This window comes from Schistocerca nitens, chromosome 11 (genome assembly GCF_023898315.1).
Source record: "Schistocerca nitens isolate TAMUIC-IGC-003100 chromosome 11, iqSchNite1.1, whole genome shotgun sequence".
In the NCBI taxonomy this organism is placed as follows: domain Eukaryota; kingdom Metazoa; phylum Arthropoda; class Insecta; order Orthoptera; family Acrididae; genus Schistocerca; species Schistocerca nitens.
Window position 1 is genome coordinate 20,192,105 of NC_064624.1, and position 144,179 is coordinate 20,336,283.

At 42.6% G+C, this 144,179-nt stretch overlaps 1 protein-coding gene across 1 annotated transcript; it reads left to right on the plus strand.

Annotated features, from left to right (window-relative positions):
• The first annotated feature begins 3,632 nt into the window (after positions 1-3,632).
• On the plus strand, positions 3,633-90,107 carry LOC126212880 (uncharacterized). Its single transcript, XM_049940381.1, has 7 exons — positions 3,633-3,818; positions 12,857-13,136; positions 30,339-30,502; positions 57,084-57,190; positions 63,935-64,107; positions 66,613-66,821; positions 87,923-90,107. The coding sequence occupies exons 1-7, from the start codon at positions 3,653-3,655 to the stop codon at positions 89,398-89,400; spliced, it is 2,577 nt and encodes an 858-aa protein (XP_049796338.1). The 5' UTR covers positions 3,633-3,652; the 3' UTR covers positions 89,401-90,107.
• The last annotated feature ends 54,072 nt before the right edge of the window (positions 90,108-144,179 follow it).

A 144,179-nucleotide genomic window follows, 5' to 3' on the forward strand; every position in this document is an offset into this window, starting at 1 on the left:
AAAAAGAGTACTGAGACATCCTCAGTCAGCGATTTGGCTCGCAATCCACAGTCATCCTGTGCTACAGTGCCTCACTGCAGTCTGTTATCGAATGAACGAGCCTACTGAATAGGTGTCTAGATACGTGAATGGTACGAAAATTTCTTAATAACAGAACCCCTTACATTGTACTCGGCAGCGAGTGTTCATGAGAGACAGAGGTATCGCCAGGAGTGCCACAGAACATAATCTGACAGACACGGTGAGCTGATGATGTTGTGGTATACGGGGAGGTGTGATTGTTGATTCACTGTAGGAGGGTACAAGATGAGTTAAACAAAATTCCCAGTTGGTAAGATGAATGGTGGTTAGCTCTAAATGTAGAAATATTCGAATACAGCATTATCATTGCGCTGCTTGACACACTCACGTCCATGAAATATCTATGTGTAACGTTGCAAAGCGATCTGAAATGAAATGAGCATTTAAGGGTGCAGCAGAGAAGGTGAATGCTCGACTTCGAGTGGGAGAATTTTAAACAAGAACGGTTCATCTGTAGAAGACAGAATATAGGACACTAGTACAACGCATTATTGAGTGTTGTTGGAGTGCTTTGGATCCACACAACGTCGAAGCAATTGAACTGTGCAGCCACAGTTGTTCTGCATTCGAACAACATGCTAGTGTTGTGCAAGTGGTTTCCCCTGTAGGGAAGACGATGTTATTTTCTAGGAAAACTATTCAGGAAATTTAGAGAAACCGACATTCGAAGCTGACCGCAGTACGATTTCACTGGCGTCAACGTTCATTTCGCGTAAGGAGCACTAAACAGAGAAATTAGGGTGTCTGTGGAAGCATCGTGAAGAAATGGGATCTACAGAAGATAAGATCCAACAAAGAACATATTACAGAAATCCTGTCACTTGAGTTTCTAAACACATTACGAGACAAAGACCGACCTGATACTGTCAACGGCTAGTGGAATATGCTGAAAGAAGGAATCATTAAAGCAGGACATCAAGATGCAAGGAGATTTACCGAAGGTTAAATAATGAACTGCGAAGAGAAACAGAGCACGCTAGGAAAAATTGGCTAAAAGAGGAATGTGATGTAATTGGACAGGAAGGGAAGATACGGCTTACTATGCAACAGAATAAAGACTATGACATGGGATCAAAACAGGAAGTGCTACTATGGAAATTTTGAGTAAAGACGAAGAGGTAGTGTACAAAGATCTTGACGATGTCCTCCATTGATAGCAAGAATATCTAAAAAGCTATATGACACAGATCGCAAACCAGAAACTCTGGAACTTGAATTACTCAACAGTGTAAGTGATGACGAGAAAGGACCGACCATCATAATGGAAGAAGTAAAGTCTGCCATAGCTGCAATGAAAAATGGCAAAGCAATAGGTACAGATACGATACCGGGATAAATATTAAAATGCTTGAACCAAGATGGAATAAGAGAAATGTTGAAGTTATTTAATAAAACATATCGCAGTGGAGAATCGCCTGAGAACTTCCTGACAATAGTAATGAATCCATTACAAAAAAAAACAAGGAACCAAGAAATGCAGTGAGCACAGGACAATCCGCTTCGTTTCACATGCAGCCAAAGTGATGTTAAGAATAATTAATAAGAGACTTGAAAAAGTAATGGAGGAGAATCTTGGCGAGGAGCAGTTTGGCTTCAGACGGAATACGGGCACTAGAGATGCAATAGGGCTCCTACGAATCGTGGGAGAAAGGTTTATTGAAAAAGGAAGAGACCTCTATATGTGCTTCATCGATCTAGAAAAAGCATTTGACAATGTGACATAGGACAAGCCTATAATGAGGGAAAAGAGAGTGGACTGGAAAAGCAGAAGGTTTGTAAACTCATTATAACTGAATCAATGAGCTTCAGTTAAAGAGAGGGGGGAGTGTACAAACTCGATTAGACTAGGAAAAGGAGTAAGACAAGGATGCTGTCTATCACCTACCCTTTTCAGCCTGTACTTGGAAAATATGCACATTAGATGACAAAGGAGTAGAAAGTGGAGGAAGAAGAGTAAAGTGTTTGAGGTTTGCTTCTGGCCACAGGGGAAAAAGAATTACAGGATTTAGTGGATACCATTGAAGCTAACAGAAATAATTATGGAGTTAAAATTAACACAAAGAAACAAAAGTATTGGCACTAGGAGTAAATAAAGAAATAAAAATTATGCTGAATGGAGAAATATTACAACAGGTGCAAAATTTTAAGTATCTTGGAAGGAGGATAGACATACCAACTGGACATACAGCATAGAAATTAAAACAAGGATAGCAATGGTAAAACAGGCATTTTATAAGAAAAGGAGAATTTTCTGCACCAGTCTGGACAGAGAACTGAGGAAAAGACTCATAAAATGTTTTGTATGGAGTGTTCTTCTGTTTGGCCCTGAAACATGGACTTTGAGGAAGAAAGAGAGAGAAAGGCTCGAGGCTTTTGAGATGTAGACATGTCGGAGTACGGAAAGAATAAGTTGGATAGACAGAACAAAAAATTAAGAGGTACTGAGAAGAGTTGGAGAGAAAAGACAGTTACTAGATGTAATAAAAAGAAGAAAATGAAATGGAATTGGGCAAATATTAATAAAGGATGACGGACTGTTAAAAGCAGTTTTAGAAGGTTATGTAGTAGGGAAAAGGAAGCGAGGAAGGAGGAGATTTCAGATACTGGATGACGTGATGGATGGTACAAGGTACAGCAGCCTTAAGAAGGAAGCAATGGATCGCAGAAAATGGAGAGGCAAAGGACCTGCTAATATAGCAGAAAACTGATGATGATGGAGGCATAAAGAGAGTCGCTTTTCCCTCGCTGTATTTACGAGCGTAACAGGAAAGAAAATGACTAGTGATGGTGCAAAACAACTTCCGCCATGCACCATATTGTGACTTATGGCGTATGCGTGGAGATGTAGACGTACATCTACATCTGCAGCAGTACTCCACATGCCACATGACGGTGTGTGGCGGAGGGTGCTTCTAGCACCACCGAGTGACAGTCTCCTTAGTGGACTTGTCGCATCGTCTAGGTGTTCTGCAAGCAAAACACAGTCTTTGGCTCGTCTTCCCTACATGATTTTCTATTTGATAGTTCCTATTTAAGTTGGCCCTAATCGTAACCTCTTGGCATTTAGCTGAAATGGCACCCTTTGGACTTGTGTGACTCATCGAGTAAAACAAATATAAAGGGTTCCTTCTAGTCCTCCTGTGGATGACATAACACTTTTCATTATTTAGAATCAACTGACACTTTACGTACCACATCGATACCTTCTGAAAAATCATTTTGCAATGGGTTTTGCGCCTCTGATGACTTTACTACATCGTAAAAGACAGCATCATCTGCGAACAATGGCTGCTCAGATTGCCTCCTAAATCGTTTTTATAGATTAGGAACAGCAGGACGCCTACAACACTTCCGTGCGGAAGCCTAGATATCACTTTTATTTTACTCGACGACTTTTGTGAGTTGCTACTAAGCAAACGGGACTACGGCTGTGATCCGGATGAGAGAAGCCACGCTTCCTGTGGTTTGGCCGTCCTGCGGCAGACTTCCGCTGCGCTTGTCCTCATATCGAGCCCGCGCTCCCTGCTGACGCGCACTGCTTCTGCCTGCTCCCCAGTGTCGACAGCAGACAATGCAGCCGGCGGTGGTCGTAGCCTCCCTCGCGGCTCTGTTGGCATCAGACGGGACGGTGCTGGACTGCGTCTGCACCCACCTCCGCCACGTCACTGCCTCTGGCAGCATCTGGGGAGCGAGTGCCGGTGAACGCTACATCTGGTTCCACTACTGTGAATATCCCGGTAAGTGCTTTCTCGTGCAGCACAGATCGGCAAGACGTTATGTACAGTGCAGTTTTCACACACTGGCAGGCGGCTCGGCCTACACATGCTGTTATCAAAGATTATACGTTTTCTCCCTGACAGTTTATTAGGGGCAAACTGCATTTCGTTCTCAACATTTTCGGTCAATGAACTTTGTAACATCTCATTCCGAGTGACAAGATGTACGATTTCGAAAGACGGTAAATTAACCATCTATATTTCCTAATTGAGTCCAAAACTTTTTCCATATGTGTGAGAATACACGGAAGTAAGATGTTGCCAAATATAATGAGTTCATTTTGTAAAACCAAAACACTTTCGTGCAGAGGTTCCGACGTGCCTGATCATTATCGCACTCTTTACGTATTTTCTGTAGTTATGTATTCTACAAATAATTATGGAGATTGACATTACAATAATAAACAATTCAGAATGAGTATAGCGATGTCAAACGGCTCTTAACTATTTAACGTACAGGGATACATCGACTTGCCCCCCTTCTTGCAGCGGTGTACCGTAGGTCTCTAGAAGAGCGTAGCGTTCCAAAGGATTGGAAAAGGGCACAGGTCATCCCCGTTTTCAAGAAGGGACGTCGAACAGATGTGCAGAACTATAGACCTATATCTCTAACGTAGATCAGTTGTAGAATTTTGGAACACGTATTATGTTCGAGTATAATGACTTTTCTGGAGACTAGAAATCTACTCTGTAGGAATCAGCATGGGTTTCGAAAAAGACGATCATGTGAAACCCAGCTCGCGCTATTCGTCCACGAGACTCAGAGGGCCATAGACACGGGTTCACAGGTAGATGCCGTGTTTCTTGACTTCCGCAAGGCGTTCGATACAGTTCCCCACAGTCGTTTAATGAACAAAGTACGAGCATATGGACTATCAGACCAATTGTGTGATTGGATTGAGGAGTTCCTAGATAACAGGACGCAGCATGTTATTCTCAATGGAGAGAAGTCTTCCGAAGTAAGAGTGATTTCAGGTGTGCCGCAGGGGAGTGTCATAGGCCCGTTGCTATTCACAATATACATAAATGACCTGGTGGATGACATCGGAAGTTCACTGAGGCTTTTTGCAGATGATGCTGTGGTGTATCGAGAGGTTGTAACAATGGAAAATTGTACTGAAATGCAGAAGGATCTGCAGCGAATTGACGCATGGTGCAGGGAATGGCAATTGAATCTCAATGTAGACAAGTGTAATGTGCTGCGAATACACAGAAAGATAGATCCTTTATCATTTAGCTACAAAATAGCAGGTCAGCAACTGGAAGCAGTTAATACCGTAAATTATCTGGGAGTACGCATTAGGAATGATTTAAAATGGAATGATCATATAATGTTGATCGTCGGTAAAGCAGATGCCAGACTGAGATTCATTGGAAGAATCCTAAGGAAATGCAATCCGAAAACAAAGGAAGTAGGTTACAGTACGCTTGTTCGCCCACTGCTTGAATACTGCTCAGCAGTGTGGAATCCGTACCAGATAGGTTTGATACAAGACATAGAGAAGATCCAACGGAGAGCAGCGCGCTTCGTTACAGGATCATTTGGTAATCGCGAAAGCGTTACAGAGATGATAGATAAACTCCAGTGGAAGACTCTGCAGGAGAGACGCTCAGTAGCTCGGTACGGGCTTTTGTCAAAGTTTCGAGAACATACCTTCACCAAAGAGTCAAGCAGTATATTGCTCCCTCCTACGTATATCTCGCGAAGAGACCATGAGGATAAAATCAGAGAGATTAGAGCCCACACAGAGGCATACCGACAATCCTTCTTTCCACGAACAATACGAGACTGAAATAGAAGGGAGAACCGATAGAGGTACTGAAGGTACCCTCCACCACACACCGCCTGGTGGCTTGCGGAGTATGGATGTAGATGTAGATGTGGATGTAGACAAGAAAGAGAATGAAATACAAACTGAGCACAAAATTTCAATCGTTGCGCAAACACAGTCAAGAGTGGAGAGTTCCGAGAAGGGAAAATGGCGGACGGCATTCTGCGCGTCGGAAATTAACAGTCGCCTGCGTCGGCTGATGCCTGAAGTGATTGGGACGGATTTCGCTACCCTCGCCGCAATGTACATCTTCCCTTTCCGAATAATTTAATTTTCTAAATTAAGTAAAATATTTATGTAGCTCTAAAATTACATTACAATGAGCCTGAGAAAGTTCGTGGGACTGAATCACCTGTAGACGCACGCAGAAAGTCCATCCTCCTTTTCTTTTTCGTGAAGGATCAATGACTCTGTCGTTGAAATCTGGAGATCTGTGAATTTTCTCCTTTTCAATGGAAAGCATGGCAAGAGCAGACAGCCTATCTTCATCTATCGTACTTCTAAGAAACTGTTTGATGTGCGACAGAGTGCGGAAACACCTCTCTGCCTCACACGTCCTCATGGGATAGCAGCCGCTAATTTCAGCAGATTCATGACGTCTCCAAAAGGTCCCTCCAGATTATTTTCAACGACAAACTTTATGAGGGCTACTGCGCTTTTCTTTTCTTGAAAATTATTTCCAGAACAAATGGTCTGTAGTTCTGTTTTTAACTCAGCTTTACTTCAAAAATGGAAAGGACTGCGCAACAGCAGAAAGAATTTGTTCAGGACACTTATTTTACAGTGAAGGGAAGAAGTGCTGGTTAAGTAAATTGGAGGCCAACAAGTGGCTGCAGAATTTAAGCCTCTGACTGCTCTGTGATATCATCGAGTTTTAGGCTTAGACCATATGTTTGATTCACAACTGATTGCTGGCGTCTTCAATGTGTTTAACATTCTTGAAGGGCCTCTTTATGCTAGTGAACTGTGAGGACTTTTTTCGATTTAATCCGTCATGGTTGATACATGAAGGATTCTTCGTTTCACAGTTGCATATGGAACAGCCAATTTTCGTGCTGAGTGACGGAAAGATATTGCTACCTCTGCAGTAGTTCTGAAAACAGTTTTATTTGTTTGTTTTGACTTGTAGCTTGGGCAAGAATTAAGTTCAGTCAGCGTTCACAACAATGCACATAATACACGAAATTATGCTCCTCTCTTACACTTGTTTGGATTTTTGTATGACAGTCACGCATGACGCAGGCTCCATCATAAATTTGAGATTTTACGTTTTCTTTCGTTTCTTGGACAACATCGGCGAGTACATCTTTAATTGAATCAGCCAAGGAGGAAGCACTGATACGCGATTGATTTGAACATATGCAAAGACCTTCAACTGAGTCCTCAGTAGATAACAGAAAACGAAATACTACAAACAACTGAAATTTAGAACGTACTTCAGATGTTTCATCTGCTGTTACAGACACAAAATCTGTCTTAGGTATTTCTGAATTACTTTCGTCCTGACACACACGTAACTTACAGCCTAGTAAATTCTTTTGTATACCACTGGATGCACCTAAAAGACAGCAACATTGTTAAACGTGCTCTTGCACATCCGCAGCTAAAGCGGAAGTGAAATTTACCCGCTTTCTGAATATTCTAGGATTGTTACATTCTACTGCTTCATCATGTACACGTAACGAAGGTTCAGACTCACTGCATAAGTTAATACAGCCAGTTATCTTGGAAAGAACATTGCGATTTTCTCTTATATTGCAGTTCTGTCTTTCTGTATTTTGCCTGAAAGCTAAGGTGTTGCTTAATTTCTGCTTTTCCAGCGACTGATAAACCTAAATAAGCTTTCTTATGTCCATTAGATTCCTCACGCTTCTTAAGCTTCTCCGTTAGATGACTTACAAGAAACCTGTTGAGTGCCAGTTCGCAAGAGCAACCTTTAGTTAGGCTTCTTTGAAAGTGAAAATTACGTCAGGAAAAATATTAACTAGTAATGACTCAGCACGTCCACAGAAAACGAGAGTCCAGGAGGTGCGGAGATGAACCTTCTATGGGATGCATTATTACACTTCACAAAATGGACATTGTCGACATTCAAGAAATATTCGAAACAAACCATTAACTTGGACGATGAAAACCGAATAAAAATGGCTCGTCTCAATGATAACAAAGGTTAGCACCATCAAGATCAAAAGCGAGCTGCTTGGGAGTTACAAACCGTGTAAAACGTTCAGCTAGGTGTCCACTCTTAAGGAATGCATATAGAAATCACATTGGTGTAACAGGGTGACGGCAACTGATGGAATGTGATGGCATGCAACCGAATGCGAAACAGCCTGTCGTGGAGCTAATCGTAAAACTGACTGTCCTTTAAGGAGTTGCTGCAGATAGTGCGGTAATATGTTTAATACGCACAGAAAAGACAAACATCTGGAGGCTGAATTCATTTGGTGGTTCCAGGTGGTATGAACTGCAATGTCTGACACTTTCAAATGGTTCAAACGGCTCTGACCACTATAGGACTTAACTTCTGAGGTCCTCAGTCTCCTAGAACTTAGAACTACTTAAACCTAACTAACCTAAGGCCATCACACACATCCATGCCTAAGGCAGGATTCGAACCTGCGAGCGTAGCGGTTGCGCAGCTCCAGACTGTAGCGCCTAGAACCGCTCGGCCACTTCAACCGGCTCTGACACTTTCCAGAAGCGATAGTTTGTTCTTTAGGAGTATGATTCTCATACGCAGACTAGGAATCAAACAAAAGCAACTCATTCAGACGAGCTATTGGCCAAAAGCAGTGTTCATACCATAGCTGTAGTTCTCTCACACCCGTTCTCCCGCTCTTGCTGTGATATAAATATTCCCTATTGCCCTTGCCAAAATCACACACACGAGAAAGAATCAAAGGACGCAGAGCAATAAATAGCGTTCCAGCCAATTTACCATCCGGTTAATCAGTCGGCATAACTGTATACCAATGCGTCAAGGAATTGATATCAGATGATCTTGATAGATCTCTCTAGGTACCTCAAATTTCCAGGGTCCCTTTCACGTACGTTTCCTCTTCGAGTGCCGATTGGCTGCAGTTGAAAAGAAATTCATCACTGAACAATGGGATAAGTTTGTTTATCTCCTCTACAAATTTTTGGGCCGACTCCGTAGTTTGCTGTGCATCGTCAAGTTGACGCTTTGTTTGAAATTTTATTATCTCATGTCTTCCACTTCTGTGGCACTGTTTGACGTTATGCAAGCATCCACTGCTCCTCTTGAAATCACTATAATGTACTTCGCGCGCAATTTGATGTAGATAACGTAGTGTGTCACTAGCATGTACATCCCGTAAATTGCATCGAGCATCCTTGAAACGTGCAAACATCAGTTTTTGCGATAAGTGCGCCTTGTCCTGCATTGAATGTCCGTAGTTTTTCTTACGCACTAACGGTCGTATTTCTGCGGACTTGTTCAAAATGTTCGTAACTGCTGTTTTGTTACGCTGTGTGTCACTTTCCAAGTACGCAATTATGTTTAGCACCCGCTCATTGGACAACGATTGTCCTTCACTACGTTTCACTGGAGACGGGAATTGCGGCTCCCTGTCCGACAACGACGATGAACTACACCACACCTGTTTCAGTACCACTTTCTATTGCTATGCACGTGTCGTCATCACTGCACTCCTCTCGTGCATTGTTCGCACGGCACCAAGCATTCCACTGACTCATCTTGCAGAAAGGCTAATCTTTCATCCGCGACTTTTTTCTCTCCCAGCGAAATTTCTTGGGTTCCTTTCTGACGAAATCTCAACTTCGGCTAGTGTTATTGAAGACATAATGGAATGTTTGCTTTGTTTACCGTTGCCATTGCTCTTCTTTGTATCACCACCAGTAGCACTGCGGCACTGTCGTGAGTTACTCGTCGACCAATCAGTCCAACTACGCTCTGCAGCCTCGTGCTGTGAACAGCATTCGATACCTCCAGTCCCGCCCCCTGTTGGCATTAGCAGCCAGTGTTGGGTTAGGAATGTCCGCCTCCGTAGCGTAGCGGTACCGTTACCGCCTACCACCCTGGGGGCCCGGATTCGATTCCCGGCAGGGGACTGGGTGTTGTGTGTCCATTTTCATCATCATTGACAAGCAAGTCACCGGTGTGGCGTCACCTTAAAGGGACTTGCAATACGGCGGCCGAAAATCCCAGCCAACAACGCCATACAATCACTTCCATGGTAGGCAATATATGGGGCGTCGAATGCCGTTAGATCTGACATGCCAGTACATGTCAAGGTAGTATCTTTACCCTTAGCTAACTGCAAACACGGAAAACAAAATGAGTTATTGGTAGCAGTGAAGCAGGAAATCCAAATGTTCCTTTTACATACATTTACATTAAAGGAGCTGCAGAATGCCTTTGTTTCACAGTTCCCTTCGAAGCTTTAAGGTGTGTCATCTAGAGAAATGTATTACCGAAATTACATTACTCTAATTTTTTTTTCTTTTTTTTTGTGTGCTGCGATTTTTCTCCGCCAGTGTATTACTGGCGAGCTATCCCATCGCTCGTCTCTGCTGGAGGAAAGCCAATAAAACTTACTCGCAGAGGTTCAGGGGACAAAGTGAACCTTAGCAGTCCCCGAGTAATGCTTTCAGAAACACGCTTGGTATCTGAACAACGTAAAAGTTTATCAAACGATAGAAACTGAAGATGCAGATAAAACGATCTCATACGGAGGCAGAATCGAAGGGCGATTATTTAGTCACATACATTTGTAATTTGCACATCCAGCTCTTTTCCAGGGCTTATAGGGTTTCCGGGCCTGTAGAGGCTCCAGGTTGTGGCTGGAGAACGGCCGGAGAACGCGAGCGGCCCTCCGGCGCGAGTCGTCCAGTGCGGGGGTGCGGGCCGTGGGGAGCCGCCCTGCCTGCAGCCGGCCACGCAGGCCGGGGGGTGCGTGGAGGGGGCGCGCCAGCCGGCCGTAGCTCGCTCAGTGATGTAAGGAGCAGTTTCTTTTCGTTACAGAGTTTGTCAGGGAAAGTCCCTCAGTCACTGGCCGTAACTGTGGTGTTATTGCAGTACGGGAAGCTTCAAGTTTCGCTGCTCAGTTGACGGGGGCAGGCACTCGCGAGAATATACGAGAAACACAAGAATACGTCGCAGGTTACGTAGCGCGCCAAGTGAGTCAGTCGGCTCTCAGACACGACGAGGCCGAGGTCTCCGTGTTGGGTCAGGAGCGTGGACTTCTCCACTGTACGAGTCAATTACGTTTTTGGTATCAGGTGTGTATTACTCGAACGTTCACAGTGGTTAATTACAATAGACGTACGCTATTGGCATCCCGATTTTTCGGTTAAGTAGTAGCCGCACGCAGTCCCATCACAAGCGGCTTTATGTTTACAGCCCAGTAGTCACACCGACTGCGAGGGACGTCATCAGAATTAGCAGGCTCACTGGACAGGTACGAAACTTTTAGAATGCTTGCTGGCGAGGTTAGCTCACCGGCGAGGTAACCTCATCTTGACTCCCTCAGCGAAGCGGATCTGTCGGGTGTAGCTGCGCGGGCCATCCGTCGTTTCCCTACAGTGACGTTACGCTTTCTTCTTTCCCTTTGCTTCATTTTGCAGTCTAACTCACTGCGGATTTTATCACGCATTTGCTCAAAAAGACTTGAGTCGCCCTCGTCCGTTGTTGTTTCGTCCTTCGTGAGCAGGCAGAATACCTTTTGTGTGTCCAGAGACTCTGCCGTGAACTTTTTGGCAGATGAAAACTGATCAGCACTTTTTAGTGCAGAGCCACTCTCTGGCACTCAGTGCCTTCATTGCTGCTTCACTTGCGGCGAGGAACCGTTTGCCAACCGCACTAGCACATCGGTCGACAATTTCAGTTCGATTATTTCTAAAATGATCTCAATATTAGATGAGCACTTCGCTATACATTTGTTTTCTCCCTGTTTAGTAATAGCTGAACGTTCCCACACAAGTACAAAGGAACAAAAGTGCATGTACTGCTTCGGAAGTGTAGAGAACAACGAACGACAGCGCGTCTGCTACTTACCTAATGAGATACCCTGGGTAAAAACGGCCACAACTAAGGGTAAAATACCGTTCAGAGGCGTATTCCAGCGATTAGAGCGAAAAAAGAGTGGTATGCCGATTACATCAATGAGAATTGCAGCTTTTCTGGCTGCGGTTGTTGTGACTTTGATGCAATCCTTGGCAGGTAGACTGTGAAGAGATTGGCTAACTGTGTGGCGCTCCAGGAGATGAGAGTACAGAATGTCTGGAGTCACCGTTGACGGCCCATCCTGGACTGGAGCTCTGGAGTCACCAGGAGAGGCTCCCGCCGCCTGCCGCTGCAGTGAGGGGCGCCGTCTGGAGCGGCCTGGAGCCTGCAGTCCAGCTGCCTCTCGTCCAGCCTGGAGTCTCCTGTCCAGCCCCGCACTGCCAGCTCCGATACCAACGTAAAACTGTCCCTCCCCTGGCGTTCTCCGAAGATTTATGAGCACGGGTCCATATGTCTTATTCCCAATCTCGCCAATCAAATCATTTAACGATAAGTGTATTTTTGACTTGAATAATACTGTCTGCGCGTAGCTAGTAACATCCCACGTTCCCATTGTAGCCGTGCAGAGCAGCATGGCTGACGTGCGGCCTCGAATTATTTTCTGGAAAGGATATCGAAAATGTTGCAAGCGAACTGTCTCAAAGACTCAGAAATGTAACAGCTGCGACCCATGTAACCAATTACGTGTTGTATACCGAGTGGCTCCCCGTGAGATGGGCGAGAATGAGAACGAAGAATGCAACGTGCCACCCTCCACTCTGCTCGGGTCCTCGATGCACGGATCGTCCATTGCGATGCTGCGATCAGAACGAAGGCTCGTCTGGAATGACGGCACAGTGTTGAGTGTCCAGTGTTGTGGCCTCGGCGCAGCTCTGCCCGCTTCCTCGTCAAGGGGATCCACAGCAGTGGCCGCCGTGCTGACAGTCAGCTGGCTTGCTGACCGTTTGCTTGCAAAAGTGTGCAGTACACCTCGCGCCGTGTCGAGTATTGTTGGCCGCTGCTTTCTAAGTGTTTCACTTTCAGTGGCTGTTAGTACTGGTGTGGATAGCTGTAGTCAATGGAAGCTCGTGTCAGTTGTCAGCGTGCTGACCTCGAGGTGAGTGAGCCGCGTTTTGCAGAATGGTTCCCGGTGGCCGTAGCATTCGGGCCCCCGGAGCATCATCCGTCCGCCGCAGACTCACCTGTGGAGCGCCTGTCGGCCCGCATCTGGGACTACGGACTGCCGCCGCCGCCGCCGCCGCCGCCGCCCGCAGGTGGGTGGCGGCAGGGAGGGGGAAGGGGGTGCGCCGGCGCCCTGGCCGAGCTCCGCCGCCTCGCGTGGGAAGAAGCCTGGCAGCTCGTCGAGGAGCTCGACTGCCGGATCGCCGGCGACTGCATCGACTCCTGCTCTGTGCCGAGGTACGTACGCCACTCGACGCCGTATCTACTTAACTGTGCAACTAATCCTGTTCCCATTCCCTTAAATTTATTCTCAATGCTCTCACCTACATTTCATATTTTCCGAGGCTAAACCTCTGGCAATAAGTACTTATTAGTGAGACTCAAGGAGGCAGCTCGCTAATACCTTTTGCCTCCGCCTCTTCTGTTGACACTTTCCACCGATTAGTCAATGTGCCTTGAGGCATATGTCTCTCTTCGTTCGCTGTCTCCACATATTGCTACAGGAGACAGTAAATGGTCTGATGAAGATAGTCAAACATTGAAAGCGGTGACCAGCAATAAAACATTTTGCGATCGAGATTGATTGCCTTACTAAAATTTAATTTATATCCCTATTTCCCAACCGTATTATCAAAAATCAATAAAACTACTGTGTCACTTGCGACGACAACAGCTATAGCTTGATCTCGTAGTTAGTTGTAAATAAGTTCAAAAATGAACAATAAACTCAAACAGTGGCTAAATTAATTATTTTTTAGAAAGAAGTAATTATAGATTGGCGACTCCATGGCGTGTTGTGTGCACCACGACCAAATAGTGGATAGAATTTGAAAGAAAATCAGCATTGGCCGTATTTTGTTGTTTTATTGTCAGCATAATCGATTTTCGGTCACTTAATGACAATCCTCAGTGCTAGAAGCTAAAAATTTCCACATAACGATCAGATACTATAAAACCGAAAATCACAACTACATCTGCGTATGAACATAACAGTTGGTAGAAACATACCTGTAATGTACAAGTAAAATTGGTAGGCACTGGTATCAAGCTATAACCACAAGCTTAGAGCGATCACACACACTGAGGCCGCTGTTTACATGCATCTGTACAGCAGACCTCGGTGTGACAGGGCTTGGAACGCCCTTTGTGTGACATGTGTCACGTGAAGAATTAATATTGCTTGTTTTGGAAGATATTAACACAAAATACTTCTTGTGCATTTGTGACTCATGAAGTAATTCAAATTTAAAATGTACGTAAAAAACATAGCAGACGAAGGTGGAAAGAAACATCTAAAATACACTGGCGTATTGTTTTTTTAAAAAACCAACTTACAAAACATAAAACAGATTGAGAATAAGTTGTCAGAGTGCAGGACAAGTAAAAGATAAAGGAAAGGAAAAAGCATAATACGTGAATAACATGAAATGAGGTATAACACAGCTTTTTAAAAGACATATTACCCACCATCTGGCGTGGGAAGTTTAGAACTACAACGTTCGTGATTTACGTAAACCGTTACGTTAAGACTAAGGAGTGAATATATATATATATATATATATATATATATATATATATATATATATATATATTCATTTCATTGTTGCCCTTATGGACAGTGTTTGACTCCATATATATATATATATATATATATATATATATATATATATATATATAAACAGTAATAGTACGAAAATGCCATTACGTAATAATTAAAATGACGTGAAACACAATATTCATTATAAAAAAGTTTTGAAGGTGTAGACAAACAATTTTGTTATCATGAAACTTCCTGGCAGATTAAAACTGTGTGCCGGACTGAGACTCGAACTCGGGACCTTTGCCTTTCGCGGGCAAGTGCTCTACCAACTAAGCTACCCAAGCATGACTCACGCCCCGTCCTCACAGTTTTACTTCTGCCAGTACCTCGTCTCCTACGTTCCAAACTTTACAGAAGCTCTCCTGCGAACCTTGCAGAACTAGCACTCCTGGAAGAAAGGATATTGCGGAGACATGGTTTAGCCACAGACTGGGGGATGTTTCCAGAATGAGATTCTTTCAGGAGTGCTAGTTCTGCAAGGTTCGCAGGAGAGCTTCTGTAAAGTTGGGAAAGTAGGGGACGAGGTACTGGCAGAAGTAAAGCTGTGAGGACGGGGCGTGAGTCGTGCTTGGGTAGCTCAGATGGTAGAGCATTTGCCCGCAAAAGGCAAAGGTCCCGAGTTCGAGTCTCGGTCGGGCACACAGTTTTAATCTGCCAGGAAGTTTCACATCAGCGCACACTCCGCTGCAGAGTGAAAATCTCATTCTAAAATGTTGGTCGGCGTTCGGAAGAATCTGTAGAGGGGGAGAATATTCCGTGGTTACGAGAACATGATTTGCCTTCTGTGTTACGGGGGTGGGGAGCCGAGCTTTGCTGGGAAGCCAGCAGTGGAGAGAAGTGCTCTTCCGTGTTGAGTTCCCGTGAGTAACGGTCGCTCGCTATCAGCTTTTGTTGGTACAGACGGACTTGCTGTCTTTGCTATGAGTTTATAGTTAGAACAGTTAGGAACTGTACTGTTACGAACCTATACGATTCTGGACTTCACCTCCAGGTTGGAAGTCATCGTTGAGTACGCAGCGTTCAGTAATTGAGAGAACTTCTGCCTATACTTACGTTGAGACGTTATCTGAACTCCGTCCCTGTGGCTGGGAGTTCACGTTTCTCGCCTGTAGAACACAGAGGAAAAGACAGTATTAGAGTATATTAGTCAGAGCACCGCCTTCTGCCGTCCTCGTGTTTGGAAGAGTTCACTTTGTGGCTGGAGTTCCTTCCATCGCCGCAGACGAGTACGAGAACCAGCACGCCGACGCACCAGACGCAATACATACGGTGGTATCGCTAACAGCTTCGGTTTATTAGGGCTATAAAGCTACACAGCTGTGATCACGTTAGTTTATTTCCATTGAGGTTCAACACCACCGTAGATCATCTTTATAAGTAGTGTTTTCTAGTGCTTGGTGCGTAGATGTCAGTCATTTCGTGTTATTTAAGTTATATCTCATTGCCATAAAAAAAGGGGCAGAGTGGGCAATTGGTTTGCAGTTTTAGTTAGGAAATATAGACAGTTGTACTTAAAGGGTTGTTTTTAGCCTATAATAAAAATATATTGAGCAACAACGTTTATCATTGAGTAGTATTAATTGCCGTGAGCATTCATTCATGTTTATATGGTAATTTATATAAAAAAGAGAATTAAGAGATCCTAAGATTTGCTTCAGGGGGTAGTCAGACAGTGCCAAATCAGCATTTTAGCGTCTATTATTTTCCGTTGCGCAAATTCATTTTACACCCGCCTGGAGTAGCATCTTGGAATGGCACACGCGTTGTTTATTTTACGTTACAGCTGCTCACTTGGACGTATAACAACACAACTTACCACTGAGTTAGTTGATGCCATAATGAAGGTATTGGTAATATCCGTAATTTTGTAAAAACAAGTAAAAGTTTTATTTATTATGCAGAGAATTGCACAAGACAATGCTATTAGCGGTTGGGGCACTTTATACATGGACGCGCCCACTCGAGCGTTAAACTGCTGTAAAGGCTGTGAACTTCCTTTAATTGTTTGTAAATGGAAAATTGTGCACCTCAAAAAAACCAGCTAATAGTTATCCTACGATTGCCATAGCAGTGAGTCATATCTGGAATCAGTCAATTCACAGAAACACGTGGTGTATGCAATACAGAAACTTGTACTGGCAATCTCTCGAGGTAGAGGCCAAATATTTTGTGAAAGCCTACCTGCAAATAAATATTATTTGAAAATATTCTTCCTACAGCAAGGCACAATTTCTTGTTTTTAACCCACACATGTTTCGGCGAAGTTTTACCATCATCAGAGTTCTCCTTCATTTTTCTGCCAAACAAAGAGTATATTGTTACACGGGAAAACGTATAATTTTAGAATTGTGACATTTATATTCGAAACGTTCTCGGAAAATGAATACCTTAATGATACATGCTGTTGTTGATGTCCCTGTTTGCTATTTCCAGTTCGGGTGGTATCTCGGTGTCGCAGATGACGTGTAGCGACATGAACAACGGCATGTGCTACTATGGTATAGATGTCTGTTATAACGTTTTGAGCAAAAATAGCACATTCCCAAAAATATGCGTATCCCAAAGCGATATTTTGCTCTTTACTCTGGAGAAGAATAAAGGAAACACACAGATGACACTGAAATATCGCCAGAATACGTATCGGTAAAAAGAGAAGAAACCGCTTTTGTTCAAGGTTGAATCTTTTCAAATTCCTAATACTAAATCAAAGACGAGATAAAAAAAACCTGAGATTTCATGAAGACAAATCACCTCAAGATGAATACCTTCTCCCAACGTTTCAAGAAGCTGTATTAAGCGAAGAATCTGAGAATACAATAGGGACGCCTGGCTGTCGCTCTCGTAGGGACAGCAAAGACGAGATGGCACTAATTACAGCACACACAGTTGCGAACTGGGCTGGGAGACAGCCCAGTATGGGCTACTGCAGGAAATACCTTCTGCCACGCTTTTCACAGTGGAAGTAGATTTAGACATTAGCAACATGTTATTTTTACAGCCTCATAACTGAATATTTACTTTCGTATAGGAAAAATTCTATTTGCTACGTTACTGACATAACGAGTACAGCGACAGTGTATGATCTAGAAAAATACACTGTCCCACATGATATATGATCTCAACCACATCCTTAATTATCGCATAAATACTGCTTCCATTTCTATACCATTTGCATCCCTTAGCTTTACCTTCAGTTGGTCACATTAAAAATGGTGTTACAAGCAATCAGAGTAGGTGAGGCACAGGAGTTTGAGTTTTTCTCCGACGTACAAGAACTTATTGTTTAAACTTTTCCGTATCCCATTAATGTTAATAACGTCTCCAGACTACCACATTCAGTGAAATGATAATCGAAGATTTCCGCTGCTCGCCTGCAACTGTCAACGTTATATACCAGCTTATTTTGATATTGTTCTGAGGTTTGTACATACTACTCGCACAGCTGATGCTCTCAGCTGGTTTGATGATATTTCTCAAGATATTACAGTGTTTTCTGTAATTATCTTTAGCTGATGGCTCTTGATACTGCTGTATTCCTTGATAATATTTCTGCTTTTAATGTGTGTCATTCTGATGCGTTGTGTTTTACACGCTGGCTGTTTGTCACTTGTAAAAATGGTCTTTTTACCTTAGTGGATGTTGTGGATTGGCCAGAGCGCCAACCCACAATGAGAGGTAGCCGAAAGGCCCGCGTTCAAGCTCACGCAGGCTGGCTTGAGGTCTGGAACAAGGCCAAGGTATTTAGACTAGCAAAAAAGGTACATAGCTTCTGGAATACTTAACTTTAATCCATAATTGGTGAACATCGGTCTGACGGTACATGCATCACAAGATAAATAGCAAATGATAATGGCGCCTTGCTAGGTCGTAGCAAATGACGTAGCTGAAAGCTATGCTAACTATCGTCTCGGCTAATGAGAGCGTAATTTGTCAGTGAACCATCGCTAGCAAAGTCGGCTGTACAACAGGGGCGAGTGCTAGGAAGTGTCTCTAGACCTGCCGTGTGGCGGCGCTCGGTCTGCAATCACTGACAGTGGCGACACGCGGGTCCGACGTATACTAACGGACCGCGGCCGATTTAAAGGCTACGACCTAGCAAGTGTGGTGTCTGGCGGTGACACCACAGTGGACATCTTTTTCCTGGAAAATATGAAACGGACACATGTGAAGTACTACATCTTACATCCTACCTGTGTCCGCTGTTCACCTCTGGCCACTGATGACGCCTTATGCGCTGAATGAATGACTTCGCCGCAGCTGGGCGGAGGCTCCAAACCACGGCCGGCCGCGGCTGCCAGACGCCACGCGTGCAGCGCGTGTTGTGCGGGCCGCAGCACAGGGCGGCACGGGCCCGGCCTAAGTCTGCCGCTCGGCTCCGCTCGGTCCTCCTCGGAGGCGCCCGGGAGAGCGCGGCGCTTCATCCGGCGTCGCCGTGCGGCGTCTTTCGGCCGACACAAGTCTCTGGAGTTCGGCAGTATCGTGCCGTCAGCGCTGTTTACCCTTCGCTATTTGTCCGCGGTAAGGGGGAGGTTCACTTGTCCGGTGATCGTTTGCACGAAGGAGGCAGTCAAGCGATCTACCGTCGGAATTCTTTAAAATGAATGGCAGTGACAGAAGAGAGCGTGGACGATTCTCAATTCGCATACGTTACAGGCAGTGCATATCTGCTATGAAACGACATTAGATGTACAGGTACATGTACATGGATACTGTGCAGATCACACTGTGCCTGGCAGAAGATTAATCGGACCACCTTCACATCAACACTCTATTATTTCCAGTCCCCTACAGCGTGCGGAGAAAACCAATACCTATTCCTTTCCGTGCTAGCTCTGATTACCTTTATTTAATTATGATGATCGTTTCCCCCTAAGTGTGCCTGCGTTAACAAAATATTTTCGTATTTGAACGAAAAAGTTGGTGACTGAAATTTCGTGAGATGATTCTGCTGCAACGAAAACCACGTTGTTGATGTCCACCCCAAATTCTGTATCTTGTCAGTAACACTGTTTCCCCTATTTCTCGGTAATAAAGGACGTGCAGCCCTTCTTTGAACTTCCTAAATGTACTCCATTAATCCTATCTGGTAAGGATCCCACACTGTGCAGCAGTACTGCAAAAGAGGGCAGACAAGCGTAACGTAGGCAGTCTGTCTAGTAGATCTGTTACATTTTCTAAGTATTCTACCAATGAAACGCAGTCTTTGGGTTGCCTTCTCCACATTTTGTGTCTTCTTTCCAATTACATTTGTTCTTGATTATAATTAATAGGTGTTTAGTTGAATTTGGGGCTTTAGTTTTGACTGATTTATCGTGTAACCGAAGTTTCATGGATTTCTTCTAGTACTCATCTCAATGACTTCACACTTTCCGGTATTTAGAGTCATTGCCAGCTTTCGCATTATACAGATATATTTTCTAAATCGTTTTGCATTTTTTTGATCTTTTGATGAGTTTACTAGCTGAGTTTACGGCAGAATCATATGCAAACGACCCAAGACGGCTGCTCAGATTGTCTCCCAAATTATTTATGTGTATCTGCACCAGTAGTGGGCCTGTAACACTACATTGCGGGACACCAGAAATCACTTGTGTGTTACTCGATGACTTTCCGTCAGTTACGACGAACAGTGACCTCTCTGACAGGAAATTGCGAATCCAGTCACATAACTGCGACGATATTCCATAAGCTCGCAATTTGACTAATAGCCGATTGTGTGGTAAAGTGTCAAAAACACTTCCAGAAATCCAGAAATGCGGAATCAATCTGAAATCCTTCACCAATAGCACTCAACACTTAGTGCAAGTAAAGAGCTAGTTGTGTTTCACATGAACGATGGTTTCTAAATCCGTGTTTACTGTGTGTCAATAGACCGCTTTCTTCGAGGTAATTCATAGTGTTCGAACAGAATATATGTTCCAAAATTCTGCTGGACGTCGACGTTAATGATATGGGCCTTTAATTTAGTGGATTACTCCTACTACCTTTCTTGAATATTGGTGTGACCTGTGCAACTTTCTAGTCTATGGTTACGGATCTTTCGTCCAGCGAACGGTTGTATATAGTTGTTAAGTATGGAGCTCCTGCAGTAGCATACTCCGAAAGGAACGTAACTGGTATACAGTCTAGACCGGAAGACTTGCTTTTATTAAGTGATTTAAGTTGCTTCACTACTCCGAGGATATCTACCTCTAAATTACTCATGTTGAGAACTGTTCTTGACTCAAATGCTGGAATATCTACTTCGGCGTCGTTGTACCATGCAGAAAGATTTTAAAGATTTATTTGGCAATAAGAAACACAAATGTCGACAGACGGTATTCATTGTTTTGTACATTAGAAAGCACTTTGTGGTAAATTTGCAGGCCTGGAGCACGTGAAAGAATTGATAGAGCGAATAGTAAAATTTCTAGTCATACGCATTTTTTCATTTTCATTTGCAACAGTTTTCAGTCAACAATGACTACGGAGACTATGGTAGTGCAAAGTACGTAAGTTAAGCCAAGGGTCATGCCAGGAACGATTTTTCTATTTAACACTTCGTACAGTTTAATTTTTTGAAGGAAAAAGGAGTGCAGGAACAAAAATTAAAACATATGGAATCGAGTGCAGATTTCATATTTTAAGAGGACTTGACTGCACACTGTCCATAGTAAGGCATTGCAAAGTAACTTTTTCCTGATCTGGTGGGCATGCATTTAAAAAGGAAATCGCGTTTCTGGATGGGACACATTCTGACACAGACAGTCCAATTCACTAAGATCACTGGCGCTAAAGAAAATGCGACATTTGAAAAATACTTTCTGGCCTAGGAAGAATTACAAGGGTAGTTTTATAAAGATTTTAATATGTTGAAAAGTTTGTTTACATTAGCGTTTAGTTACGTATTAATACAGGTTACGAAACATCAGTGTTCTTGTGCAAAGCTATTCTCCGCTTTTGCGTAAATTTTTCTGTGAATACATATCTAATAAATGTGGTGGCTGCCGTAGAAACCTGGAGGGAGTGTAAAGGTTGTGGTTTCATTGGGATGAATACAGCGACGAGGAATCGGGGATAGATAATGAGGCTTCTCCATGGAAATGTAGGAAAGGACAGAAAAATCGCTGAACAGGGGCCAAAAATTTGTGCCCTTATGGCTGAACTAGAATATGCGGTTTAGGAATTATGTAGGCTAAGGGAAGAAAACAGACGGGGGGTGAGAAAAGGTCGAACCAAAGGATCAAAAAGAAAAACTTTTCGAAATTCAGTTAGCAAACCAATTTGGCTTGCTATCTGAAGTAGTAGAGGAAATTCCTCATCCAGATGTAGTTGAATGTAGGTCAAAGCAGAACAATCGCTTAAAGAAAAAAGACAGGTCGGGATCAAATCAGAATAGCAAAAAAAGAATACTGCTTCTAGGCAGCAGTCATGGGAGGGGTGTAGGCCAGGAGTTTCAGAAGGAATTAGATGCTGTAGTGTTATGAAGTGGAGGAAAGAAAAGGAAAAAATAATTTTTTTGAAAATGTAATTAAATATTTTGGTGGGTAACTTGGCAACAGAAACAGGGATTGATTGTACTTTTGTAATAACTCACGGTAATCACTAAATATCTGATTGCATTATTTTGAACAATACCAGCAGATTAGTTTACTTGAGATTGGTAAGAGACAAGAAAATCATTTCCGTGCGTTTTCGTGGTCACGATGTAGTCATACCCGGATCGACACTAAGGGACCAAAAGATTTATTGACTTTTAAATAAAAGCATCACTACACAATTAAGAAACGAATTGATTCAGAAATGATAGGAAAACGATAATGTTCTTCCTGCCTCATGCTGCGTTCGGTCCATCAGCGTGATGGTAGTTTCTGGAGATAAACTGATACAAAATGATTAAAATTCAGGTAACGAGGAGATGGAGTTACTTAAGGATAATTTGTTAAAATAAGCACACTTATCTCTGAGACACTTTTTTTTAAATGCTGCGTACCTTTTTATATTAAATTACAATGGATGGCGCATATAAACAAATGTTTTACAGATAACAGTCAATATTCAATCTTAATGTCCTCTTGATGATGTCTGTTTCTAATCGGTTATATGAAACTATCTGTTCTCTGATTGGGAAACAACAATTAGCACATTTACAGAGCATTTTTCACAAATTATAAAATACCGATTGCGGAACGCGACAAGTCCGCGTTCGCCTTTCATGGAATAGGAACAGTAAAAGGTGAAGTGCTCAAGACCTCATTAGTCTTGAAACAACAGAATTCCTTTTTTTATCATTAATCGATACATGTACATAGAGATTTACAGCCACCGCGCAGGAGCAGCAAATATAAATATTAATAGATTTAGTTGCTGCTATGCGATGGTTCATTTCTTTTATATTACAATTGTTCGATAACTTCAGGCCATCAGCCGTTTACTATTGAGCGTATATTAATGTTTGTGAGGCGAAAATTACTAACATTACAGTGCAGTGTGCCAGGTCACAAGTTCAGTGAAACCAAGTGCTAGCCTTAGCCAGGTGTCTGAAAACTTAGCTGAGCTATGGAGGGACTTTGAGAAGAGGGATCGGGTAATTATATTTGGGGGAGCAGGAAACAACTTAGGGTATGAATCCAAGGTGTACTATTGGGAGTAATCTGAATAAAATAGGAGCAGGAACTGGCCAAACAAATGTCGTGTTTGTGGAGGCCTTTCAGCGCCAGGATTGGTCCTGGGTAAAAACTGCTGTAAGGCGTGTTAACACTGAGCTGAACGGGTTGTTCCAGACATCGCCAAAATCTCACATAAGTGATGTTCCTGGTGATACTATTGGTAGGTGGGGATACACTACGCCAAACGGGGTGTAGAACACCATAGACGAACTGGTGTGCTGTAAGGGTGCGACAGATGGCAACCAGAGAGGTCCTGCTGTGAAAACAAATGACACCCCTGAGCATCACTCAGGGTTGTCAGAACATATGGCGGACCACAGTAAGGTTGGTATCCCATGACCATCTGGGTCGTCTCCAGACGCGACTTTGGCCAGGAATCTCATAGATCGGAACAGTATTATGCGATGAGCCCCACTTCTAATTGAGCCCCAATGTCCAGCAAAGACGTGTCTGGAGAGGCCTTGGAAACTGGGGGGTACCACCCTGACTGTTGCCCACCATAAGGCCCAGGAACCAGGAGTGATGGTCTGGTGTGCCATTCACTTTCAGGGCAGGACCTCTTTAGTAGTCACCCATACAGCAGAGCGATACGTCGACGATATTCCACTTCCAGTTTTGTTGCCCTTCATGGGAAGCCATACTGGCCTCACGTTTCAGCAAAGTAATTTCCCGCCCATACTCGGCGAGAGTTTCTCCTGCTTGTCTTCGTCCTCGCCAAATCTCTCCCCAGCTGAGAACGTTAGGGGCATACTGGGCAGGGTCCTCCAACCATCTCGGGATTTTCATGATCTAACCTGCCAGTTGGACATAATTTCGAACGATATCCCTCAGGTGGACATTCAACAGCTCTGCCAATAAATGCGAAGGCGAATAACTGCTTGCAGAAGGATCAGAGCGGACCAAAGCGTTACTGACTTTGCTCAGTTTGTGAGGCTCTTTCTCCAGAATAAATCATCCAGTTTTCTGAAACTGTATTCATTTGTTTGTCTGCTTGTGCACATCACGTCCACCAATTTCCGTCACTTTCCGATAATTCTTTTATGGTGCGTCATTTTCATTTCTTTTTTTCTTGTCATAGAACAAATTTTGTCTAAAGACAAGTATTATCGATTTAAATATTCTTTCACATTGACTCATTTTCTATAGGACAACAAACTCTTTGAAAAATCTGGTAGCGTGATTACGGGAAACACACTCAGCACAGTTACGACGGAGTTCTATATGTAAAACTGGAAGAAACAGCTCATCAGCCTACCAAGAAAAATGACTATCGTTGATTTTGTTATATTGATGACACTCATACTTTATTATATAGCCTTATGGACAAAGAGAACTCAGAATTTCTAAACTTTCCAAATGATGTTAGTTATAAGATAAAATCCAGTATAGAAGAAGAGAAAGAAGTTTAAACATTTTAGAATGTACAGCTACTTAGAAAATCCACAGATGTTAGGCACAGAAGGTCTGCAAAAACCTCACTCACACATGCGGATACATTCACAAAAATTCCAGTCACTGTCCCAAACTGAAATGATAAGTGATGAGAACATTGCTGGCTTAAATAATCTGTCACCACAGTAGTTGGAGGAACACAACGACCATTTAAGCACTACTTTCAGAAGAAATGATTAATCTGAGAAAGAGATAAATAGGGCAATATCTCCTAAAAGGTATGGAGCTACTCGTGAAGAAGAACCAAAAATCTACTCCCATTCGTAAAAGCCGTCACCGTTCACATGATCAGAGCACGAAGAATACAATAGTATTGATGCAGTGTTTATACTAGCAACAAAGAGGCTTGAATGTTTTGAACACTGTAAAGTAGCACTTGCGACAGGAGCATATAAAATGTCTTGCCCACACGTACAAGCACACATGTGAAAGTACAAACGGAAGTATTAATTTCTTGCGTAAGGAACAGAAAAGCAGTTGTCATCTGTGAAAAAGAAATAAATCGGCAGTTGCAGAATATCCACAGGAACCAGGGAAACTAAAAATTCGTCTCTGCGATGCAGAATCAATATTACAGTACTTGAAATTACAGAGAGGACATATAAATTGCAAAGCATGAAGCAACTTTAACGGAAAGAAGAAAGACTGAAATTAGACGAGTTGCTGGCCTTTGCGCTGAATACAGAGACCAGCGCCAAGTGTTCCCCTGCACAAACACACGCACTCGTGCCTCTGTGCTCTTAAGCAGCCGTTTGATGACATCACAGCTCGGCTGTTGCGTGGATGCGTACAAACAGTTCAGCTTGTTGAGTTTATAGAAGTTTCAAACTGCTGCCTGGCCCTTTATAGCCTCTGAACATATCTCCAGCATTTGGGGAGGAAACGTTAGAGACCTGTCCTGCTTTCTTTCTTTCTTTCTTTCTTTCGTGTCATCAGTCTTTGGTTTGATGCGGTCTGCCACGAATTCCTCTCCTATGCCTACCTCTTCATCTCAGAGTAGCACTTGCGACCTACGTCCTCAATTATTTGCTGGAGGTATTCTCCAATCTAGTAACATGAAAGTCATTCCCTGATGTCCTAACAGATGTTGTATCATCGTGTCGCTTCTCCTTGTCAGTGTTTCCCACATATTCCTTTCCTCTTCTATTCTGTGCAGAACCTTCTGATTCCTTACTTTGTAAGTTCACCTAATTTTCAGCATTCGTCTGTAACCCATCATTTCAAATGCTTCGATTCTCTTCTGTTCCGGTTTTCCCACAGTCCATGTTTCGCTACCATTCAATGCTCTGCTCCAGACTCACATTCTCAGAAAATTCTTCGTCAGATTAAGGGATATGTTCCATACTAGTAGACTTCTCTTGGTCAGCAATGCCCTTTTTGCCAGTGCTAATCTGCTTTTAATGTCCTCCTTGCTTCATCTGTCATTGGTTATTTGCCACCTAGGTAGTAGAATGCCTTAATTTCATCTACTTCGTGACCATTAATCCTGATGTTGTGTTTCTCTCTGTTCTCATTTCTGCTACTTCCTTCCGTCTTTCTTCGATTTACTCTCAATCCATATTCTGTAACCATTAAGTAGTCCATTCCATTCAGTCCATCATGTAATTCTTCTTCGCTTTCACTCAGGATAGCAATGTCATCAGCGAATCTTATCATTGATACCCTTCATCTTGAATTTTAATCCCACTCCTGAACCTTTCTTCTATTCCCATCATTGCTTCTTCGATGTACATATTGAAAGTAAGGGTGAAAGACTACATCCCTGCCTTACATCCCTTTTAATCTGAGCACTTCATTCTTGGACGTTCACTCTTGTTATTCCCTCTTGGCTCTTGTACGTATTGTGTATTACCCGTCTCTCCATATAGCTTACCCCTGTTTTTTCTCAGAATTTCGGAAACCTTGCACTATTTTACATTGCTGAACGACTTTTCCAGGTCAACAAATCCTATAGACGGGACTGTATTGTTCTTTAGTCTTGCTTCTATCACCAACAGCAACGTCAGAAATGCCGCTATGATGCATTTACCTTTCGTAAAGCCAAATTGATAGTCATCTAGCACATCCTCAATTTTCTCTTCCATTCTTCTGTAGATTATTTTTGTCAGCAATTTGGATGCATGAGCTGTTAAGCAGACTGGTCGATAATTGTCGCACTTGTCAGCTCTTGCAGTCTTAGGATTTAAATGGATGGTATTTTTCCGAAAGCCAGATGGTATGTCGACAGACTCATACATTCTACACACCAACGTGAATAGTCGCTTTGTTGCCACTTCCCCCAACGGTTTTAGAAATCCTGATGGAAAGTTATCTATCCCTTCTGCCATATTTGATCTTAAGTCCTCCAAAGCTCTTTTAAATTCTGATTCTCTTCCTGGATCTCCCATCTCTTCTAAATCAACTCTTTTTTTCATCTTCTATCACATAAGACAAATCTTCCCTCCTCATAGAGGCCTTCAAGGTTGTCTTTCCAAATATCCACTTCCTCCTCTGTATTTAACAGTAAAATTCCAACTGCACTCTTAATGTTACCACCCTTGCTAATAATTTCACTCAAGGTTGCTTTGACTTTCTTACATGCTGACTCAGTCCTTCCAACAATCATTTCTTTTTAGATTTCTTCTCATTTTTCAGGCAGCCATTTCATCTTAGCTTCCCTACACATCCTGTCTATTTCGTCACTCAGTGACTTGTATTTCTTTATTCCTGAATTTCCCTGAACATTTTTGAACTTCCTTCTTTCATCATGGGTAATAAAAGAAATACTTCAATTATTTCTTTTATTACCCATGGTTTCTTTGCAGCTACTTTCTTTATACCTATATTTTTCTTTCCAACTTCTGTGATTGTCCTTTTCAGAGATATCCATTCCTCTTCAACTGTACTGCGCCGGTCAGAGTGGCCGAGCGGTTCTAGGCGCCTCAGTCTGGAACTGCACGACCGCTACGGTCTCAGGTTCGAATCCTGCCTCGGGCATGGATGTGTGTGATGTCCGTAGGTTAGTTAGGTTTAAGTAGTTCTAAGTTCTAGGGGACTGATGACCTCAGCTGTTAAGTCCCATAGTCTTCAGAGCCATTTGAACTGTACTGCCTACTAGGCTATTACTTATTGCTGTATCCATAACCTTACAAATCTTCAGGAGTATCTCGTCATTCCTTAGTTCTTCTGTATCTGACATCTTTAGGTATCGATTCTTCCAGACTAATCTCTTAAACTTCAAACTACTCTTTATCATTACTACATTGTGATCTGAGTCTATATCTGTTCCTGGGTATGCCTTGCAATCCAGTATATGATTTCGGAATCTCTCTCTGACCATCATGTAAACTAACTGTACTCTCCCCATATCACCCAGCATTTTCCAATTATTTATCCTCCTCTTGTGATTAAGAGTATTCGCTATTACTAGCATAACTGAGGTAGTCTTTCTCCTCTCTCATTCCTTATCCCAAGCTCATATTCTCCAGTAACCATTTCTTCCACTCCTTCCCCTACAACTACATTCCAGTCCCCTGTGACTATTAGAGTTTCATCTACCTTTATGTACTGTATTACCCTTTCAATATATTCATTTACTTTCTCTATCTCTTCATCGTCAGCTTCCGACATCGGCATGTATATCTGATCTATCGTTGTCGGTGTTGGTTTTTTATTGATTGTGATAAGCATAACTCTATCACTGAACTGTAACACACTCCCCATTCATAATGATTCCTACTCCCGTTATACTATTTTCTGCTACTGTTGATATTACCCTATACTCATCTAACGAGAAATTCTGGTCTTCCTTCCATTTCTCTTCACTGACCCCTACCATATCGAAATTGAGCATTTGAATTTCCCTTTTCAGATTTTCTAGCTGCCCTACCACATTCAATCTTCTGACATTCCACACCCCAACACAAAGAACATTATCCTTTCGTTCATTATTCAACCTTTTTCTAAAGATCACCTACGCCTTGGCAGTCCCCTCCCAGAGATTTGAATGGTGGACTATTCTGGAAACTTTTCCCAATGGGGGGATGATCATGACACCTTTCCAGTTACAGGTCACGTGCCCTGTGGATACACGTTATGTGTATTTAATGCATTGTTTGCCATTGTCTTCTGCATCCTCATGCCGTTAATCATTGCTGATTGTTCCGCCTGTTAGGAGTTCTTTCCCACTCCAAGGGCAAGAGAGGGTGATTCTTATGCTAGAAGTCTTCGGCCACCAGCAGCTACACCAGTGTCGGATACCCATCCACAATAGCAGCCCAAAATATGACCGCCCTGTCCCCAGCTGAACCCATGGACAGAGACCTGCACCAGATGCTGGTCACCTACACAGTCTTGTATGACGATCCCCAGGCGTCATTCGAAACCTGTACTCGCCGGTGAACAGAAGCCACTCCACTGGTCCAGGTTCCGTTCCACGTGACCCTTCAGCCAATCTCTTTGCACTCCAAGGTCCTAGGTAGTTTTTTATTGTTGTTCGTAGTGACTCCTAGGGACCTTATTAATCGAGTGAAAATGGCTACTTACTGATTGTGTCGACAAGCCTCCAAGTTGACACCAAGCGGAGTGAGTACTTTTACAAATAGAGACTCCAGCAAACCAGAAGTGAAACAGAGCTCACAGAGTTCTATTTCCATGATAGAGAGGCACACAGGCCCCTGAATGGGACCAAAATTTCCTGCAGCTACGTCCTTAGTTACCTAGGTGTCTCCCTCTGCCTGTCACTGTCATTTATGCAGAACTGCGCAAACCTGTGAAAGTCGTTTGGTCATATTCTATATCAACTGTACCACATTTCTGGAAACAAGTGGGGAGGAAATGCAGACGAACAAAACAACGCTGCAATTTCTCTTGGATATAGAGCTGTTGCATATAGTGCTAAGGCGTGGGAGAACAGCGCTCATGCAGTTAAGACAGAAGGGGCCATGTTGACTATTTATGGCATTACTACAACAGGTCCCAGTCAGTGGTTGCTTCCTATGACAGAATACAATAAGAATTCAGTCCTAAATAGTGGAATCCACGAACTGAATAAGGTTGCACAGTATGGTCTCTGCTGTCAGGAAAGCTCAAGATTCAACCTCATCCCAATGGCGCAAGGGAGACATGACTACGTCTTGAAAAGTGGGTTTAATAGTGGAAGTGCTACCTGTGACTATGGTGCCAAGAAGCAGACAGTGAGACATGTTGTGGGGGAGTGCCCACTCCACGTTTTTAAAGGGGGTTGGACGTGCTTGGTTCAAATGGTTCAAATGGCTCTGAGCACTATGGGACTTAACATGTTAGGTCATCAGTCCCCTAGAACTTAGAGCTACTTAAACCTAACTAACCTAAGCACATCACACACATCCATGCCCAAGGTAGGATTCTAACCTGCGACCGTAGCAGTCACTCGGTTCCGGACTGAAGCGCCTAGAATCGCACGGCCACCGCGTCCGGCCTGTCGTGCTTGTCCAGTCATAGTTCTGGCTGCATGTTTGTATGTGAATTCTTGTATTTCATCAGAAACGATCAGTTCACCAGAATATGTTATTAGACTCGCATACCAGTCATAATTTACGCCAGAATACCTGTCTGACTCCTTGATTCATCTCTAATGGGCTGGCGACCTCTATGAATGGGAAACATAAAAGCTGGAGAAGGGTCACGTTGAGTTTAGTTTTCACTATTCTATTCAATAAAACACAGTCAAGTTTCAGAATATCATTTGTTACATCAGCTGACTCCATTTTATTTTGAAAGGTTGAACAACATGGAATGGAACATGACAACGCTGCAAATGGATGATCTGAGACCTATCCTGTCTCAGTCACTCCAAGCTGTTCGGCGCATCACAAGAGCCACGGTCGGCAGGATGACATGTGAGGGCTGGCGTCTACCTGATTCTGAGCGGATGTATAAAACTGGTGAGTATCTTATTTGGAAGTGTGTTATTGTTAAATAAAGCGTAATGAGCTCATTTAATATTCTATACAAAATCTCGTCTAGGTTAATGAACACATGATGATGGAGTTGTGGCTGAGTAGAAAATTCTGTTGTAAGTAAAGTACATAGAGATAAAAACATTAGAACTAAATAATAATCACAGTAATTTTCTCACTACCAATTGCATCTAACAAGTGAAAATTATCAACTTGGTCTCATATAAAAAAACCACACACACTTTCAAATCATCAGCCCCAACTATAGATCTCGCTTGGAGATTCGGGCCATAATTCTGACAGTACGCAGTTATGACCCTCTGAACACACAACATTTTAACGCATGTGTATCACTTGTTTCTCACTCACTCCAGCCCACTGTGGCCACCCAGTTATGGAGTGCGAACTTCTGTATGGTACAGAAAGTATGGGGTTCCTGTTTATAATGTCGATAAACCAACAAGCGATAGTGTGGCACCTGCAGTAACAGTACACAATGATAGGTAAACTGCAATGTTTAAGCGTCAAAGCTCGAGTGAGTTGTGACCTGTTGGCATGGTTACATGTGGCTATTCGACTAACTCTTACATGAGGCAAACGAAGGTCTATGAGTGTTTCTTTCCGCTATTATTTGTACCTTGAGATATAGTTGGAGCAATCATAGAGAAGATCCAGTAAATGGCGAGAAGAACAGTTGAGTGAAGTTAGATTCTTGTTAATTCAGATGGCATGTGGTGTCAGGGTAATGTATTAAACCTCAGCGATAACTTCCGAATGATTTTATGGTTTCCAACTATAGTGCCGCCATTCCCCCCGGTCTGCATCACCGGGTTCCACAATGCTGAGGACGCCACCTCAGCGACCCACTGCAATGCTCTGCTAATGTGTCGGCCTCGTACAGCAGCAGTGATATGACGACTCAGGACTGCGCCAGCAGCTGGTTCAACAGCCTCCATCATGTGCTGCCTCAGCACTGCCCACTGACCAATGCAGGATGGCCCACACCATGTTTCCTCGCCAGCGTGGTTTGGGTCATGTTTTGGGAGCCAAGATGACTGCCTGTGGCAGTGAGCCAAAGAGTGGCCCGCCGCTGGCTGACTGCCTGACTATGGACCCTGCGTCAGCCTCAGAGGGTCGAACCAACAACCCGCCATCGACTGGGATGTTGGCGCCTCATCTGTTGCTGCGTGTAGCCCGGTGGTGTGACATGCCCCGCCATCCAAGAGAGCTACCACACTTGAATGCTTTGTTAGTGAAATGGCACCTATTTACATGTGGCTGCGTGCCTCTGTTTTGCTAAACGTGCCGTTTCGCGTCACGTACTCATAACATGCTAGCTTGGCCATGGGCCCCTTCTGCCTGTGATTTGCGCCATGCAAAACCGCTACATATACTCTTTCAGCAATTTGACGGCCCTGTGGCCTCTATTCTACTTCGCAACTGTTGGTATGCATAGCTCACTGCAATCTGGTCTGCACCTGGCTGTAACCTGTGCTCAGAATATTGCACAAAACTAACTTTCCCTATCCCAAACGGTTGTGCCTCTACATAATGAAAGGATGACAATGATCATGCTACCCTCTCACCTCAATCACTTTCATCAACCAACTTCATTGGTACATTGGGACAGAGACGTAAATTCACGAAATGACTGATTAAGGGGCTTGCTTTGAACATGTAATATTGTCAAAAACCACTCTGCCTCTGTCCATCACAGAGAAGTGTGTGTGTGTGTGTGTGTGTTTTATATATAACTCCGGCGGAATGTTAACACTAGAATGTTGTTAAACAGTGTCGGCCATATATGTACATGGCATTGAGATACTATCTGCTCATATGGTTTAACTGTTTTTCATGTTGAATAACATGTGTTCTACTTATAGAACAAAGTTTCGAAATACATGGGGCAGACGTGATAGGCTTCACTCACTTCTTCCCACACTTCCAACATGAAGTGGGTATGAGGGCTCTGGATGCCACTCTCCCTACACCCCTCCCACCCCCACCCCCCCCCCTGTACAGGACTCTGCACTCGTGCATTAGGCAGTTGCAGTAGGGTGCAGCAAGTGACAGGCAACCTGCATGTGCAAAAGTTTAAAAGCTATGCATTCAAGAAATCTAAGATTAATATTATCATAATTATGACCATTTTTGAAAGAGGGGGTGGGTGATCGGTTTTTTAGGGTTGAGATATTGCAAGTCTACCATTTTCTCCTTAAAACAGAAGGTCAAGTTGGTTATGTTTACTTACAAGGTTACAAGTAATAAACATGAAGGTTGAGGACAGATTTCAGTCGTTGTCAGATAAGGAGAGATTATGCTAACACACCAGTAGAGCACACCGCCTCTAGCCTTGACAAGGGCCTGAGTTCACCGACAGAGAGACTCTCCAGGTCTTTCCAGTTGCGTCGTGTTCAGCTGACGTTATCAAACAGATCCCGTAGAGCCGCCAGATCGCAGGGACGTGGAGACCGCCGCTTTCCTCACTCTGTTGTGAGACATTTCCTGTGAGGCTGAGATCGGATGGTTTAGCGGGTATGTCAGGATGCGACAGGACGCCTCAGTAGTCGTCAAGCCAGGAGCGCGTCCACGCAGATCTGTGAACACGGCTGCTGTCTTGGGAGAGTCCACAGGATACTCAGAATAAAGATAGGGCACAGGTCCGGAATTAAAATATCACTATGTGATGTGAAGCGATCTAAACTGTACTTACACAAGACATCAGCACAAATGTCTGACTCGTTACATTGCTCTTGTGATAAAAGCGAGAATGCAGGAAGGTGCTGCCATTTTCTTCAGAACTTCTTAGAGTTTTGAGGCCATCTGGTGCTGCGAGTGGCCCACTGACACACATACGCTCCAGAGGGTATGGGGGCCCACTACACGATGCCAACCCCAGCAGAACAGACACTATGAGTCGCAAGGAAAGGTAGAGCCGGTGGCCTTAGAAATAGTTTAAAGTGGATAACAAGCACTTTACATTTTCACGCTTTTATTTCACCTTATAAAATTAAGGCATTCGCGCACTCTCTTATATATAACCTGACATCTGAGTGAGTCAACATTACAACATGCATAGTACACGAGCAGCACACAGTAGTGATAATTATACTACTAAACAAGAACAATGCAGACAGATATGAACACGCATTTCTCTGGATGGGACATGCACAACTGTTGATATTCGTCACCAGAGATAAAATCAACTACAGTTGTAAAATTTTGCAACTCTAGCTGGTTTTATGATTGATGACAGAAATTAATGTAAATTCCATATGTTATAGTTTGTATCGGAATACACCTAATACAACAATTGTAGCTTTGCATCTTTAAGTTGACATAGATGTACAACAGCGTAAAACATCGATTTTTGGAGCAACTGTTTCAAACTGTGGATGCATTACTCTTACATGTTTGTTCGCCTTTCTATTAACGAATTATATAATGATAAAATTATCAAAATTTTACATACTGCAATTTCATAACATTATGGCTGCGGTACGAACAGTCATGGTCGCCTTGTAGCGGAGTGGAAGAGAGGGGAGTCCCTTTCTCTCTCTCTCTGTCTCTGTCGCTATTTGTTTTAACTCGCAACAGTCGCTAGCTATCGAAAACTCTTGCTTCCCCACAGCAGGTATGCTTAGAAAAGGATTGAGGCACAGGAAAGTTTCAGCCTTAGGTTATGTCCAGGTCAGACAGTAATTCGGCTGTGAGGCATACCAAGGGTCAGATATAACCTCAGATGTCCATTGAATAGCGATGAATTATGGACTGAAGAAGTGAATGGTCTGGAAGAATTAATATGGAAAGGAGTGGCACACTGAAGTACAAGAAAATCATGAAATGCATCTGAATTTCTCTTAAGCTGTAGATACAACGTTGATGAATACCATATAGGCAGGAATAGAGACCTATGCAACGGCCATCACAGAAATTGGACAAACAAAGATAGGTATAAGGCGTTTACGGAAAAGAAACCTTGAGAAACAGAAAAAACACTTCTATTGAAGGGTGAAGAAGAAATGAGAGTGGCAATGGAAAACACTGAAGATCCCATGTAAGCGTCATAGATTGACACAGATTTGGGACGCAGAAGCGATAGGTAACATACCTTCGCAGTTTAAGAAATCATTGGCGCAAGTGTCAACCAAGAACCATACAAGTTGGCGTCTAGACTACATGAGAACGACGGTACACTGTTAGACTGAATCCTGTAGTCAAGAGCAGATACTTGCGACGCCTATCACACAATTAGCATAACACCTCGTCTATGGAATTTGTCGACAGGGATAATACACTATGTGATCAAAAATACCCGGACATCTGCCTGAAAATGACTTCCAAGTTCGTGGCGCCCTCCATCAGTAATGCTGGAATTCAGTATGGTGTTGGCCCACTCTTAGCCTCGATGACAGCTTCCACTCTTGCAGGCATACGTTCAGTCAGGTGCTGGAAAGTTTCTCAGGGAACGGCAGCCTATTCTTCACGGAGTGCTGCACTAAGGAGAGGTATCGACGTCGGTCGCTGAGGCCTGGCACGAAGTCGGCGTTCCAAAACATACCAAAGGTGTTCTATAGGATTCAGGTGCTGCATTATGAACTAGTGTTCGATCGTATTGAAAGACGCAATCGCTATCTCCGAATTGCACTTCAACAGTGGGACACAATATGGTGCTTGAAACATCAATGTAGACCTGTGCTGTGATAGTGCCATGCGAAACAACAACGGTTGCAAGCCCCTTCCATGAAAAACACTACCACACCATAACAAAACCGCCTCCGAATTTTACTATTGGTACTACACACGCTGACAGATAACGTTCGCCATACCTGTACCCCGCTATCGGATTGCCACATAGTTTACCGTGATTCGTCACTCCACACAACGTTGTTCCCTTGTTCATTCGTCCAATGTTTACGCTCCTTACACCAAGCGAGGCGTCGTTTGTCATTTACTGGCGTGATTTGTGACCTATAAGCAGCTGCTCGACCGTGAAATCCAAGTTTTTTCACCTTCCGGCTATCATGGTACTTCCAGGGGATCATGAGGCATTTTTGGAATTCCTGTGTGATGGTCTGGATAGATGTCTGCGTGTAACACATTACGATCCTGTTCAACTATCGGCGATCACTGTCAGCCAACAGACGAAGTCGGCCAGTACGCTTTTGTGCTGTACGTGTCCCCTCACGTTTCCACTATCGCATCGGAAACAGTGGGCCTACGGATGTTTAGGAGTGTGGAAATCTCGGATAGAGACGTATGACACAAGTGACACCCAATCACCTGACCACGTTTGCAGTCTGTGAGTTCCGCAGAGCGCCCCATTCTGCTCTCTCATGATATCTAATGACTATTGAGGTCGCTTATATGGAGTACATGGCAATAGGTGGCAGCACAATGCACCTAATATGAAAAACGTATGTTTTTGGGGGTGTCCAGATACTTTTCATCACATAGTGTATATACAGAGTAATAGAAAAGAAAATAGAGGATATGACAGATGAGGATCATTTTGGCTGTCGGAAGGGTAACACTACAAGATAGCAGTACGTCTGACGTAATTGACGAGAGAAGCAAAACTAGAAAATAAAATGGACACATTCATAGGACCTGTAGACCTATAAAAATCATCTGGAAACGTAAAACTGTACAAAATGTTCAAAATACTGAGAAAAGCAACAGTAACATGCAGCGAAGGACGAGTAATATACAGTAAGTACAAGAACCAAGAGGGAGCAGTACGAATGCTAGATGAAGAACAAAATGCTGTCCCATCTTCATACCAACGCGTTCTGTATGTTTTGAGAGGCACCCACATGCCTTGCTCATACTGTGGCATCAAGCAGTCAGGCCTGCAAGATGATTGGTCTGCCAAGCGAGTGGATTCATTCTTAATTTATCGAGTAGCATGAACTCTAGAACTCACACTTAAGTTACAAGTTATCCTCCTATATGATTAATACGCAACGGAAACACGCATCTGACTATCAGTGATTTACACAACTCTGACTGTTCACTACGCACTGGCAATACCACATTTTCTTTTTGTCTTTTATTTAATGGCTTTTGTCAACAAGTGGCCACCGCACTGAATATGAATGGCGCACACATTATAAATTCGGGACATTATGGCAACATATAATTCAATGGAAAAGTCCACCAATCTTTTTCTTTTCACTATCTTATTTATTCCGATAAATTCTCTAACCTAAACACACAAATTCTATGACCTACAACAATAACACATGAGAAATTCCGCCCAGTGGGCATGGCTTTACATTAGTGAATCTCTATATTATGGTCTCGTAATTATTTAACTCTACAGTGCACTTTCTAGATAGGATGGTGGATCTTTTATTATTTCTCACACTTCGACTCTCACAATCATCATCACTAAACTTTCCTCCAGACCGAGCGGTACCGAAGGAACAAGCATAACCCACTAATCTTTTGAAACTACCTTGCTAATCTCCCATGCAAACCACACATACCCAAATTACATGACATACACCACACTACAATACGAATACAAAACACAAAATAGTCACAACATTATCACTTTCAGCTTTCCCACTTCAATTAGTATTTATCCCAGTTTCACATGACACTGCCCCACTTCGTAATTCTACTTTCCTACTATGAACTCTGGAGATATTTGCACGTCTTCCTGTGCAATGCAAGCCAAGTGGCGTTGCTGGATAGACGGCCGACTCACCTTGCTTCTCTCTCAGAGTTTGAATATCGCGTCACACGGAATCCTATTACGCAAAGTAATATTAAGCACACACGCGAGTCCTCAACTGATACCATGGACGAGTACTTCTCTTTATCCTTTGTCTCATACACAGATTGAGACTCACACAGTACTCACCACGTGGAAGTACTCGTCTCTAATTTCAAGTCCTGCACACACCATTTCTTAAATATTTCAGCTTATGGTACACACGCTATTTCTTAAATATTTCAACTTATTGTACACACGCTAGTAATTAAGCTTAACTTAAGCACACGGAAGTATTTCAACTTATAGCTACACGTGGTTTCATTGTGACCGTCAGTCAATTCCGAAGATTACTACAATCCCATTAATATTACCTGCCTGACATTTAATTCTCCCCACAAAAGTTCCTGAGATAGAGAAATTATTATTTCAAACTACTCTTAAATATTCCACATGCATACCATGTCTCCACTCTTTCGTCATTACGGAGCACCACTAAAACAGGTCTTAACAGCACAAGATCCAGCGGCAGAGTGCTGAAATATGACCATTCTCTAGGTCATCTTCCATCTCTGTCGAGGTGGGGGAAGCACCTTGCTATCGTATTGGTCAGCCACATTTCAGGCGCTCAAAGCTCTGGTAAATTTCATCTCTTTGATCCCACCAAAGGTGGCCAAAGGATCGACTCAAAGATGATCATATATTCACATTCACTATCTGTGGTTAGCAGACGACCATACATTCATTAATTTCACAGATCTCACCAAACTGGATGTAGGGATTTACTTTGTGGGAGTGCACATGTGATCAATTAAATAAATAAATTGTCATTCTTTCCCACACTGGTATCCGGCTTCGCTGTATTAATTGAAATTGAGTTATTTTACAAAAAAAATCTGTTGTTCTGACAAAAATAATGAAGTACGTTGTACCTATTTTCAATGTCGGGCGGTACTGTACCCTTCCACCACCGGCTACCCAGGCAGAAAAAAATGGCACGGTACTATCCTTGCAATGCGAGGGTAGTTCCGAACATTTTTTTAAGAAAACTGTATTAGAACAAACGTAGCAAGTCTTCAAAATAACCAGGAGGAGACCTTAGCCCCTGGTGACCTCAAATTGACGACAAAATGTTGTTACTTTACCAAATTATTGACACAGTTGTTGCATTATTGTACTCTCCACAATCCGGAGTAATGTACACATACAAATTTACAACAATCCACATGACAAATAAAACATCACATCATAGAAATAAAAAAATAATGGTGAGATAAAAATTTGCTTAGTTACTGGGATCTTCGTTATTTTTATGAGTAATCTAAACTTCACTAATTCTATGACAAATAAAAAAATACTAATTGTACTCATGAAATTTTAAATAGCTCACCGTCTAAACACAGAGCAAGTAATCTGATGTTCATAAATTGCGTTGTAATAATCTTTACACGGCAATGTCTAAATACAAAACAAAATCAACAAAAGAAAAAATTGCGTACACTAGTTACACGTAGAAGTCAGGCTCCATATCAATACACGCAATAAATAGTTAGCAATAAGTGCTTGAATCCACCAGTAGCTCTCGTATCTTACTCTACTGCTCATTTCTCTGTTGTCACACATTTAGACGACAAGAACTTGCATTTCGACTAGCCTTCATTACACTTTAATGTGAAATATCACCACTGTGATAATGCAAATAAGTGGCTTCAGTCAACACACCAACAAGATTATTACTGTCCACGACATCAAAATGCATCAATTAATTGCGATATTTGTTGTGCAATGCAAACTCTTGTCCCCTGTGACAACCTTACTGATCAATGCTACGTTAGTATTACGCCACTGCCTAATAATTAAAGCATAATTGTACCAAATATTCTAATAAACATGCTACGTGAACTTGATAACCCAGAACAAACAAAGAAACAAACACTAACTATTCTAAACACAAATGTTAATGAAATATAATTACACTTGCTGTCCCTTCAGGAATGAAACATATAAAAAAAAACATTTACACAGTTACAAACACATTATTCCATATCTTGCGAGTCACACGGAATCATTTCATTCTGTGATTTTCTTGGGGTCTAAAAAGTTGCTGACAGGTTCCCTAGAAACACTGTCTCGGTGTCAAAGCTCTCCCATGGTTACCCGGACGAAAGTCTTTAAGTCACTCAAATCGGCATTTTTGAACACACACTGAACAGTAAACTGTATCTCACATTAAACACAAATGTCATAGTCACTCTCAGCGCACCATCCACACGAATCTGGTCGTCCAGAAATGGCCCTACCACTACTATTACCCACGGTTCTGTCCTTTCAGTTCATGGTGTAATTAGAAGTCGTAAGTTCCAACAAACAGCACTTATTCCCGCACCAATTAAAGAAATGTCTCCTACTACAAATGCAAATGTCAATGTCCCACTTTAGTTTCTTGCGTTCATACAATAATTAGTCACCAAACGACAGCTGTCCTCTTTAAGTATACCAAGCGTCCCACATGCAATTCACAAAGCACACTTAACAAGTCACTGCCAAAAGTTTATGGATCCCACCATTCAGTGGTCAAGACAAAACAAAACAATCGTCCTGTCTGCTAAAGACAAAATCTTTTCCACCACTCACAACATGGAAACATCAGTCCTTCACTTTTCACCTTATGGAAAGTCGCAGTCATCTTGTTTCACGGCTCCACAGTCCAGTAGTAGTTAATAGCTGCTAGTAAAAAATGCCCGCCGGGCTCTGCCGCGCGTCGTCCATTCTGCCGTGGCGCCGCTGCGCGCGCCGTTGAGCAGAAGAAACTACCCGCTGTTGCCTCCGCGGGATACTTTCCCCAGTCATAAGGGTGGCGGAACTTTTGAATGGCCAGTGGTACGTGCGTGTCGGCCCAGGCCGTTGACCTGCTGTAGCGGGCGCGTGGAGTGTACCCAGACCGACAGTGGAGTGGGGAGTGCTGCGGCTCTGTCGCCCGTCGCCATGGCGGCGTGAGCTCGGCCCGCTAGCGGTATGGGTGTTACGACACCCAATCAGTCAGACCCTTCCATGCATCTCGCAACATTACAGACAAAAGGATATTCTTACAGTATTTAAATACTCATTGATTACATGTATGATCTATTAGATACATTGGTAACAAAAGAATCTTAGTTCTAAAAACGTAAAATCATACCCCCTAGTTTTCTACACATACATCAACATTTATACCTTTTCTATATACAGCCCACACTTGTGCTATTGATTGTACCTGCCGTCCCTCATACAAAACATGAAAGTGTAAAAAAAACAAAAGGAGTAATAAGCAATCTATACTGCTCATAATTACAATATCAAATAGTAGGCTACTCTAACATCCTATCACAGTGAAAATATTAGAAACTGTTGATTCTAAAGCTACAATATACAATGAACCTTTGTGTTTGTGACAGACTGAAATTAATACCCCTTGAAAGAGTTCTAACAAAAAAATAAGAAATAGTCTACACAGCTCACAATTACCTACCACATGTTGTTAAATAGTAAACTACTTTAACATCCTAACACAACAAACATTTTAGAAACTGATGACTCTAAATCTACAACATACAATGCACCTTTGTGCTTGTGACAGACTGAAATTAGTATCTCTTTATATATTTTACATTTTATTATATATAACAGCATTTCTAGGACATGTATGAACCATCCACTTGATGTCAGATCCTGACCCGCCATCGAGGTTCGTCCAAATCAAACAATACACAATAATGTTTTAGTTACAGATCGGTAGCATCCCCTTCACAGGAGTGTGCGCATCGATCACACTACTCTACGACTCTCACTCACCAGACATCACATTTTCCTTCTCATTCAATCCATTAATACACTAACAGAATAGGTCTAGAAGTCAGCTAACCTTAAAACCACCACACTCACGACAACATACCATACCTTTGCTCCCTTATACTCATAACACCACCACACTCACGACAACATACCATACCTTTCCTCTCTTATACTCAACCACATAACACATGAAGCTGTTTCGGAGATAGCTTTCCAGTCTCCGAATTCGTCCTTTCAGTCTGGCACCACTCTCTATCGGCTTACCTCTGCATTCACTTTATGCTAAATATCCACTTAGAATTGCGACATTTCATCTAAGAACAAAAAATACACAAATTATTCATCCTGAAAAATAACTGTACACTTTCTTGGTACCGTTTTGATTAGTTATACTGGTACCAGGCTTCAACAACAACAAAAAATATAATTTTCCCCAAATTGCATATTTTATGGTAAGAATTCGATTTTACATTTATATTACATCCTACGTCAGTATTCCACAACGTTCACCATCTGGATCTCATACTCCCTTTATGTCCTTTCACATTGTGCAGTTGTCCTCATCTCTTCATTCGTATTTCGGCTCTCCGTCCGTCCATTACTCCATCATTTCCTGGTCTTCCTTCGCCATTGGCATCAATCTCTATTGCAGCATACACAGGCCTCTCTGAAACATACATCTAAGACATCTCCACATTATTCAATTCTACTCACCTTTATTTACCACTGTTTCATCACGTCGAATCTCTATTTATTAGTCACACTGCTTCACGTCGCTTCTCTCCTTAAAGATCACCTTTATCCACTACTATTTATCACGTCGCTTCTCTATCTACCATCTTTATCCACTCATTAATCATCACGTCGTTTCTGCTTGATCCTTATTCATATGACAAAAAATACGTACATACACCACTCTGTCGACTCCTGTTCATGACTCATTCGACCAGCCTCTTCCGTCATACTTCCTGACATCCCGCCTGAAAATTGTTCTGTTCGATTTGACCCTGCACAACGTTACACATCACAAATAAATACACTGACTATCTACCATAAATTGCCTACTTTAGATCTATCCTTAACTTTTCCATAATTTGATGTTAGAAATGTGATGAAGCCCACACGATTGTTTTCCCTTGATCGTCTCAATTGTGACAATGATTGTCCTGTCGTGAACGCAATGACTGCCTATCCTCTCAACGCCCATCATTTTGATTTTCCCTTCTTCTTCCATCTCTGTCCCATCTTCTATTTTCCCGGTTTGATGGTCGATATCCCCATGAATTCTGCCCCCTATTTCCTCGCCATCTTCCATTTCCGTCATTCCTCTGATTCCATGCTCTCCTGTCATTCTGATAGTTTCTACCGTTCTTATCCTCAACTCTGTCTGACCTATGAGTCATGTCGCCGTTCACAATGTTGCTCTCATTACCCAGTTCCTGTAAGAAGTGCTGAAATGACGCAGAATCGTCTAAGCCTCTGCCTGCTATCACTATATCTCTGCGCAATCTCACTGACAACTTCGTTATACAGATCCTAATGAGCTCCCCAGTTTCGTATGGCACATCCAAATACCTGTTTCGTCCCAGCATTTCCTGATAGCACGACACTGGATCTCTTATACCACCTTCGTTACAATTTGGCATCATCAATATGCTTTGCTTAACCTGGTCCTGCTTACTTTTCGGCCAGAAGTCATTTAAAAACTTGTCACAAAATATCTTGTAGCTACTACAGTCTTTAATAACTTCCTGCATTTGTGCTCTAGCCTCTTCCCTCAAATGGTTACACACAAACTTCATTTTGAGGAGCGGTCCCCACGATTCAGGTAATGAATCTTGAAATTGAGACAGCCACAGACATGGATGTTGATAGTTATCAGGATCCGGAAAGCAAGTGAACTTTTGTACCGACACGAAGTGCCTCCTACATTCTTCTTCCGCATTTATGTTTTCCGACCTTGAGCTATACCCAGTTGGGTTTGCCACCTGTTTTATCCGACACAACCGTTCTTCCAACTCTCTGAGTTCGTCTTCTACTTTCTGCCTATTTTCTTTTTTTGAATTTATCTCACTCTCCCTCTGCAATCTATCTGGTGGTGTGTCACCTCCGCTACTGCATGCTAATTGCGACTGTGCTAGTTCTTGCCTATGTTTCCTATTTATTTCTAATTGCACCTCTTTAATCTGTAACAGTGATTTTATCTCTTCCAGATCGGCATAAACCTCTCGCTGCGTACTGTCAGAGCCTGTCTCGCCTCTTATACTGACCTTTTCTACATCTGCACTAATTGTATTCATTCTGACCAATATCTCCGCAACTTCATCCCTGTATTTATTTAGCGCCACTTCCTGCCGGGTGACTTGAGCTTCCACGCTGTCTAATGCCCCATGTTTATCTGCAAGTAAGTCCTCCACTATCTCTTTGATTCGCTCATCCGGCAACACGTCCCTACGTTCTGTAATATCGCTCTCTATTGCACTTATTCGTCCCTCCAAATTATTGGCTTTTTCTTTCACAGCATCACATACTTGCTTCAACACACCCAGATTCTTCTCCCCCTCGTCTAACCGATTATTAAATGCGGACAGACGCTCATCGATAACTGAGAGTAGCTTCCGCATTGCCTCTTTATTTCCCTTATCCATTGCCTCCAATCTTTCCTTATTATCTTTATCCATCGCTTCAAATCTTTCCCTATTATCCCTATCCATCGCTTCCAATCTTTCCTTATTCTCCCTATCTCTCTCTTTATTATCTCGATCCGTCCTCTGTAAAAACTGCAGTAGCACATTGTCATTTGCTACTTTCGACGCGCTCACCTCGTTTGCCTGTGAAACCGTAGCTTCGCTAAGGGTAGCTGCACTTTCACTGCATACCTGACCTAGTCCCGGCTCGCCCGCGTCGTCAGGAAAAGCCCGCGTTTGTGGACAAAGCCCGTCGCATAAAGGATCACCCCACAGCGGTCCACTGAACAATTCACCGCCTTCCGAGTGTTTGTCTTTCTCGCTCATTAACCCATGGTCAACAGCTACTTCCACCTACACTGCTACGTTCATCCCAGAATCGCTATTCTCCATGGTGACTACACTTTTCGACTGCGACCTAGTTACTACGGACATTACGCAAAAAGAATTATACAACGATCTTCCAGCCTTGGACGATATAGCAATTAATTTCATAAAAAATAAAAGATCCTCACCAATCCAGAAAGAAATTGCAAACAAAACAAAAAAATTTTACTTCTTAGTGCTATCACAATACATTCCATAAAAAAATCTTAACAGCAAACCCTAACAGCAAAATATCCTGGCAAAATATCCTGGAAGAAAAATATCCTGGCAAAATATATCCGGGCCAAATCATCCTGGCAACAAAATATCCTGGCAAAAAATATCCTGACAAAGGAATCCTGGCAGGGTCGAAATTATGAGAGGCACCCACATACCTTGCTCATACTGTGACATCAAGCAGTCAGACCTGCAAAATGAGTGGTCTGCCAAGCGAGTGGATTCATTCTTAATTTATCGAGTAGCATGAACTCTAGAACTCACACTTAAGTTACAAGTTATCCTCCTATATGATTAATACGCAACGGAAACACGCATCTGACTATCAGTGATTTACACAACTCTGACTGTTCACTACGCACTGGCAATACCACATTTTCTTTTTGTCTTTTATTTAACGGCTTTTGTCAACACGTGGCCACCGCACTGAATATGAATGGCGCACACATTATAAATTCGGGACATTATGGCAACATATAATTCAATGGAAAAGTCCACCAATCTTTTTCTTTTCACTATCTTATTTATTCCGATAAATTCTCTAACCTAAACACACAAATTCTATGACCTACAACAATAACACATGAGAAATTCCGCCCAGTGGGCATGGCATTACATTAGTGAATCTCTATATTATGGTCTCGTAATTATTTAACTCTACAGTGCACTTTCTAGATAGGATGGTGGATCTTTTATTATTTCTCACACTTCGACTCTCACAATCATCATCACTAAACTTTCCTCCAGACCGAGCGGTACCGAAGGAACAAGCATAACCCACTAATCTTTTGAAACTACCTTGCTAATCTCCCATGCAAACCACACATACCCAAATTACATGACATACACCACACTACAATACGAATACAAAACACAAAATAGTCACAACATTATCACTTTCAGCTTTCCCACTTCAATTAGTATTTATCCCAGTTTCACATGACACTGCCCCACTTCGTAATTCTACTTTCCTACTATGAACTCTGGAGATATTTGCACGTCTTCCTGTGCAATGCAAGCCAAGTGGCGTTGCTGGATAGACGGCCGACTCACCTTGCTTCTCTCTCAGAGTTTGAATATCGCGTCACACGGAATCCTATTACGCAAAGTAATATTAAGCACACACGCGAGTCCTCAACTGATACCATGGACGAGTACTTCTCTTTATCCTTTGTCTCATACACAGATTGAGACTCACACAGTACTCACCACGTGGAAGTACTCGTCTCTAATTTCAAGTCCTGCACACGCCATTTCTTAAATATTTCAGCTTATGGTACACACGCTATTTCTTAAATATTTCAACTTATTGTACACACGCTAGTAATTCAGCTTAACTTAAGCACACGGAAGTATTTCAACTTATAGCTACACGTGGTTTCATTGTGACCGTCGGTCACTTCCGAAGATTACTACAATCCCATTAATATTACCTGCCTGACATTTAATTTTCCCCACAAAAGTTCCTGAGATAGAGAAATTATTATTTCAAACTACTCTTAAATATTCCACATGCATACCATGTCTCCACTCTTTCGTCATTACGGAGCACCACTAAAATAGGTCTTAACAGCACAAGATCCAGCGGCAGAGTGCTGAAATATGACCGTTCTCTAGGTCATCTCCCAATCTCTGTCGAGGTGGGGGAAGCACCTTGCTATTGTATTGGTCAACCACATTTCAGGCGCTCAAAGCTCTGGTAAATTTCATCTCTTTGGTCCCACCAAAGGTGGCTAAAGGATCGACTCAAAGATGATCATATATTCACATTCACTATCTGTGGTTATTCATTAATTTCACAGATCTCACCAAACTGGATGTAGGGATTTACTTTGTGGGAGTGCACATGTGATCAATTAAATAAATAAATTGTCATTCTTTCCCACACTGGTATCCGGCTTCGCTGTATTAATTGAAATTGAGCTAATTTACAAAAAAAATCTGTTGTTCTGACAAAAATAATGAAGTAGGTTGTACCTATTTTCAATGTCGGGTGGTACTGTACCCTTTTGAGTTTCATTCTTCAATGTTCCGCTGAGAACCTTATCATTTCTTGTCTTATCAGTCCATCTAATTTTTAACATTCTTCTGTAGCACCACATCTCAAATGCTTCGATTTTCCTCTGTTCCGATTTTCCCAATGTCCTTGATTCACTTTCATACAATCCTGCACTCCAAACTTACATGTTCAGTTATTCGTCCTCAAACAAAGACCGGCATTTGATATTAGGTGATTTATTTTGGCAGGAATGTCCTCTTTGAAAATTCTTGTCTACTTTTTAAGTCCTCTTTAATTTGTCCATTATGAGTCACTTTGTACTTAAGGTAGCAGAATTCTTTTACTTCGTATTCACCTTCGTCTACAATTTTGATGTTGTTGTTGTTGTGATCTTCAGTCCTGAGACTGGTTTGATGCAGCTCTCCATGCCACTCTATCCTGTGCAAGCTTCTTCATATCCCAGTACCTACTGCAACCTACATCCTTCTGAATCTGCTTAGTGTATTCAGCTCTTGGTCTCCCTCTACAATTTTTACCCTCCATGCTGACCGCCAATACTAAATTGGTGATCCCTCGATGTCTCAGAACATGTCCTACCAACCGTTCCCTTCTTCTAGTCAAGTTGTGCCACAAGCTCCTCTTCTCCCCAATTCTATTCAATACCTCCTCATTAGTTATGTGATCTACTCATCTGATCTTCAGCATTCTTCTGTAGCACCACATTTTGAAAGCTTCTATTCTCTTCTTGTCCAAACTATTTATCGTCCACGTTTCACTTCCATACATGGATGGCTACACTGCATACAAATACTTTCATAAACGACTCCCTGGCATTTAAATCTAAACTCGATGTTAACAAATTTTTCTTCTTCAGAAACGCTTTCTTTGCCATTGCCATTCTACATTTTATATCCTCTCTACTTCGACCATCATCAGTTATTTTGCTCCCCAAATAGTAAAACTTCTTTACTTCTTTAAGTGTCTCATTTCCTAATCTAATTCCCTCAGCATCACCCAACTTAATTCGACTACATTCCATTATCCTCATTTTGCTTTTGTTGATGTTCATCTTATACCCTCCTTTCAAGACACTGTCCATTCCGTTCAGCTGCTCTTCCAAGTCCTTTGCTGTCTCTGACAGAATTACAATGTCATCGGCGAACCTCAAAGTTTCTATTTCTTCTCCATGGATTTTAATACCTACTCCGAACTTTTCTTTTGTTTCCTTTATTGCTTGCTCAATATACAGATTGAATAACATCGGGGACAGGCTACAGCCCTGTCTCACTCCCTTCCCAACCACTGCTTCCCTTGCATACCCCTCGACTCTTATAACTGCCATCTGCTTTCTGTACAAATTGTAAATAGCATTTCGCTCCCTGTATTTTACCCCTGCCACCTTCAGAATTTGAAAGAGAGTATTCCAATAAATATTGTCAAAAGCTTTCTCTATGTCTACAAATGCTAGAAACGTAGGTTTGTCTTTCCTTAATCTTTCTTCGAAGATAAGTTGTAGGGTCAGTATTGCGTCACGTGTTCCAACATATTAACGGAATCCAAATTCATTTTCCCCGAGGTCGGCATCCACCAGTTTTTCCGTTGGTCTGTAAGGAATTTGTGTTCGTATTTTGCAGCTGTGACTTATTAAACTGACGGTTTGGTAATTTTCACACATGTCATCAACACTTGCTTTCTTTGAGATTGGAATTATTATATTCTTCATGAAGTCTGAGGGTATTTCGCCTGTCTCATACATTTTGCTCACCGGATGGTAGAGTTTTGTCAGTAGTTCTAATGGAACGTTGTCTACTCCCGGGGCATTGTTTCGACTTAGGTCTTTCAGTGCTCTATCAAATTCTTCACATAGTATCATATCTCCCATTTCATCTTCATCTACATCCTCTTCCATTTCCATAATATCGTCCTCAAGTACTTCGCCCTTGTATAAACCCTCTATATACTCCTTCCACCTTTCTGCTTTCCCTTCTTTGCTTAGCACTGGGTTTCCATCAAAGCTCTTGATATTCATGCAAATGGTTCTTCTCTCTCCAAAGGTCTCATTAATTTTCCTGTAGGCAGTATCTATCTTACCCCTAGTGGGATAAGCCTCTACATCCTTACATTTGTTCTCTACCCATCCCTGCTTAGCCATTTTTCACTTCCTGTAGATCTAATTTTTTAGACGTTTGTATTCCTTTTTGCCTGCTTCATTTACTGCATTTTTATATTTTCTCCTTTCATCAATTAAATTCAATATTTCTTCTGTTACTCAAGGGTTTCTACTAGCCCTCGTCTTTTTACCTATTTGATCCTCTGCTGCCTTCACTATTTCATCCCTCAAAGCTACCCATTCTTCTTCTAGAGTATTTCTTTCCCCCATTCCTGTCAATAAGCCCTTATGCTCTCCCTGAAACTCTGTACAACCTCTGGTTTAGTCAGTTCATCCAGGTCCCATCTCCTTAAATTCCCACCTTTTTGCAATTTCTTCAGTTTTAATCTAGAGTTCATAACCAATAGATTGTGGCCAGAGTCCACATTTGCCCCTGGAAATGTCTTACAGTTTAAAACCTGGTTCCCAAATCTCTGTCTTACCATTGTATAATCTATCTGATACCTATTAGTATCTCCAGTATTCTTCCATGTATACAACCTTCTTTCATGATTCTTGAACCAAGTGTTAGCTATGATTAAGTTATGCTCTGCGCAAAATTCAATCAGGCTGCTTCCTCCTTAATTTCTTAGTCCCAGTCCATTTTCACCTACTATGTTTCCTTCTCTCCCATTTCCTACTCTCGAATTCCAGTCACCCATGACTATTAAATTTTCGTCCCCCTTCACTACCTGAATAATTTCTTTTATCTCCTCATACATTTCATCAATTTCTTTGTCATTTGCAGAGCTAGTTGGCATATAAACTTGTACTACTGTAGTAGACGTGGGCTTCGTGTCTATCTTGGCCACAATAATGCGTTCACTATGCTGTTTGCAGTAGCTTACCCGTACTCCTACTTTTTTTATTGATTATTAAACCTACTCCTGCATTACCCCTATTTGATTTTGTATTTATAACCCTGTATTCACCTGACCAAAAGTCTTGTTCCTCCTGCCACCGAACTTCACTAATTCCCACTATATGTAAGTTTAACCTATCCATTTCCTTTTTAAAATTTTCTAACCTACCTGCCCGATTATGGGATCTGACATTCCACGCTCCGATCTGTAGAACGCCAGTATTCTTTCTCCTGATAACGACGTCCTCTTGAGTAGTTCCCGCTCAGAGATCCGAATGGGGGACTATTTTACCTCCGGAATATTTTACCCAAGAGGACGCCATCATCATTTAGTCATACAGTAAAGCTGCATGTCCTCGGGAAAAATTACGGCTGTAGTTTCCCCTTGCTTTCAGCCATTCGCACTACCAGAACAGCAATGCCATTATGCTTAGTGTTACAAGGCCAGATCAGGCAATCATCCAGAATGTTGCCCCTGCAACTACTGAAAAGGCTGCTGCCCCTCTTCAGGAACCACACGTTTGTCTGGCCTCTCAACAGATACCCCTCTGTTGTGGTTGCACCTACGGTATGGTTGATGTTAAGTTTAACACTAGTTTCATTTCTGCTACACTTAATTAATTTAGTCTTTCTTTGGTTTTGTGCTGATGTTCTCACAGTTACCTGCCCTTGGAAGCATCAGAACTGTGTGGATGACATTTTCCTGAGATTCCGATTGTATTTTTCCAGTACCATATAGTCTACAAACCAATTGGGATAATAGTTTCGTTTCCAAATCCCTCAACAATTTTCGAAATTCCGAAGGACTGTTCTGCATGCCTTCCACATGATTTGGTCACAAGTTTCTCTAACCCCTGTTTGTTTATATGGGATGGGGAGGCAGCCATTTCGACAACTGCTGCTTGCCGCGACCTCCCACCAGGTCACCTGGGAACAAAGCAGTGTGGAACTGGCTGCCACAGGCAAAAGCGACACCCAACCCTGAACACCACAGAACACCACTCAGTGTCCCAGCTGACTCTGCCCTCTACATTACGCAGCCTGTGCTATAGTGTCAGTAGTAAACGACACATGTCAACCAGAAATCTCAATCCAGATTCCATCAGTCTGTGTGTGATGGTTGGTGATCTCACCACACTGTTGTCTCGAACCCTACTTGCCCCACAGCCAAATGTCAGTGTAATGTGTCAGTACGATGCTCCCAAGTCCCTCATGTCGAAGATTAGATCTTTTACAAAGTCAGAAAGATGCCCATACATTGAACGTACATGTCCTTTGGACGTTTCTTTTGTGATCTGCCCGTGAATAATTCCAGTAGCTTTAGACACAATGACCATCGTGTACTCACATCATTCTCCATCTGTAGGTATATCTTTTCAGTACTGAAAGTAAGCTCGCATACCGACTAAATTCGAAATCATCGCGCATGCATAAAAGTAATGCAGTATGATTTTTTTAAAGTCAACATAGTAATAAATAGAAAAGCAAAATGGAAAGTAACAATGCTATTCTACTAGAAAATATTGCTTATCGACTACGATATACTGTTGCAAGACTTCATGAATTTTGTAAAGAAAACTATTTACGAGGATATTCTAATTTATGTAAAGTTGATTTAATTATATTTATTATCATAATACAAATATTGTTAAAAATAATGTCTAAAATAAGTAAAAATCATAAAAATTATTTAACTGAAGTGAGTAAAAATTATAAAAATATTGATTTATATACGTGAAGAACTAAATGCAAATCAAACAAGGATTGTTAGAAATAATAAAGCTGTATGTAGTGAAAATCTTTGGAAAAAGTTACCATTTTATGATATTTATGACGTTTTTCTAACTAAAGAAGATAAGCCATTAAAAGGTATATTTCGATTTTCTACAAATATATTTGCAAAACCAAAAGATAGAAAAACAATTAACGATTACTTAGTTGAAAAGACATTTGGAAACAGATTACAAAATATGAAATTAGAAAATGATGTAGATGTACTACATCCTAATAATTTCTTAAATGAAGTAAAAACAAAAAATTTTAAGATTGTTAAAGACTATTTGAAAGTACATCATGGTGTAACGTAAATTTGAATTTATATTGTGAATATGAACTACAAACAAATGACATAAATGAAAAAGTTCAAGAATTTGGACAACAAACACCAAACTATACTATTTTAACAGAAAAAGATTTTAATAAAAAATTCTAATGTAGTAAAGCATATATTTTAGAAAAAATATCTAATTTTCAAGCACAAGGATCTGGAGGGTTATTAAATAGAATTATTGGTTTACAACTAGCAATTAACAAAAATGTTCCTCTAAGAGGATCATCTTATATTGACATACCTGAAGTGATAAGAAACCAAAAAGCTTATTTTAATGGGAAAAATAATGATCAAAAATGTTTTCTGTGGGCTATAAAATCAGCTTTGTTTCCTGTAGATGAAAATGCTGAAACAATAACAAAATTTAAAGATGTTGGTCTTGATCTTGATAAAAAACTTGAAAATATTGAATTTCCTGTACTAGTTGATCATATTCCAAAAATAGAAAAAATAATTAATGTACCTATTAGTGGTTATTCATTTGATGATGAAGATGAAAGTTGTCAAGTGTGTCCATTAAACATAACGAAAGCTAAAAAGAAAAAACATGTAAATCTACTTTATTTTTAGAATGGTAATAATTCACATTATTCTTATATAAAAAATTTATTTAGACTTGTATCAAGTCCAATGACTAAATATTCCGAAGTAAAATCTATTTGTGGATTATGTTTACTACATTTTAATAGTTAAGAAAAACTAGATGAACACACAAAAAATTGTTTAACTAATAAACCTTTAACAGTTGAAATGCCAGGTGAAGGAGAATCTGTAAATTTTAAAAATTATCAATTTACACAAAAAGTTCCATTTGTTATTTACGCCGATTTTGAAAGTTAACTTTAAAAAATGGATAATTGCGAACTAAAATCCCGAAACAACATATACAAAGAAATATCAAAAACATGAACCAAGTGGATTTTGTTATTATATTAAATATGTGTATGGAAGTTATAAAGATCCTGTATTTTATAGAGGACCAAATTGTCATAAAAAATTTATGGAATGTATAAAACATGAAGTAGAAGAAATCGGAAGGATTCAATCTGAAATTGAAGAAATGAAACCACTTGGTCTTGATGAATACTAAATGTATCTTAAATCTACAATTTGCACAATTTGTAAATGTCCTTATACAAAAAAAAAAAAAAAATTCGTCGTCATGATCATTTAACTGGAAAATTTATTGCTCCATTACGTAATAGGTGTAATTTAAAACTAAAACAACCTAATTTTGTACCTATTTATTTTCATAATTTATCTGGATATGACTCTCATCTTTTTGTAAAAGAACTTGCTTAAGATGATAAAGAAATAGAATTAATACCAAATAATGAAAACCAATACGTCAGTTTTAGTAAATATACAAAACAATTAAAAATGAGATTTTTTGATACACTTAGATTTATGGCGTCTTCCCTCAATAAACTTTCATCAAATTTAAAGAAAAATTAATTTAAAAATATTAAAAAGTATTTTTCTCCAGAATTATGTAACTTAATAATTAGAAAATGTGTTTATCAATATGATTACATAGATTCTTGGAAAAAAATTGATGAAATGCAATCACCAACAAAAGATAAATTTTATAGTGAATTAAATGATTGTGACATAAGTTATGAAGATCATGAACATGAAAAATTAGTCTGGGAAAAATTTAATATTAAAAATCTTTGTGAATATCATGATTTATATCTTAAAACTGGTGTATTATTGTTAACTGATGTTTTCGAAAATTTTAGAAAAACATATATACAAACATATAATCTAGATCCTTCGTGGTGTTTTACAGTACCAATCTTGACTTATTACATGATTATGATATGCTTCAAATGGTTGAAAAAGGAATAAGAGGTGGAATTTAACAATGCTGTAAAATATATGTAAAAGCAAATAATAAATATTTAAAAGATTTTAATATTAAAGAAATATCAAATTATATAATGTATCTAGATGCAAATAATTTATATGGTTATTCTGTGAATCAGTATTTACCATATGGTGGATTTAAATGGGACGAACCAAATAATTTCAATTGTACGAGAATAAGTGAAATTTCAAACAGTAGTCAAGATGGATATATATTTGTAGTAGATTTAGAATATCCAAAATAATTACATGGTTACATACAGATTTACTGCTAGCTCCTGAATCAAAACTTATTCCAGATACAAATGAAAGTAAACTAATAACTACTTTAGATAAAGAGTGTAATTATGTAGTATATTATCGAATTCTTAAACAATATTTATCTTTAGGAATGAAAGTTACAAAAATACATAAAATTTTAAAATTTAAACAATCTGATTCATTAAAGAAGTATATAGATCTAAACACACAGTTAAGAACTGAAGCTAAAAATGATTTTGAAAAAGATTTCTAAAAATTAATGAACAATTCTGTATTTGGTAAAACAATGGAGAATATACGAAATAGATAAGATATAAAATTAGTTTCAAATAGTAAAGTATGTGATAAATGTTTAGCTAAACCAAACTTAGGAAATAACACTATATTTGGTGATAATCTTGCTGCTATTCATATGAATAAAACTGAAATCATATTTAATAAACCTATTTATGTTGGATTAAGTATACTTGATTTATCTAAAGAATTAAAGTATGATTTTCATTACAGAGTTATGAAACCTAAATATGGAGAAAATATTGAATTATATTATCAAGATACAGATACTTATATTTATAAAATTGAAACTGAAGATTTCTATGAAGTTATGAAATCAATGATTCATTATTTTGATACAGGTGATTATCCAACAGATAATTTATATAATATTCCACAAGTAAAGAAGAAAGCTGTCAGTAAAATGAAAGATGAATGTAATGGAGAAATAATGGAAGAATTCTGTGGCTTAAGAGCAAAGATGTATGCTTATAAAGCTGGTGACAAAATAGAAAAGAAATCTAAAAGAATTAAAAAATGTGTTGTTAAAAACAAAATGAGTTCAGAAGATTATAAAGATTGTTTATTTACGAATATAGAACAATATAGAAAATTTAATATAATTAAAAGTGAAAAACATGAAATATATACAATTAAAGTGGACAAAAAAGCACTAACTCCTCCTGATAATAAAGGATATGTTTTAGAAAATAGAATAGATACATTACCATACGGTCATTACTCATTACTGAAAATCTAATAAAAAATTATTATATATCAATCTGATAAAATTTATTCTATATAAATGGAGACTACGTTAATCAAGAAGCTAAATAATTTAAGTATTTCTAAAGAAATTAGAAAAGTAAATGAATTAGAGATAATTGTATTATATAATACTACACACTGTGAATATTTAAATAGTAGATTTGGAGAACAACTTTGTCTAGAACTTAATAATGATTTTAAAGTTATTTTACCAAATAGATTTTCTAAATTAAATGACGATTTTGATTTTGATATAGTTAAAAAAGGACAAATGAAATTAAAATATAAAGGAATGAAGGAACTAAAAAAGAGAAATAATGAATTTCATGATATAGATTTCTCAATGTAAAAAATTTACTTCAGGTAACTAATACATTTACTTATGTTGACAATGTAAAATAATTTTATATACTTATTCTTTAATATAATTTTAACAAACACGTTTTTCACGAAAGACAAAAATAGGACAACTTTTGGGACTAAGAAAAAGTCGTTAAAATGAATTTTATATACTTACTCTCTAGTATAATCTTAAAAAACATGTTTTTCACAAGTCGAAAATAGGACAATTTTTTGGGGCTAAGAAAAAGTTGTAAAAAATGCTTTTTTAAAATTGGTTTTTAAAATAATACTTAATCTTTAATTACATTACATTCACTTATAGGAAATATATGTACAATAAATGATTTTTATTATAGTTATTATTATATTATATTAATAAATTATATTATAATATATTATATTATTATTAGGTAAAAGGGATAGAAGATAAAAAATGTATGTTCTGGATAACTAGGGCAATTTTATGAGTGTCGACAAACGATATTTTTATTTTCATAAAAGTGAGGTACTGAGCCAGAATATACATTTTTTTATTTATTTATATACCTCAACTTTGTATCGGTATGTTGAGTCTTCTATTTCTGAGAGTACATTAACATTAAATGAGCGTAAGGATCATAGAAATGGCATAAGATAGATTGTTACCAATGCTAATGTAATTAACATAAGTCTTATCAAATCACTGTTCATGTACACTGTATCCGTGGCAACTTAGGTGGTTAGTGGGGGAATACAAGTCGTTCTTCCTTAGCTCTCATCAGTAATTTTACATCAGTAAACGTTTTATATTAGAGTACCTTAATATCATGTTTACATTCATTAACAGAATTTGCCATTCTGTATTACGATATGGTCATATGACATAAGGGAGTAAAATAAGAAACTTGTTTATTATGATGGGGGATAATAGCATATACCGTATGTGCCGTCAATGACTTACAGTAGTTTAGATGCTCATACAAATGTAGCATTAATAATGATGTGTATTCATTTTAGCAGATTAACATCACACAGACATAAATCTCATTCACACAACTGTCGCAAATGAATTGATCCACACAACAAATAAAAAAAAAGAAGTACAATAAACTGAGATAAAAATGTATGATGGGATACTTTCCACAAATTACAGAACATTATGTGTACCACCACCTAACTGTAAAATGTTCAATTAATATGTAATGTACCATACCAGTACAAATGTAGTCATAGATGTTCATGGTCCTTAGAACGCTTAGGGGAAGAAGGGCTCTTTCAGCTGCACTTGCAAAATGCCTCATACAGTTTCTTGCAGAGCTACTAAAATATATTACTTATGTAAAAACAAGAGCATCCTAAATATTAAAACATGTATGCGTGGACATGATTCTTCCTCGTTTTCATACAAATCATACAACTCATTGGAAACGTCATAAGGACTACTCATATTATGAAACCAGCATAGACACGATTCAGTGCAAATCATTATGTCATATGCATGTCAGTAAGTCAAAGTAAAATAGGCAAACTACACGTCCTCATTTACGTTACCTTCTGTTATTGGCACATAAAACTGATTGTAAATACAGGTTCCAATCCTGCCTCGGGCATGGATGTGTGTGATGTCCTTAGGTTAGTTAGGATTAAGTAATTCTAAGTTCTATGGGACTGATGACCTCATATGTTAAGTCCCTTAGTGCTCAGAACCATTTGAACCATTTGATTGTAAATTATCTCAAGATCTCTTATTCCTTAACTCCGTCTTATTGCTGAGCAAGTCATGTGGTTGATTTTTGAAGTTGTTGTATATTTGCATTTCTTCAGGCAGGTTGATATCTCTACCCTTAGGCAACGTATGAAGAATTTGTATGACTGAATCTACGTCAGGTTGTTGTACTCCTCTCGCTCTGGCTCTTGTTCTCTTTAAATTTGTCGCTGGAATATGAGCCTTGTAACATCTGGTCGAGGTGTCCAATGCTGTAACTCTTACAATTACTGGCAGTGTACATTGATCTAGTTTCAAAATGTGAATGCTACTTGCATACACTTTGTGAGGGCAGAAAGTGAAAGCTGTGCTTATACAGAAATCTGATCCACTGGCTTGTTCACTAGTTTTCCAGGAACGCCTCTCCAGCTACTGGCGAGACGTGGCGCAGCTGCTCTCGCTCAGTGCGACGCACTACTCACAGCTGTTGGTTCCCCTCGCATTCGAAGATATGGTAAGTGGACTTTTCTCCTCCTCTTATAAACTGCCTTATATGTATAGGGGGTGAGAATATGACACACACCGAGTGGTCAGTTCTTGGAGTGTGTTTCCCAGTTTTGCTGGTTCACACACCAGCTATCTTTGGTTCTCCTGTCCTAATACTAACCATCTGGAAGAATTCTGAACCAACCTCTACCTCTGTGAGCCTTTTGGGGTTATGACACAGGGAGGCCAAGATCAGAATGGTTAGAGAGAGAGAAGAAAATAGTGTGTATCTTTCTTTTTTCGTATTTGATCGCTACTTCCTTAACAGATTCAGGTAAATTTGCATCAGATCCTGCTTTACAAGTTGAAACCTGTGAGCTTCATTTTTAGTGGAGACTGGTCTAGAGTCTCTGTCTGGTATTTCATGTCACCATCAGCATCTTCGCTTCCTCAGAATTTCTACTCCTAATGGAAGGAGTAAGGTAGGGGTCTGAGATCACATAGCCTGCTAATTGCAAAGTTTAATAAGAAAGCAGGTAAATAAAGTTTTACACACTGATATGGATGCTGTCGTGGAGAATATCATAAGGATACTTTGCCAAGGGTCAACAGCAGGTGACACAAAAATCATAGCATGAGTAGACGATGTGATTTTATAGAAAGAGGATGAGCAGAAATAGCAAGAACATTAGTTTATTAGTCTACAAACGCTGGGACATAGCTATATCTTTCTCATCCACAGTGATACAACTCATAATTTGAAGCGCATTTATTTCAGAGAAGCCAAAATTCAATGATGTTGGTTCAGTACTAGTCTGTAAGTACCCTAGGGTCAGCTATAATTTATGGCACAGTAACAATTGAGGTTCATAAGAAATGAGTAAGTTGACATCTGGTCCTATAAAATTACTTGTGCTCAACATGTAGGATCGTCGAATTCACGTCTCCTAATTAACCTGTATACATACCACATAATTTATACAGTTCGATACAACTGTGCAAACTCTTCCCACCCTAACATTCACTTTTCCATTTCCCGTGACTCCATGACCAGACGATAACGCAGCTGACACTTGTGACTCGACACCAGTAGTGGCCCCGTGTGCTCACCACTGCCAGCAATGTCCATGTGACACGACAATGCCCCAGCCGCCACAACCACAGAGGACGGGCAACAATAACGAAAACCTGCATTTGAGGTCCACCAGTTAGCGCGTGTTACGCCTCCGAGTGGCTTTGTTAAAGGCACTGTGCCATTACAGTCACAAGAGGAATATTTAATGAAAAATCTGTGCCAGACTAACCTGAAACCGGATGCTGCTTTCTGAGAGCATTCATCTTAGACGTTAGTCTTTCTGCACGTGTCTCCTGGCATAACTCAAACCTTTATCGAGTCTGAAGTCTATGATTTATGAACACTACTACCAGTGATTTTCCCACTAACGAGAATAATAGCTATGTGGTCTTAACACATAGGATGTCCACGGAGCATTATGACCGTTTGATTCTGACAGTAGTATACAAGGAAAGCAAATAAGTTTTCAGATAGCTGTAGCAGTCTTGAGGTACGCGTATTCCAGATAATTCCACTCGTAGTTCTTCACTACAGCCCTGCAGAGAGGTATGGCAGGGTGTGTTGTAGCGCAGATAAGGATGCAATCTACGATTTCGACCCTACAATAAGGTAAAATAATCTTATGAATATAAATCAAGGTAGAGTATACAGCTGACTGTCTTACAGGACCCCCCCCCTTTCCTGCATCTCAAAAAAGTGACTCAGTATGGCCACTCTGGTATCGACTCACCCCAATGATGTCGCGACAGTTCTCCCTCAATTTTGGACATTGCTCTTCTCCTCAACACGACGTCGAACTCCTAATAACTCTGCACAGAAGAAGAAGAAAGAGACGCACTTGATCAGTATCTAATGAAGGAGAAATAAAAAACCGTATTCGATCACTGATAAGAATAATAATACATGTATTTAAATCTGTTGTTGTGTTCATTACTGTAATACACTTCCAGCAACTCATCATCAACTGGCATGTTTGTCATTAAGGGCATATCCAGCATGGGCACTAGTGGAGGTGTATGAGGTCGGCAGGGGAATGTGCCTGAGAGAAGACTGACAAACTCAAAGTACAACACAGGTGCAGATGCACCAGCAGCTGGTGGTTGTGTCAGAACACCGATATTCTCATAGAGCACATCTACAAACAAGAGCATCTGAAAAATAACAACAAAAAATTTAACACTGTAGAATACTCACGTATCTGCCTCTCAAAGATCGAAGTCCCTAGGGATCATCATAATCGTCATCATCATTATCAGCTGCTGGTTTCAGCTCCTACAGCGAGTCGTGGCTGATTGCGTCTGGAATAGAAGAAGTAGAAGCGATAAGAATCACTTATAAACAAAAACACTATAGAAAATATGCATATTTACTTTCATCCTCTGCCAAGCTGATCATGGTGAATGACATCACACCATCGTCGGTAAATAGTGACAACAGTGTGGCGTCATCATTGTTATCCAATGTGGGTGGGCGCTTACCGCAGTCACCATCATCGGCACGGTTACCGCAAGAGCGCTTCACTCCGGCCTCAGTGCTGCCTGGCAGTCGGAGACAGAGTAAGACTCGTGTGGCCCTCCGCAGGGCTGTTCCCAGACCTCTTCAGCCACGTAGCGTGCGCTGATGAAGAATTCCAGTCCCAGTTCATCACGCGCCTTCTCTCACCACTAACATTACTTACACATAGCGCCTTGCGACAGGTCCCAGCGTGTTCGTACATGTTTGAACATGCCTCTCTCAACTTGCTACTACTCTCATTACTTACAAAGCATGGGTGCAAAGCAGCACAAACGGGTTTATTTCTCGGAAGAAGAAGAATTTCACATATTAAACGAGTAGGATTATGCTATGACAGAAATGCTCGAAATGGAATACGCTGGCTGCAAGCAGCTGCTGATCGGCTACGTTTTGAGTGGCACATTGCAGACACTTGGAAAATCATCTCGACAATTCCCGAAAAAGAGATCCTGAGAAATCAGTACCCAGAACACGCCTGGGCATTGAGTCAAACAGAACTTGGATGGCGTGTACAGGTACAGCTGCCCATCCAGCTTCAACACGATACCACAGTTCATCAAGAGTAGTGACTGGCGTATTGTGACAAGCCAGTCGCTCGGCCACCATTGACCAGACGTTTTCAGTTGGTGAAAGATCTGGAGAATGTGCTGGCCAGGGCAGCTGTAGAACATTTTCTGTATCCAGAACTGCCGGTACAGGACCTTCAACATGCGGTCGTGCATTATCCTGCTGAAATGTAGGGTTTCGCAGAGATCGAATGAAGGGTAGAGCCACAGGTCGTAACACATCTGAAATGTAACGTCCGCTGTTCAAAGTGCCGTCAATGCGAACAAGAGGTGACCGAGACGTGTAACCAACGGCACCCCATACCATTACGCCGTGTGATACGCCAGTATGGCGATGACGAATACACGCTTCCAATGTGCGTTCACCGCGATGCCGCCAAACACGGATGCGACCATCATGATGCTGCAAACAGAACCTGGATTCATCCGAAAAAATGACATTTTGCCATTCGTGCACCTAGGTTCGTCATTGAGTACACCACCGCAGGCACTCCTGTCTGTGATGCAGCGTCAAGGGTAACCGCAGCCACGGTCTCCGAGCTGATAGTCCATGCTGCTGCAAACGTCGTCGAACTGTTCGTGCAGATGGTTGTTGTCTTGCAAATGCCCCCATCTGTTGACTCAGGGATCGAGACGTGCCTGCACCATCCGTTACAGCCATGCGGATAAGATGCATGTCATCTCGACTGCTAGTGATATGAGGCCGTTGGAATCCAAAAAGGCGTTCCGTATTACCCTCCTGAACTCACAAATTCCATATTCTGCTAAAGTCATTGGCTTTCGACCAACACGAGCAGCAGTGTCGCGATACGATAAACCGCAATCGCAATAGGCTACCGACGTGTTGAAACCACACAATTCTGTGGACAAGAAACGGTACATTCTCCAAGCAATGTGGTAGCATATCTCACAGAAACACCAGGTTATGTGGACAAATCAGATAGAGAGGCAGCAAATAAGGTCCTACTGAGTGATCTTGGATAATGCCCTAAAATACCTTGACAAATAATCTTTGCTGTTGGCCAACGATATGTGTGGCGTGGGGATTGTCCTCATTCCAGATCTGGCTGTTTGGCTGTTGAAGACACCATCACGGATGAATGAGGCATCATCCACAAACAATACAAACTGTATGAAGTTTGCCTGTGCCGCGCTGTGACCGATAATAGATTGACACAAGCAGATGTAGAGTTCAAAGTCCTTTTGTCCCAGTGCTTGCACATTCCACATTTGCTTATTCAATGTGCACTGAACACAGCAACACACCTTACCATGAACACGTCACAAGCTATCTGATGCAATGGACCACTGACAGCAGAGATAGTGGTGTGCTTCTAGCACAGGTTAATGCGCCAGTGAGATGCTTGAGAGCTATGAGCCTAGTTGTGTACAGCAGGTCTGTTTGGTGGTCAGGGGTGCACACTGTTTATCAGCTGCTACTGTTCAACTGCACAACGGACACTCGAGATCTTTGCAAGAGTACAAAGAACTGCTGGCGTCATTGCAACACATGCATTGAGTCTGACAGTCGTTGCTTGGACCAATTACTATGAGCTCCATTGTTGTTAGGAGGTGATTGCTCTGTATGTCCTTAACACAATAAATATGCATTTTCGAGCATTGGTTCCCTAACTCAATATAATCTGTTGTGGAACCCCTGTCACCTGTTTCAGTACGTCCCAAAAGGTTTGGTACACCACGTATTGAGAACGAGAGTAGTTCTGTCACTGTTCCTTCGACCACTACTGATGTAGTGATGAACACTCGCATTCCAGGACAACATACTGGGTGATGATAAGGTAGATTAAAAAAAAAAAGAAGGAAAACAGAATGGGTAAGTGCGAGAGGGACTCACGCACTAAGGGTTCTGTACAAATCCCCCATCCTGGGAATCGAGAATACCAACGAGTTTTGACTGTTATCGAGAATCTGTATCGATACTGGCGAGATATTGGTCCTAGGAATACCAAGATCGGTTCAGAATATCCACATTAGCTCCTCAGCCTACAAAAACAAACAAGAATAAGCGAGCAGGGGAATTCAGTTTATGTATCTAGGGAGAGAAGATTTAATAAGACATTTCTGTTTATATACTGAAAAATGACTACAACACACATTTTATGTTTGGATGCAGTAATGTTCTTATGTTATGCTTATATCAGATGATGAATGCAATGTATGTCCAAATAGCAAAGGATATTTTTATGTGATGTAATTACAACTTAACAAGTTTCAGATTTTTTCTTCATTTTTTCCTTCGCTTGTAGCAGAAAACTTAGTTGTTGCCAAATCTCATGATTCTAAGTCAATGAGGAGCACCCTATAGGTTTCAATGAGTGAGTTTCCGAGTATCAAAATATGTAACCTAAATGGCCATATCTTTTGATTGCATTGACTTAGAAGCTTACAATTTGTACAACGCCAAGGGAGCATAGACCTTAATATGTGACATAAATTTGAATTTCGTACCCGAAACTGGTCCAGGAAAAATGATCTTGACACTCCGACAGGCAACTAGACAGACTGATAAGAACATGAAAAAGAAGTACTTTTTCGTGTTATATAATTAGAGATTAATAATTTTCGGATTCTTTTCCTTTACTTACGCTGTGAAACCTTGCTTCTTGCCAAATTTCACTATTGTGGATCAACGGAAAGCACCTTCCAGGGTTCGACGAGTGAGTTTTCGAGTATTAATAAATGTGACTCAAATGGCCGCATCTATAAGGGTTCCATTTCTACAGACTGAGACATGGAACCCTAATCATTCCACAGTAGTCTCTTTCCATCCACCGGAATTATTTCGAGACATCTTCTGTGATTTGGTTTATCTGTTAATGTCAGCAAGAGCAACTGGGACAGGCTCATTATTTCCCCTCTGAAACTTGCAAAGTCAATAAACCGTGCTACATTCCTTCAAATCTGCAATATTCGAGACGTGTTCAGATATAGACGGCATCGGGTTAGATGACGAGCAAGAAACTGAAAATTTTCGGCCAAAGCGAGCAGCCAGGCAATGGACAAACGCTACAAAATTTTGAGTGAAACTGACATTTCATGTGTGCTCCATTAATTCAGACAATTTTTCTGATATGGAGCGGCTGATGCCTATAACTGCGTTTGTAAAAGGTCGCAACATGTGCTCAGGTTTCTCACAGCGTTGGTAACGAGTAAGATTTTTACGGATTTGTCAACAATCTGGCCATTCTATTTTCGAAAATCGTTCCAATGTTAGAATTGAATCTCATCAGAGTCCCAGTCACGCCATGTGGCTCCACATGTGGTAACTCGACGCTGCTGGCAGCCTCAGAACGTTTCAGTCGGACTTGCCGTCACAAGAGTTTGCTTTCATACATTCAGACGTTTGTAATGTCCCAACTACCAAGAAATATCTCCAGCTCTCTTAGATTCACAAATGTGTGTATTTAATAAAACACCACTAGGCATCTGCTGTGCATTAATGTTTTAGTACCTGTACAAAACTGAATGTACTACACTCTTGCACTGGCAGTAATTTCAGTGTTATGTACTAGTGGTACATGTAACTGTAAATTAAGACAGGCTGCTACTCGTGAATGTCATGCAAGTAATTTGAACTATTTTCTGTGTGTCTCAGGGTAACCACACGAGTGGTCAGCAACTCCACGGTTGGATCAAGGACGTGGAACGTGTGAAAGACATGCTGCACACGAAATTAATCGGATTGGTACACGACGCGCAATACGTCAGCAAACAGGTAGAGCACTACGAGATGGAAGAAAAGGACAGGCCGGGACGCTTGATATTCAGGTATGAACCAGTGTACACTCACATCTTTGTTGTACTCACTAAGATTTATTAAGAGTTTATTTCACTTTTAACCATGGAAGTATTCATTACTGATATAGAAAATAATGGGATCATTTAATTCAGAATGGTAGGAGATGGTAACGGAAACTCGTCATTTACAGTTTTTTGATTGTTTAGCCTTCCATTTTTTTATTCGTATTTTGTCTAAAAATGTGCCAAGTATTAAATAGCAGACGAGCGGCGAAAACCAACACAATGAACGGTGTTACTGATTTGACTAGAGAAAGTATTGACGGTTGCAAATACATCCGAAGTTTTCATAATTCGTGGAAATAGTGATGTGGAACCTGACACGAAAACTGAGCGTGTCCCCACATTATGTGGGAAGAAAAAAGAGTCATCTCCAGGACAAATTACGCTAATACCGTGTAGTAGCGGCTCTAGCCCATATATTGGCATCCAGTCGGCGAGGCTACAATTCATGTTCATCTCAATATACGAAGGAAAAATCTAAGTAGTGATGAGGGAAGACGGGAAGACGCCAGAAGAGGGGAGAAAGCGCACATATTTTGTCCTGTGGCCGGTGTCTTTAAATCAGTTCGTAGCACAGAGACTAAATACTGGAAGTTGTGAGTGAGAGGAAAGCGGAGTTGTCTCTCGAGTGGTTGACATGTGGGGCCGTGGGAGGGAGAGGTGTAGGAAATATGCTGGCAGTATGGAGTGCGACAAGGTGGTTCCCTATGTGGGAATGGGTGAGCTCCCAGTAGGTCTTGTGGTGGTGTTCTCCGATTCCTTTAGGTGGCTTATTGTGGCGTAGTTATGGAAGTGGAAAACGTGGATAGGATGGACAGTTAGAATCTGTCGTGATTGCTATCAATTGTCGGTTGTCCGTTGTGCATTCGAACAGTAGCAGCTGATAAACAGTGTAAACTCCTGACCACCAAACAGACCTACTGTACACAATTACAGTTACACCCGAAGAGGTTGGTACTAGAGTCACTTTGCAGAATTATGTGTCTGGGAAGTGGACTAGGTCTTTTCAAACGAAGGTGATCAACTGACATCCCCAGTTAAGTTCATCATGGTAACTGATGTGGTATACGGGTGTGGAGAGGCAGTGGTCAGTATGAGCAAGGAACTTGTGTGGTGTAGGGTGACTTGAACAGAGAAAGGCAGTAGCTGAGGTGTCTGTTAGGGTGGTAAAATACATACTCCGGATAAAGTGTTATGTAGGATTATTTGCAGCCAACTGGGGCTGTTTTTGAGGAACCATATTCTTACTCCACATTGGTTATGGTGTGGGGATTTTTGGTTCGCTACTCCACGACTGTCATCGGCATTGTGAGTGGGTTACTGATTCACTACATATGGAGACCTGCAGATATTGGGATGCGATAAAAGTGCAGATATTATGTCAGGCAGTGAGCATGAAGGTATGAGTGGTAGGGGAGGCTCTGGCTCTGAGCACTATGGGACTTAACATCTGTGGTCATCAGTCCCCTAGAACTTAGGACTACTTAAACATAGCTAACCTAAGGACATCACACACATCCATGCCCGAGGCAGGATTCGAACCTGCGACCGTTGCAGTCGCGCGGTTCCAGACTGTAGCGCCTAGAACCGCTCGGCCACCTCGGCCGGCCGGTTGGGTAGGTGGATTGAAAAGTGTAGATGAGTATATTGTAAGACAGGGTTGTACTACACGAAGAAAGCTGCAATTCAGGTTGCACAGTACTTGTGGAGTTCGAATGGGGTGTTTTAGGCTAGGCAGTAGTTTGAGTTACTCTCATGAACACTCGTCAGTTGGTACAGATATAGGTAAATCAGACCGCTTTCAGAGTAAGAGTTCTACTGCAAAAATTGTATCATTAAAGTGTAACTTCGTAGAAAAGCTCCCGAATTTACTGCCATCCAGGAAAGCTCTCACGCTCAACTTATTCTTGGAACCGAGAGCTGGCTGAAATCTGAAGTGGAAAGCTCTGAGATATTTAGCGAGTCGTGGAACGTGTATTGGAGTCACAGATTAGACGCCAAAGGAGAGGGTGTGTTCATTGCAGTAGACAAAAACATTGTCCATATTGAGGTCGAAGTTGAGTGTGTCAGTGAAGTCATCTAGTCGCTTATTACATGTATAGGTGAAACCAAGTTAATTGTTGATTGTTTTTACTAGACACCCGTGGCCGAGCGGTTCTAGGCGCTACAGTCTGGAATCGCGCGACCGCTACTGTCGCAGGTTCGAATCCTGCCTCGGGCACGGATGTGTGTGATGTCCTTAGGTTGGTTAGGTTTAAGTAGTTCTAGGGGACTGATGACCTCAGATGTTAAGTCCCACAGTGCTCAGAGCCATTTGAACCATTTGAGTGCCAGTCTGGCACACAGTTTTAATCTGCCAGGAAGTCTCTAGTCCACTGCTGAGTGGAAATCCAGTCTGGATACTTTTACATTCTTGCATAAACCATACATGTTTGGTTTTTAACTTTTAACCTCGCGGCTTTTGTGTTACAGGCGGCCGCTGTTGAGTGAACGCCTACTGCGCTATCAGCCGTGGAACCTCTCCTTTCCCGACGACTTCAGTGCGCTGTGCGAGGAGCGGCAGCCAGAGCTGTCGCAGGTGTTCAGCCTAGCTGCCTCACTGTACGCCGCCTATCGCGTCTACTGGTACGCTGCCGCTGAGTACATCGATTTATTATACGAAGATGAATTCAAGACTGTAGGTAAGTTTAATACCGGGACCCGCCCACTTCACGGTTATGCGCTGAAGACTGTCCAGTTATTTGAGGAATGAGGTTCAAATACCCTTCTGAATATCTAGTTTTAGATCTTACGTGATTATACTTGCTACGCAAGATAATCACTGGTGCTCTTTCAAAAGTCAGTTTTTCGACTGCTTGACAACTCTCAATCTGGACCTGTTAAAACCTAACTACTCTATTTAGATGTATTATTGACTCTTTTATTATAAGGGAGTAAAAAAGACTACATACACAAAATTTTCGAGTGTTTAGAGAAGATTAAAAAAAAAACAATTTATATGTGACACAAATTTCACAGGTGCACCCTCTACCTGCTAGTGGTCCTTGAAGGTTCCTACGCTAGTGATGTACAGAGACTGTGTGATGTTTTAGAGACATTACTCAAGTGCCAGCTGGGTGGTAATGATTGCATAACACACTCGAAACATGTGGGTATTCCACAAATAATGGTTGTAGCCTCAGCCTAACAGGCAACCGGCTCACCTGGGGTGTCTGCCAGTGCCTGGTACACCGAACAACTCGTCTCCTTCCAGCAGGAGCCCCGCAACATCTCTAAAAAAATGCCCATCCAACAGCACTTTGAACACCGTCTCTGAACATCAGTGGAGGTAAGACCTTCATACATCTGCGACATTTGCTTCGTATACAAAAGTGTCCCTTTTTATCTTCTACAAACACTCTAAAATTCTGTACATGTAGTTTTTATCAGACCCAGTCTAAGGCTTGTTTCAAAAATGGCGATTGGAATCTGTAACATAATGGCTACAGACAAACTAATTTTTTGTCAATACTGTAACTGGTGTAGTGTTCTAAATTTCTCATGTATTATAATGGTATGATACTGTTCGTATTTACTAATTTTCTTTGATGAATAATATTTCGACTTGTAATTGAACCGTTAATTGGACAAGATGTATTGTTAACGTTATTCTTACATATGTTGACATCTTGGGTTGTCGGGTGTTCTACCGGATATCAGCCTCGTACTTGCACGATATTTCGGTCACGTAGCTCGTAACCTTCATCAGGTGCGACCTGAGACTGCTCCTCGAGTGGACCTGGTCCAGTATTTATGCCTATGGCCTTCCCCCTCCACCAACGGCTGCAGGCGCTTCCTCCGTGGTCCGCGCCCAGTCCCTGCGACCTGCTGGAGCGTTGCTGCTCCGTTTTCCGTCCGCTGCGGTTCTAGGTGTTCCCTCTGCGGTCCGCGCCCACTAAACCCGCTCCTGGGGGTTTCATCTACGGTCTGGGGTACCAAGCGTACCCCCTGCGGTCCGCGCCCGCTCACCACGACCTGTTGGAGCGTTGCCGCTCCGTTTTTCGTCCGCTGCGGCTCTGGATGTTCCCTCTGCGGTCCGCGCCCACCAGTCGCACTTCTGGGTGTTCCATCTTCGGTATGGTGCGCCTGGCAGTCCGTCAGGGGCTCGTTTTCCATATCCATGTCTCTGGTTCTTCTGTTTGTGTAGTGTTGCAGCTGGCCCCGTTGCTCCTTTAACAATTCCAGAGCCGGATCCCAGGCTCTGTTTAGCTGGTACCCTGTGTCACGGTTCATAAGATCGTCAGCTATTTTAATTTCTATCGATTCTCTTATAACACTGTCCCAAAATCTGGGTGTTTGTGCTAGAATCTTGGTATCCTCATACTTCATGGCATGATCTAGTTCTAGACAGTGTTCAGCAATGGCTGACTTAGTCACCTGTCTTAATCTAGTGTGCCTCTGATGTTCTTTGCACCTGATCTCCACAGTTCTTGTCGTCTGGCCAATGTAGGACATGCCACATTGACAAGGTATATTGTAAATCCCTGGTTTTCGTAACCCCAGGTCGTCTTTGACACTCCCCAGCAGTCCCCCGATCTTGTTGGATGGACAGAAAACACACTTGATATTGTGTTTACGGAGGATCCTACTGATTCTGGCAGAAATAGAGCCAGCATAGGGCAGATATGCCACCTTCTTTACTTCATCTTGCTCTTCTTCAGGAACCTGTGGTATAGTGGCTGGTTGGAGTGCCCTCTCAATTTGTCTGTCCGTGTATCCATTCTTGGAGAAAACTGATTTGAGACGTTCTGTCTCTATAGGTAGATTCTCTTGGTCTGACAGGGCATGTGCTCTGTGTACCAGTCTTCAGAACCCCATTCTTCTGTGCAAGGTGGTGACAGCTGCTGGTCTGCAGATATAAATCAGTGTGTGTTGGTTTTCGGGACACGCTGTGGCCAATTGATCCATCTGCTTTCCTCTGGACTAGTACATCCAGAAATGGCAGCTGGCCATTCTTCTCCAGTTCCATGGTGAACTTCATATTAGGGTAGCATGAGTTAAGATGTTCAAGAAACTCATTGAGCCTGTCCATCCCATGTGGCCAGATCACGAAGGTGTCATCCACATACCTAAAGAAGCATGTGGGTTTAAATGTGGCTGTCTCCAATGCCCTCTCCTCAAAACTCTCCATAAACATGTTGGCAACCACAGGGGACAGTGGGCTGTCCATAGCTACACCTTCAGTTTCCTCGTAATATTGGTTTCTGTACAGGAAATACGTGGATGTCAGTGTATGACTGAACAGGTCCAACAGAGCACCGTCAAATTTCTCTGCAATCAGTTCTAGTGAGTCCTTCAGTGGGACCCTGGTGAACAGCGATACCACATCAAAACTAACCATGATGTCCGAATCTGTGATGTGCAGTTGCTTGAGGCGTTGCAGGAAATCTTCTGAGTTGCGGATGTGGTGAATACATTTCCCCACATATGGAGACAGGAGACCTTTCAAGTACTTGGCTGTTGTGTACGTAGGTGCCCCAATATTACTGACAATTGGACGTAGGGGCACGCCCTCCTTGTGTATTTTAGGCAGACCATACAGTCTAGGTGGCACTGGTGCTTTTTCCCGTAGTTGTCTTATGATCTTATCGGGCATCCCTGTTTCCTTCAAGAGAGCATTAGTCTTCTTGCCCACCTTGTCCGTGGGGTCACACTCCAGAATTCTGTATGCAGGGTCCTCCAGAAGTTGGCGTACTTTCTCATCATAATCCACCCGCTGCAAGATGACAGTGGAGTTCCCTTTGTCTGCTGGCAGTACCACAATGCTGTTGTCTTCCCGGAGTTTCTTGAGTGCAAGCCTCTCCTCGGTTGTGATGTTCGATTTCGGCGGCCTGGCCTTGGTGAGGGCCCTGCAGGTCTCTCGGCGGACTTCCTCTGCCACATTAGGTGGAAGTGTGGCTGCAACTTGCTCTACTGCACTGACGAAACCTGAAATGGGTACGTTTCTAGGGGTCGTGGCAAAGTTGAGACCCTTGCTGAGTACCTTTAAGGTTGTATCATCAAACTGTATGCCACTCAGATTCGTCACAGTGCGTGTCTCTTCCATCTGCTGTGCTTTCTTACTCATGCGCTCAAACTTTGCAGATTGGCAAGATGAGGCATTCCTTCTAGCACACTCAGCTAGAGACCAGGAGGCACGGTCTACCCAATCCCAATCTTCTCTTGTTGAGGAGGCTGCCATGTACAGATGAATGTGTAACAGCTCCCTGGCCACAACTTATCTCGAATCCTCTCTCTCACCAGTGCCATGCTGGCTCAGCGTTTTATCTTGTTCGCCGCTCTGGAGTTGATGTGATGTTTAATTCTGGCGAATACTGGTACCACTTTTCCATCTCGACACCTCAGCAAAAAACTGGGAGAACTCAGCATCTTCCCTTTCTTCTGCCGTAGCTTGTCCAGCTTCTTGATACATCTCCTCCCCGTAGAGACTTTTGATGTAACTCTTCAGGCTTTCCCAGCGATCTAATGACATCTTGGATTGTCAGGTGTTCTGCCGGATATCAGCGTCGTACTTGCACGATATTTCGGTCACGTAGCTCGTAACCTTCATCAGGTGCGACCTGAGACTGATCCTCGAGTGGACCTGGTCCAGTATTTACGCCTATGGCCTTCCCCCTCCACCAACGGCTGCAGGAGCTTCCTCTGTGGTCCGCGCCCATTCCCTGCGACCTGCTGGAGCGTTGCTGCTCCGTTTTCCGTCCGCTGCGGCTCTAGGTGTTCTCTCTGCGGGTTTGGTGGGCGCGGACCGCAGCCTGAAGAGTTACTTACATATGTTAATACTAGGTCTGAGAAAACTCTGTACGAATGTGTAATCGTGATGGAGAGTAGTTTTAAAAAGTTCCTCTTAAAGCGCTGCACACCAGCGAGATAGTCGGGCGCGAGTCGCCGGACTGTGCGCTACAGTGGGCACTCACGGCGGGAACCGGGAGGGAGGGGGGTCGGCGCAGTGGTCGCCCTCGCAGCGGCGGCTGTGGGGGGGTGGGGGGGGTTGGGGGGGTGAGTGCAGTGCATGCTGCCGACTTGACTGCTCGCCTGCCTGGGGAAGGGGAGGAGGGGGGTGGATGGAGCTGGCATGGGCAAAGTCAGTCAGATGGATGTGGGGGTGTGAGGAGGCAGGGGTTGGCACACACTCAACGAATCTGACTATGTGGTTTCGTCAATCCAACATTCTGCTGATGTGCCCTCCCCGAACTGGTCCCACTACAATGATAAGATTTGAATTGTAAACTTGGTCACTCATCTCGTTCACAAAGGCTGAAACATATATACAGGCTGGTCCATTGATCGTGACCAGGCCAAATACCTCACGGAATAAGCATCAAACGAAAAAACTACTAAAAAATAAACTTGTCTAGCTTGAAGGGGGAAACCGGATGGCGCTATGGTTGGCCCGCTAGATGGCACTGCCATAGGTCAAACGGATATCAACTGTGTTTTTTAAAATAGGAACCCCCATTTTTTATAACATATTCGTGTAGTACGTCAAGAAATATGAATGTTTTTGTTGGACCACTTTTTTCGCTTTGTGATAGATGCCACTGTAATAGTCACAAACATATGGCTCACAATTTTAGACGAACAGTTCGTAACAGGTAGGTTTTTTTAAATTAAAATACAGAACGTAGGTACGTTTGAACATTTTATTTCAGTTTTTCCAATGTGATACATGTGAACTTATCATTTCCAAGAACGCATGCTGTTACAGTGTGATTACCCGTAAATACCACATTAATGCAATAAATGGTCTACATGATGTCTGTCAGCCTCAATGCATTTGGTAATACGTGTAACGACATTCCTCTCAACAGTGAGTAGTTCGCCTTCCGTAGTGTTCGCACATGCATTGACAATGCGCTGACGTCTGTTGTCAGGCATATTCGGTGGATCACGATAGCAAATATCCTTCAACTTTCCCCACAGAAAGAAATCCGGGGACGTCAGATCCAGTGAACGTGAGGGCCGTGGTATGGTGCTTCAACGACCAATCCACCTGTCATGAAATATGCTATTCCATACCGCTTGAACCACACGCGAGCTATGTGCTGGACACCCATCATGTTGGAAGTACATCGCCATTCTGTCATGCAGTGAAACATCTTGTAGTAACATTGGTAGAACATTAAGTAGGAAATCTGCATACATTGCACCATTTAGATTGCCACCGATAAAATGGGGGCCAATTATCATTCCTCCCACAATGCCGCACCATACATTAACCCACCAAATGCAAAGCATTATTCACTACACTAAACTTACCATCCTCGTCCCAACAACTCCATGCATTGCATCCCCACCATGAAAAATATCGAGTTCAGAACCACAGTTTTCCACACCATTAGTCGAACTCACTGTCATCATCCCAACAGTTTCTTGTGTCGCATCCCTAACATGAGAGACATTCAGTTTAGAACCACTGTTCTCCACAACATTCAGTCTCTTTGAACGTCCACATACAGTCCAACAAATAATGATAACATCCCCATTCACCTTTCATTTTAACATATAAGTCACCTATTCCAAAAACGAATCCTACTTTATCTTCAGCCACCCCAAAACATCAGCTTAAAACCTATACCTTACCTTATTTCTCCACATAACACATCAAGACAAAGCAATAGCGTACCATTCCATTCACACGTCTGTTCCATCAGCTCCAGCGAGATCATCATCACTCACATGTTATCTCAATGCTACAACTATACCTTAATGAAAATTGTTACAATCACATAACACAATCCCATTGTCACTCTACACTCTACAAAGCACAGGTAATTGCTACAACATACCATCAAATGATGTTGCAAATGGGTGCTTGTGAGGTATCTTGATACCAGCCTCTCATTCTACAGACCAAAAAATCTCTGGCATTGGTAACACACATGAAGAAAACCACTACCACATTTTGCATAATATGAACAATGCATTGAAAAGGATTCATTCTGTTCATTATCCTCTCGTTCATAACAACCACATGTTGCGAAACAACCTCAACAAGCCAGACTCAGTGCCTCATATCTTAAAGATATCTTCATTGATCCTCATTGTTCCTAATGACTGTTCGACAATTCCGTACATACAGTGTCGCACAAATACGACGACCACATCTTTTGCTCGCAGTTTAAAGTACCTGTCCATAACACCACAAAGCGAATTAAATATATCATTTACAACACAAGACTAAAACGACACATTCCAGAAAATGCTGCTGAGACGCTGCTCATAACTCCATTACTTTCAACCATTTTAAAAATCTCTTATTTCCTACTAGGTCTAGTAAAGTTGTGTGATGTCATTCTGTATGCAAGTTTCTATCCCTATGACTTAAGGGTAGCGTCTCTGAATACTTAGCAAATCGTCCTGGGATACAAATTCAAACTCTGCTACTGCTTAAATTTAGAAAATAATCATCAGTAAATCAGTAATGGTGCAGGGGCGGACAGAGTTTCAGCACGCTCTTTTGCCCTTGGCATGGGTAACTGCTCCTAAAAGCCTAAGGGTCAGCAGTGTTCAAAGGCAGAAGGTAATGGGAACCACTGATCTGTATCCACAGGGCATGTGGCCTGTAATTGAAAAGTATTATGATGACCCCTCCATTGGCGAAATATTCCAGACTAGTCCCCCATTCGGAACTGTGGGAGGAAATTGCCAAAGGGCAGGTGTCCCATTGAATTATGTTTGCTATATAACTCCTTGTCCTACACATCACGCTTCTTTTGTCACTGTAAATCTTACTCAACAGTATATCTTCATCTGCTTCAATAACTTCACCTCATGGTGTAGCCTCTGCTACATCAAAATCAATTATGTTAAAAACCCAAGGAATTATTACAATAAATACCACCAATCATTTCTATCTCGTTAACTTCCACCATGGCATACATAAACATGGTTGTGTGGTGGCACTCGCATCGGAGGTAAGATGGTTCCAATCCAGGTGATGGAAGAAATTTCCGTCCCTAGTATTTCATCTACATCTACGTGATTACTCTGCTGTTCACAATAAAGTGCCGGGCAGAGCGTTCAATGAACCACCTTCAAGCTGTCTCTCTACCGTTCCACTCTTAACGGCAGGCGGGAAAAATGAGCACTTAAATTTTTCTGTGCGAGCCCTGATTTCTCTTATTTTATCGTGGTGATCATTTCTCCCTATACAGGTGGGTGCCATCAAAGTGTTTTCGCAATCGGAGAAGAAAACTGATGATTGAAATTTCATGAGGAAATCCCGTCGCAACGAAATACTCCTTTGTTTTAATGATTGCCACTCCAAATCACGTATCGTGTCTGTGACACTATATCCCCTATTTCGCGATAATAGAAAACGAGCTGTCCTTCTTCGAACTTTTCCATGTCATCCCTCAGTCCCACCTGATGCGGATCCCACACCACACAGCAGTACTCAAGAATACCGCGGACAAGCGTCGTGTAAGCAGCCTCTTTAGTAGACCTGTTGCACCCTCTAAGTGTTATGCCAATGAATCGCTGTCTTTGGTTGGCTCTACCCAAAATATTATCTATGTGATCGTTCCAATTTAGGTTATTTGTAATTGTAATCCCTAGGTATTTAGCTGAATTTACAGCCTTCAGATTTGTGTGAGTTATCGCGTAATCGAAATTTAGCTGATTTCTTTTAGTACTCGTGTGAATAACTTCACACTTTTCTTTATTCAGGGTCAATTGCCACTTTTCGCACTATACAGATATCTTATCTAATTCGTTTTGCAAGTCGTTTTGATCACCTGATAACTTTACAAGATGGTAAATGACAGCATCGTCTGCAAACAGTCTAAGACGGCTACTCAGATTGTCTCCTAAGTCGTTGTTCCTGATCTATATTGATCTATCTATATTGATCAGGAACAACAGAGGGCCTATAACACTTCCTTGGGGAACGCCGGATGTTACTTCTGTTTTAATCGATGACTTTCCGTCTTTTACTACGAACTGTGACCTTTCTGAGAGGAAATCACGAATCCAGTCGCAAAACTGAGGCGATACTCCGTAGGCACGCAGTTTGGTTAGAAAACGCTTGTGAGGAACGGTGTCGAAAGCCTTCTGGAAATCTAAAAATATGGAATTAATTTGACATCCCCTGTCGATAGCATTCATTATTTCATGAGTATAAAGAGCTAGTTGTGTTTCACAAGAACGACATTTTCTGTATCCGTGCTATGTTTCAATAAATCGTTTTCTTCGTGGTACTTCATAATGTTCGAATACAGTATATGTTCCAAAACCCTACTGCAAATCAACATTAGTGATATAGGCCTGTAATTCAGCGGATTACGCCTACTTCCCTTTTTGGATATTGGTGTGACTTGAGCAATTTTCCAGTCTTTAGGTACGGATCTTTCTGTGAGAGAGTGGTTGTATATAGTTGCTAAATATGGAGCTATTTTATCACCATACTCTGAGAGGAACTTGACTGGTATACAATCTGGATCGGAGGCATCGCCTTTAAGCTGCTTTGTTATACCGAGGATATCTATTTCTATGTTTCTCATCTTGGCAGTTGTTCGTGATTGGAATTCAGGAATATTTACTTCGTCTTCTTTGTTGAAAGAGTTTCGGAAAACCGTGTTTAATAACTCTGCTTTAGTGGCACTGTCATCAGTGACTTCACCGTTGTTATCGCGCAGTGAAGGTACTGATTGCGTCTTACCGGTGGTGTGCTTTATATATGACCAGAATCTCTATGGGTTTTCTGCCAGATTTCGAGACAGAATTTCGTTGTGGAAATTATTAAATGCATCTCGCACTGAAGTATGCGCTATATTTCAAACTTCGGTAAAACTTTGCACGTGTTGAAGATTTTGCGTTCTTTTAAATTTGGCATGCTTTTTTCGTTACTTCTGCAACGACGATCAAACCCGTATTGTGTACCATGGGGGATCAGTACAATCACTTATTAAATATGTGGTTTATATCTCTCAATTCCTGTCGATACTATCACTTTGAAAACATTCCATGACTTTTCTACACTTACATGATCAGATCTGAAGGAGTGAAGACTGTCTCTTAAAAATGCGTTAAGAGCATTTTTATCAGCTTTTTCAAATAGATATACTTTGCGTTTCTTTTTGATGGTTGTAGGTGTTGCTGAAAGGTCAAGTATGCTGTCGCAACCATTTACGCCTCGAGTGGGCTCATGAACTAATTGTTCAAAATAATTTTCTGAGAATGCATTCAGTACAATTTCGAATGACGTTTTATGCCTGCCGCCGGCTTTAATCGTATAATTTTTCCAGCTTATCGAGGGTAGATTGATGTCACCACAGACTATAACTGTATGAGCGGAGTACTTATTTGAAATGAGACTCAAGTTATAACACTCCCTGTCTACTACTGCTGCACCATAACCCTAAAGTAGGAGTCAGTTTGTAAAACAAAACTATTTTGTTATAGCAATTATGGTATAAAGCAACAGAGCAGTGTTACCCTCTGGGAGGAATTTCGTTAAGTTGACCGTGTTGTACCTAACGGAAGTGGCTTATCGGAAATGAAAGTCAGAATTACGTAAATATTTGAACAGTACCAAACAAAATTTTGCCTATCTGCACTGTTCAACGGATAAAGAAAACGGTCGCCAGCCTAACTAGGCAAGAGAATGATTACCATTCTCGTTTAAGAAAGTAGGTATAAGTAACTATAACGGACAAACACAACCAAGACTTGGCCACACGCGAGCGCAATGAACTCTGACACACATATGTTTTGAGATTGAAGCTAACAACTGGAGCAGCACAAAAACTATTTGCTAAATTATAACACATACAAAAAAAAAACTATCACTTTCAGGGCTTATACAAACTGAGTGGTCTTTATACTGTTAATATGCATTCAAGAGAGATAAACACTTAATAATTATGAACCTATAATTTCCTACTATGCAATTTTCCACTTTTACTACCATGAGACATAAAACTAACATTTATGTAAGATACTGGCTCACTTTCTACGATTAACAACAGGTAGTAATGTGATCATTTACTAAGCAAAACTTTATAAGCCTCAGTCTTGAGAAATTTTAATTTGAAGTTGGCAACAACACATTAATAAGCAGTTTTACTAGGAAAATTATTTTCAGCAAGCATCATTAATTTTAACTCACTCTCTAAACACATTAACTTTAACTTTCTCTTTACTATGTTCAAGAGGCATTAAACAGAAAACTGGGTTTTAACGTACTTTCAGTAAGGACACTCGGTAATCACTTTAGTTCAAACGGAAAGGAACCTGAGAGGTGTTATGATGAGGAGAAGAATCAAGGTTGGTACATAAATTCAGATGTAAATTACCTTGTATTTGAGCACAATAACACATCCATTAAGCTGATCCTTCACTGTACATCATTATAGTATTACGTTACAGTGATTGAGCAATGTGGTGGCAACTGCATGTTGGTAGGTGAAATTGCAGGCAGAATTGCTGGACTCTGTCATTTCTTGGTGGCGATGATAGATACAAATTCCAGCTGTTTATCCATCCATCCGAGGCCTTGGAAAGTAGCAGAAAAAAACCTCTCTCGGAACCAGCACCATATGCATCTTTTACCGAGCAGTGCACGGACTCGTAGCTCGTCCCCGACTGACTCTCAGTTCCACCTTTCCTACCTAGGCCAACCACAATTTGCGCGCGCTACACAGTTCCGTTCCCGAGGGGAACCACACTACTTCTTTTACATACAGAATAACTAAGAGCCCTAAGTGAGGATCAGCAATTTACATAACAGCAACCAAATACATTGAATAACACAGAACATTTGCACATATTAACATGTCTACAAAAAAATTATTCACACAAAATTACAATTATGTACAGTAAGTTTTGTTCCCTCCAAATGGGACAAAGCATTTAATATACAGATACACTACTTTGCATAGAGCCAAACCATGACATCAAAGTTTGTACAAAGAAAGGAGTATACAATTTTGTGTTATCTATTCAATAAACACCTTTACAGAAACTCCACGATATAATATTAAATAAAACAAAATTAAAACAGATCAGTACAGCATTAGAGTTATGGTGTTACAAAGTTTTCTGTGAACTGTTCAGCAACTATATCTTCTGAGTCGGAGGGTCGGTAAAACGATCCAATTAATAGTTTAATCTGATTGTCAAGTATAACCTTTACCCATACTATTTCATATGAGCTATCTACTTCAATTGCGCTACAAGGCCAACTACCTCTGACAGCAATAAATAATCCACCACCAACTGTATTTAATTTATCTTTGCTAAACACTGTTAGATCATTTGAAAACAATTCGGCTGAACTTATTTCCGGCTTTAGCCAGCTCTCTGTACCTACAACTATTTGAGCTTCAGTGCTTCTATTAGGGCTTGGAGCTGTGGTTCTTTCCCCAACACAGCTACGACAATTTACAACTACAATACCAATCGTTTCTACACCTACCTTACTGCGTTCTACCTGCTCACTTTTAGATAAACGCCCCTTCTGTGGTCCCCTGCGACATTCTAACCTAAGAAACCGCCCAGTCTCTTCCACACAGCCCCCGCTACCCGTGTAGCCACCTCCTGTGTGTAGTAAACTCCTGACCTATTAAGCGGAAACCGGAAACCCGCCACCCAATGACGCAAGTCAAGGAATCTGCAGCCTACACAGTCACAGAACCGCTTGATCTTCTGATTAAGACCCTCCACTCGGCTCTGTACCAAAGGACCACAGTCGGTTCTATCAACGATGCTGCAGATGGTGAGCTCTGCCTTAATCTCGGAAGCAAAGACTGGCAGTCTTTACCATTTCAGCTAGCTGCCCGAAACCAGACAGAATCTGCTCCAATCCAAAGCGACACACCTCATTGCTACCGACCTGAGCCATCACCTGCAGATGGGAGCACCCTGTACTCTTCATGGCATCTGGAAGCACTCTTTCCACATCTGAAATGAATCCCCCTGGAATGCACACGAAGTACACACTGGCTTTCTTCCCCATCTTGGCAGCCATGTTCCTAAGGGGCCCCATTACGCGCCTAACGTTGGAGCCCCCAACTACCAGCAAACCCACCCTCTGTGAATGCCCAGACATCGTCAGCCAGAGATAACACCCGAAACCTGCTCTTCAAACGAACCAGGGAGCCCTACGATCGGCCCCTTGGAATGTTTTTCGCTGCCTGCCAGACTTTGGTATGATCTTCCACTCGACCATGTGTTACGGGTCAACCTCAGTGCAGGCAGTACCCAGGGTGGTCACAGCAGTGGACCGATCGGAGGACACGTGAGACGTGCTCAACGTCCCTCGCATCGTGCGTTTGGTCCCCCACAGTGGCGCCCCTTGGCAGCAGCCTCAAGCTGTGTGATGGAAGCCAACGCAGCCTGGAGCAATGAGCAAAGAGTCGCCAACTCAGCTCGCATCTGTACACAACAATCACAGTTCCTATCCATTACTGGAGTCACTCCTGTTTGAAGCTCGGTGTCCTCGCCTTATTAGCAGTGGGAAATCGAAGTGCTCTCTCACTGACCGTCTAACTGACACTCAGTTGTTCTAACCAAACAAACAAAAGCCTGTATGGTACGAGGGTCGATAGCAACGGCGGTACTGTATACTGAACTGTTGAAATAAAATGCTGTAAGCTCTCGAACACACAAGAAATTACAAAAAATAAACTAGTAACTACACAGATAACTGAAAATAAGTCACTCCTGTTTGAAGCTCGTAAAAAATATGTAACAAGCGGATGGTGCACTTGCCTTTTTAGTAGCAGGAACTCAGGGTGCTCTCTCGCTGACGGTCTAACACCAGTAATGGGAGGGGGGATGCAAGCATAAAGTTTCTCATCACCGGGCCTTGCGTCAGTGTTCTACATTAAATTACCTCTCCTCAGTGTATCATGACTATGTGGGCCTGAGACACTGTTGAAGGTGACACCTGTGGTGTCCACGATAATTGCCTGCAGCTAATCGTCAATCGATCATCACAGAGATGCTGTACGCCTAAGCATCATCACCAGGTACCAATGAGAATGAAACAGTAAGCCACTCCTGTAGTTTTGAGGCACCACACACGACAAGTTTCTCCAGCTCTGCCAGCGCCTGGTACGAGTTCTGTCAGAGACCAACCTGTCTATGAGAGTATCAACAGTTCCATGATGACAGCAGAGAAGTGACAAAGTTCCACTTCTGCCTTCAGAGTGCAGTATTGGTGTAACGTCACTCAGTCAAGCCTAGACAAGGCATGCATATACAGAGAGTCGATGGCCAACAATAGACACATACTTGTCCCAGCTGCAGTAAACGTTCAGTGTCCGTCATCTGCAGACTGGCGCTGTAATGCCACTCAGTGTTTTTGCAGTTCCTGAGTATTTGAACCCCAATTAATACCACACATGCTCATACAGCCACAGCCAAAAGGAGATAAAGATAAGTGTATTGCTTTCCAAACAATAAGGCGTTTTGTTCATTGACTGTTTCATTTATCTACTTGTAAATTTATTAAAAGCATACACAACAACATGCGTGTCAGATGTGGATATTAAGCTATTAACGCATCCACACCTATACTGAACAGATAAATTAGAGTCACAGTTCTCTCACAATACGAGAACAGTGCCCAATTACGTGGAGGAAGATAAGCGTTTACAGTAAGGCGGCGGACCTGCTGCTCCAGTTCTCTTTGCTGACATGGGCAGAGGACTCTCACTTTCTTTCTCATATCTTGGAATAATCATGCATCCCCAGCCTACAACAAACTCAAATCAAGGAAACAGCAAACTCGACAATGTGGGGATTCCATCATTCAACCATCCTCTGTTCTTGGAAAAACCCACTGGTTGAGGCAATGCTGTGGTAAGCTGGTGTCCCCAAACTTGATTTCCGACCAAGTTTAGTTTCTCTGTGATGTCCCTCCACAGCTTAAGGTGAATGATACGACGATTCCTTTGGATGGACACAGCTGTCCTGCTTCCCCATTCTTCCCAATTCTTGGTTATGCTCTGTCTCTAATACCTGTTTCATCAACAGGATGTTAACCCCTAATCTTGTTTCTTGCTTCGTCTTTCCAAAAGCCTTAACTGCCCCAGTGTTACTTCCACCAATAGAGCTTCGATCTCAGCACTCTATAAATTTTACCATTGCTTAGAGTCTTAGAACACCTTTGCATTCTGTATCATCTTTTGCGTCTCACACGCAACCTCTACCAGCTGATTAGATTGCCCTCTCTTCTGAAGTTCCTCAAACTTTGTCACAAATTGTATACGTTCCATAAACTTGGGGATCAAAAGCAGATTGTTCTCGCCTATCCTCTGCATACTTAGGCTTCTGCTGCGCCTATACCAACGTGTCATACCTACCCTCCAAATGCCCCCCTTCTGTATCCTATTCCAGCGAAACGTCAACTGGCTGTTTCTTCCTGTACCAGAACAGTATGTAGACAATTACTCATCCAACCAGCTATAATACTAGCGTCTATGTCTCTTCAATATGTAGATCTTCCCGCTTCCAACCTCCTGACCACCGTAATCTCTGCCTCACACCTCACTCTACCCACATCAGCTTCTCAATCATACTTCCCAGCCCACTCCAACACCATGAAATATATACACCCTTTCTGACCTACACCAGCTTCATGCTGTATTGCTCTCATAGTAGTTATTGGGAATTGACTCCCCAATGACTTGCCAGATGCACTAGCTTTATCCTCACCACAGCACCATCATCAACTTCAATGTACGTGTTTTTTTAGAGACGCTATGCCTTTTTTTAACCTATCATTTTATTCATTCTAACCGTAAAAACTATACAGGCATTTCTAACCTGGGTAGGCTGAAGAGCAGCAACGTGTCTGCAGCTTGCCCACCACCCAATCATGTGGTGGGAGTGAAGTAAGTAAAAAAAAAAAAAAGTTGTGTCTACATCAAAGTCGTATATTACGCCTTTCACAGAATCTGCCTGTGTATAAGACTCTTTCGGAACTTATTCGTCTTACTGGGTCTACATTTGCGCTCAACATGCCAATGAACTATATACATTGGATGATGTATAGCGTATCAGTATCATTCTTCTTTGATTTGTACTCTGAACATGAATAGTGCTCGAGGAAAACAACTATCAGGACTTCTCAGATTGCAGTCGATAAAGCTGTCCTCAAGCTGAGGCCTGGTTTGGTCACCACAGTGCTTTGTGAGCCATTGTTCTACTGCAGGTTGTGGTCACTCGCCGTCTTCCTACTTTTGAACTAACTATCCCAGTTAATAATTGTGGACACAGTTGATTATTGGGTCTCCGAACAATTCTGCAGTTCCAACATTTTCGATTTCGATAAAGCAGTGTCAGAGGTGAAAGAAGTGATAAGTGACTGAAGGAATCTCGAGAGCAATGCCTGAATCCCAAGTCTCTGGAGTTGTTATCCCACATTCATCCACTCAGGAGCCGAGGCATATATGTCCCAATTGCGTTTATTGCTGCATTATTATCATCACACAAGAGACGAGTGAGACGATGTAATTACATTTTTCTGGGTGACTTTGAATTTATGCTAACAGAATATTAAGAGTAACCGTTCATTGTTTATTTATTTATTTATTTATTGATTTATTTAACCTGGCAAGATTAGGGCCATCAGGCCCTCTCTTACATCTAACCAGGCATTCTACTTATTTTACATTCATATGTTTTAGTATGCATGTTAAACTACATCTAGTACAAAAAGTGAAATAAACAATTTGAAAGGTACACCTGGAAAAATACATAGATATAGAGTTTATATTCTTAGATCACAAGTACTGTTATAATTAGACATTATTGAACAGACAGATTTGAGGTAGGAGTGCTGGCAGCAGGGAGTATGAGGGAGACTCATGGTGAAGGGAGGAGAAGAATAAAGAGACATGATGAAACATAATTAAGGAAATATAAAGGAAAAGAATATTGCGTGGCTAATAGAGATAGATGAAGAGGAAGGCATCTCAGGAGCAAGATAGGAGACGCTAGCTTTGCTATTTGACAGATGAAGGGATTTCCCTTGTACATTAATTTTGTGGAGAACTTTATGAGGATGATAGTAGGAAATGCTTCAACTTCTTCTTAAAAGCAGCAGGAGATTGAATTTTGCGCAAGGTAAGGGGCAGTTTGTTCCAGAGGCGGACATCGGCAACTGAGAAGGAGTTTGCAAAAGTTTTTGTTTTGTGAGTGGGCACAGTTAGGATACCAAATAAGAGTGACCTCGTGTTTCGATTATGATGACATGACAGGTTTTTAATCTCTGAAGCAAGGTACTGGGGTGCTTGCGCGACGAGGAGTCGGTGGAGTAGACATAGAGTGTGGTAGTCACGCAATTTGTCCGGCCGCAGCCACCCTAGCTCGGAGTATGAAGCACTAACATGATCGTATCGGCGAATGTTGCAGGTGTAACGCACACAGGCATTCATGGTTATCTCTAGCCGTCTTTTGTTTTCACTACTCATGCCTTGTTGAATCACATCACAATAGTGGAGGTTCGGTAGAACGAGTGCTTGCACGAGCTGGCGTTTCAGGTCCTGTGGAAATATGTTCCGAAACTTTTTGAGAGCATAGAGACAAGCAGACGTCTTTCGGCACACTGCGACTGTATTCTCCGCCCAGTTGAGATGCTCATCCAAAGTTACACCCAAATTCTTCACTGTTTTCTGATATGGTATTGGTGTACCGTCGAGCAGAATAGGAGGTAGCCGTTCGCGGAAATCTGAACTTATTAATTTCTGATGGGCTATTAAGATTACTTGCGTCTTTTTTGCATTTAGTTTAAGCCCCAGGTTTTTCGCCCATGTCAGTACTGAAGACAGATCATCATTCATCTGAGCGATTGCAGTGTTTACATCTTCAGGTCTGACGCTTAGGTAGAGCTGGAGGTCGTCGGCATAGAAATGATATTTACAGGAGGACAGAACCGACGAAATATCGTTGACATATAAAGAAAACAAAAGTGGTCCTAAGACTGATCCTTGTGGCACTCCCGAGGAAACATGTTTCCAGGAAGATTTTTCATTTACGCAGACAACACATTGCTGTCTGTCTTTTAAGTAGCTTTCAAACCATCTCATTGCACTATCAGAGAAATTAAGCTGTTGCATTTTTCTGAGCAATATGTCAAAGTTAACAGTGTCAAAAGCTTTGCTGAAGTCCAGTAGCGTCAATATTGTTGCCTTTCGATTGTCGATGGCATATTTCAGGTCATCAGTTACTTTAATTAGAGCAGTGTTTGTGCTGTGATGTTTACGGAAACCGGATTGAAATTTGTCATATAGGCTGAATTCATGCAAGTGTTCAGTGATTTGGTCATGAACAATATATTCAAGTGCTTTGGAAACAGCAGGCAGTATGCTAATTGGTCGGTAATCACTAGGCAGTTGCGGGTTTTCGATCTTAGGGATGGGTCGAATTAGGCTTCTTTTCCATGCAGTGGGATATATTCCGTTCACGAGGGAAAAATTAAATATGTCAGTTAAGACAGGCACTAAGATATCGGCAACATTCTTAATCATGGTTATACCGATACTGTCGTTGCCTATTGCATCAGAAGAGATTCTCATTATTGCTTTTCTTGCCGTATTTGTTGTTACATGTTTTAGATGGAAGGTATCGTTGTTAGTTATCCTGTTTAGAGATTCTTGTGGACGGTAATTATCAGCTGTGCTGGTATTCAGAGGTGCAGAGAAGAATTCATTTAATTCGTTAGCTGACACATGAAAAGTAGTTTCCGATTTTGCCTTTCCGACCCCCAAGCTACGGAGATTCTTCCATAGAGTCGTGGGCGTCAGATCGCTGCATACAAGGGAGCGAGCGTGCCTGATTTTAGCATTGCGAATGCATTGTTTCACTCTGTTCCGTAGCTTTCTATATTCTTCGAAACGCTCGGGTTTCGGATCTGCCTTGAAACGCCTGTGGGCAGCATCCCTATTAGTCATCATTTGACGTAATTCAGCTGTCAGCCATGGAGCAGGAGATTTTCTTACACGGATTGTGCGCACAGGTGCATGTTTGTCATAGAGGGCAGTGAGTTTATCACCAAGTTCATTAAGTTTGCCGTCGATTGTGGGTTTTCTGATTATTTGATGCCATGAGATCTCTGAGCAATCGGCTGTTAGAGCGTCAAGGTCAATACGTTTCATGTTCCTACAAGTTATGTAACGCGATTTGATCCTTGGGGGCTGCACAGAGTAGGCCAGGAATATTACATCATGTGCTGAGAGGCCAGGGGCCGATGTTTGACCAACATCTCTTACTTTGTCAGTCTGTTTCGTTGCGATTACGTCTATAAGAGTATGACTGTGCGCCGTATGGTGTGTAGGTTGTAATGGAAGAATGTTCATGCTATTGCAACTAAACAGTCTTCTTAGGTTTATTGCGGAGGGAGTGTCTCTTAGCAGGTCTATGTTCAAGTCACCTATTACGATTACATGTTCGTATTGACACTGAAGTGAATGTAATTCCGACTGGAAGGAACTCATTGAGCTTATTTTTGGCGGCTTGTACACGACGCCAGTCAAGAATTTCCGACTTTGTATATTTATTTCAATGAACATGAATTCAGCCTCTTTTTCCTCAGCAGGATTTGATGTACATAAGACTTTCGCTTTGAGATCTGTTCGTATATATGCGCCGACCCCGCCACCTCGCTTTTTTGATCTGTCTGCCCTAAGAAATGTGTACCCTGGGAGATGAATAGATGCAGAGGATATGTGTGGTTTCAACCACGTTTCGGATAAGAGGATTACGTGGTAGTTTAGTTGGTTGAAGAGGAGGCTAAGTTCTTCGTAATGTGCAGGTAAAGACTGGATGTTGCAGTGAGCTGCTAAAAGCTCTGACGCGTTCCGCTGAGCAGCCTGGAGTAGGGTGGCAGACTGGTTTGTCCCTTTGTTAGGCACTACCTGCCGCGAGGGGCACTGGCCGCTGCTTCCGCCAAGTGACATAACACAGGGGTGTCCGAGATTTTGCGCGCCCTGTGTGTGACACCGCGAGTGCCGAAAGAAAGGCGACTGCTAGAGATTTCCTGAGGTCGCGGGGGTATAGAAAATGGATTAGTGGTATTCGGTGCAAGGAGAATATGAGCATTGTGGTAAAGGTACTCCCTAAATCGTCAGCTTTTCCTCAACATTCTCGCGTTAGCGAAACGAACTGGTGACAAATCTGCTCCATCACTTTTCTTTACGCTGCGTGATGGGGTCACTAAGTTCACGGAGGAAAGCGAAATATCAGAAAGACGAGAATTCAGCCTGTATCCTCTTTCTTTGTACAGCATGCCCATAGAGTTATGTCAAAAGAGTATGTTCTATATTGACGTACTTAGATATAAAAAATACGTACCCAGCAGATCGGTATATGGACGGTCACACCTTACACAGAGATCTATGTGTCTCGCTGTCCCCTTTGCTTTATTGTGGATCGTCCTTGTAATTCTGCTTAGAAAGACTTCCTCAACACTTGCGTCAATTTTCCATTGATCTCTTAACGTTGAGCCACATGGGACTGAATTAATCATCATACTGAGTTACTGGCGTGGTAAGATCTGAAATCTGTCATGCCCATTTCCAAGGGTTGTTGAGGTGGTAATATTGGGATATAGTGGTCACCTGTTTAATGTGCTTCAAATGTTGCAGAACAGCACACAATCCGAGGTCAAATTGTTGATTAAGGAACCCACACACCTCAGTAACAAAACGTGAACCAAGCTCCTTCCTGCTACAACCACACACGATCTGTGACTGCATTGTCATGGAGCTGAGGTACCGGGCTTTTCCGTTGTACAGAGAAATGAAAGTTCCCATTCATGTAATCTTCAAAAGAATGCGGTCCTAACAGGTATTGTAATCACACCATGGCCCACATAAGATGAGGTGGGTTCCTTACCAACTCTTGCTGATAATGAGTATTTCCCTTAGACAAGAAAACAATATTTTTCCTGAGCAAACTCTTATATATGGCACATTTATCAGTAAGCAACACTCCTGAGCGAGGCATGGCAGAAGTTGTCACAACGAAGTACCGTAGGCTACAAATTGTTACTCCATATCTTTGTCAGATAATTCCGTAACAAACACCGCCCTAAATCCTTTCGTATTCAAATTTTTTCAGTGTGGTTGTGCATTGTTCAGCAAGATGCCTGAAGTCGAACTACTCTTTTGCAAACGTATTTCATTGGAGACTGCTCATCTGATTAAGAGACATGACACATGTTTCCTCTCACTTTTTATTGCTTCAAATACGTGACCTGTCTTTGAGACGGCCTGAAAATACAGGACATTTATCTCAATCAGGAGGGGCTGATTTACGAGGTGGACCGTGGTAAACGATCTCATCATGCCTTTCATAGTTTTTACTAATGCAGGTGTTCATGCACCCACAACTCCGCCACTAATCTCTCCTGTACAATGTATCTGTTGCTCCATGGATTCGAACTCAAAGACTGCAGTGCTGAAAAAAAAAAAAATATATAATTCTGATAACATTGTTTTTTTGGCCATCTTCAAAGCAGGAATATCAATAAAACCTATTTACTTCCTCATTTTTAGTAAGAGCCTTACAAGGACTTTTTGGAGACCCTGTAGATGAAATAGACTTGCATATTAACAATGATGTCTGTCTTTGTCAATACTCTTAACTTGTGTTGGTTTGTCGCCTTACATAATTCTGAGTAACTGAACCTGGATAATGTAGGTAAACAACGACCAATCTTATCATCTAGAGGAGACCTTGGATCCAGCTACTTGCAGTATATGGGCGCCACATACTTGCTGTCATATTTTTGCAGATGAGGAGTGGCAGCTGGAAGACAGAAGCAACGCTACGTTCTCTGTGGACACTGACTGCGTGCAGCTGTTGGTGAACGCCCTGGACCACCCCACATGTCCGCTGGAACACCTGCCTCTGGAAGCGGTTAAGCAGCGCGAGCAGTGCCGTGTGCAGCTGTGGGACGACGTGGTGCAGAGGTCGCCCCTCATACCCGTGACCAGCTACCTGGCCTACACGCAGAGGGTGAACGTCAACCTCTGTCTGCTGGCCTGGATGGCAGTCAACTCGTACAGCATTTGTCAGGGCGTCCCATTTAGTATGATACAGTCCGTGAGTGATGCTCGTTGCTATTTCGATAGACCTGACGATCAATCGTGTCTGCAATCGAACGCTACAGATGCCATCTGCTCTGTTTCCAGAGCTATTCTGTTGCTGAAGTGCCGCGATTTTTCCTCCTTTAAGCATTGCCATAATTGTACGCTCATTTATTTCCAATTTCTATCGAGCGATCGTACTAGCAGCATGCTGCATCAAAAGCTAACAGAAGAAACACTGAACTACAAAAACAGTTTAAATAACGCTACCTTAAAATACAAGGATTTCAAAATCGACAGCTTGAAGCCTTTAGAAATTTCATTTATAATGGTAAACATTATTTTCCGTTTTTCGACTGCCGGAGTATACATGTACCTTCCCCAGTTACGTAACTTGCCTGGAAAGATACTCTTGTCCTTTCAGATCACGTGTATAATCCAGATCCTGTGTTCTGAGGTCGTGTATCGTATGGCAGGTTTCCCTGACTTACCTACAGCAGTGCTGATAGATAGCGCCCTCACACTTCTCAGCTGTATCTGGCTAAACTCATTCTGCTACCAGATGTATGCTTGTGTTCGTCATCTCAGGCTTCCAAACGACCTGCTACCTGCTGAAGTAAGCAAGTTATTCTGTCATCAGGTGTTGTATGTGTTAATACCGTGGAGTATAGTATGTGCGGCAGCTGTTGCTTTGGAAAAGACGAGTAAATATTACCTGATCCACAGTCGTGTGTTAGTCCTTCTGGGGACTTCAATGTCAGTGGCTTTCAATTTGGTTTTTCAAGGCCTGGTTGGATACATGTACCTACGTACTCGGTATTCATTGCGGCAACTCAAAATTGTTGACAACACTAAATTTGCCTCAAAGAAGGAATGTCTTTTTATGTCAGTTAAGGCCGTTATTTTAAGTGGAATAGGAATTATTATTAGAATTGGGTTCCACCAGGCTCAAGGGATAGCGCAGTTAGTGTATTATGTACATCTAGCTACAATGGTGCAAGGACCAGTGCTCTTCGTCTGTTTCGTTTGTAATGGAACGACGCTCCCCGTAGTGAAGAACAGGGTACTGGCATGGTGGAACCCAAATAGCATCCCTGCTGGGCTAGAGCTGTGTTTAGCAGCTGAGAGGAATCTAGCCAGGAGAAACAATGAACAGTCTCTGGTTACAGAATCCTCTCTGTAGCCTCCTTCAGTATTTTTCGCAAGTAACTGTCTTGACAGTAGACTGCATTAAAGCCAGCAATAAAAATTGAATCTACCTGATATGACAATATTAAACGTCATTAAATGTGATATAGTACAGCCAGGACTTCTCTTTCCTTATGTCTTCTTCATTTATAACTGCATGCTTGCTTGCAAGTGGTAACCTCTGTCTACACATTCTAAGGCACTGAGATTACTTACTAGAATTGTTGGGAAACGCTTTGTGTACCCAAAAATATCTGGTACCGTGCACCGCGGAATTTGAATCCCCACCAGACGTTATGGACGTCGAAGACCCCTAGAGGTCTCTGCACCATCGCGCCGTAAGCTGTGGCGGCGCTCGCCCCCTGGCCCGCATTTAGCGTGAGGGCGCCACAGTGGAACACGTGGTTGCACCGGCCAATAGCGGCGTCCTCGATAGAGTACTTAAGCGCCTGCCTCTCGCTCAGCCAGTCCCCGATCCTCTCCCACCCCCGCCCGCTGCCGCGCCTGTATTCCTACGTCCCGCCCGGTCTCCATCTGTCCACCCTCCTTACCCTCTCCCAAGGTGGCTTCCGCCGGCTCCCTCTCCCTGATGATGTCCTCGTCCCCTCCAACTACCCCTCCTATCAACTTTGACCCTGCCCCGCCCCCCCCTTCCGGTGTCCTTTCCTTTCGGCACCCTCCCTCCCTTCTTTTCTCTTCCCTTCTTTTTCCATTTCCCCGTCCCCTCCCTCCCCCCTCTTCCCCCGGTCTTCCTCTCCCCCTTCCTTCCTCCCCCCCAAACTCCCCTGCCCGTGGCATCTCTGCTCTCCCCTTTCGCTCTCCCACTCCCCTTCGTCCTCCTCCTCTCTTGGCAGGTCCCCGGACTCGCACACGCTCAGTGGACATTCGCGCGCCGGAGATCACCGCCATCAGTGTATCGTGTGTGCCGTCATGTATAGTGTTCAGTGTTCACCGTCACACTCCATCGTTCACCAGTGCCATCGTCTTCTTCAGTGTTTGTGCGTCGTGTCAACAGTTCGTAGTGTGGATTGTCATCGAGTGTGAACGGCTTCTTGTGTTTTTATGTTCACATGTCTACTGTTTTTACCCGCCGTTTTTCTAAGTGATGTCTCTTCTCTTTCTCTCATTGTACTCTCTTCGGCTGAAGAGCGGCGTATTGTGCTGCTGCCAGCCTACCTGATTGTTCAGGTGTCTAAATAACAATAAAGTAAAAAAAAAAAAAAAAAAAGCTCAGCCAGCCAGTCTAACATTGCGTACATCTCTGGACACAACGCCTCATCTTAGACAGCGTATTTACTTTCGTGTTTTGTTTACGAGTGGACGTCGTTGTTTAGTTAGGTTTTCTTGACGCTGTCGTCTTGTTCTTCTTGTTGTCGTAAGGTCCTTCGTTGATCGTGTTCGTCCTCTCCCGTTGTGTTGTTCGCGGGCCGCTCCGCGGGTCCCGCCGCATTTTCCGTCACTTCAACCCTGCGACTGTTCCGGTCGCCGTTACAACATTTTGATGACGAGGTAAAAGGTGGTCGTTGTTGGTATGGAAGCGAAGTTGGTCTGTCTGCTGGAGCAACAGCAGCAGCTCATGCAGCAGCAGCAGCTCCAGTTAGACATCTTACAAAAGTCGCTGCAGTTGCTAACGGACATAGTCGATGCCCGGGATGCATTACCACGACAGCTTCAGAGTCTTTGGGTGTCCGATGCTTTCCCACGTCCGCCGTCGTTTCCACCCTTTAATGACGCTAACGAGGGCTGGGAAACCTACTTACGTCGGCTGAAACAACATGTCACTGCTTTTCAAGTCATGGAAGACTCCTTGCAACGGTCGTTGTTTTTGTCTTGGGCCTCCCCGGATCTTTCTTCTCCGCAAGTTGGCACCGTTGTCGGATCCTGTGGCTCTCTCTTTCCAGGAGAGCTGCCTTTTGCTGACAAACTATTATTCCCAGTGCTACCATGTGGTCGCCTCTCGGCTGGAGTTCCACCAGTACCAGAAACAGCCTGGTCAATCGTATCGTTCGTGGCTCATGGACTTACAGGGTCTCAGCCATCGATGCGATTTTGTATGCACCAATCATCAGTGTAAGGCTTCGTATGCAGATTCCCTCATCTGGGATGTTTTGGTTCAGCTGGCTCCCGATCCTGAGGTCCGTACTGCGGCGTTGAAACTGAACAACCCCTCCTGGAAAGTGATTCTCCGCATTGCCCACTCCTTTGAAATTGCTCAAGCAGCTAACGAGCGTCTTATGGCGCGACCGCAGGTGACGGCGATCTTGGCGTCACGACGGGTTTCGCCCTTGCAAAGCTGACGTGGCCCGGCCGACAGAGGCCGGCGCCGTCGTAACTCCTCGTTGTCCGACGTCTCTATGGCATCGGCACCTTCGGTCGCCCCTCGTCGCCGGTCGAATGGCCCACTTCCATCATGCCCACGGTGCTTTACTGCACATTCGCAGGCTAATTGTCCCCACCGTTGGAAAAAGTGCGCGCTGTGTAACAAGGAGGGCCACATCTGATCGGTTTGTCGTAGTCGCTTTAACTAGCTCCAATCCTGCCCTTCCAGGGCCTCAAGATACAGTCCATGCTCTGCAATCAGTCATCCCACAGGATGACCCATCAGTGTGGAAGAATAACCTCACGCTCCGCATTTTCGCGAAGGATGCCAGTTTTCAGCTCGACACTGGGGCCACCATCTCCCTGATTACTGTGGCGACATATACCCAGTTGGGATATCCTGCGTTGTCGCCTCCCTCTCGCCCTCGCCGTTTGGCCGCCTACAGAGACAGTTTCATTCCCGGTCGTGGGCAGTTCGTTGTCCAGGCGACGTACCTGCGTGTTCCCCGGCTCCTTACCCCCTTTGTCGTCGACCATCTGTCGGCTACGAATATGATTGGCCTTGATGAGTTTCAACTGTTTGGCTTTTCAATTTCCGACGGTCGTTTCCACAGCTGTTCCCTTTCAGGACTTGGACGATCTGTGCTCCGCTTTTGTGTCGTTGTTTGCACCGGATCTCGGATTTGCTTCCAGCTTTCAGGCGCACATCACCCTAGGGCTGGATGCACAGCCTCGCTTTTTCCAAGCCCAGCCCCTTCCAGCCTGCAGTCAAGCAGGAACTTGATCGGCTCCAGGCCACTGGCGTGCTGGAGCCTGAAACTTACAGTGCATGGGCGACACCACTGGTGGTCATATGGAAACCCAATGGGTCCCCTTGGCTGTGTGGGGACTTCGGCGCTACAGTCAATGCTCAGTCCCTTATTGACACTTACCCCATTCCCTGACAGGAAGACCTTCTTGCCAAGCTTGCCAGGGGAGAATATTTTTCCAAGATCGACCTGGCCGAGGCATACCAGCAGTTGCCCTTGGATACCGAATCTCAGAACATTATGGTTATCAACACACCTTTCTGATTGTATAAGTACAAGCGCCTTCCCATTGGTGTCTCTTTGGCGCCGACCATTTTCCAACGATTCCTGGAATAGCTTACACAACCTATCCCTGCCTGTGTCAATTATCTGGATGACATCTTGGTCACCAGGCGTTCCCGCATATCATATACTGAAAATTCATGATCTATTAAGATAAAGTCTCAAAAATCAACAATTATTCTCTCTATAACATTTGCAAAACCTCAGCACCTTACTTCAAACTCTGCAGTCTCCTGGTTTATGCTGCGGGCTGGACAAGTGTTGGTTTTTTTCAACCGGAGGTGGAATACTTAGGCCACTGGCTTAGCTAAGATGGCATTCACCCTTCAGGTCGTAATGTCGTGGCCATTGAGGACCTTCCTCATCCCAAAGACTTACCTGAACTCCAGGTGTTTTTGGCCAAGGTTACTTATTACTTGAAGAATTTGCCCCAGGTTGCCCCCGTTGCTCAACCCCTCAATCACTTGCATGTACCTTTTGATTGGACTCCTGCCTGTGACCAGGTTTTCCTCCATTTAAAGGTAGTGCAAAAGTCCGCCCCTTGTCTTACTCCCTTTTCTCCAGACTGCCACTAGGTTGTGGCAGCTGATGTGTCGGCATACGGCAAGGGCCATCCTTGCGCACTGGGATGCTGATGGCTCCCAACAGCCCATAGCTTATGCCTCTGACGTTGACCCCAGCACAACGGAACTACTCCCAGATTGAAAAGGAGGCTCCGGCAAAAGTGTTCGCTGTCCAAAAATTTCACACCTATCTCTTTGGGGCAAAGTTCACCCTCCTGACAGACCATAAACCCTTGGTTAGACTTTTCGGACCCCACTCTCACCTTCCAGAGCAGACGACTCAACGTCTCCAGTACTGGGCATTTTTTTACGTAATTACGCTTACACCACCCGGTATAAGCCCACCACCCACCATGCTAACGCTGACGCTTTGTCACATCTCCCAGCCGGCCCCGATCCTGCCTTTGACCAACAGGAGGTCCTCTGCTGTCACATTGATTCCGCCTGCCAGGATGCCCTGGACGGTCTGCCTATTAGGGCTGCTCACATTGCTGCTGCTACCCGCTGGCGACCCTGTCTTGTGACAGGTTCTCAACTACGTGGTCGACTGGTGGCCATCCTCCGTTACTCGTTGGATGCAGTCTGATTTCAGCCCGTGGCGCCACCTGTCCCACAGCCTCTCCATGGTCGATGATGTCCTTCTATTGACCACGGAGTTGGATGCCCATTGGGTGGTCATTCCTCCAGAATTATGGCTTCGGGTGCTTGGTTTGTTACACCGCGGGCACTGGCGTCCTGTATGAAAGTCTTGGCTCGCCGGCATGTGTATTGGTCTGGCATCGATGGCGATATTGAGCGCATGGTCCAAGAGTGCACAGTCTGTGCACATCACCAGGCGAGTCCTCCTCAGTCATATGCACCCTGGGATCGCATTCATATCGATTTTGCGGGCCCGTTTTTGGGGTTGATGTGGTTACTCATCATTGATGCCTACTCCAAATACCCATATTTGGTCCGAATGGCATCGAACACCACAGAGGCTACACTCACGGCCCTGGCCCAAGTTTTCGCCATCGAGTGTCTGCCATGCACATTGGTCTCCGATAATGGTCCCCAATTCACGGCGCCCTCCCCCACAACTTCTGTTGGACCAACAGTATCACACATATCTGTAGCCCCCCATTCCACCCTTCGTCCAATGGCGCAGCGGAGAATCATGTCCACACTTTTAAACAACTGTTGACTAAGGCAGTCGACACATCTCCGACCACGTCGGCCCTCACCCTGTTTTTGAGCATCTATCGAACTACGCCAATTGATGGACACTGGCAGAGCTCCTTAATGGGCGACAGCCGTGGACCCTGCTCCATTAGCTGATGCCCTCCTTCTCTTGTCCCCACTCCTGGCCCTTGCAGTGGTATGACCCTGGCATGGCAATATGGGCCCACGAGTATGGGTGCAAGGTGGGTTGGACTCGCGCCACGGTCGTCGTGGCCCATGGGTGGCGGGCGACGTCGGTGCTGCTCAGTCCCAGGACCAGGCTACATGTGCTGTGGTTGCCGCTGAATCCGGCTTGTTCTTGTGGGGTTATGTTGCTATATTCGTTGAATTTTTTTAGCCTGTCTCCAAAGTTTTCCCTGTCACTAAGAGCACGGTGATCTATGAGTTGAGGTTGCTTTTTGGTCTATCTAGTTTGGAAATCACCTTCATTTTAGCTTGCTTCTATTTTAGAGATACTGTTTTGAGTTTCATGGCCGGGATGAAGAAACTTTTTGATGTGTTTCAGGCAGGTGTCTTGTGAAAGTTGTGATTTACGTAGTTATCTTCCAGTGCCTCCAGTAGTTATCTCCCAGTGCCTCTAGTTCCTCAGCTGCTTTTCTTTCACTTCAGATTCCTTAATCTTACGAAGTAGCGGATGTTAAGCGGTTGCATTCGGTTTTGGAGTGTCGTTTCTTCGTGAGTTTTGTCGAATTTTGGATACTATGGATGATCGTGACTCTTTTTTTCTAGCTCTTTAAGGAACTCTCTTGTGGTGGTTGGTAATGGTATGCTATGACTCGTTTGAAATTTTTTCCAAAAACGACAAGCATTACGGGGTCTAATTCTTGTGATTTCCTCGCCCATCACTTGGTGGGTTTCTCTTCGTATTAGGTCATTGAGACTATTCATGCCGATCTTAGAACGTCTGTTTGGTTAGTGCTGTATTGTCTGCAGTATTTTCCTTCTGTTTAATATTGTTTATTATGCATGTAAGATGTGTTTCTCTGTGTTGTGTTTTTTCCTCTTAGGGCCGTTTTCAGCTATACCAGGTTATATTGCTTCCACTATTTGTTGTTGTAATAAGTGGTTTCAATAGTTGATACGTTAGGTTTTGTGCTGAACCCTCTCAATCTGAATTTTTCGATGATCCGATTTCGTGAGTCTATGATTCTTTAATTTTTTCCTCTTTTTTGTGGTTAATAGCTGAAGTTCATATGACAAATGGCAGGTACTCATTAGCTATGCTGTCACCAAATTCAGTCTCGCTTCAGCATCTTGGTACTTATGGTGTACATATTATGTGATCTGAGATAGAAGTGCCATAGTGATTGATAGTAGCAGGGGGCGGGTCATTTCTGAGTTTGGTGAGATTCAAACTGGCTACAAGAAGTTTACCATTTTTATTGTTCGATTCTGTCAGCAAATATCATGGATTTAGCATTGAGCCTCCCGTGACTTTAGCTGGGGCGAGTGAGGGTATATAAATAATGAGGTCAATTGGCAGTTCCTCGATACAAGGTACATATATACCCTCTAATTTTTAACTCGATGGCGTGGTGAATGTTTAGATTTTACTGTAGGTTGAATTGTATTGCAGCTAGGTGTTTAATATGAAACACTGCAACGCATCTATTTCAACTTCTACCATGGCCTGGTTTGGTTTCGTCAAGTCGGTGACAGAAATAGGTATGTAGATTGATTTCTTTGCCTGGGCATCAGGTATGTGCTACGACTATAATGCTATCTTCTTTTTCTCTTACTAAGTGTTCGAGCGGTTTGTTTTCCGCACAGAAACCAAATGCATTCACAAAGCAGACAATGGCAATATCTTTCCTAGGTTTGAATGTGAGAGTTGAATCGTGTTTCCTGGTGTCTCATGCAAGGATAGGTCCGTCGGCTTGGCGATATAGATCTGGATCCGTGTTCGCCAAAGAACGTCGTAGGAACTTTTTTGAAACTGTTGTTATGCTTTGCCTCCTTTCAGATATAACGTTGAGGAGGGTAGTGAAGGCTCAGAGAAAGTTTTCCGTTTGATTGCTTCCTCATGCTCTGGGTCAAAGATTATAGTGGTTTCGTCAATCCACTTAACATTCTTAGTTTCGTTATTGAGAAAGGCTTTTTTGGTCCTTCTTTGCAACTCTCATCGTTATTAAAGTTATCAGCGTTGCCGCTGCTGCGTTTTGGTGCTTCTTTTTTAGGGTATAACTTGCAATTAAAAATTCGATGTGGTCGACTTCATTTTCCACATTTCGGTTTATTACAGCTGTTTTTTGTGACGTATTGGAAAGTGTTGCAACTTCGACCTTGCTGTTATTGAGGAGGTAGTGTTTTGGATCGTTTAACCTTGCGAGGTGTACAGTGCATTCTGAAATGGTGAGCAAGTTGGCTGTTCTGACTGTACATGACTCGAATTTCTTAATAGGTCTTGGACTGATGTCTGAAATGATAGGACGGAGTTTGGATTTAGTCTCCCGGTACTTCTAGGTTCTCTTCAGTTTTTTCCTTTGTTATATCACAGTAAACCTCGGTTATCACAATGGTGAGCGTGACTCCGTGTGGTTTCTCTTTTTCTTGCTGTTTGGCGTGCTGTGTGATTGTTGTTATGGTTACCTCTGATTAGTAAGTAGGTCAGACTCTTTTCTCGGGTTTCGAAATGGGTGTGCTGTGATGGTGGCAAAGTTTTTTCGAAATTTTTGGTGAACGACTTGGTGGACGGCAACTGTTTTAGTGTAGGTTACAGCTATTTTGCGGTTTCTTTGCTTATTTTAACGTTTATTAAATTGGCATAAGGTGTTTAGATGTGCTGGAATTCCAGCTGCATCTAACCGGTTGTAAACCCTGTTCTTTGTGAGAGTAGGAGGTTAATGTAGTGGAACGTCGTTTGTTTAAAAGTTGTGGACAAGTAGTAGATGAATGAGTGTGAACTTTTTGTAATTCGAGTGTTATGTTTGTGGCTGCTTTGGCTGTTTACTTCGGATTTCTTGTCGGAGTTCTCGGCTTGTTCGCGTAGTTTTGCGTTTTTGCAGATCTGGTGCAGGCGGAGATCTTTGCTTCTGTTTGGTTTGTGGAAAGTTGTTGCATATCGGAAACAGGACGAGCCATACTCCCCACGGCCTACTTGCAAACCCTCGCACTCAGCCTTGAGTTCTGCCAGATGCGGGTTGGTCGTCCATCCCTGCCTGTCGCCGAGTGTGGCGGCTGTGCAGACTGCTGACCCCAAATCTGAAGGGCAATGCACGCAACGGTGCCGCATTTTACGCCAATGGAACGAGTTACGTACGATGTAGTTGGCAGCAGTTTTGTTTGAGTGAGACGTGTGATGTCGAACAACTACGTACATGTAACAAGAGTTCAAGCATTTTCGGCTGCGAGAATGCTTGTCTCCAGATATATCAGAGGAAAGGCCTTAATAGGTATATTGGTTCCAGAAGTTAATGTTTGATACGCCACGAGTGAATGCGTTGTAACAGGTGATTTCCTGAGCACCCGTGTCTGCTAGCTGGTTCGCCTTTTTGAAGATCAGAACGTGACAGAGGCGGCTGTAAGCAGCAGCAGGGAGTGGCCAGGGGTGGGGCTTCCAGTTCTCTCCTGGTCTAGACTGGCTGAGAGGCCCTCGTGTAGAATGATTTCGTGGAGAGGCTCGGAGCTCGGGAAGTCGACAAGTTGGCCGTCGGCACCCGTGTGGCTGACGTGGCGGATCGCGGCTTCTCTGGAGCGGAGTTTTGTGTCGTGACGCGGTTACCACACCAGAGTTCTGGACTTTCAGAACGCGTTCTCGTTTGCGCGCATCGATTACCGCTCAAGGACTTTCCTGTCGTTCTCTGCGAACATTGCAGAGCAATGAGTGTGGGTGTTTTAGTCGAGTTGTTACTTGATGATATTAGCTAAGTGACAGTGGTGGTTCGGTTCAAAGTAATTGACTTGCCTGGAGTAATCGTCTCAGAAACGCAATAACTCTAATCTCATATAACTCTGTCATTCGACACTTTGCGTTCACTTCAAGCCACATTTCACACAAGAAGTTATTTATTACTTTGTTACCATACCTGTTTGAGCCACTCTATGGAATCGAACCACTAATAAGCTCAACAAACCCATTTACACGTTCATCCACATACTGCTTCCATTGGATTATCTTTTGATTTTCTAAGGATCTGACTGTCTCTTCTCATGGTACTTAAATTTCAAATCACATAAAAGTACAACTTTCACGCACATATAGAAAATTTCCTTGTTTGAGACAACATATGTTATATACATATATTATACATTGTACATTAATAAAACCGACCAACTGCAAAGACAGAGCCCCAGCGGAAAAGGGATAAAAAAAACTTCCTATGAACATGTGCCACAGTAAACTTTCGAGTAGGGGAGGAAACGCCCAGGACAGTGCCGAGGTGTGTGGCAGTGGGAAGGGGAGCCAGGCTCATCAACCGCTATTGGAAGGGAGGAAGGGATGCCCGAGGTATCGATAAGCATTACGCCAGCCGCAGCGACGCCTCCACTGCTACACACAAACAACACAACTGACATCGCTAAAGCTTGGTAGAGGAATGAAAGAACAGCCCCGTACACAGACGACACTGCATACTGGTGTCACGGCCCAACATGTGGCAGAATTAACGAGCAGGTCAACCCCTCCACAAACAAGCAGGAATCTTCGCTAAGCAAGTCGATTTTAAGAGACAACCCCACAAAAAGTCAGTTAACATGGTTCTAGCACCGACACCATATTAATTTGCAAGCACAGAAACCAAACAAGCTAAATATTGTACTCTCTGTCCAAGATCAGTCTACAAACCCATGTAAAACCCTTGGAATTCACTTAGATGAACTATCAAATGGGGTGTTCAACCAGTGTCACTGTTTACAAATCAGATACTTGTTCACCCAGAACTTGAATATGCGATGTAGGCATGGCTAATGACATGCAATCAAACTAAGAAGATCATATCTAACAACAAGATGATCCTATGAGTAACTGAATACCCAGCATATGACTTTCCCAGTGCCTCTCTAACGACACACTCAAGACAAAAAAGGAAAAGACGCTAATATAGTGTCAATAGATTACAATACACTGGATCAACGGAATCTATCCTTCAGCACCAACCTGGGACCTTCAACCACCCATATTTTAAATACATTTGTATTCCCCACACACCATCCTTGAAGTTACATCAGACATATTCTGCCAGAATACACCAACTGGGAAATAAGGTGTTATAACACAGGAAGATGTTGTTGTGGCCTTCAGTCTGAAGGCTGGTTTTAAACACAGCTCTCCATTCTACTATATCCTTTGCAAACCTCTTCATCTCCAAATAACTACTTCACCCTACGTCCTTCTTAATCTGCTTACTGTATGCACCACTTTGTCTTCCTCTACGATTTTTAACCCCACCCACACTAAATTGGTTATCTCTTGACGTTTCAGAACGTGTCCTACCAACCGATCCCTCCATTTAGTCAAGTTGTACCACAGATTTCTTATCCCTTGAATTCTACTCAATATATTCTCACTAGTTACGTGATCCACTCATCTAATCTTCAGCATTCTTTTGTAGCACCTCATCTCGAAAACTGCTATTCTCTTTTCGTCTAAACCGGTTATCATCCATGTTTCACTTCCATACATGGCTACAGTCCATAAAAATAGCTTCAGAAAAGACTTCCAAAGACTTAATTCTATATTTGTAGTTAACAATTTTTTCTTTCTCAGAAATACTTTTCTTGCTGTTGCCAGTCTACTTTATATATCCTCTCTACTTTGGCCACAACCAGCTATTTCGCTGCCCAAACAGCAAAACTCATCTACTACTTTCAGTGCTCCATTGCCTAATCTAATTCCCTTAACATCATCTGATTTACTTCGATTACATTCCATCATTCTCGTTTTGCTTTTGTTGATTTTCATCTTATATCCTCCTTTAAAGACACTGTCCATTCCGTTCAACTGTTCTTCCAAGGCCTTTACTGTATCTCACAGAATTACAATTCATCAGAAAACGTCAAAGCTTTCATTTCTTCTTCCTGAAATTTAACTACTATTTCAAATTATCTTTCATGCGCCTCGACACTTATAACTGCCCCCTGGTTTCTGTACAAGTTGCAAATCGCCTTTGGTTGCCTTTATTTTATCCCTACTACACTCAGAATTTCACAAAGGGTGTTCCATTCATCATTGTGGAAAACTTTATCTAAATCTACAAATGCTATCAATGTAAGTTTCAACCCATCTTCTAAGATAAATTGTATGGTTAGTACTCCTTCGTGTGTTCCCACATTTCTCTGGAATCTAAATTGAACTTTCCTGACGTCGTCCTCTACCAGTTTTCTCATTCTTCTGTAAAGGATTTCTGTTAGTCCCTTGCAACCGTGACTTATTAAACTTACAGTTCAGTAATTTTCACACCTGTCAGCAACTGCCTTCTTTGGAATTGATATTATTGCATTCTCGTTAAAGACTAGGGGCATTGCGCCTTTCTCATATGTCTAATACACACATGGAAGAGTTTTGTTGTGCCTGGTTCTCCCAAGGCTATCCATAGTTCTGACAGAATATTGGTTCTTCCCAGGGCCTTGTTCGGACTCAGTTGTTTCAGACCACTGTAAAAATTCTTCTCGCAGTATTACATCTCCTATCTCATCTACATTTATGTCCACTTCCCTTTCTGTAATATGTGATATAACTGATATAACTACATTACAATTCCGTAGGCTTCACCGATACCACCTAATAGCATATCTTGTCTGAACGTATAGGGACAATCAAAACACACTCTTTCGTTAAAAATAAACACAGTAGACCAGCTTCTAACCCGAAATTAATTTAATGAAAAGAGACTCTCTCTCGTTACTTATATAAAAAATGGGTATAAGCAGAAATTAGGAAGTGTAGCTGCCTTTTCGGGCCTATCAGCTGCTTACGACACTGCTTGTTGAGAAGGACATCTTTAGGAATTCACTATTGTTATCTCATGTCGTAAATTTAAGAACTTACTTTATAAAATGTTAAGCAATACATAATTTCATATTTACTCTGACAAAGACAGATGCATGGTACTTAAACTGAATTATTGTTTACTTCAAATGCCTGTGCTGGGGTCACACCTTTCTGGTCTGTAGCTTAACAGAACGTCTTCAAGAATATTGATTTGTGCTGATGACATTAGCTTGGCTGCCCAGAGCAACAACGTTTCTGATGATGAAACCTCTTTATCCACTGATTTGGAAGTCTTTGACGTATACCTCAGGAAATGGTGGCTCCACCTAAATCCACAGAAAACAGTTATATCTGCATTAAATCTATGCACAAGACAGTCAGATTACATACCAGACGTCAGATTCATAGGCCAATAGCTCTAGGCAGAACTATTAATTTAAAAGTAGCATCTTTCAGTTGTAGCAGCTAAAGACAAAACGAGAAGCAAGTCTTCAAAAATTTGGTGGTACCTTATGGTGAGCTAATGCTCGTGTTTTAAGATCCACAGCTTTAACCTTATTATATGTATATAGGTGCTCTGTTACTGAATGGAAATGGTGGCTCCACCTAAATCCACAGAAAACAGTTATATCTGCATTAAATCTATGCACAAAACAGTCAGATTACATACCAGACGTCAGATTCATAGGTCAATAGCTCTAGGCAGAACTATTAATTTAAAAGTAGCATCTTTCAGTTGTAGCAGCTAAAGACAAAACGAGAAGCAAGTCTCCAAAAATTTGGTGGTACCTTATGGTGAGCTAATGCTCGTGTTTTAAGATCCACAGCTTTAACCTTATTATATATAGGTGCTCTGTTACTGAAGATTATTGTTCGACCAGGATCAATAGTGCTCACACTAAGAAGATAGATGTGCAACTCAATCGGGCATTGCGAGATGTATTCAGAGTACAGACACTATAAGACTTCCTGTTCTCAGCATCACCCCACCTCCAGCTGTAAGAAGATCAGCTCTCCTAAAGGTCTGGAAGAACATCACAGGAATTCTCAGCTGCCCATTCATCGAGATATTGCACAAGCAGAGTACCAACGCTTGAAATCTAGGAAAATCTCATGGTGCACAGCAAAAAAAACCATGTTGTGTCTTCTTTCATTGTCAATCATTCATGGAAAATTCAGTAAGAGCAATCATCAGTAGTCAACAAACATCTAGTCAAGGACCATTTCATGCAGATAGACGGATCCGATGTTCCAAGACGTCAGTAGAGGAGCATGAAATGGATTAGCACTGGACAAGGCTGATGTTTATCTAAACAAGTAGGGAGTCAGTGTTCTTTTAGAGACAATTCAATGTCTAGCCTCAATATTATCATAACAACAAAAAGGTCGCATGTTACAACACCCTCTGAGGCGGGTGCATGCCCTGCCCCCTGTCATGACATCACATGATGATCCAATTGTGCTGATCCAGAGATCCCTTCATCCTCAAAAAATTCTATTATCTCCATGTTTAATCATCAGGATATGTATGTTAACAGCGTATGGTTCCAAACATGCAAATGTAAGATTAGTATATCTTTGTGAATATGAAATTATAGTAGAAACTGAGAATGTTCGTCATAATGCTAAAACATAATTTACAGAGTTGAAGTAGGGAGAACAATGTAACCGATGAAGCACACTGAGAAGTCGATGACAACAGACTATGTTCCATCTCAAATTCCTCCTGACATGAACATCTGTAGAAATAAGGCAACCATCATCAACCTGTATGATAATCCCGTATGGAAGTTCTCATCATCATCACAGGACTTCACAATGTATTTATTTAAAACTTTGAAGTGTTATGAAATTGTATTGGCAATAAAGTGCAGTATCGATTGTAACAGCAAAGTCGGTGGCAACAATATGTGAAAGCATTATTTAACGATGTTATAAGTTATGTACATGAAATGTACCCTACAAAATCATTCAGACCAATGCATAAGTGTATGTATGCTTGCAGTACCAAAGTCTCCCACCATAACTCCTATAAATATTAAATCTGTAGAATTTGGTTTACAGATGGAGAACCGAAATATATCCTTCATCCTGTTGGTTTGAACACAATGCAAGCAGCATTTATAGGGTATAAAAATGCTATTTCAATAATACTGTAGAGATGTGAGGCAGAACGAATAATAAGAAATGTGTCAAAAACATATTTTTTATTTCCTGTATGTAGAAACGTTAATAAACATAATTATTTACAATCTATACTTGTTTTTTATTGCAACAGAAGCATTGGGAAATAAATATTATGCAAGATACTTGCAGATATGATAAACAGGTCATACTACTCCGCAAAAACTCAAACAAACATACATAAATATACTCACACTAAGTGAATAGTTAGAGTATGCCAGAGAGTCAACAAGTTTCGACAATATAAACACACATTTAAAACAGCATGAAAAGGGTTCAAGTTACTTGCAAATACCAAGACACTTAAAGCAGAGATATAAGCAACTAAAGAGGGTATTGACTTTGCGAATGAAGGTTCAGTAATACTACTTTTAGGCTTTTGAGATGCTGAAAAGGTTTAAAAATCTGACCTGCCTGTAAATACATTCCTGAAAATTCATATTTAATGCAATGTCGCACGAGATATGTATTTAAAGGATAAGCTGCTACATAAAACTTCTGTTTTTATTTTTTTCCTGCCGTTTGTGCTGGATACAAAATTTTAGAGACTCTATCTAATGTATCTCCCTGTAACTGTTCAAACATTGCATATGCTTGAGGTGAATGTTGTTGACCAAGAGAGTCAACTTGCAACTTCTGTGGAGAAGAAATAATCTTACAACTACATTTGAAAAAAGGTGATGGGGATATGCTATAAATGTGGTACATGCACATTGCAGAGCAACACTTCTGTGTGTAAACTCGTTACATCAACATAGGCAAGGAGGTGGCCATGGTGGGGGCAGCAGCAGTGGGAAGTCCGCTGCTATTCTCACTCCAACGCCTACGTCACATAGCAGTGGCAGAAGCAGCGTGACATCACCTCATCATGGATGTTCACGCTGGGAAACACACCCACCTCTCACCCATGCTGGAGGTGCACAATCGGTGCAAACGATGCGACTGCAGTAGAGTTCCATCAGTGGTGAGTGCATAAGTACCAGCAGCAGTTCCAGTAATAAAGACCAGTTGCTTGCAATCATCCAGACCGCAAACCTAAATTATTCAGTGATCTGGTATTCTTTTAGAAACAGAATTGCACAAGCTCATATTAAGAGTGCCGTAGGATATCTGGAACCCACCCTCCCCCCTTATATTTCTGGTGCATGTAAACCTATTGGGAGGCCCAGGATGTCTAAAATTTAAAGAACTCTCAGTATTCTTCAATTAAGGTTAAGCAATGCTATGCTATGCTATGAGTTTGCAATTCCTACACATCACATTGTGACCGATATGGCAATCATACATTTGTAGAGCAGCATAAATGTAGTATTGCAAAGCACCTCGCTCACTGATTGGTAAGAGAAGTATGTCTATGACAGATTACGAACAAGGTTATCAGAATTCGAAGAAAGAGACTGTTCTTGGACGTTTTTGCATACATCCATTATCAACGTAATGAGACTTCTTCATACATAAAACTTCCAGGAGGTACTGTGTCAAAACATATGGCTACTAAAGTAATAAATAAAGATGAATTCTGTTCTGCATAGTGTGGGCTGTGAGAATAATTTGGAGATCATCTAGAGTGTTCTGGTAAATATGGCATGTAAGATGTTCCCAGTCATTATAAAGATGAAAGCATTGGTTATCCAATGAAAATTCAGCTCATCGATAAATTTGAAGAGCAGAATATGCATATCTCTATTCATGTATACACCTTGGATGCATGCAAGGATAGTGATGGTAAGATTGCTCATAAAGTTGTTGGCTCCCGCATTTTTCAGAATTTGCCATTCATCGTGAAAAACATACAGAATTGCCGATCATTTCTGATGAAAACAATACAAAGCAGCATTACTGTTTGATAAAAAACCTGTTATCACATCTTATTTTATCACAGCTGAATAAACGTCATGGTGTACAGTGCATCTACAGTAGATATTTCAGTACATTTGACAAGAGCGAAAATTTTTCTGAGCAGTAGCATGACAGTTCTATAAAAGCTCCCCATTGTATAGACAGGTGATGATAAATACACAGAATTTAAAAATTTTCTCCTCAAACAGCGACTACCTTTCACTGTTTACTCAGACTTGGAATTTGTGCTCGTATCTGTAGTACAATATGAAGTAGATCCCAATATTTCACAAACCGCTATCACAGAACAACATGTACTCTTTGCAGTGGCATAGAAAGCCATATGTTCATACGATCCATCTCTTCACCATATCGAATTGTACATTGGTACAGGTCCTGAAAGATGGTTGCTCTCTGAGCTGGAAGAACTTGCAGTGAGACTTATGGTATTTGTAATACCTTTGTTAATATACTCAAAACACCTGAAAGTCACTCATTATATGAGAATGTGTTTGCAGTCAACTGTAAGATAAAACAACTGAAAAAGTTGTTAGGAATCACTGTTATTTAATTATTAAATTGTGTGGTGCAGCACACAACTCATGTAATTTGAGTTATAAACTTCCCTGGCACATACAATTTGAGCAGGTAACATGTTCATTTCCTCACTGTTCAGTGAGTGAATTACGTTTGTCTGATGATTCGGTTAATGTTATAGCCAAGAACCTGAAGAGTGCATTTCATTTTCAAAGAGTATAACGGGAAATATCACATTATGGACAGCATAGTTATCTGACAAACTTATGACATATATCTGAGGACAAAATCCCAGGACCCAAGGAGCAACATAATTGTCTGATAATTCACAGGCCAACGATTGAATAACTCTTTTGCTGAAAATACCTCATTCTTATGTTTATAGGGAGGAAAATCCAAATATGATACTTAAAAAACTGTATTGCCCATCATTTCTTCACGTTTTACAGCTAAATTTATAAAATTAAGCGATTTTTAAAGAATTTAACAGTTTTTATATAGTTAAAATAATTTAAAAAGGAGGTGTATTGAATGTAGATGACGTTGGTAGCACTGCTGAAAAACATTTGCTGGCAAAAAAGGCCGATCCTATTTTTTGTTAACAGATGGTGTCTTGTTTACTGTCAACCTAACCTCACTTTCCCCTTTCCTGTACATGTGCTAAGTACAATGCTTAATCGTGGTTGTAAAAACTCTGCTGTCAGTTTTTGTTATACTTGTGGTGATTAAAAAACACCAAAGAAACATTACAGACTTACTGGAAAAGGTTTGTCTACCATACTTTGGATCTAAACTTGGTGATAAAAAAAAAATCGTGGGCGCCGCATAACATGTGTTACGTGTGTGTGTTGAAGATCTGAGAAAATTGTCCAAAAAGGAGAAAAAAATCCTTTAGATTTGCTGTTCCTATGATATGGAGGGAGCCAAGAAATCATTCCAGTGATTGCTACTTTAGCACTGTTGATAGTACAGATAATAATTCGAAAAAATGAAGGTAATAAGCTACCCTAACCTTCCGTCTGGCATCCGACCAGTAGGGCATGGTGTACATTTGCCGGTTCCTGAACCACCAGGAGATTTAAACTCTATTCCAACAGAAGTATTTTCTGATGTACAATCTGATTGAGATGAACCAGACGATGATGAATTCCATTGTAATACAGAAAGTCTAGAGCCCAAATTATTTACTCAGACCCAGCTTAACGATTTGGTTAGGGATCTGGGTGTAACGAAAGAAAAAGCTGAATTGCTTGGCTCTAGATTAAAAGAAAAGAACTTATTGGCAGTTGGAACCAGCATATACATGTATAAAAAGAGAGAACAGCAGTTTTCCATTTTCTTTTTTTTTTTATTTATTTTTTTTTTTTTGGCTTGAAGGTGATTTAGTGTACTGATGAGACATTCCCAGTCTGATGAATGAGTTTGGCTTTCACCAGGAATGCTACCAAGGCCGCTGGAACAACAACATGATGGGGGACTACTGTTGGCCACTTTACCAAGAAGTTCAGCAAGCCACCTATTGTAGAAAAAGCTACACAAGAAGCATCAAAGGAAAAAGAGAAAGAAAATACAAACCAATACAAGCTGACAAGTGAAACCTCTATTAACTCATAACATTGTTTTATTTAGCTTACTGTAAATAAAAACCATGCTTATGTTGTGACAAAGCATTTCATTAGCTTCTCTGTTTACTATACAGCATAGGATTTTTATACTACATAATAAAAAGGATATTACTCGAAAACTATGGGTGATACAAAAAAACTAAGGCTAGATTTGGAGTCAATTCTCAAAAATCTATAAAGAACAGCTATCAAAGTAAAAAAAGTTTTTCAAAAAAAGTTTTTCATTGGCCTGTGTAATATCCTACATAATTACCTGACGACATGATAACATATATCTCAGGATCCATGCATAGTAGGAGGGTAACAACATAATTTGATAATTAAACATGCAGGTAATCGAACCAAAACATCTGTGGATCCAGAGGTCTCACCACATAGCAGAGTTGTGTCATTGTGCGACACTACAGCAGATGGGGGGGGGGGGGGGGGAGGGGAGCGACACAGCCACCTCAGGGGGTGTTGCATCGTGTCACCTTGTTGTTGCTATGACAGTACTGAGACTACTGCAACTGGCGTAATTAGAAACGAACCTTGAATTGTCTTTAAAAGAACACTTCTCCTATATTATCTAACTGACAATTGGGGATGAGCTAGTTATGCACATTACGACTGTGGTAGCTCCATACAGTCAGTCCACCATATTGCTGCTGACCATTGTCTTCGAGCCAACAAAGGAATCATAATGGACATTCACCATGCATCACATGAAGCAATATAATGGATAAAACAGCTATATCTGGAGATGTAAGATTGTGCTAGCTAGTGACTGCACATTTGTTAACAGATGTTGTATACATATATTTGTTTCCATCATACAATAAATAAATAAATAAGTGAGTGCATAAGATAAGGGTACATAGTATGTTTGTTAAGAAGTGATCCTAAGTCTTTGCATCCTCATTATAAATGTAACTTTCCATATTAAAAATGTAAAATACAAAAATACTGAAAGACGCTCAAGCTTCCTTGTCACCATTTGAAGACATCAAAACTGTGTGTGCTTGTTGGCGCCAAACAAATATTTCCAGAATAATCGATATTTGTGCACATAAACATGCACAGTTACAATTCAAATAATAAAATAGATCTATTATTACCATGATAAGAAACACAAATTATAAAATAATAGCATGATTGTGTACGAAAAATGCAAATCACAATGCATATGTCAGTTTTGCAGTAGCTTTGCCACGAATACGTCAAAGCACATAGTAACATTCTGAAGGGAACTATTTAAATAAAGGCATACAAGTGCGATTCGTATATCTACTTCTTCTTTCAAAATGATTATCCAGTATGGGAGAAAAGTGTCTGCTTTAACTCAAAAATTTTCCTTGGCTTCCGAAAATCATTCGATACAGTTCGTATGGCCGCCTAATTAACAAAATAACGAGAGCACGGAATATCAGTCCAGCTGTGTGGCTGGACTGAAGAGTTGTTACCAAAAAGAACACAACATATCAGTCTGAACGGAGAGAGGTCTTCACACGTAAAAGAAACTTCTGGTATTACTCAGGGAAATGTTACAGGACCGTCACTTTTCACAATAAACGTATACATGCCCTAGTATATGAAGCCGGAAGTTCAATGAGGCTTTTTGCAGGTGATGGTATAGACAGAGACGTCAAAATTCTAGAAAACTGTAGCGAAATGCAGGAAGGCCCGCAAAGGATCGATGACTGGTGCAGTAAATGGCAGTTAACCCTGAACACAAACAAACGTGACGTATTGCGAATACAGACACAGGGAAAACCTTTATTGTATGATTGCAAAGTTAAAGAACAATCACTGGAGACAGTTACTTCCGTAAAATATCTCGGAGTATGCTTACAGAGCGATACGAACTGGAACGACCACATAAAATTAATCTGCATCTACGTCATACTCCGACAACGGCCTTGCTGCAGTGCTATCACCGCTTCCCGTCAGATCACCGAAGTTAAGCGCTGTCGGGCTGGGCTAGCATTTGGATGGGTGACCATCCGGTCTGCCGAGCGCTGTTGGCAAGTGGGGTGCTCCCAGCCCTTGTGAGGCAAACTGAGGAGCTACTCGATTGAGAAGTAGCCGCTCCGGTCTCGTAAACTGACATACAGCCGGGAGACCGGTGTGCTGACCACATGCCCCTCCAGATCCGCATCCAGTGACGCCTGTGGATTGGCGACGACACGGCGGCCGGTCGGTAGCGTTGGGCCTTCCAATGCCTGTTCGGACGGAGTTACATCACACTCCGCAAGCCACGTAACAGTGTGTGGCGGACGATAGCTACTGTACCACTAACTGATCCCCCCTTCCCCGTAACATGTCGTCAGATTCTTATGGAAAGTGCTCTCTCTAAAATCCAATAGGAAACCTCACTGTGATGCACAACGCCTCTCTTGCAGCGGCTGCCATTGGAATTTGTTGAGCGTCTGTGTAACGCTCTCGCGCGGAATGAACGAACCCCCTCTCTGTGGAATCTTCTGTCTCTTTCGTCAGTCCTACCTGTTATGTGCCCCAGACTAATGCACAATACTCAAGAATCGGTCACACAAGCACCTTGTGAGCCACGTCTTGCGTAGGTGAGTTACATTTCCTTAACATTCTCCCTATTAATCTGTCTCGTGTCCAGTTTTCCTACTAATTGGATTATTTGGTAGTTCCACATAGGATCGCTCTGCATAGTTAGTCCTAGATATTTTATGGTACAGACTGTTTCCAGCAATTTGTCATCAATAGTGTAGTTGTACAGTATTAGATTTCTTTTCCTATGTACTCGCAGTATGTTACATTCACTTACGATCAGGGCCAACTGGCACAGCCTGCACCATTCATCAGTCCTCTGCAGGTCCTTCAGCAAATTGATACTGCCTTCTCGCGTCGCTACTTTCTTATACACAACCGCATCGTCCGCGAACAGTGTTAAAGAGCTTCCAGCTGTCACACTATCACATGAGAGCTCCAGAAGCGCTTGTTCAAAATTTAGTCTGCCACTTTGGTCACACACCCACGGACGGCAGACAGGGGAGTGAATGTTATGCCACAATACGTACCCGGAAATGCACTGTGACGCTACGTGTGATTTACGTCCACCCCACACTTCTCGCAACTGATTTGTAGTCGACTTGCTTACCTGGCGTCTCATAGACGTTGCCCCAGTAGGTTTCTTCTCCTTCGGTCGCGATCTGTAACGTTTCTGCCATAAACAGTGCATAATTATGTGACGAGTGAGTAGGTTTAAATGCTAAGCATAATAAGAAGAGTAAAATGTTAGGATTCCAACTATTATGTTTTATTTCACCAATTGTAAAATTAGTAAGACGATTTCTAGAGCCAGTCTCCCATTAATAATTAAAACTAGTTTCCTGGTCATTAATCATTAGTTCGCAAACACCGCGAAAGTCTCAAAAATGCTTCAGACGATATTAGAATCAACGTGAAATCGCACAAATATATTTTCCGAGACAACTCCAGCAGTCACCTCTATGTTTATGCGGACTTGCACTTGACACACCAATTCACGTGTTGCTGCTTTCGAAACCGATCGTCGACTTGTCGAGAGATATCTTAACAGTTTGCCCCATCCTTTCCATCAATAACTGAAATTTATAATTGTCATTTTGTGATGAACAGAGTGATATTGAAATTGTTATTAACAAGTGTTTAGTACAAGTAACGTTATCAGCACGGCTGGAGCTCCATATTAAAATTTAAACAGTAAATATAAATGATGAAAGACTCGCTTCTCGGCGCCCAGCCTGGTGGCTGAGTCCCCACCGTGCCTCTGTCCCTCTGCCCCAGTAGGCTGCTACACGGCTGTCGCTTGCCCGGCCCTTCCCACACTATGCGACCATCTGGCGCGTTGTCTGATGGGTCTGCCTGGTGATCCTACCAACCCGCTAGGCTCCCGTAGCAAAATCCTCCTATACCTTGCAGTAAAACATAGCAACAAAAATGTAATACGTAAACGTTGGCAGGGAAGCGACATAAACGGCACACGAAGTTTTCTACTACATCATCTACATTCTACTATATTAATACACAGTTAGTATGATGATCAAAAATCAATCAGCTCTCCTCCACTTTCATTTATTTCTGTTTCCTTAAATCTTTATTTGAGGCTTGGATAATCGAATCACCAGTTTGTCCATTGAGACCTCTGACGAGGAAAATTTGTCCCGTTTAGGGAAAAGTGTCAATTACAGCTCGAATATTAATGTAACTCATTGCCTCTTGTTTAAGTCTTCCCACATCAACTGCACCTACAGATTGATTTTCCTTTATTGTCATCTTGGTTATCCTTTTATTGACACAGCTGACGCCAGTAAAGTTATTATTAAACTTCTTGTGAATTAGAATTCCCACTCCTGCATGTATTGCTAGATGTTTATCAGCACCAGAGTAGAATAGTGTGTGTAACTTCCTCTTACGGTTGAGCCTTGTTGATGTAGAAACCAGGTCAAAAGGCTCAGTTAGCAATAAAATGATCCATATCAATGGTAAGGTATAGCGTTAATGTTTAATAAACAGCAAACCTAGGTAAAAGTTTGAACTAACTTCTGTGTGTCACCGGTTGGCTGTATGATTCCTATGGCTTCGATAATTCTACAGATGCTAACTGCCGCCATGTTAGAGATTTTAATGATGTATGTATAGCACATGATGTGGAGAATTAGTACTGTGTTATGCTGCAGGGTGCTGACACTATAATTGGATCTTTCAAAACAAAAAAAATCAGTTTTGCCGTCCGCCCCTGGTAGCTGAGTGGTCAACGCGACAGAATGTCGTACCTAACGGCCTGGGTTCGATTCCTGGCTGGGTCGGAGATTTTCTCCGCTCAGGGACTGGGTGTTGTGTTGTCCTTATAATTATTATTTCATCCCCATCGACGCGCAAGTCGCCGAAGTGGCGTCAAATCGAAAGACCTGCACCAGGCGACCGGTCTACCCGACGGGAGGCCCTAGCCACACAGCATTTGCATTTCCATTAGTTTTGCTCTTGGTGGTGTTTACTATTCACCTCTGAACTTTTTTACAGGATCAAGCTACAGATCTTCTTTTGTCATCTACAATGAAACTGTATTTTTAATAATTTTTTATATCGGTGGGAAATAGGGATATAAACTCAATTTTAGTGAGGCAATCAGTCTCGATTGCCATCTATTTTGTTGATGATTACCGCTTCCAATCCTATACAGTCATTATCAGACAATTGACACTCTCCTGCAGCGATATGCGAAGACAGGGAGAGAGACGTATGCCACAAGGCACATTCACCGACTGCTCGGTCACCACTGTCAACTGATGAGGCGGCGTCAGAAGGTATCAGCGAGCTGCCTACTTGGGTCTCACTAATGTGTGCTTCTTGACAGACGGTTAGTCTCGGGAAATTGGAAGAGTGGGTGTTAGAATTGAGAACAAATTTAACGACAGGAGAAGAGGATTAGTTGTACGATTAGTAGTTACGCCCAAGTGTGGCGCACATACCTTGGTGCAGAGCACGACTGGATACAGTCTTTAGCGATCTGGCAACCGAGCTCCCCGACGAGTCTTCTGGGAGGTGTCTGGAACGCCCTGCCGGTAGCAGTGACGTGGCGAAGCCCCGCCCAGGCGCCGGCGCACCCCCTCCCTCGCCCCCACCAGCAGGCGGCGGCGGCGGTCTGTGGCCCCAGATGCGGGCTACCAGGCGTTCCACAGTTGCCTCGGCGGCGGGAGGCTGCTCCGGGGTCCCACACGTTCCGATCACCGGGAACCATCCTGCCACACTGTACAGTCACCTCTGGGTCTGCACCAGCTTTCATTGACTACTCCTGTCCACATCAGTATTAGCAGCCACTGAAAGTGAAACACTAAGAAGCAACAGTCGACACTGCATGAAGTGTACTGCACACTTTTGCAAGCAAACGGTCAGCAAGTCAGCTGACTGTCAGCACGGCGGGCACTGCTGCGGCTCCCCTTGACGAGGAAGCTGGAAGAGCTGCACCTCTACCCTGTGACAACACTGCACACTGTACCATCTTTCCAGATAAGCCCTCGTATTGGTTACAGAATCACTATGGACGACCTGTGCATCGAAACCACAAGCAGAGTGGATTGTGCCACGTTGCTTTCTTGATTCTCATTCTTGCCCATTTCATGGGGAGCCACTTGGCATACAATATGTAGTCAGTTACACGGATCGCAGCAGTTAGATTTCTGATTCTTCAAGGCTGTTTGCTGTCACTGGTTGCAGAGGGACTGCCAGACCACCACTCAGTATCCACTAAATGCAGGCGAGGAGGTGAAGCAGTATCGAATAACGCGACCGTACCTGTCACGTGACCGAGGTTCGACTCAATATGCAACTGGACTAGAGCCATTGCTAATGACACTCGTAGCACAGCTATGTATTAAATTCTGTACCCTGTATATCCCTCATCCCCCTCCCCAGTCAACTACAAATATAATCATTTTTTGTGCCTCCTCTACTGTATATGCACTATAAGTGAAATTTAATTACTGCATGTCCTTGTTACTGTAATCGTACACCAATAGTTTGCAGACCACTGCCAAGTACTTGGCAGAGGGTGCTTTCCAATGTACTACACACTAGCGATCCTTGGCCTTTTGAAATTCCAGTCGGTATGTCACTCTGTAATTAATATTGTCGTCCTGGTCACTAAGGCAGTGAAGTGTAGGTGACGCTGGTTTATCCCAGACCCCTCACTTAATCCTAGTACTTGATACTTTGTATGCTCTCACAGAATATCAGACTTCTGTCTTGTGCCAGTTTCATTCTCATAGCTTTCCTGCGTGGTCTTCCAATACTGAAATCAGCCTGCGACCATCCTTGTGACCCTTTTTGTAAACATTTCATATCGCCTCTTCTTACTTCTATCTGCTAAGCACCCTACACATTTCAGTAGTATTTTGGGACGATTTTCAAACCGTTTTGTAAGCAAGCTGCTATTTAGAACGACCGAATGGTCGCATCATTCTACCAATGAAGCGTAGTCCATCATCTACTTCATCTGTGACTGACCCTATGTCATTGTCCCGTTTCATATCTCCAAAAGCTATTATACCCAGGTATTTCTATCAGTACACTCGTTTCAGTTATTGAAAAGCACAGTTTTATATTTCTGAATATTTAAAGCTTGATACCAATGTTTGTCTCGCTTTGAAATCGTATCAGTATCTGGCTGGATATTTAAGCAGCTCTTTTAAGATAGCACTTCATTATAGACAACTCCATCCTGTAAGGTTACTATTAATATTTTCTGCTAACTAATCAACGTAACATGAACAGTACCGGTCCCAAAGTATGTATCATGACTGTCCACTAATACTGCTTGGCCTTTACCTCAATCCACTCATAAATTTCGTTCCACGCCACATAGGGTAGTATTCTGTTTCATGAACATTGGTGTAATAATTAGAGAAATTTATTTGAATGTAAATAAATACTCCACGTGGTTCACTAGAATCGCTGCTTTTAGAATCTATTGTCTGAAAACCACTATTTCCGTTTCATATGGACAATGTCACGTTATCATGGAAGATGACAGTCTGTTCAAGGCACTTCGACTTTTCAATATGGCAAGCACCAAATATCAGAGAGTCACAGACAGACAGTTCGAATACTCACTGCTGCCACTGTGTAAGATCGCAGAGAAGTGGGACAGTTCTACAAGCAGTCGACACACGAAAGCATGTACAACCGTAGGTCTGTCAGTTCTGAAATTCAGCACTGTCCGAAACAATTGCTACGACAGGAACGTGGAATGCACCTGGCTAAGCGGAGACAGAATTATTCAAGTCAAATATGCACTTTTTGTTAAGTGATTTGATTGGCTATATGGGGAATATGAGTTGGCCAATAGGGCACAAAAATCTTTGCAGAACGCTAGGGGAGGTACAGTCTTACGCTGGTGTCGGAGCTGTCGGTGCTGGGCTGGGCAGGAGACTCCAGGCTGGCCGAGAGGCAGCTGGACTGCAGGCAGCAGGGCGCTCCAGACGCCGTCCCTCACTGGGGCGGCAGCCGGCGGGGGCCTCTCAAGGTCCAGAGCTGCAGTCGAGGTAGGGCCGCGAATTACGATTCCCCACCCATGCATTCTGAACTCTCATCCCCTGGAGCCCCACTCATCTCGTCAGGTAAGTAGCAGCCGCGCTGCAGTCCGTTGTTCTGTACACGTCTGAGGTATATGTCGCACTATAGTCTGTGCCTTTGTACTTGTGTGAGAACGCTTACAGAGCAGGGTGAAAACAAATATAATAGCTAATCACTCTACAATGTTAGGATCAATTTAGAAATAATGGAACTGAAATCGCCGTCACATATGGTAGTGTGGTTGACAAACGGTTACCTAGCGCAAATGAAGCATCAATGAAGGCACTGAGTGTCAGAGAGTGGCTCTACATTAAAAAGTGCCGATATGTTCCCATCTGACAGAAAGTTTACTGTTAAGAGTCTCTGGACACGCAGAGGGTGTCCTGCCTTATCATTCCCTCACGAAGGTTGGAACAGTAACTGGCGAGGGCGGTTCAAGTCTTCTTGAGCAAATGTGTGAAAAAATTAGCATTGAGTTGAACTGCAAAATTAAGAAAAAAAGAACAACACTTAATGTCTCTGTAAAGAAACAGATGGCTAGTCCGCACAGCCACGCCCATCAAATCCACTTCGCTGCGGGTAGTCAAGACGAGATTACACCGGTGATGAGCTAACCTCGCCAGCAAGAGTTCAAACAGTTTCGTACCTGCTCTGTGTGATTGCCAGTTCTGATGACGTCCCTCGCAGTCGGTGTGACTACCGGCCTGTAAGCTGGATTCTGACGGGACTGCGTGCAGCTACTACTGTTGTTGTTGTGGTCTTCAGTCCTGAGACTAGTTTGATGCAGCTCTCCATGCTACTCTATCCTGCGCAAGCTTCTTCATCTCCCAGTATCTACTGCAACCTACATCGCTCTGAATCTGCTTAGTATATTCATCTCTTGGTCTCCCTCTACGATTTTTACCCTCCACGCTGCCCTCCGATACTAAACTGGTGATCCCTTGATGCCTCAGAACATGTCCTACCAACCGATCCCTTCTTCTAGTCAAGTTGTGCCACAAACTCCTCTTCTCCCCAATTCTATTCAATACCTCCTCATTAGTTATGTGATCTACCCATCTAATGTTCAACATTCTTCTGTAGAACCACATTTCGAAAGCGTCTATTCTCTTCTTGTCTAAACTATTTATCGTCCATGTTTCACTTCCATACATTCCTACACTCCATACAAATACTTTCAGAAACGACTTCCTGACGCTGAAATCTATACTCGATCTTAATAAGTTTCTCTTCTTCAGAAACGCTTTCCTTGCCATTGCCAGTCTACAATTTATATCCTCTCTATTTCGACCATCACCAGTTATTTAGCTCTCGAAAAAGGAAAACTCCTTTACTACTTTAAGTGTTCATTTCCTAATCTAATTCCCTCAGCATCACCGATGTAATTCGACTACATTCCATTATCCTCGTTTTGGTCTTGTTGATGTTCATCTTATATCCTCCTTTCAAGACACACTCCATTCCATTCAGCTGCTCTTCCAACTCCTTTGCTGTCTCCGACAGAATTACAATGTCATCTGCGAACCTCAAAGATTTTCATTCTTCTCGATGGATTTTAATTCCTACTCCCAGTTTTTATTTTGTTTTCTTTACTGCTTGCTCAATATACAAATTGAATAACATCTGGGATAGGCTACAACCCTATTTCACTCCCTTCCCAACCACTGCTTCCCTATCATGGGCCTCGACTCTTATAACTGTCATTTGGTTTCTCTACAAATTGTAAATAGGTTTTCGCTCCCTGTATTTTACCCCGGCAGCCTTCAGAATTTGGAAGTCAGTATTCCAGGCAACATTTTTAAAAACTTTCTGTAAGTTTTCAAATGCTAGAAACGTAAGTTTGTCTTTCCTTAGCGTACCTTCTAAGGTAAGTCTTAGGGTCAGTATTGCTTCAAGTGATCCGACATTTCTACGGAATCCAGACTGATATTTACCGAGGACTGCTTCTACCAGTTTTTCCATTCGGCTGTAAAGAATTCGTGTTAGTAATTTGCAGCTGTGACTTATTAAACTGATAGTTTGTAACTTTCACATCTGTCAACACCTGCTTTCTTTGGCATTGAAATTATTATATTCTTCTTGAACTCTGAGGGTATTTCACCTGTCTCATACATCTTGCTCAGCAGATGGTAGAATTTTGTCCGGGCTGGCCTTCCCAAGGCTGTCAGTAGTTCTAATGGATTGTTGTCTACTCCTGGGGCCTTATTTCGAATTAGGTCTTTCAGTGCTCTGTCAAACTCTTCACGCAGTATCGCATCTCCCATTTCTTCTTCATAAACATCCTCTTCCATTTCCATAATATTGTCCTCAAGTACATCGCCCTTGTATAAACCCTCTATATACTCCTTCCAAATTACTACTTTCCCTTCTTTGCTTTGGACTGGGTTTCCATCTGAGCTCTTGATATTCATACAAGTGGTTCTCTTTTCTCCAAAGATCTCTTTAATTTTCCTGTAGGCAGTATCTGTCTTACCCATAATGATATATGCCTCTACATCCTCTACATTCCAGCTTAGCCATTTTTAACTTCCTGTCGATCTCATTTTTGAGACGTTTTTATCCGTTTTTGCCTGCTTCATTTACTGCATTTTTATATTTTGTCTTTCATCAATTAAATTCAATATATCTTCTGTTACGCAAGGATTTCTACTAGCCCTCCTCTTTTTACCTACTTGATCCTCTGCTGCCTTCACTATTTCATCTCTCAAAGCTACCCATTCTTCTTCTACTGCATTTCCTTCCCCCATTCTTGTCAATCGATCCCTAATGCTCTCCCTGAAACTCTCTGCAACCTCTGGCTCTGTCGGCTTATCCAGGTCCCATCTCCGTGAATTCCCACCTTTTTGCAGTTTCTTCAGTTTCAATGTACAGTTCTTAATTAAGAGATTGTGGTCAGAGTCCATATCTGGCCCTGTAAATGTCTTACAATTTAAAACCTGGTTCCTAAATCTGTGTTTTACCGTTATTAAATCTATCTGAAACCTTTCAGTATCTCCAGGCTTCTTACATGCATACAACCTTCTTTCATGATTCTTGAACCGAGTGTTAGCTATGATTAAGTTATGCTCTATGCAAAATTCTATCAGGTGGCTTCCTCTTTCAGTCCTTACCCCATTCCATATTCACCAAATACTTTTCCTTCTCTTCCTTTTCCTACTATCGAATTCCAGTCACCCATGACTATTAAATTTTCGTCCCCTATTAGTATCTGAATAACTTCTTTTATCTCATCATACATTTCTTCAATCTCTTCGTCATCTGCGGAGCTAGTTGGAATATAAACTTGTACTGCTGTGGTAGACGTGGGCTTCGTACCTATCTTGGCCACAATTATGCGTTCACTATGCTGCTTGTAGTAGCTTACCCGCACTCCTATTTCTTTTATTCATTATTAAACCTACTCCTGCATTACGTTTCGGCCGAATTGCAGCGGCCTTCCTCAGGGAACTTTTTAGCAATGACGCGGCATAATACCCAGAAGAATTTTAATCACTAGAACACAGGCCGCGGAAGCCTACGTTCTTAGATTGAAAGAGCGTTCCTTGATAATTATTGGTCTCAGGCCGTACAAGAGAGGCTCAGACGTGAACTCCGTTTAGTAGGTAGCTTAAGGGGCTATTTTGAAAAATATTTAAATAAAACCAGACACTGGATGGATCCGGTATCTCAAGTAGACGTGCTGAAAATTTCAAAGACCCGTCTTCCTGCCCACATTAGGGAAAAACTCATTACCATTCCGGAACACTGTACCGAATACTTTCTATGTGTACTGGACTCAATTGATTTAATATTCTCAGAGATGCCAGTACAATGGAAGCCTGTTAATACGCCGACAGATGCACATAGATTTACGGAACAAGTAGAACTACGGTAATCGTAATGTTAATTACAACGGCAATGGAGAAAGGTGGATATAAAAGAAATGGGCAAAAATGTAGCCAAACCAACCACACTGGCGAGTAGGATATGGCCAGCGTGTACAGTATGTACAGACACAAGCTACTGACAGTAATCAGCTGATCACTTGGCAAACGCACAACAATACCAAACAACCGAATACCCCACAGACAGCAAAATTCAGACAGCAAAGTAACGCACATATCCCGAATAGCGCGCAGAGGCAAAGAGAATTTCAGGGGAGAGCCTAATTGGCGTAATCAAACACCAACAATAGTAGAAGTTACACCTAACACAGAGAACAATGCCACCATGACGCCAGAAAACTTGAACCGATCACGATAGGTCCCCCTTCTATGACCTGGAAGGAGAGTGGGGGCACGAGCTTGTTCAGATACGGTCAAGGTAGTGATGTAAAAGATCAAGGTAATGAGGGCACACAGAGAAACTTGACAGAGGGCAAGGTACGAGCTACTATTAAAGTAAAAATATTTTACCTTGATGTACCCATTGTGCTTCACATAGGTGCTATGAATAATTTGATGTAAAAGTGATGCTTTCAATAACTGAAGAAACGTGGCCGTATACCCACACTACCAGTGCAAAACTGCAAGGTACGAACTGCCACTGGTCAGAAATAGAAAGGAGTAAAGATACAAGGCTTATTTCCCGTACAATTAGGACAGTTTCCTGTACGATGAAATTTTTTGATTGTTGAGATCATATCACTGTAAATAACTAATTATTCGTAATAGACATAATTAGAGGAAGTTCTAATAGATGTAAAACTGAAGCTACTCGTAACTTTGAGGTTCAATTGGTAAATCCCATAGCACTGTCTAGCGCATACAACAACAAACAGTCAGCAGCAGAAGAGGTAACCGTGGACACAATAAAGGTAAGTGTATCAAAGTGCTTGTCTCAAAAACAGCAAGCGGAACTTAGGGAACTGTTACTTGCTTATATACATTTATTTTAAAAAAATACCAGGTATTATTAAGCATCTCGTGTACAAAATGGAAGTATATCCTAACGAAACTTTTTGATCTACCTCATACCCTATACCATGGACAAAGAGGGAAGCAGTTAGACAAAAGATTAACAGGATGCTTGAACGGGGCATAATACAACCATTGTTTTCCCTTTATTGTAGTCCTCTTTTGCCTATGAGTAAGCCAGATGGCAAGGTGCGGTTGGTCCTTGAAAAACGTAACATTAATAAGATTATTGTACAAATTCGGAACACATCCAAACAAATTAAAGGAACAGCTTATGAAATTTCATGATGGTAAGTTTCTTACTGTAATTGACCTTCGGTATTCATAGTGGCAAATAAAACTACATGAAGGAAGACGGACGTATAACGCCTTTGTATGTGGGGGCAGAAGCTTCGAATTTCAAGTATTACTTTTTGCCTTGAACATAAGTGCAGGTGTATTATCTCTGCTCTTGACTGAGTGCTAGGGCCCAAACTTTCGAGTAAGGCACAGGATACATGGATGACCTTTTAGGCGCTACACCCACCTGGGTAGAATATTTAAGATTAATTGAACAAGTATTGAGCCGCTGTTCCGAATATGAAATGACAGCAAATCTCAAGAAATCTAATTTTGAACAAGAAAAGGTAAAATTTTTAGGACTCAAACTCTTTGGAAGGCATACTGCCAGATTGTAAAAAACATTATGCCCTTAGGAACTGCCCTGTTCCTCAAAAGAAGAGACAATTAAAGGCATACTTAGGCCTAGTGTAATTTTTCAGGAAATTCATCCCTAACCAACTTATGAACAGTGGTGCCTTAGTCAATCTCATCTGGAAAAACCGACCTTGGTCATGTGACAAGCAGTGTCAAACTAGTTCCGAGAACATCAAGCAAGACTCATTAAATGCTTATATTTTTTGTTTATGCACTGACGCGTCTTCTCACGGTCTGGGTGCATGTCTTTATCAAATGTTAGAAGAAGGAGATATCATCCCTAAAGTAATTAGCTTCGCCAGTCGCACCTTATCTGAAGCTGAACGTTCATATTCAGTTACGGAGTTGGAAGGTTTGGCTGTAATTTGGTTCTTTAAAAAGTTTGAATATTTCCTTTGGAGAAAACACACAAAAGTATACTGCGACCATCAGTCCCTATCGTTTTCGTTAACTTGTAAGTTGCTACACCAATGGATAGCCAGGTGGTGTATGTATCTTCAAGAATTAGATTTTGACATACCATACATAAAAGGAAGTCGAAACAGAATAGCTGATGCTGTTTCTCGACTACCATAGGGCTTAGTGGAATTCAACTATCTCTTAGGATAGGAAGGTGAAATAAGAGCTATGTTGATGGAGGACAAAACACTCTGACCATACTATGTCCACATGTGTAAAAGCATGAAGCAATTACAGCAGGAAGACACATACTGGAATAAGGTAAGAGCAAAACTTACATATAACGGTGATGAAAAGTTGAAAAGGTTTTTCGCTATTCACAAAGGTGTTCTGTTCCATAGGAACACTCCCAAACTAGGAACAATGGCACGTGTGTTTTCCAGAGGAATATGTGGATGACTTTATCTTATACACACACAATACTTGGGGCTGTTGTGGCACTGCAAAATGCACTGATAAAATAGGTAAATATTGTTATTTCCCCAACCTTAGACGAAGAGTACTACAAGTGGTAAGAAAGTGTGTTGTTTGCTAGAAAGAAAAACATTCTAACATCTTCAAAAAGATAGAACTACTTCTGGCTAAGAAACCTCTAGATAAGGTATCGTTTGTTGTATCTGCTGCACCCTATCCCAGAGGTAAGCGGAGAGTAAAATATATAGTAGATCTGTGTGATATTTTTACAAAATACGTAAAACTGTATGCTGTATAGATAGTTACAGCCAGTTCAATTATAAGACGAATTAAAGAGGATTATTTTGCAAGAGTAGGATAACCAGAAGTCATGTTAACAGATAATGCTTCATATTTTGTTGGATGTAAATGGTAAGAGTTTGTATATTCCAACCAAATCAAACGCATTTTGGTATCCAAATTTCATCTCGAAGCATCCCCCATAGAAAGAGTGATTAAAGAATTCAACAGGTTTGTGAGGACCAATACACCTCATAAACATACCAAGTGGGTTGAGTATGTCGGTCCCTTTTTACAAGTTGATAACTACCTTCCCCATATGTCAACTGGGTTTACACCGAATGAGCTGATGTTCTATTGCAAACCAGAGGGTGAAACCTTTGCCCAAGATACCGATACCAGAATTATCGCTGGATGATAAAATACGACCAGCAGCAGTCAACCTTGAAACCTGGATTAAATATAGGAAAGGAATTTACGACAGAAAGCTGAAACGTACAACACAATTTTATATAGGACAATAGCTGTTAGTTAGAACACATCCCATATCCACAAAAACTGGAAAACTGAACCGTAAGTGGCAACTACTACACACTGTGCCATACATAATTACTAAAATCCCCTATCCGGGAGCATACAGATTGATACACATGAACACAGGTAAAGACAAAGGCCTGTACCTACACATAGACTTGAGAACGTTATTATGTTGAAGAACGGCTGTATACCCTTTACGTTGTATATGTTGTTGTTGTGGTCTTCAGTCCTGAGACTGGTTTGATGCAGCTCTCCATGCTACTCTATCCTGTGCAAGCCTCTTCATCTCCCAGTACCTACTGCAACCTACATCCTTCTGAATCTGCTTAGTGTATTGATCTCTTGGTCTCCCTCTACGATTTTTACCCTCCACGCTGCCCTCCAATGCTAAATTTGTGATCCCTTGATGCCTCAAAACATGTCCTACCAACCGATCCCTTCTTTTAGTCAAGTTGTGCCACAAACTTCTCTTCTCCCCAATCCTATTCAATACCTCCTCATTAGTTACGTGATCTACCCACCTTATCTTCAGCATTCTTCTGTAGCACCACATTTCGAAAGCTTCTATTCTCTTCTTGTCCAAACTAGTTATCGTCCATGTCTCACTTCCATACATGGCTACACTCCATACAAATACTTTCAGAAACGACTTCCTGACACCTAAATCTATACTCGATGTTAACAGATTTCTCTTCTTGAGAAACGCTTTCCTTGCCATTGCCAGTCTACATTTTATATCCTCTCTACTTCGACCATCATCGGTTATTTTACTCCCTAAATAGCAAAACTCCTTTACTACTTTAAGTGTCTCATTTCCTAATCTAATTCCCTCAGCATCACCCGACTTAATTCGACTACATTCCATTATCCTCGTTTTGCTTTTGTTGATGTTCATCTTATATCCTCCTTTCAAGACGTTGTATATATGTATTGTAATATGAGATTTAGGATGCTGGAGAATCACATTCCAGAATTTATGTTGTTAGTTGATAGGGAAAATTCTTGTTTGTGTTTTTTTCTTAATACGTCAAATGTGTAAATGATAAGGCGAGTGGATGTAACACGGGAGAATTTTACTTTTATGCGTCTAGAGCGGATTGGGTAGAAAGCTAGTTAACAAACCGCATGTGCATGCGCGCCAGACTCACATAGCGGAAAGGGTTGGAGCACCCAAAACAAACAAACCCTATGAGCTACACCATGCATTAACATTTGTAAAGCCTATTGCAAAACAGGGACATAGAAAATCAAGGGATAGTTTACTGCAACTACGACTATCTACACAAAACACACAAATATAAGCCAAGGGATTATATACACGGAAATGCTCCTAAACTACGAGATATTTACTGAAGTTACGCTACTATATACATGATATCCGTATGTTTACGAATTTAAGTATTGAATGGTTCAAATGACTCTGAGCACTATGCGACTTAACTTCTGAGGTTATCAGTCGCCTAAGAACCAATTAAACCTAACTAACCTAAGGACATGACACACATCCATGCCCGAGGCAGGATTCGAACCTGCGACCGTAGCGGTCGCTCGGTTCCAGACTGTAGCACCTAGAACCGCACGGCCATAAGTATTGAAAGTACATGCACTAACTATATTTGAGGGGCCAGAAAACTCCTGCTGCATCTAAACAAGCGAGTACAATATAAGTGGCAAACTGAATAAGATAAATCTCGCTTCCCGAGCACGGGGTCCCGGATTCGATTCCCGGCGGGGTCAGGGATTTTCACCTGTCTCGAGATGACTGGGTGTTTGTGTTGTCCTCATCATTTCATCCTCTTTCATGAAAGTGGCGAGATTGGGCTGAGAAAAGGCTGGGAATTTGTACAGGCGCTGATAACCGCGCAGTTGAGCGCTCCCCCTCCCCCCTCCCCCCTCCCCCCCCCCGAACCAAACATCATCATCATCATCATCTGAATGAGATAAATGCTTCTAGAGTGTTAGGTACCACATAAAAATAAGAAGGACTGCACCGTAAGACAAATATAGTTATAAGTTTATAATACGTATGAATGTGACAATGTGAAATTATGTGAAAGAGGAAAATAGCAACAGTGCGTCATATATCACGATGTTGAACTCAGGTTGAGACTATCAAATAATCAACTACTGTGAGTGTCGACTACCCATGAAAGCGTCCAACACTTGATTTACGTTGAATACTTTTTTTGCACGTTTGTTACTTTTGCACCTCAGCATAAGAAATGGTTATCCGTTATACAATGAACGTAACAAGTAAATACTGAGCTGCACATTAAACACGGAATAAGTATTCGATACAATGGTATCTTCAAATTTGCGTGGTGTTAGGGATAGGTTTATTTTTGTAGCAGTATTTCTATTTTATTTCATTTTATGTTATTTTATTTTTGTTATGCGTATTTTATATGGAAAGGACAATAGAGAAACTTTGTGTAATGCAACGGTATGAAAGGCGCTCAAAAACAAGGCTCAAAAACATTCGAAACCTTCCTGCAAAGTGTCAAGTGTGCGTGTGAGATACGTGGGTGTGGGTGTGATAATCTAAAGATGACAGTACTTCGTGTAACATGAATTTCTGTGCCGAACAACGTCGTGAAACAATGAATTTTCTATGCTCAACGGGGCAAAAACATGAATTTTCTCTCCTCGACAGCGTCGTAAAAGCGGCAAGAAACTTAAATTGTCGACGGATGGCATATGTACGGCTGGTGTCCCCACTAAATAAGTGAGAGCGATGAGGCGAAATAAATTCCTCAGGCCGCTGATATGGAAACCAGTTGTCTGCGCACCGAAGATTTTACACAGGATCACGTCGCTGAACACGAGCTTCACGAATTTGTGCAGTGAAGGCTACTGTGAGCGCACGACGCGGACACACTGGCTTTGTATTAAACAAGTGAGAGCGAGCCAGGACGTTAACAGACGTCGAGCTGTGTGCGCATGACTCGCAAGCTAAACATTGGGTGGATACTGACTGACAGTGGGACTGTGCGATTACAGCAAGCACTTCGTAATGAAAGAAAACTTGTGTTAAGTGTTAAAAGAAGCTGAGATGCCAATACAAATTGATGGCCATATAGGATAAGTTCAATGGCCGAAAATAAAGGCTATGCCCATACTGGCCAGGGTTATCAACCCTTAAAAAGGGAAATAAGCTCAGACAATGCGCACCTCCGTATGGCGTCAGTGGGTATGGGGGCAATTGTAATGGATGATATTATTGTTATTTTCTTTCTTTTCTTTTTATACATGTAAACCATAATATAACGTACAAAGCGTGGCTTCTGACTGGACTGCGGGCAGAGACTACTGTTGTTGTTGTTGTGGTCTACAGTCCTGAGACTGGTTTGATGCAGCTCTCCATGCAAATCTATCCTGTGCAAGCTCCTTCATCTCCCAGTACCTACTGCAACCTACATCCTTCTGAATCTGCTTAGTGTATTCATCTCTTGGTCTCCCTCTACGATTTTTACCCTCCACGCTGCCCTCCACTGCTAAATTTGTGATCCCTTGGCGCCTCAGGACATGTCCTACCAACCGATCCCTTCTTCTAGTCAAGTTGTGCCACAAACTTCTTTTCTCCCCAATCCTATTCAATACCTTCTCATTAGTTACATGATCTACCCACCTAATCATCAACAATCTTCTGTAGCACCACATTTCGAAAGCTTCTATTCTCTTCTTGTCCAATCTATTTATTGTACATGTTTCACTTCCATACATGGCTACACTCCATACAAATACTTTGAGAAACGACTTCCTGACACTTAAATCAATACTCGATGTTAACAAATTTCTCAAGAAACGCTTTCCTTGCCATTGCCAGTCTAAATTTTATATCCTCTCTACTTCGACCATCATCAGTTATTTTGCTTCCCAAATAGCAAAACTCCTTTACTACTTTAAGTGTCTCATTTCCTAATCTAATTCCCTCTGCGTCACCCGACTTAATTCGACTACATTCCATTATCCTTGTTTTGCTTTTGTTGATGTTCATCTTATATCCTCCTTTCAAGACACTGTTCATTCCATTCAACTGCTCTTCCAAGTCCTTTGCTGTCTCTGACAGAATTACAATGTCATCGACGAACCTCAAAGTTTTTATTTCTTCTTCGTGGATTTTAATACCTACTCCAAATTTTTCTTTTGTTTCCTTTACTGCTTGCTCAATATACAGATTGAATAACATCGGGGAGAGGCTACAACCCTGTCTCACTTTACTAATACTTCTAATAAAAGAAAATTCGGGATGCCATTGTGGTATGTCTACTGTAATTAACCACTGTGAACGTTCGAATAATACGGATCAGATATCAATATACGTAATTAACTCGTGCAGACGGAAGTCACACGGAGACCTAGGCCTCGTTGTGTCTAAGGTCTCACTTAGCGTGCTCCATAACCTGCGATTTATTTTTGTAGGACTTGGTGTTATTCGAGAGCCTGTCCCTGTCAACTGTGTAGCGACACTTGAAGCTAACTGTACTGCAATAATGCCACAATCGTGGCCGACGAGGGAGTTTACCTGAAATTTCTGTAACAAAAAGAAACTATTGCCGTTAGTATCTGAAATTACGACCGGCTGGCGCGCCTTCTCAGCTGCTGCCCGACCTGTATGACTGACTGCAGGTAGGGCGAGGGCTGCTGGCTCACTGGGCGACTCGCGCCGCGGGCCGGTCGCGTTCTCCAGCCGTGGGGACAGCCTGGAGCCTCTGTAAGCCTGGAAACTCTGTAAGCCCCGGAAAAGAGCTGGCTGTGCAAATTACAAATGTGTGTAACTAAACCATCGTACGGTTGTGCCTACTAGAGTGTACGTTACACCTGTGTCGTGAGGAAAGGAATTCAGAAATAGCTGAGACACATTTTGTGTCTGTGACAGTAGATCAGACTTCTGATACATCTCCTGAATTTCAGTTGTTTGTAGTATTTCGTTATCTGTTATCTTCTGAAGAGGCAGTTGAAAGATTCTGGATATTTTTAAATCAACTGGCTGAGACAGATTTTGTGTCTGTGACAGTAGATCAAACTTCTGATACATATCCTGAATTTCAGTTGTTTGTAGTGTTTCGCTGTCTGTTATCTTCTGAAGAGGCAGTTGAAAGATTCTGGACATTTTTAAATCAACTGTGTAACAAAGCTTCCTCCTGGGCTGATTCAATTAAAAATGTACTCGCCGATGTCGTGCAAGAGCACAAAGAAAACGTAAAATCTCAAATTTATTATGGCACTTGCGTCGTGTGTGACCACCATACAGAAATCCAAACAACTGCAAGAGAAGACCATCATTTCCTGTATTATGTGCATTATCATGAACACCATGTTTTTCAGACCTACTGCAGAGGTAGCAATATCTTTCTGTGATTCACCTCGAAAAGTGGCTGTTCCATATGCAACTGTGAAACGAAGAATCCCTCATGGATCAGCCATAAGAAAAAAGTCCTCACAGTTTACGAGCATAAAGAGGCCATTCTAGAATGGTAAACACATTGAAGATACCACAAACCAGACGACAGTTTTGAATCATATGTGTAAGGTTAAAACTCCAACACCCAAAATTTTCCATTTCGTTAGAGATATTCCCTAAAATGTCTAGCTGACAAACCCAGAAATGTACAGGTATTCACTTGGACATTTTCTATGAAAAATGAAAACAAAAATCAACTTTTTTTTGTAATATCGAAAAGATTTCGTTATATGTATTCGTGGAAACACTTTTCACATTTCGAAACAGTCATACAAAGAAATATGCATTATTTCAAGATGCGTAAGCACAGCTTATACTCATATCTAGACCCCGATTTTGTAAACATCACTATAGACTCTTCATAGCTCTATAGGCGGCTAATGTTTTCCCCTACAACCGTTTGCGCTTCGCAGCTGAAAGTTGTCAAAAGGTCTGCCATGTATCAGGGATTTCTCGACTCTATACGTGTCTTAGAACTAAATTATGAATGCGGCATTTTTTCAGGCATCTCACTGTTCATGAGGGCATATCTCCTGATCCATGTGTCATACAACGATAAGACTCTGTAGGTGCATTCAGCGGCGTATGCCAGTACTGTGTGTAGAATGTGTTGCGAACAGAGGTAGTAGGGAAGAAGCAATAAATTTAAACTGAGGCAGTTTGATGGAACATCCTCACAGACACACACACATACATATATCCATTTTTATAAAATGTATAGACGCCCCACGTGGATATCTAGTACAGCCAATTACAAAAATTCACGACAGATCGCGTTGAAATAAAGCAGGCAGCAGCGTCCTTTGAAACGAAATTATGAAAATTAGAGACATTGTTGATGATACCACAGAGCATATAATTTAGTTAACCAGCACTTCTTCCTTTCACTGAAAAACAAGTGTCCTGAAAATACTGATTCTGCTGTTGCACAGTCCTATCCACTTTTTTAAAGTGAAGCTAAGTTAAAAACAGAACTACACGTCATTTTTTCTCGAAATAATTTTCAAGAAAAGAAAAGCGCACTAACCCTTCCAAAGTTTTTCATTGAAAATAACCTGCAAGAATCTTTTGGCGACAGTAAGAATCTGCTGAAATTAGCGGCTACTATCCCGTGAGAACGTATGAACCAAAGTTTCCCCGCTCTGTCGCGGATCAAACAGTTTCTTACAAGTTTCATAGATGAAGACAGGCTGTCTGGTTTTGTTATGCTATCTATTGACAAGGAAACGATTCAGAGGTTTCCAGGTTGCAACGACAGAGTCGTAGATCTATCACGAAAAATTAAATGAGGATATACTTTCTCTATACGTCTACAGGCAGTTCATCCCAAGAACTTCGTCAGGCTCATTGAAAGGTAATTTTAGAGCTACAGAAATGTTTTAAATAATTTAGAAAATTAAATTATTCGGAAAGGTAAGTTGTGCAGTGCAGTTACTTCAGGCATCAGCCGCTGCTGGCTGTGGTGTACCACTGAGGACACGTCTTCTGAACCACGATGACAGAGTGGCGACTGTTAATTTGTGATCCGCAGAATGCCGTCCACCATTCTCTCTTATCACGAGGGTCTTTCCAGTCTTCACTGTGCTTGTGCAACATTCGAAATTTTGTACTTTGTTTGCGTTTCATTCTCTTTGTTATCGATGTATCGCTGTACGATGAATAGTTAAGAGCCGTTTGTAATATCTGTATTCGTTTCGAATTGCGTTTATTGTAATGCCAATCCCTATAATTATGTAGAAAACATAACTACAGAAAATACGTAAAGGGTTGGATTATGACAAAGTACATCACAACTTCTGCACCAAAGTGCTTTGGTTGTACAGAATCTACTCATTACATTTGGCAACATCTTACTTGCATCTATTCTCACACATATGGAAAGCCTTTTGGGTTCAGTTAAGGGATGAGATGGTTAACATACAGTATTTCCAAATCGTACTGACTGCGGTCTTCTCAATCGCAAAAGGGCGAAAAAAGTCAATTGACCGAAAAGCTCTGAATGAAGTGCAGCTTGTCGCTAGTGACCATAGTCCTTCACTGTCAAGCAGAAAACTAATAATCTTTGATAACGGCACGTGTAAGCCAACCCGCTTCTGAGTGGTTGCAACCTGCACTGGGCGTAATGTCATGTGAATGCATACTGCACGAAAAAGCACTTACCGGAATGGTGACAGTACTTCAGCCATATCCAAAATTCACCGTGACCGAGATACGAGTATCTGCCGGCGATGTCTGCGTCCGCCTCGCCGTCGTTGAGGTGTCTGCAGACGCACTCCAGCACCGAGGTCCCGTTTGCAGCCAACAGAGCCGCCAGCGCGGAAACTACGCCCGCCTGATGCATTGTCTTCTGTCGATACCGGGGAGCGAACCGAAGCAGTGCCCAACGCAGGGAGCGCGGCTTCAATATAAAGACAAGCGCAGCGGAAGTCTGCCGCAGGATGACGGGACCACAGGAAGTGTGACGTCGCTCGTCCGGAGCACAGCCGTATTCCTGTCTCCTGTGGGAGTGACCAGCTGCCAACGCACAGTCTTCGTACAAAAGTATTCGTCCGTTTTGTGCGCACACCTGAGCCGGCCAGTGTGGCCGAGCGGTTCTAGGCACTTCAGTCCGGAACCGCGCGACAACTACGGTCGCAGGTTCGAATCCTGCCTCGGGCATGGATGTGTGTGCTGTCCTTAGGTTAGTTAGGTTTAAGTAGTTCTAAGGTTCTTGGGGACTGATGACCTCAGATGTTAAGTCTCATAGTGCTCAGAGCCTTTTGAACCATTTTGCGCACACCTGACACGGGTTTTCAGGGTGGTAGCGAGTTCCGCCAACGGGCTTGGAGGACAGGGCTGGGCGTCCAGCCTCACCGACACACAGATCGCCAGGCCTGTCCTTGTTTACCACTGAGCTGCGAGATGTGTGCGACTGTACGTGACTACCCGTATAACAAAAGTAAATTTTTTGATCACAATGACTGAAGATCAACATATTACTCGGAAAATGCGCAGATGAGGCCACCGCGATGTCGGATGCCATAACATAGCGTTGTGGGCGCGTGACGCAGTGGCGAGAAGACTGCAACCTCTAGCCGTTGAATGAGCGGACAAAGCCACCACGGACGTTGCAGCGAGGGGGAGGGGTGGGGCAGGAGGGGTCTGTGTCCAGCCAGAGAAGGCTGCAGCCTTAGTCCGGTGCATTCCAGCTACGACGGAGAGGATTTTTCTGTTCTTTTTTTTTCTCCCGTCCTTATATGAGCGGCTACAGACTGTCCGTCATTGTTTCACACGCTCTGGCCTTTTACGACCCCTAGGTGGAGGGAGATGCTGAAACATAAGAGCAACCGCGGGAACAGGCCGCAGAGCCGGTAGAGAGTTGTAGGACGAGTCAGTGTTTAGCCCCGCCTCGCGACTGCCGGCTGGCTCCGGGCTGCCGCCTCTTCAAAATTCAAATGGCTCTGAGCACTATGGGACTAAGGACATCATTCCCCTAGAACTTAGAACTACTGAAACCTAACTAACCTAAGGATATCACACACACCGATGCCCGAGGCAGTATTCGAACCTGCGAGCGTAGCAGTCGCGCGGTTCCAGACTGAAGGGCCTAGAACCGCTCGGCCACCGCTGCCGCCTCTTCACTCTCCTCACATTTACAGCACGATTCCATCAGTACGTGTGAATATAGTGTGGTAGACTTAACAGGCAACTGTTCACTGTTTGCTTGAAAATATGGTCACGAGTTCTCAGCACCCGTCCCTGTCTTCCTCCAGTCAGTAATTTATGATTATTAGCGAAGTTCATTCACTGATCGGACGTAGACATGAAGAGCAGCATAAGCTACTTATTTGTCTTCTTGTTAGTAAAGACTAGTGGTAAACGACTTATACCATTACACTACGTCATAGGGGCAAGAAAAAATTCTGTCTTTTGCAAATGAGTCATTTCTTTGTGTGGCAAATATATTTCGCTTATTCATGATAGGAATCGTCTGTGATCTATAATAGATAACAAATTTATTTAATTGTGCATATTTCGATAAGAGATCGGTACTGATCCTTGGCGGTCTGTTTTAGTTATCTAATTGTTTACAACTATATTTTTGTTTATTACACATATATTCATTTTTATCTGCTTCTCACGTATTCATATGTTCTTCTGTACCTACTAGGTACGTAGAGCACAGCTATTTACCGATAATAGGCCCCATTTAAACATTAATTGCGTTACCTACACACTGTAGAACTGTGCACACGCTCTTGAACATCTGCTTCAAAGCTGACTCAGCGATCCTGAGAGCTGTAAAGGCTTAGAGGACAGCAGGATGTTGCGGCGGGACCAGAGGGACGGTGGGAGGGAGGGAGGGAGGGAAGGAGGGTTGGTGGTGGGGCACCATGTTTGCGTGCTCGCGCGCGCGTATGCGTGTGTGTGTGTGTGTGTGTGTGTGTGTGTGTGTGTGTGTGTGTGTGTGTGTGTGTGTGTGTGCGTGTGTATGTGTGTGTGTGTGTGTGTGTCTGTGTCTGTGTGTGACTGTGCGTGTGTCAATTTTCTGTGGTAAAATTTCAATCTGTTTTAATAATGTTCTTCAGTTACTCCTTTTGTACAGATATTGTTGGTAGGAATATCACAGGTTCTGAACTGCATCAAATCTCTTGCAACAAAGGACTTCTTGGTTTGTAGCGATCCCCTGAGCTGCTTGCAAGTAATATCTCACTGTTGTCTCACAAACTTGCTGGCTGCCAATACCCGAGACCTATTAGTTGACCTCCACAGCTCGAGGAGTACCATTGTACTTATCCGGACCCTGAGCCATGTGGGTATTCTATGAGCTCGCTGACGAATATGCTAAAGAAGCAACCCCAGTCCACAAATTTGAACCCAGAGTAGGGTCACAGGCCTGCGACTTCAGCTCCAATATCGGATATCTGACACCTGGGATACAGAATGGCAGACTTTCGCAACCCTCAACAAGCTGTGTGACAATGAGGGGACCAGATCGGTGTGGCATAGTTCTCACCGAGCTTCTCAGAGAGACGCCATCGTACTGTTCCCACAACGTATTGGCGACACCATACCTACCCAAGATTACATCAGCCGGATTCACCCAATGCAGCTGTAGTGGTCATCTCATGACAGACCTTATTCTCACACAGCATGTGCTACTGGCTCACCCACCTCACTATTCCAGAGACCTGCGGACAATGAGACAACAGTTAACATAGTCATAAATTTCGTTGGGAGAAGTGGATACCACAACAACGTAAAATGCACCTCAACATTCTGTGTGCAGAACAGTACCTCTTATTGAGATGTATGCCCCGAATGACCTCAATCTACTGTCTCTGTCGGCACTGCCATGAATTTCAAAATTTATGTGCATATTTTATTTATCTCACTAAGCTAATTACATGTTTAGTCTGCACCATATTCATTGTATAAGCCCATTTTAGTCCCACTGACTGTGCCCGCTCAGGTTAGAATATCCTCGACTGACAATGGTGTGTGTCGGGAGTGGAGGCAGCTACCGGCTGTGGGGCCATTTTTCTTCCACACGGCCACCAGTCTACCATGACTGGCTGCAGTTTCCAGCTACCTGTCTTTCATCTCACATTTAAGCACCTCACTGCAGCTGCTCGCACAGGAATTATAATCGCGATGACAAGGTCACAGACCCTGTAGTTGACCATTCTCATTTCACATCATTTTTTGTGAATTTGCAGCGAAACGGCAGACTGGTAACCAAAGTGTTTAATCCCTTTAAACCAAAGTTAATTACCAGCCATGTCTCGACCGTCGACCTGGTGTAGCAAGAATCGAAATTCATCCGACCAGGCGATGGGTTTTCATTTATCCTCGATCCAGTCCCGATGACCCTCTGCCCAATACAGTCGTAATTGGCGATTTCGGTGGCTGAACGTGGGAACTCGCAGGGGTCCTCTGCCCAGATCCCCACATACAACAGCGTCCGTTGAACGGTCAGATCCGAAAGACTGGCCCCCTTACCAGCACTGTACAGTAGTCTGCAGTCAGACCTGGCACAGGTGGTCTGCACCCATCCTGCTGTGACGTTCTGTGATGAAGCGTGGATGTCCAACACCTCGTCGCCTGGTCGCGCTTTCTCCATCACTCAGCCACATGCTGCACATGCTCGCGGTAGTACTACGCCCACAGCCGTGCAGCTCCGCCGTTTCCATGATGCCCGTTCACAGGCGCCAGGCAACAACAACCTCCCCTTGTGGCAATTACATAGGCAGGTTACCCCAAGTGTGGCCAACCCCTTCGCCAGATTCTTTCTCCATCCGTCTCATCTCACTGTATCTTCTATAGTTTTCCCAACATGCTGTTTGCGCGCCGTACCAACAGTAAGGCACAGTGGACTGGTCCATAAAGTTTTGGCTCGTCAGTGTAAACCTCTAAATCCTGGATTAGAGATTAGTCTTACCCGTTACTGTTGTGAACATCAGCTGAACATTCGTTGGGTATGTTACAGTTCCCCGATTTTCGGAAGATTACAACGCCATAATAATGTCAGCTAATGAAGGATGGGTGTTCAGTGCTTTCTAATTTTCAGGGAAATCTTTGTCAGTTGTCAGTGTCTACTTTTGTGACTCCGATCCACTTCAGGTAGACTTTAAGTACACAGTGTAAAAAAGTGTATCTCTGTGAAATCTGTAGAGGATCGTATGTGAATCAAGCAGATGTTTCGTTCCTTTATCGCTGAATCAAACCAAAAATTCTCTATCATCATTTTAATGTGTAAATATCAGTATGCTTGAAGGTTATGATCATACCACTTTTAAGGATTTCGTTAATATTCCTCAACTATTGTCCGAACCTTCTGTGTATGGCCAAGACTCCGTTGGCCGTGAGGTTTCGCCTGAACTTTTTGTTGCCAGTGAATATGCAGTCAGTGAATTTAGCTGTTCGCCAGGGATTCCAGAAATAAGTTCTTTAAGCATGTGAGTTCGAGTTCTACTTTATGCAGATAAAGATTAACGATAATCATGGCTGAAATAAAGCGAGAGAAATGTGTTCAACTCTGTTACTACAATTAATGCACATTTAGCCAAATGGCTCGAAAGCTGATGCATTGAAGACTAATACCATGAAAGCGCCTACTGAAAAGAAGGAAAGGAAAAACTCATTTATGTACACACTGTCTCCTGACGTATGAACTAGACGAAATTGTAGAGGCAGCGATTTTTAGAAACTTCCTGGGTGATTAAAGCGGTGTGTGACAGAGAGTACTTCTGGTACATCTAACCCCCCACCCCATCCTTCCATCCCTCCATCTCTGTTCCGTTGACGACAGGCGTGAGGGAAAATTGACTGTTGGCGAAGCTCCGTATGACATCTGATACCTCTAACTTTCTAGTCGTGATCATTTCAGGAGACATATGTGGGACGAAATGAGATGTCGCCCAACTATTCTCGGAACGCCACCTTTCGAGATTTCAATAGTAATAGTCTTCGTCATGCACGATGATTCTTATCCTGTCTGTGGCACTGTTGAGCATTTCCTCAAAGCTGTCCTGCTGAGTAAAGAATCCTGCGACGCTCTTCGTCACCTCCTCTATCTCTTCCATTAATCCTACATGGTGAGGAACCCGAACTAATGAATCGATGAACGACTGTTTTAATAGCTACTGCTTTCGTGGATGAATTACATCTTAAGACTGCCCCTACGAATCTCAGTCTGCCATCTGCTTTACCTGATATCTGTTTTGTACGGTGATTCCACTGTGAGTTGGTTTCGACGTTTACTCCTGAGTATTTTACGGTAGTCAGCGTTCCCAGAGATTTGCCGCCTGAAGTGGCCTTTATATTTATCTACCGAGACAAAAAGGAATTACAGTCATTGCCTGCGAGTGGGCATTAATATCAATGAATGGGGAAAGTTGAAAATTTGTGCCAGATGGGAATGTGAACCATGGTCTCCTGCTAACTAGGCACATCCGTCCAGACACAGTGGTTGTCGCAACTACACCAACTACCCCAGCACACCTCCTGTCAGGCCATACTTGTTAACCTGTCTACAAACTGCCAATGTAGCACCCCTTGCCCATTATCTTCATTACTCGGTGCATTTCGCCGGTTCCCGTAAGAGTTCAGGCCTGGTGTGTATCCAAACTGAAGAGGTAATTCACCGTCCTTGGCCTAGTTATATATATACGTGATGTCTGCTCTTTCTGACACGTCCAAAAGAAGGTACACCAGTATGATCCAGCAGGCACTATGAATTAAGATAGAAAGGAATTGCAGACTTCTCTGTCCTTAATCTACCATCGCCTTGCACCTTCTTCCTTGTGACTATGACATGGTAGAATTACACCTGTACCTGGAAATGAACCTGATGCTTCAGGTATGGCCAGGGCAGAAAGTAAGGCAGGAAGTGCCCCTTTCCAATCCACACAGTTTGGTACATGGTTCCATTCCATCACAACATTTGCTGTACCTTGACAGGACTTTGCAGTCATGTTGACACCTGAAATGAACTTTTGCAGCCTGGAGGAACGTAAACTTACGCGTGCCCTGCCAAAGTGATGACTTTCTTCACTGTCCCTTCGCCCACGTAGTCAGGTCCGCCTTGGGGAACAGTTCTTGTTTATTGGCCCATTCACTTGAGAAGCCACCAGAGTGCAGAACAGTGTGGTGGCGGCCATTATTGTTCTGCTTCTACAGGAATCACTAGTAGGACATATTTTTATTTTCTGAAGATATCAAGGAAGAGTAATCTATGATGAAGATGCGATCAGTAGAACAGCAAGAGGCGGAGCTGCGGACCCATCTTTTATTGTCAGCGGCCTCACAGAAGAGGAACTCGAGAGACGCCGAGACAACGGTCCGCCGGTCGAGACCTGACACGGCCCGTTGGAGCGTCCCCGGGCACGGGAGGAGGGTACCGGAGGCCACTTGGCGGCCACAGCTGGGCTCGCGCGACCAGGAAGAGGTGAGCGGCGCAGACACAGGCCAGCAGCCGCAGCGAGGGTCTGACGTCAGCGCTTCCGCCGGTGGCACACACACACACACACACACACAACCACTCAGTTAACAACACGCGACTTACTCTTGGCGCAATACCGCAAAAGTCCGGTTTCACAAATACGACGTTGGGGCTCGAATCCGCGATTCTACTTCGCTACCTTCCCAACTGAACCACTAGGATGGGCCCTCTCTGTTGCGGACTATTTTGTTGACGCTTTTGTCGCCTGCTTGATCTGCACATACCGAACCCATATCCAGTCCTACCAAACGCTCAGATGAATGGGTTCAGTACCACAATGTGTAACTGATATCGACTAGCAGCACCAGCATCACAACAGGTAACGGATACTGTCCAGCAGCAATTCCATCCAACAACATTCGTAATAAACTCTCAAAACTATTTCGTCAGTCACCGCGATGCTACATTTTCCCACAGTCCACACAGACTCAGATGATGCAGTTGTTAAAAGCTTCAGAAAAAGGGAGCATCATTTCAAATACATACCCACTCACAGAATTGTAGTTGGTGGTGACTTCAAAGTATATTAGAAAAGTCCGTGAAAATACATGTTTAACGTCTATGGTGACCACAAAACGTCAAACGTTCAAATGTGTGTGAATTCCTAAAGGACCAAACTTCTGAGGTCATCGATCCCTAGACTTACACACTACTTACACTAACAAACTAACTTATACTAAGAAGAACAGCCACCCATGCCCGAGGGGCCGGTCGGGGTGGCCGAACGGTTCTAGGCGCTACGATCTTCAACTGTCGCAGGTTCGAATCCTGCCTAGGGCATGGATGTGTGTGATGTCCTTAGGTTAATTAGGTTTAAATACACTCCTGGAAATTGAAATAAGAACACCGTGAATTCATTGTCCCAGGAAGGGGAAACTTTATTGACACATTCCTGGGGTCAGATACATCACATGATCACACTGACAGAACCACAGGCACATAGACACAGGCAACAGAGCATGCGCAATGTCGGCACTAGTACAGTGTATATCCACCTTTCGCAGCAATGCAGGCTGCTATTCTCCCATGGAGACGATCGTAGAGATGCTGGATGTAGTCCTGTGGAACGGCTTGCCATGCCATTTCCACCTGGCGCCTCAGTTGGACCAGCGTTCGTGCTGGACGTGCAGACCGCGTGAGACGACGCTTCATCCAGTCCCAAACATGCTCAATGGGGGACAGATCCGGAGATCTTGCTGGCCAGGGTAGTTGACTTACACCTTCTAGAGCACGTTGGGTGGCACGGGATACATGCGGACGTGCATTGTCCTGTTGGAACAGCAAGTTCCCTTGCCGGTCTAGGAATGGTAGAATGATGGGTTCGATGACGGTTTGGATGTACCGTGCACTATTCAGTGTCCCCTCGACGATCACCAGTGGTGTACCGCCAGTGTAGGAGATCGCTCCCCACACCATGATGCCGGGTGTTGGCCCTGTGTGCCTCGGTCGTATGCAGTCCTGATTGTGGCGCTCACCTGCACGGCGCCACACACGCATATGACCATCATTGGCACCAAGGCAGAAGCGACTCTCATCGCTGAAGACGACACGTCTCCATTCGTCCCTCCATTCACGCCTGTCGCGACACCACTGGAGGCGGGCTGCACGATGTTGGGGCGTGAGCGGAAGACGGCGTAACGGTAGCCCAGCTTCATGGAGACGTTTGCGAATGGTCCTCGCCGATACCCCAGGAGCAACAGTGTCCCTAATTTGCTGGGAAGTGGCGGTGCGGTCCCCTACAGCACTGCGTAGGATCCTACGGTCTTGGCGTGCATCCGTGCGTCGCTGCGGTCCGGTCCCAGGTCGACGGGCACGTGCACCTTCCGCCGACCACTGGCGACAACATCGATGTACTGTGGAGACCTCACGCCCCACGTGTTGAGCAATTCGGCGGTACGTCCACCCGGCCTCCCGCATGCCCACTATACGCCCTCGCTCAAAGTCCGTCAACTGCACATACGGTTCACGTCCACGCTGTCGCGGCGTGCTACCAGTGTTAAAGACTGCGATGGAGCTCCGTATGCCACAGCAAACTGGCTGACACTGACGGTGGCGGTGCACAAATGCTGCGCAGCTAGCGCCATTCGACGGCCAACACCGCGGTTCCTGGTGTGTCCGCTGTGCCGTGCGTGTGATCATTGCTTGTACAGCCCTCTCGCAGTGTCAGGAGCAAGTATGGTGGGTCTAACACACCGGTGTCAATGTGTTCTTTTTTCCATTTCCAGGAGTGTAGTTCTAAGTTCTACGGGGCTGATGACCTTAGAAGTTAAGTTTCATAGTGCTCAGAGCCATTTCAACCAGGCCTGAGGGAGGACTCAAACCTCTGGTGGGAGGGGCCACACAATCCGTGACATGGCGTTTGAGACCGCGCGGCCTCTCGCCGCGCCTCATACATCGTCCGAAACTGTAAGAAATGTTTTCTCCGAAAATTATTTTTGACATTTAGTTCTGGAGTGCACTCCAAGTCTTAACAACAAATAGTTCTGAGCAGATAGGGAGCATCATGATGGAAGGAAGGAAGGTCGGGTTGAACGTCCCGTCGACATCGAGGTCATTACAGACGGTGCACAAGCCCGGATTGTGTCAAGGACAGGGAAGGAAATCGGCCGTGCCCTTTCAAACGAACTATCCTGGCATTTGGCTGGAGCGATTTAGGGCAATCTTGGAAAACCTAAACCTGGATGACCGGACGCGGGTTTGAACTGTCGTCCTCCCGAATTCGAGTCTAGTGCGCCAACCACTGAGCATCATGACGAGTACAGGATTACTGATAACAAGGTCGCAGTGAGACTGAATACCGTAATAGCGAAATCCACCAAGAATAAACTAGTACATCAAACAGCAGATAAAAATTCGCTTGATGCTTTCCTACGAGTCATTCCCTCCAAACTATGTAAGCGTAGACCAGATGTGGCTTAAATTCAAATAAATACTACCGATGCCGATTGAGATATTTGCACTGAATCTACATAAATAAAAGCCAGTTGCCGCATGTATGAAGATCATCACTTGAGAACGGCTCGATCGATTTGCACTTGTTAGGACAGGGTTTGCGTGGAAGAAAAGTCGGAAATATGGATGGTATTTTTGTTTGAAAATCTCAGTAAAGGAAATGTGACGGTCTGTTGGACAGCTCTGCGGTCACACGTATTTATAACAAGAAAATGTGACGTTCAGTTTGCCAGTTCTGCTGCCAAATGTTTTCAACAAATTTCGCATTAAATACGGAAAGTTGACGAAGCAAAAAAAAAAAAAAAAAAAAAAAAAAGAACAGTTGTAACCCATATTTCAGTGTGTCATCAGTGGTGATCTTAAATATGGTGTGTTGCAAAGATTGAATTGATATAGGTTCAAATGGTTAAAATGGCTCTGAGCACTATGGGACATCTGAGGTCATCAGTCCCCTAGACTTAGAACTACTTAAACTTAAAGACATCACACACATGCATGCCAAGGTAGGATTCGAACCCGCGACCGTAGCAGTCGCGCGGTTCCGGACTGAAGCACCTAGAACCGCTCGGCAATTGATATACACTGCTGGCCACCGTAAATGCAACACCCTGAAGGAAGCATCCGAATCAAGTGAAATTTACACCATGGGTTTGCAGCGATGAGATATGCAACTGATTAGAATTTCAGCGCAGACGCACATCACGCGCGCCTGTGGCGCCACCTCGTAGCGCCATTTAAGGCTTGGCGATTTCGACGAGTGTACGTTCGGCACGTGTGTTTACCTTGTGGTTGTTTCACAAGACGAACAGTTATGCCTCGTAGACAACAGCGAACATCTTTTGATCAAGTATCCGAGTTCGACAGAGGAAGGATAGTGGCTCACTGAGATTGTGGATTATCATACAGAGAAATCACTAGTCGTGTTGGACGAAACCAAACAACTGTAATGCGGATATGTGACCGTTGGATGCAGGAGGGTACGACGGACCGACGTGGTCGATCGCATCCACCTCGGTGCACCACTGCACGTGCTGATAGGCAAATTGTGCGCATGGCAGTGACGGATCGCTCAGTGACATCCCGAACCGTAGCACAGCACATTGCGTCTGTAACGCATCATCCAGTGTCTGCGCGTACCATTCGACGCCGTTTACAGCAGAGTGGTCTGTCCGCAAGACGTCCATTGCTTCGTCTACCATTGACGCAGAACCACAGACGTCTCCGTCGCCAATGGTGTGATGACAGATGGATGTGGACGGCAGAATGGAATGACGTTGTCTTTACTGACGAGGCACGCTTCTGTCTGCAGCACCACGATGGTCGGATTCGAGTGTGGAGACACCGTGGAGAGAGGATGCTGGACAGCTGCATTATGCACCGCCACACTGGTCTTGCACCGGGTATTATGGTATGGGGAGGTATTGGATATTACTCTCGCACGCCTCTAGTACGCATTGCCGGTGCTTTAAATAGCCGGCGCTACATATCCGAGGTGCTGGAGCCAGTTGTCCATCCTTACCTTCAGGGCTCGGCCACAGCCATATTTCAACAGGATAATGCGCGACGACACGTGGCACGCATTGTCCAAAGGTTTTTCGTCAATAACCAGATTGAATTGCTTCCCTGGCCGGCTCGCTCTCCGGATCTTTCGCCGATAGAAAACATGTGGTCCACGGTTGCTCAACGAGTGACCCAGATTACATCCCCAGCTGCCATACCAGATGATCTTTGGCAACGTGTGGAAGCTGCTTGGGCTGCTATACCCCAGGAACACATCCAACGTCTCTTTGACTCAATGCCGAGACGCGTGGCAGCGGTGATCTCCAACAATGGCGGCTACTCTGGTTACTGATTCTGGCAGGAACCACATGTCACAGACGTCTGTAAACGTAATCATTTGATACTTGGTCAACATGTTATCTACAAAATAAATCTTGTTGTGCTACCTCTTGTCTTTCTTGGTGTTGCATTTACGGTGGCCAGCAGTGTAGGTTCGCGGTGGTTTGGTCATGGAGGTAAGAAAAGAAGGGAGTCGGTACTGTGGACTTAGAACGGCGTACGTTGTTTTGAAGCCAGAGTGAGAGGGGCCTGCCACCATTTTGAACAGCCCAAAACATTAGCAGACGACTGTTTACGATTTCTTGTTATTCAGTATTTCTGTCGTATGTAAGCAACAGCTGTTTTATGTAATAAAATTTACAGTGGTTACGCGAAGAACATAATGTAAGGATAGCAATTTCGAACGCTTTTGTGTTCCTGAATGCGTATTTGCTCTAGCAACGCGACATAATTGGCCTCGTTAATGTAACTTGTTTTTCTTCAGTCTACATTGTATAACTTTTTTTTGTTCATATATTTCGAATAACCAGATTGGCAAGGATGTGGTGTGAAAAGGATGCTTTCGTAATGCATTTTATGCCACTTTTACTATTTTTTTTTATACAGATAGCAAATGGAGCTGAAATTCCGAAACCCATGCTTGTCTGCTTACTGGTACTGCTTGTTCCTCACATTTTCAGCTCTCAACTCGTAATCACAACGTTTTCAATGTCCACTTGTGCCAAAACTACATTTCCTTTGCGAGCCCATAAACGTGTGCAATGAGGAAAGAAGCAAGGCACGCTATCGCGTTTTGAGCATGTCGAGGAAGTGAAATTCAAATGCCAAAGAAACGGGACTGGCTAGAAGTATACCCGCATGCATGTTTTATTAGATTGTTACTGCGTTAGTCTCACTGCAGTTTACACATCTTCTCACTTTGTAATCTTACCTATGATGTGTCATTCAGTTCGTGGCCAATTATAACAATTTATCGTCTCAAATTCTTCAGCCCTCTAAAGTGTGAATGTGGCTTCAACGTGTATGTAAGTCATTTTTTTTAGTAATGATAGCTTAATCTGTGTAAGAAATAGACCTACCTTTCCAACAGTAGTCAATTTGTTTCTTTTCCCATAATATTTTTCGGCAGTAATTCTGTCAGTTTGTCAGAAATAAAGAAACGTAGTACAATTGAATTTACGCCTGCTTTGATCGTCTACATGGTATTACTTTTGAATTTCATTTTGAGGTTTTCGTAGTATGTAAGTCTGTAGCACACTTGGTGATATACCAAAAGATTGTCAGTTTCATATTACATGTATCATTTGCACTATAAATGATAATGACAAGAGAGATTTTTTTTCTAAATATGCCTCCATGCTGATCATGAGCTGTTTTTTTGTTTTTTAATTAAAGACAGACAAATATTAATCAGTAGTTGTTACTCATTACCTTTTACACATTACAGTAATAGATAGTTTTCGATGGAACAGCAGTTGTCAAAAAAACGTTTACAGTTTCGTTTAAAATTTTTATTTTACTGTTGGCCAGGCATTTTGTATCAGTGGCTAAGTGATCAAAACCTTTGGCTGCAGCATCGTGAATCCCTATTTGTGTAACAGGAAACTTATAGTGGCGTAATGAGTGAAATTTTTTTCTGGTATTGCAATTATGTACATCATTGTTCCTGTTGAAGTGGAGTGCACTATTTATAACAAGTTTCATGAGAGAATAACTGTATACGAGGCGGGAAGACTGTTGCCCTCACGCTGAGTAGCAGGCAGACACGACGAAAAGAGTTATCACATAAGTTTTCGGCCAAAGTCTTCTTGAGAAAGGAAGCAAATGCCACACACACAAAACTCGCACACTCAGATGACTGCTGTCTCAGGCTGTTCTAGCCAGA

Coding starts and splice junctions, on each gene's coding strand:
- LOC126212880 (XM_049940381.1), top strand. CDS start 3,653: ATGCAGCCGGCGGTGGTCGTAGCCTCCCTCGCGGCTCTGTTGGCATCA. Junction 3,819..12,856: donor CCACTACTGTGAATATCCCG/GTAAGTGCTTTC, acceptor CGCGTTTTGCAG/AATGGTTCCCGGTGGCCGTA. Junction 64,108..66,612: donor CCGGGACGCTTGATATTCAG/GTATGAACCAGT, acceptor TTTGTGTTACAG/GCGGCCGCTGTTGAGTGAAC.